Raw genomic sequence first — 144,179 nt, forward strand, 5'->3', positions numbered from 1 at the left:
CACGGGAGAGGATGGACCGATTCCTTAAAGGAAGCCACAGCCTTGAGCTAAGCAGGACTGTGAAGGACAGGACACTTCGCAGGGCTTTCATTAATAGGGTCAGCATGCGCTTATTTATTATTTATTTTATTTATTAAAAATATTTCTATCCTGTCCCCTACAGAACATCTCAGGATGGCTTACAGCAGGGGTCCCCAAACTTTTTCACCAGGGAGCCAGTTGAAAGGTGCCGGTGCCGGGGGCAGGCCAGAAAGGTGGTGCTGGCAGTGCGCACGGGCCGGCCTGGGGGAGGCAAGGTGTGGGAGGGCGTGTACAGGCATGCAGGTGGCGAGGGGAGGCGAGGGGAGGCACGGGCGGGCACGCACCGCGAGGTGGACGCACGAGGCAGAGGCTGCTCACTTAGAGACCGTTTTCTTTGAGTGAGCAAAACGCGGGGCGAGGTGGGTGGCGGTGGGTGCGTGCATGGGTGCGTGCATGGGTGCGGCAGGTCCAGATGGGCATGGCAGGCTGTATAAATGGGCATGGCAGGCCAGATCCCAGGAGGACCCATGGCTTACAGTGTCAGGACAGCTTACAAGTTGGAGTTGGAGATGACTGGATGGCATGTTACAATATTCTGTATATTCTCTTAACCAACAGAAAGTGGCACTGTGGTAAGCTGTAGTATAGCAGGTTTTCATCTTTCCACCAGGCTTTTGCTCCAGTGTATTACAATTTTACTTTTAATGTCTGACTTTCCCTGTTCCAAAAGACCACACAAAACATGGGAGAGAATCTGGAAGACAACAATGTTGTGAGAAGACCCTACATGCTTCCGTATTTGAGGCATCCCAGGGCGCAATAAATGCCTCATGTAGAGAAGCCCTCTGCCCAAAGGACTTAGGGAGGGACTGTGGCCCACTGGTATTTATTACCCACTGGGCAGTTCACAGGAAAACAGCAACAGCAACATAAGATACCCATAATAAAACAAGAACAATAACATCTGAAACACATAAAATCCAATTAATGTAAAGTCAAAACAGGAAGATAATATAAGCAACAATAAAAGTAACCACAAAAATAGCAGCAAGAATGGCATAATAAAACAATACCTCTAAAAGCAAGCACTAAATCTAAAAAGCCTTTACTTGGCAGTGAAAACAGAAAAATGAGGGTGCCCTCCGCACCTCTTTGGGAAGAGAATTGCAGAGATGAGGTGCGATAATGAAGATAACAGCCAAAATCACTTCATGGGGTTCATGAAAAGGGGCATTCCTTGAAGATCTACTTATTGTTGTAAGCCGCCCCGAGGCTTCGGCAAATGGGGCGGCATAAAAATGTTTTAATAAATAAGTAAGTAAGTAAGTAGTCTGGTGGAGATCTATGGTAGAGTACCCACTCTGCCATATAGAACATCCCTGGTTCTATTCTCCAAAGCAGAATTGGGAAATCTTTTGTCTGAAACACAGAACATCAGTGAAGGCCTGACACAGGAGAGGGGGGTTCTTATACTGTATTTGACAAACCAGGAGAAAGAAGAACTGAAGAATCTGCAAGGAGTAGCAGGGTAGGTGGAAAGGGTTTGTCAACACTTGCTAAATGGAGTTGAGTCGGGCTGCAGCCTGTCAGAAAGAAAAGTTGCCCTGTTCCTGTCTTTTTGTGCTTTTCCAGATGAACTTTTCTGCTGAACTGAAACAGGATCTCTGAAGAGAGAGCTTTTCCTTTCCTGCCTTTCCATACCTTCTGTAATATAACCCCTAGGGGCTATCATATATTGGAGTGACACAAATGCACACGGGCAAAAAAAGAGACTATACTGCATTTTACCCGTCCCCAAACCCCTTCCTCTTAAAAAATAGAAGTGCACCTGAAAACAACCATAAGTGAAGAATGATGAATGCACCATAAAAGCCTAACGTAAGAGGCTTTCTTTCTCTGTCATTCTTGCTACATGACAGAAAGAAGTTCAGTGAGTGAATTTCCCATCACTCAGTTTGCATGCTGGGAGAAACTGCAACTGTTTGATTCTACCTGCCATACAACTGCAAATCACAAACTAGCAAAAGAGGAAGCATTTTTTTAAAAATCAAAATACAAGTATTTATTTCATTTTTATACCACCCAATAGCCATAAGGCTCTCTGGGAGCTTCACAAGGTTAAAAAGACCATATAAACTAAAAGAACAGAAGAATCATAGCACAATAAAACAATAGCACAATGAAACCAATAAATCACCAACAATAACAATAATATGCCATCATCAATTCAAGATCCCCCATGCACATAAACGTGTTTCTTAAAAGAGGGATGGCAGAGATTTTAGACAAAAGTTTTACAAGATTGAAAGTTACTAATACAGACAGTTAAGTCAAGAAACTATATAAACTGAAGAGTATAGTTAATATTATTGCTAAGATTTAAAAACACATCTTCAAGCATATAGTTCTGGTGGAGACATACAATCCTGTGGCATCCCCATTGCTCCCCATTGACCTACATCTGGTGTGTTGCATTCAACAGTTAATTGTAACATTTGATGAAAACTCTTTTCATTTCATTCATTTGTTTAAATGGTAGAATAGTTTTAATCTTTTAATTAGTGATGATTGCTCTGTTTTGCAAGCAGCTTCCAGATCCCCATGCAGGTGCAAAGAGCAGATATAAATTAAATAGCAATAAAGAAGTAAAGGTGAAAGGAAAACAGCTGGAGCTTACGGAACAGGTGCTGATCAAAGCTGTGCTGTTTCAGCTGGCAAACATAAAAGAATTCCCTTGGCTCCTCAATTCCTCTTAGGAACTCTGAATTAACCATTCGGTCTTGAAACTCAATCTGATTTCACATTTTCCTGGCCTCTTGGTGTGTACAACCTATATGAGAGGTCCCCTTTATAGCAAATCATGTTATATGAAATGCTGCCACATATGATAAATTGATGTGTTACTTTTTTCTGAAGTGGAAGAAAATATTAAGGTCTAGATGGTGTTTAAATGTCACTGGTCACAGGGAAAGAGAACATAATTGCATTTTCATTTTAACATTCCTGGCATAGGACTAACCAAAAGTTTGGACACAATCCTATGGCCTCTGAAAATGGTCTGGGAGGACCAGAATATCCTTTGGCGCCCCAGTCCACCCTCAGTACCCTGACAGCTGCACCCCTGCCCGATTCCCTTGCAGCCAGTGAAGAAAGATCCAGGCTATTGGCCTCCCTAGGTGTATAGATGTGCATCAGAGAAGGGGAAAGAGGCATGCCCAGAGACTGGGAGGGGAGGAAGCTGGGGCCATCTACCTACACTGATTCCTATGGGTGCCCCATCCTCCTTCCTCCCCTCTCCCTGGTGTTTTAATCTAAATAAAAGGCAAAGGGCAAGACAGTGCCACTGCAGTGCCTTGAGCACTAGATCTGTCAAGCCTCCAAGTTTGGAGGCTTATGTGCATCTAGTCCTGCAGCGATTAGATTGCGCCCTTCCTGACTTTATTCTTTATCTCCTGATATACAATTTTATATGTGGTAGCTCTACTTGCAGCGTATACACTTACGGGATAATTCTGTCAAAGATAAGCATTTCTAAATTACGCTCTTTTCAATGGAAGACAACTTACACATTAGGTTTGAATTGGACTGTCAGAAGAAAGGCACAAATGAATGGCCAATTTGTCCTTGGAGGAGTTAGTAAGCATGTTAGCAAGAGCCACTCATGGGGCAGAGCTAGACTCACAACTTAGGATGTGTCAGGACACTTTGAGCACAAATGGGGAAAACCAAGGTGGTCAGTACGGGCCAGGGGAAGCCAATACAAACGCTTCCTTCAGCCAGAACATTATTGCTCAGATGTTCACTATGTTCTGTAGTGTAATAGACCTGATCATTTCATTCTTTTTGAAGCCTGGGCTGCGTATTCTGCTATTTCATGCTGCTGGCTGCTTCTGATGCAGAAAAGTTTGCTCTCTAGATTCATTCTGAGTTATGCAGCTCCTTTTGTTAACATTACCCACAGCTGCCATCAAAAATTCATCTCCTATGGTGAGTGCACTTTTTCAGTCAACTCATTCGCATGTCACAATAAGCCATAAATAAGCAAGGGTGGGTTGATTGTTTAATTGCTAACCCTGTTTAATTGCTAACCCATGCTACTGATGACTGATGATCAGGCACTCTTTGGCTTGCCATGACAAATGCATTCATAAGCAAAGTTAAAGGGATTTTGTACAAGAATTTTATTCCTTGAAGGTGACTGATGCAAATTTACCTTTTGTTTGTTCACCTCAGGGAAGAAATTTAACTTTCTTTTTAAAAAGACTTCTGGGGAAAATTGTGCAAATTTGTTAAAGCACAGTAGTTACTGTGAATTTGTGCAAACCTCCCCCCAAACTCTTTATTTTAAGTTCCATTTGCACAGTTCTCTTGTAAGGATTTTTTTTTTTTTTTTGGTATTTCTGTCTAGGGAGGTAGTCAAGTGGAAGAATAAATTAAAAAGTGCCATTTCAACTTGGAATAGAATGAGGATGTCATAACGCTGGGCTACTGTGCTGATAACTGCATTAGTGGTGGATGAAAATACCAGGCAGACAAATCTGTGCACTTTCACAGATATGAAAGGCCAAACAATTGAAACAATGTTTTAAAGGGCTACAAATGCATAAAGAGAGTTCTCAAGTGGCACTGCTTATCAGTATTGTGTCAGAGAGGCAGATGGCAAGATAGGATGGAGGGGAGAAGCAGCACTAGCAAGATCATGAGGAGTGACTGGGTTATTTGCCGCTCTTGCACTTGGGCTTTTCCCCTTCTAATATGCCACACATAAGCCAATGGGGCGGAACGTCACAACAAGGCACTCTGAAAACAGGCCAGCCTCAACTGAACTGGGCTGGACTGGACTGGACTGGACTGAGCACAAATCGGTGTGGTTTAATTGCCATTGAGCCAAGCAATGGATGCTGTGCCATTTTATTTGCCACTTTTGATTGTGGCTTGTTGTAAACTGTCCCGAGATGCCAGTAGATGGATGGTCTACAAAAGCTTTAAATACATACATACATACACACACTGAAACTTAGCCTAGCCTAACTCACAGGGTGGTTGTGAAGATTAAATGGAGAGGAGGTGGTTTATATGAGCTGCCTTGGGTTCTTTACAAAACAAAACAAAAATAAAATAATTAAAGAACAGCCCGACTGTTTGCATGTCATGCTAAGCTGTCGTAGGTTGTTACTGTGGGTGTCACAGAGACAGTTAGTGTGCTACATGAATCAGAAGTTTTCCTGTGGGTAGTTTTACACACAGGGCCACCCTAAGAACCCGCAGGCTTCAAGCAGGGTGGGTGGCTTCTACGCAGAAGGGCTTGGCATGACATGCCAAGCCAGCAGGGCAAGTTTTCCATGAGTCCATGGAACCGGCTAGCAAAACCCACTACCACTCTTCACAATCTCACTCTTGTTGACACCATTCACCCTCACCCCTTCTTAGGCTCAATGCTTTGTTTTTGCAGGTTCCATAAGAAAGGGGGAAAACTGAGCATTCCAAAAGAGCCTGCATTTTTTTCTCTGTATATTCCTCCTTTTAACTTCTGCAGAAGAACATTGGAGCAAACAACCACTGATAGGAATTCTGTGCAGACTTCCTTTCCATTTCACAACTCTGCCATCAAAGTGAAGAAACTTCCCCTCCGTGTTATTGCTCTGGTTTGAAATGTGCACAATATCCACCTTCCTTTCATTTCTATGAGATTTGTCCCACCATTTTGCTGCTCTGCTGTGAGATTTGTATAATTTTTATAATCCCACTCAGTGCTCTTTAAGCCATTCCTGTGCATTTGACAGCTAGGAAAGGAATTGACAGTTGTAGGTGAGAAGGCAAGATGACATTTGCAAGAACAGTGATCTTACAACACCTTGCTTCAAGTCCAGTTCTTGCCTCTGTGTAACACGGAGCAGCCTTTGCCTAAAAGGAAATGCTCACTACCAAGGAAAGAAGGAGCGTGTCACAAAGGTGGGCACTGGCAGGGCAGTGGTGGAGCCAAAGGCAGCTCATGGCTGGCTGCAGAAGAAAAGGTAATCTGGGGTGGGGAGTCCACTTCAGTGCAATGTGTAGCTGCCCTTAAAAAAATGTTTGCTAGCAAGGGAAGCCCTGAAATGGAGAACTTTGACAAGATGGGGATGCAGGTGTGCTGGACTGGACAGGAGACAGATGGACTTGCCCAACAAAAAACACCCCCAAGAGCAACAAAGCCTGCAAGTGTATTCCTGGGTTTGCACAGGTAGACGAAAGTATTTGGTTTTGCATCCAGCGTGTGGACAGGGGTGGAAGTTCCATTCAATGAAGCATCAGAACTTTCCAACAGAGCAATTCGGCTACTCTGGCTGAATCTAGATGGCCACTCATGTGGTTTTGCACAAGACTCCAACAAATACATTAAGTAACAAACTTATTCCTGTGTTCATAACACTTCCTTCGTGTGAACTGATGAGGGGAGGGGAGGAAGTTCCTCCCATCAGCTGGCAATCGCAGCAGACCAATTGTCAAGAGGGAACACCTCTTCTTTATCAAGACTGCTTCACCTTACATTGAAGCAAACATGCCTTATCCTTCTGTCCTGTGACTGCTAGCTGTTGAGTGTACAGGAGATTGCTGAGAAGTGAGCAGAGGCACAAAATTATGCAACCTGTTTAGCAAGGCAGTTGAAGGTGGGGGGATTTGCATAAATTCCATGACAAGGCAAAATTAAAAACAGCAGCAACAAGTTGAAAAATGTTTTCCCACGGGTGTCCAGTATAAAGCAAGTTGTGACATGGAGGGCATTGACAAGATGGATGTATGAGAATGCTTGGCTAAATAGTGCACAAGTTGTCTTTCACTCTCGTACAAGAGCACAAGAAACCCCTTCCTCCCAAGACAGCTGGTGAACATCTCTACGTTCGAACATTTTCAGAAAAAATATTTCCTATTTGCAATATGGTAAATAGGCGGTTTCCATCATCTGTCATCAGCCAAGCAGACCAATTGCGGAATGGGTGCTCACACAGGGAATGAGGATTTCTCCACAAAGTCCACTGGGATACATGCCAGCAGCAGGCCGAAGGACTTATGAATGCTGAAGCACTCGTGAGAGGCACTGAGGAAGAAACAAGCCATGGCAGGCGGCCAAGCTGCTGAACAGCCGTTGGAAGTGATCAACAAGCCAACCAACCACTGTGGCTTCCTCATGATGGCTTAGCATGATGTGTGAATGCACCCAATTGGTTAACAAACCACACTGAGGAAGCACTGCCAACGCTGATGTCATGACAAACCTCCCTGAAACATGCAAGAGTGACAACCCACCATGGGTTGTCATGTCATGTGTACCACGTCTCTCTTCTGTGTTTGTTGGTTTTGCTGCCTGGAGTACAGTTGATTTTGGTACATGAAGATTTGATTCATTTGAACAGGTACATACAGTAAAGACTCCTAAAATAATTTGCTTCCTAGAGCTTGGAGTGCTGAATTTCTGGCACAAGCAACAGCTAAATATGTCTAAGGGTGCTTCTAGATGGAGGGTTCCTCATGCCAGCAATCAGAAGGCATTGTGCAGCTCAGACATCTTTTGCTTCTTGGCAGATTTTCTGTATTAAGGAAAAAGGCAGAAGAAGGAATAAGGAAACCAGAGAGGGTCACAAATAGAAAACGGCATCATCTGGACCCCCTCCCCAGTAACGCAGGGTGATGTCACCCTGAAAGCTTTGTCTGAAAGTACCCTGAACATGTGTTGAGAGAGACAGTCACACACATCCTTCATTCCCTCCTCTTGATGTCAGAAGGACTTTGAAGTGCTTAAGCTATATGAGATTGCACTTTAGAGGGGAACAGAGCAAGTCTGTGCCATTTTCCCCTGAATAACTCCCACAGTCTTCACCGGCTCATAGTCTCTACTAGGGAGGACTACTTCCAGGTTTCAGGAGACCCCCATGGTAAAGCACAGATTCCTAGAATCATAGAGTTAGAAAGGGCTAACAAGACCACTGGATCCCGCTCCTGAACAATGCAGGACTGCAAGTTAACGCATCTCTAGCAGATGCTTGTCCAGCTGCATCTTGAATGCCTTCACTGCATGATAGCCTCCCAAGGTAATTGGGTCCATTACCACAGTGCTGTGATAGGAAGTCTTTCCCGATGTCCAGCTGGAAACCTGACTTCCTCTAATTTGAGTCCCTTATTCTCGGTCCTGCACTGTGGGATGATCAGGAAGAGATCCTGGCCCTCCTCTGTGTGACAACCTTTCAATTACTCACTAGCATATCCCTCTCCATCTTTTCAACACTAAGCAAACCCAATTGTTTCATGTGATATGGAAGTTATACTTGTATTAATGCAACACAAAACAGCACTGACTTTTTTGCAGCTACATCAAACTGTTGTCTTATATTCAACGTGTGATCTACAGCGATTCCAAGATCTTGCTCGGTGCAGAACTTGGTATTTCTCCCCATTAAATTTCATTCCATTGATTTTAGCCCAGTAGACTAATATATCAAGTTCACTTTGAGTTTGGTTTAGTTTAGTTTAGTTTTGTTTCCAAAGCTTTGCTGGAGTCAGGATATGTTATGTCCATACCATTCCCACACTCCACCAAGGAAGCTACCCAGGGAAAAACTTCGATCTGGTTTGTTTGGCATTCTTTATTCCTGACAAATATATGCTGGCTTCTACTAATCTCTGCATTGTTTTCAAGGTGCTCCAGAAATTTCCCAGAAAATGATGCCAGACTGACTCCTTTTCCTCTTGAACTCATTCAAGCAAACTAATTAGGTGTTCTTTAACCATTTGCCTATCAGTCGCCAAATGCAGTCCTGCCTCTTCATCTCCACTTCACCTTTGGAGCTTTTCTATGTGAGGCAGATACTGAATGCTCACCATGCAGATTTATTGCACACTGGCAATACCTTGCTGTGGTTGTCCACATTGTCTTTAGACAACATTGTGATACCCCAGGTTCACTTCTGTTTTTAAGGGCACTTTTCCAGGTTCTGTTTGTTTGTTCTTTTAGGATGCGGAAAAGGAAGGGGGCAGGAGAAGACAGAGGAAAACAAACACAAATTCATATCTTGGCCTTTACCGTCATCCATGTCGGCCTTCCCCAACCTGCCCTCCAAACATGTGTGGATTGTAACACTCATCACCCCCAACCAGCCAAACCATAAATCCCAGCCAATGGCCATGCTGGCTGAGTATGATGGGTCTTGTAGTCTGACACACCTGGGAGACACCTGGTTGTGGGAGGTGGGCCTTTACTTTCTTGGGCTGTGTTAACTCCCACTGATTGTGTTCTAAGAGGGATGGCTCCTAGTGCCATCCCTCAGAAGGGACTGTGCAGCCAGTTCATCTTTTTGTAAGAAAAAAGATGAAAAATGCAATGGGGAAATACAGAAGGATTACAAGCAGAGATACAGGGATATATAGATTTTCTTCAACTGTTCCATCAATGTTTTGCAGATCAACAGGCCTTTTTTTTCCATTGCAATAAGAGTTTTTTAAACAAAACTTTGCTTTACTTGCATTAATGCACACTTGCATATTTGCTCAGCATTTCATCTGAATAATCACTCATGAATGTGCATTTCTACAAGTGTGCTTTAATGCAAATTAGCACAAATTCTCCTTAAAAGTGAAAAAACAATGCACAGGTCTACAGAGATGTCAGACATCTCAAGCATTACCCAAAGCAACTCATTACAGTACTTTGCCCTTTCAAGCTTATTCTGTATTCATCAGATGGGTGATCCCTGGAACCACAAATATTATTATCCACCCTTCAAAATTTTGTAAATTCACTTCCCTGTATCCTTAGGGGTGGTATAGAAATGACATAACTTCAGAAGGCAGAGTTATTCAATGTGGTTTATTTACTGTGTGAAAAACACTATGCAAAACAAAATCATTTTGGAAATCTAGTGGACATTCACATAAAGGATGACAGACTACAGAACAAGTATCATAAGTAAGCGTAAAATGCAACTCACAGCATTCCCCAACAAGTGAAATTTTCACACAGCTGTTATAACTGGGCCTTTACCAGTGCCTTGATGTGCATAGATCAAGCAATAGCAGTGCTTCTCTCTTTTCTTTTAAAAGAGCTGTTCCTGTAGACAGCATTCTTGTGAAAATCACAAGTGGAGACCAAGCCAGTTTTACAGATAAGTTGGCAAACTTAGCTATTGTTCTTAATTTTCAATGTACACTCAAACCTGTTTCCAAATAGCAGACTCTGTCGCTCAGCTATACCCCAAGCTTATTAGGAATGTTTAAAAAGCAGCTGAATTATGCAAAGGAGATTGCTTTTCAAGAATTAAATCAAGAAATCCCATATACTTAGCAAATACAAGGATGTGCTCGCCTTAATGAGGGCCCTGCTTTAATTCTTTTTGTCACACCTTGTGCAATTGCATTTTTCTCCTTAAAACTCTCCTCAGTTTAAGAAGTTGGTTAATACTGGGAGATGACTGAAGTTGCTGTGCCAAAATTCTATGGGAGAAAGAGAGGAAAAATAAACTCTAAATCACACCCAGATCAAGCATTCACATGCAAGTTTCTGCTGTTCAGTCTTTCTAAAGTGGCATGAAGAAAAGAAGTTTTGGAACTGTGCAGTAAACAAGTTAAGTGCAAGCAATCACTTTTTTCCTCTAGGGATACAATTATAGTAAACTTGTCTTTACCTAAGCCCACAAGGAGACAGATGGCCAATATACTACTTAAGAGGAAGTAGGAAGAAAAGCTTCTTCTAGGAGGAGCTACCAAATGCCCTAGGGGTTAAAGCACTGCAGTTGCTGATTTGATAGTGAGACTTATGCACATCCTGCCAGTCCAAACGATGATCAGCAGGGGAATCAGTACAGTCTTTATGTGGATTATTGGCATCAGGTTTGCTGGTTCTGTACACCTGGCATTTGCAAATCCTTCTTTTGGGAGGCCACTTTAGGCTTAGGAAAACCCCATGAGCATGATAAAACTTCTCTGAAAACATTCATCATATTGCCCTGTGGATTATGCTTTGATTCTAGCAATGCTCCAGTGGACATGTATGCATGAAAGGCCATCTTGGAAAGGAAGGCTTTTACATCTTCAGACATGCATTGTTTGGTCTAAAAGAATTAAAGTATATCATGATCTTTGGGTTCTTACAGATGAGGCTTTGTTCTGTAATTGCCCCACCTCATTCTCCGAATGTTATGGGTGGTCAAGACAGAGAAGCCCTCTGTCGGGAAAGTATCCTTAAACCAGAAATGTCTCTGCTGTTTTCACATAAGGAACCTGGTAGAGGCTCAGCTATTGCTAAACTTGATAATTGCAACTGTCATGTGGGAAGTCTGGTCAATGACAGCTTCCCCTGGGCATCAGTTACCATATTGTTGGCACTTAATACTGATAAGTTTCCCCATTGGCTTTGTCAAAATTAACTCTTCCGAGTCTCCAGTGATGTATGCATTCCAGCTCTCATATTTGGACACTAAGTGTTACCTTTGTAGTATAGCAAGGTACAGCCCCTGTTAAGAGAAAACATAAACAATACAATGTTAGCTCTCAAACATTGACTGATCACAGCTTACCTGCTGAAGACTGGCAAGTACTGAACCAACTTTCTCATATACTCATTTGAATAAACTATTACTATACACTTGAGCTCATATCTTGCAAATAATTTTTCACTAATATTTCCACTGAAATCTATGTGCTCTCTTTGTGCAAATGAAAACTCTTATGCTGAAAATTCCATTATCTTTATATTACTCCTAAAAATGAATGATCCTGTTATACATGGGAACATTTACTAAAGAAATACGAGACTGTAATGCAAGAGCAGGTGACTTGTGACCCTCAAGCTGATTTGGCCTACAACTCTCATGATGTGCCACCGTAGCTTATGCTGGCTAGGGCTGATGGGAACTGTGGTCCAAAACATCTGGAAAACAGGTTTCCCATCTCTGGTGTAATGGATGTTATGCAGTCAAGAACAACTTACAAGCCCAGCCAGGCAGGAGGAAGACAAACACCATCCTGGAAATACAGCTAAATGTTTGCTGAGGAACCATGAGGGTATGGCCAAGAATATTATCTAACTGGATTTTTATATTTTTAATTCTCCTCCATCAGTGCATGCCTGAAGGCCTCTTAAGTCCCCTCGCTTCCACCTATTGCTTTTCCTGATGGAAGGTCCAGGGGCGGACGGGATGTTCATTTGCAGCGCCCAGGCTGACCTGACTTCCGGCTTCCAGATCAACCTCCTCCTGCTGCCAAAGAGCACAGCAGGAGTCCAACCTGTCCCCGTCTTCACTGTGCCGTCTTTTTGCTCCCTTTTCAGCCACAGCCATATAGTCCAAAACCAGTATTGTGCTATGCAGCCATAAGCAACTCCTTTCTCCTTCAAACCCACTCCTCCCTCCTGACATTTTTCCATTAAATTTACAAACAATGACTACTATTTCAATGGAATACAAGACATCTCTCTATAGGAGAGAGGCCTAGCTAGGTGACTGGTATGCCCACCTGAGTGTTGATTGCAGGTGGGCAATTCCAAAGCCCCTTCTGCTTACCCTCCTGATGGTGCCTTGACTTTGAACCAGGTTTGGACTGGACAGCCCATCAAACAGAAGGTAGCTCCAAACAGAGGACAATTCTCAGCCAGCTTTCCAAACTAGAAAGTCTCTATAAGTAGGACACGTGGCTGTCTAGTCCAGCCCTCTGTTCATTGCAGCAAAACACACAGCCAGAGCAATTCCAACAGATGGTGGCCCAGTTCTCTACTTGAAGACCCCCAGTGCGGGAGAACACACCACCCCATATGTCATTTTAAACTGCATTTCCAACACTTTGGAAATAAAAAAGGCATTATATACAGCATTGGCTAAGCATCAGCTGAATTGTTTGGTTCTGGGCACAGCTTCAGAAGTATATTAATAAAATGGAAAACAATTGGAACAAGATTATAAAGGCCCTAGAAGACATCCCATGTGAAGGAATTATATGTTTAATCTTGAGGAAAAGATGTATTACCCATATTTTAAATGTAATTGGAAAGAAGAAGGGAAACAACTGATCACACTATTCAAAAAGAACCGTACATGAAACAATGAGCTTAAATTGCTGGCAGCTAAATTTGGGATACACTTCTGGAAGAAGGTCCCACCCATATGAGCAGTTTGATTATAGAAGTTTCAAACAAAGGGTTGACTGCCTTGGGCAGTTGCTTGTCTGACTCGCTGGACCCCTTCCAACTGGATGGGTGACATAATCAATATGCTTTTGCTTCCGTGGCTCAGCCATGTGGCTCCTGTGCCTTCTGGGCTTGCCTGATGAAAGAGGAGGCAGAGCTTGCTGCTTGAGCACTTCCAGGGCTTGCTTCTACAAAAGCAACTTTGAAGGCAGTGGCCATTTGCTCCCTCTCCTTCCCAAATGCTGTGGCAAGGAGCCCTTTTCTGGACAAAGTTGCTGTTCCAGAGACCTGCTGTCTTGAGACAGTTGCAGCAGGCCTAAGAAACCTTTTTCCTATGGAGGAACTGAACAATCCAGGGAAGGGCACTCTCCATGCCTCCCCACCCCAAAGTGCCTTCAGATGAGCCTTTCGTCCTGCAGTCATCCTGGCTCAAACACAGAAGTTAATGGATTTCCCATCATCACTCATCATGTGCACCATTTCTCCCAGAAGAAATTTAAAAAAAACCTCTTAAGAAGTACAAAGTAGAAGAGTTGCATGATGCCTTTGGATCATTGGTAATGCTAGGAGCTCTCCATCTGGAAACCCAGGAATGCCCATATATGCACACTTTGTGTCTCTCTGCAAAAAAAGCAGAGATGCCCTGTGCCAGAGTTAAAGCAGCTGTTGCTTTCTCTGGGTCAGAAGCTGGAAAATGTAGCTGAGAACTGGACAAATTCACGAAGGTTATCAGTGACCGCTAACCCTGATGACTGTTTGCTGCTTCCACCATCACAATAGGCATGGGGAAGTATCCCCTGGCCGTGTAGCATTGCATTCTCCATCCTACTGCCGGGCTTCCATTGGCAGCGGGTTGGCCACTGTATGAACAAGATGCTGCACCAGATGGATCCAGCTTGAATCTTCTGTGTTCAGCACTGTTGCTGAGGAGTTGCCAAGTAAGTCTTGGTTGTTCTCCTCTTCTTTTACTCTGAGCCAACAATATGCTCTTTGGGGCAGCAGGACACATCCTTCACTAGGCAGACAGATTATTCTCAATCTCAGTTCCTCTCGCACAGGCTTCTGCCCTTACGTGGCCTTCTCTGGACAAGACGCGATGTTTGTAAAATGCCGTGTCTGGTTCTTCCTGGCCTGATGCCAACAATTATATGCACAGCCTTCCTGATCATTGCCTCTAAAGCTTCTGCCTTGGACGATCTTCCTGTAATCCAGCTCTCAACCACTCTCCTAAATGGCTCCCAGGTGGAGCAATTATTTACTTTCAAGCAATGTGAATAGGCTGTTTGCTCTAAAAGTGGCCATGAAGGGTAGGTGCTTATAGCATTGTTAGACAGCATGCAATGAAACAGATGTCCAGACTTTTGAGCCCCTACGCAAGCACAGAGTTACTTCCACATACCCCAGCTAAGTTTCATGGTAGCATTTACTTGCTCAGAATGCAGCTGCCACACTGGGGCATCCAAAGCGAACAAGCAAAGACCGTTGATGGAAATATGGGTGGGGAGGTTAATTGGCGTTTATGGAAGTGGTTTTATTCTGCACTCCATAATTGTATTACAGTTTTATTGTATGTAATTTGTACATGACCGGGTTTTATTTTTAATTGTTGTCAGTTTCATTGACTAAATTTTAGAAGAAAAGCGAGGCAGAAATAACAAACCGACTGACTAGGTGCACACTTTTATCTCCTCCTGCTGAACACAGTGGCAGGAAATTGACGAGCATTGCCTCGTGTTGCCAGTTTCTGTCCCTGCAGAGTAGTGGGAGGGGTCTGGGACTTAACTATTTCCATATGGATTTCATCATTTCTCATTTTCATCTATTTTGCCATATAAAAATGACTTAATAGATGTAAGTGAATCCCTGTAATTAAGACCCCTAAGCATGGAAAGAGATGCCAGCAGTAGGTAGGGCAGGATGAGCAAAAGATGCAAACCCTGCGGATCAAATGGACTCTCTTGAGCATTTGAGGTGGACAGCAAACTCCCTAGAGCAGCCTTCCCCAAGCAGGTGCCCTCCAGAATCATGCCCCCATAATCCCCAGCCAGCATTCGCAAGGGCCCATTTTAATGCTGGCTGGATTTTTTTTTTTTTTTTTTTTTTGCATTTGTTTTAATATTGTAAACCCTCTCAGGGCCTGCTGAAGGCTAAAAATACAGTATATAAATTATGTTATAATGAGATTAATTTAGGAATACGTGGAACCATTCTTGAAACTCCTCAGCAGAATCAAGCAGCAGAGGAGCCAAAGCTTTGTAAGTCAACCCAAAACTAAAGAGTTATCTTTTATAACTACAGCACTTTCTGTTTGCTTGTTTGGTTTGTTGGTTGTTTTTGTTTGCTTTTCCACCTCCTCTGCATTTGGGGAAATGGCCTTTTCATGTAGTTTAGTTGCTCTAATATGAAGATTGATCTCAAAAGCCCCTGTGTACTTCTAGAAGCTCTTCAAACGACCCTTGGGCTCCAGGCCATAACATAAGTATTTGTATACATAACAATCCAGAAATAGCTTGGCCATGCAGTGGCCTTGCTGTATGCAAACCTTTTCCACATCACCTTTTGAAAGCACAAGGGTACGTAGGACTACAACCAGTTGCATGTGGAGAGTGGCACCCAGGAGAGAAAAATCACTATTTCTCAATCAATGAAGATTAGAAATAAATCATGGTGATGACTGGAAGAGGTGATACTGGCCATGTGGAGGGGGCTGGCTAAGCGAATGTGCTAGGCGGGATGCAGAGTACAGACTGGGGTGGGGTGGTTCAACCAGTTGGGTGTGAAAGTCCCAGCTGGGCCATGGGGCAAAGACTACACAGAGTCGCTGTTTGGAGCCCACATTTTGAGGTATGTCCAAGTATCTCTTCTGAGTAGCCCAAGAGAAGAGCTCACAACCACCTTGCACAAGAAAGTGTCAGACCTGAGAGTTGGCATCCAGTGTGCCATTGCCTTGCCAGTGGTAAAATCCAGAGAAGACATGGAGGTGGAACAGGGAAGCAGGGAGCCACCGAATGGTGTTGGTTCTATGGATGAGGCTGCAGCTTCTGCAGGGGTTGCAGAAAGGGTGAAAAGAAGCCTGTTGGCCTGGTGGAGGAGTGCTCAACACAGACTCATGTCCAAAAACCAAGCAGTGAGATGTGCTGACACCTTGGCTAGCAAACAAGAGTCTCCATCTCTCCAGAAACAGAAAATGTCTGATAGCCAAGAGAAGCTGGGTGAAATTTCCTTGAACTGAAATGTCTTGCCAATGAAAGCGAAGACGCCCATCATGGCTGGAACAGCAAAGAAGAGGTATCCATCTATCAAGGGGAAGTGCACAGAGAACCTGGAGCTGGAGAAGATGCAACAGTTGAAGCAAGAGATGGCTCAGGAAGAATGAGGAGTCTCCAAGAGCTGCCCTTGTTGGACCAGGGCAGCCTGTGAAGCCAGTAAGCCACATCATCAAGCCAGTTGCCTTCCACTTCTGCTCAGACAACAGGATTAAACAGCATGGGGAAATCCAACCTGGCATGGAGTATTTGGAGGTGGATTTCACAGCAGCCCAGAGGAGACACCCAACAACTCCAGCCTGAGCAGCCAAGGGACCAACAATCCCAAAGCCCTTCAACTTATGCCAGGGCAACAAATGGAAGCTGCCTCAGAGTATGTGTTGTTGGCTCAGTAGGTTCAAAACTTCCAGGGGTGCTCTCCCCTTCTGAGGAGGTGAAACGAGGAGAGAGAATCTATCCTGTAGGCATGGCACAAAGCACACCAGTGAAATCCAGGCTGGCCAACCCCACCTGGAAACCGTCATCTGCAAGAGTTCCACTGAGGATGCAGTGGCTTGAGCAATAAAGGGGCCCCTGAACCTCTTCAGCTTATCTCAGGAAGGAAGATTGAGGAGGCTGCCTCAGAGTATGTGTCAGCTCAGCAGGTTCAAAACTTTCAGAAGCACACTCCTGCAGAGGAAAGAGGAGAAAGCTCCTGGAAACTGAGATGGCCACAGAAGGGTGCACCTGAAAATGGTAGGTGTTTGAGAGCCAACTGGCAGAGCTTGAATCAGAGAAGGTGCACAAAGCCAACCCCATCCACAAGTACCAGTATGTGGAGGTCAAGCCCAGCAAGGAGCCTCTGGGAAGTGCTGAAGTCTCCCATCTTCTCTGACCAATATTGGCATTGATGTGAGACCACATGGAACGGACATCTGTCTGTCTGGGTGCATGAAGGAGAGCAGGCTGCCACACTCAGCAGGCATTCTTCATGCAGACACTTTCTTAAACTCCAGCTTGAGAGTATTTATTGTAGCTTAATCTCACAAGGCAAAGGACCAGACTTTGTTCCAATTTTTTGCACTTTTGGAACCTGTCTGCAATGGTTAGTGGCTTTTTCACAGGCCTATTTGTATGTTCACCAACAAACTATTGTATACTTGAGCTAAAGAAATAATGCCACTTGTTTGGCTCTGCCCCTCAGGAGGAGTAGGAGGCATTTTTCTGTTTTCTCCCAAGCATGAAAGCAAACCCCCAAAGCACCTTAGATGGCCCCTGCCCTGTAAATAGCATCCCTTGAGCTTGAACTGACAAGAGCTCCTCTGGGTTTTTGTATGGTCTCATTTCCTGGTGCTGTACAGGAACTGCATTCTAAATAAATCTATACATTATTACATACAAATGAAAAATATGACTGCCTAATAATACCTGGGTCTAGGTCTGATATGAACATAAGTTCTCATACGTAACAATATTTTAACAGTAAATTTAAAGAGAGCACACTGGTTCTGCAAAACAAGCATGTGATTAAATGTTACTTAATGGTTTGCATAGGAAATAAACAATCCAGGTAAACAGACAAAATTTGTGCCTGTCTCTGTCAAAAGCCTGTTCTGTATATGGAGCATTTCTACTTTCTGGATCTTCACTTGTGATTTGAATGGAAATATAACACACAAAAAGTATCCAGGTGAAGCTTTCCTAGCACTTACTCCATGACCAAAAAATACAACAACTCCACAGCCTTGTTTTCTATATATGAAGCAGCTGCTAGAGGCAAAAAAGGCGTGGGGAGGAAAGGAGCTTTATAGGGGTTAATGCAGGTTAGATGGAGGGGGAGTGTTTTAAAGGCTGCTTCAGGAAAACAAAAATTGTGCCAAAGCTTCCATCCTGACAGTTTATACCAACAAAGTCTAACTAACAAAGTTTGACAAACAAAGCAAAGCACAGTATGCACATTACAAGAACAAAAAGAGTGCCTGGGCCATTAAAAAAAACAGCAAATGGCATGGAAAGCAGGGCAGGGGAAAAGCGCTGGGACATTCAAGACTCTTGTTTGTCAAGACAGGGATGGTGCTTGGTACTCCATTATTTTCTAATCTTGTCACCTATAGGAATAGTTCAATGATCTGTGAATCAGCTAATGAGGAGTCGTTTGCTCTAGGTTACCATACTCCAAAGGCACAAAGTGGAAATTACATGGGAGGGGAAAGCAGCTTTGCAGAGCAGAAACACTTTAATTCGCACACTTTTCCTTTTGAGATGCTTTTTTCACTTCATAATGTGTAAAACACCACAATGAGAGCTAGAAAATTTGCAACACTAAAACAACATCAGTAAACACACTGCTCTTTTCAGGTCTTTCCAAGGTCCCTTCCAACTAAAATGCGCTGTGGTTTTATTCTGCTGGAGCTGATTAGGCAGAGGTCAGGAACCATCATGCTATAGAAACAAGATCCCTGTAATGACCAAGACACTGGACTAGATGACACCCCCAACAAGCCCCTTTCCTATATAACGATCCTCTGGATCCCATTCCAAATTCCAGGAGCTTCATTCCAAGCATCTGCCATGGAGTTACAGTGAATAACTAATATCTTCCAGCAACTTGAAATTAGCATCTTATACATCAGGGCAGAAGGAAAGTAGCTTGCAATTTCAATTATACATGACTGTACCTCTTTCTCTTAGGTCCATAATGTAGGCTTTCATAAATTCTTTTTCAAACAGCTCACGATCACGGTCACTTTCTGTTATTTCTTCAATCTCTTGAAATGAGATTGTTTCAAGAGGGTTATCCTTGAGGCTTATAAATCTGCAAAAAGATGAAATATTAGTATGAAAGGGGTATATAATGCTTCTTATCATGAGCAGGCTGTAACTTGCTATATGCCAAATGATTTATGGCCCTATAAATTTTCTGTTCTTCCTATGTTGCTACAGAGCTAAGTCAATTTATCTGTGGGCATAATTTAGCTACACTGTTCATGGGCATGTTAGCCACAGGTCTTTAATGCTAATTAGCTATAATAAATGTTAATTCAGAGGTGGCCTTGTGGAGGCAGACATGTAAAACACTAAGAGCATATGCTTAATTATTGAATCAAAAGGTGCACTTCCCATCTGCTGTGAAGCATGTAAACAGTTTACACACCACCCTGCGAGTCCACAAGTAATGCTTTGTATAACCATGTTGTTGCTTTAAAAGAAAAGTGTTTTAACTCTTGAGAGAAGATTAGGAAGGGGTAAATGCCTAGATTCTTCTGTGAGAAATACAGCTCTGTTCCTCTGATGCTTCCAGTGTTTGGTACTCATAGAAGAACATAAGAAGGACTATGCTGGATCAAAACAAAGATCTTTCTGGTCCAATGTTCCCTTTCCATAGTGGCTAACCAGATGCCCAAATGAAAAGGACAAGACAGGCAGTAGCACTTTGCCACTCGTGTTGTCCAGTAGCTGGTATTTGAGAGGTAAATAACCCTTGATATTGGCTGTTAACCTAGCCATCTTGACTAGTATCCCTTAATAGCAAATTTCTCCATGAATATATCACGTACATCATATTTCCCAAGAAAGAGAAACAGCCAAGATTGTTGACTATGCAAGCCAAATCCTTAAACAAGTGGTCCATTGGAACTGTCTGGACTTGGCAGTTAAGCACTTGGCATGGAATAATCAGTTCAAGTTGTGACAATCCAGATTCAGGCTGGACATCAGGAAAAGCTTCCTCACTGCCAGAGCAATATGACAGAGGAACCAACTGCCTAGAGAGGTGGTGGGCTCTTCCACACTAGAGACATTCCAAAAGAACCTGGACAGCCATCTGAGTGGAATGGTGTAACTTCTTGTCCTGAAACAGCAGGGGGTGGACCCAATGGCCATCATGGCCCCTTCCAACTCTACTATTCTATGCTTCTATGTTTCTGTGATTCTAAGTATAGATTACAGAATTAATTGAGCTAGTCAATTTGTTATCTTATTTGCAAATGAAGTCAAAATGCCTAGTGATATCACATTACTAACCACAACATGCAAATACTTGCTACTCCCTGGTTGATTTCTAACCTAGCTTACCTCTGTCTTACATGTGAACAGCCTTTCACATTTAAGATCTCTCATAGATCTGGAATCAAGATATGGGACTAGATAATTGGGGTACACTATGAGCAACTGTGAAAGCTGGACCATAAGGAAGGCTGAGCGCCAAAGGATTGAGGCGTTTGAATTGCGGTGCTGGAGGAGACTCCTGCGAGTCCCTTGGACCACAAGGCAATCAAACCGGTCAGTCCTAGAGGAGGTCAACCCTGACTGCTCTTTAGAAGGCCAAATCCTGAAGATGAAACTCAAATACTTTGGCCACCTAATGAGAAGGAAGGACTCCCTGGAGAAGAGCCTAATGCTGAGAACAATAGATGGCAAAAGAAGAAGGGGACGGCAGAGGATGAGGTGGCTAGATGGAGTCACTGAAGCAGTTGGTGTGAGCTTAAGTGGACTCTGGGGGATGTTAGAGGACAGGAAGGCCTGGAGGAATGTTGTCCATGGGGTTGTGATGGGTCGGACAAGACTTCGCAACTAACAACAACAACAAAAATGAGCAACTGAGGCTAAGCTACAGGATAACCAGCAGTTCAACTAAATTCTGCCAGCCTGAGTGTGAATAGACTTGCTACCAAGAACTTCCAAAGGTATGTCCAGATGAGACTTTTATTGTATACTCCCTCATTAAAGTATTTTTATACGGTGTCCAGGCATCATCTATATTCAGTGTATAGCCCTCTCATGTTTTCCTATTATTTCTTCCATCTTTTCTCTTGAAAGAAAACATCTGTTAAGGAAGCACAGATGGAATAGCCACACAAATGCCTTTAAGCTCAGCGATGAGCATCCTCTGGTGTCCAAACTAGCTTCCAAGTTTCCTACCTGGACCAGGGAAGCTTTGGCTCCCTCCCTCCCAAAGCCTTCCCCATTTCCACCACAGGGTTTTGCCCTGGTGGCATCACTTCAACTGTATATACACTGAAACACTCTTCTCTCATTTTAACAATTTTGGGATAGGTCGACATGCAGAAAATGCCTTGTGATACCTTAGAGAAAAACACATTCATTGTGGCATGAGTTGTTAGGGGACTATAGTCCATTTTATCATATGACCCATTTGACTGCATGATTTCCCCTGCCCTTTTAATACTCTTTCACCCAGTTTGGAGAAAGCTTCTTGGAGTGCCTCACAATCTCTTCTGGTTTTTACCACCGTGAGCAACAACAATAGCAACAGAAATAACCGCACATTTTCCAAGGATGCCAGTATCACATTGCAGCCAAGAAAGCATGGCTTAATCATGTGTGTGTGGGTGTGCGTGTGGATTGAATTAGATTTTGTGAAGGTATTGCACGGATATATCCCATCTATTGCTGAAATGAATATATCCAGGACAAACGGGGGAAGGAAATATGAACACACACATATTATTTCACATTTTTAATATACTTACTTCAAACCTGTGGTTGATTCACAAATAGCTGTGGGCATCTGAACCAAACCATCACCACTCACAACCAGTAAACTGAGTTTTGACATGTTGACCAAAGCTTGTGGAAGGTAAGTCAGTTTGTTTTTGTGCAGGAGAAGGGTTTGTAATTCTTCTAGCCTTGAGAGATAAACAGAGGAGCATAGTTAAATGCAAAATATTCCACAGTTGATCAGCTGTGGTTCTGTACTTTAAAAGAGTTTGTCCATATTCCTACTTTCCCCTGCCAAAAAGAGAAGGATGACCCTACCCTTTGCTACCAAGTCAACAAAGAGTTACAACTGATTGGCAGTTTGAAGAAGGGAAAGGCAATGAACATCAATGCATTATCTTCCAGTACAGCCTTTATGAGTCCTCCAGTGTATGCATGCCCCCTTGAGGATAGGAGGACACCCCACAACACCTAAATTAAACAAGACCAAAGGCTGGTTCAAGTAATCTGCTTTTATGGACTTACTGTCCTCAAACATTGCCTGTGCATTTCTTTCCTAGGGGAAGGGGGCTGTGAAAACCAAGCCATATTCACTCTTTTTCTCCTCTTATGACCAGTATGCAAATAGAACTCACCACATTTCTCAAAGGGGACTAGATGCTAACGTACAAAAGAGTGATGCATTTCTATTTTTTTCTTTCTTTTATAAAACCCAAACTGACGTGATCATTGCAATTCTGTAAACTTTTTATCCTGCAGACTATGTACCACTATTTACCACTATGCCATGTATCACCATGAGGGTCATAATTGTATTTATTCATGGCATGACTTTCAAATCCCAAAAGACTTAAGGCTAAACTACATTCTAGCTAGAATGCTGTAACTTTTTGGAGGAAACATTTAATTAATTGATTAATTTCTATACCAGCCCTTAGTCAAATTACTCTCTAGGCATACATTAAGGTTGGCTTTTCCAACTTTGTTGGACTACCACTTCTATCACCCCCAGCTAACTTGTCAGGGATTGTCAGGGATGATAAAAGTTGTAGTCTGAAATATCTGGAGGTCACTAGAATGGAGTAGTTTGGATGGGACAAGTGTGGTGTTCAAAAGAAGGCAGTAGGTATGGTTTCCCTGAGAGATTTGAATATTTTTGCAAATCCTAGACTTTGTGACTGGCACAACAAAGAATAGGCAGATAATCTTCAGACCTGTAATACTTCCAGATGCACACAGTATAGTCAGCCAACACTTTATTTGCTAAAACCAAATGTCACTGCAAAGAAAACACAAAGAACAACCTGTCTATGTCTTGTGGGAGATCTTTGAGGTTGTTGCTGCTCATATCCAGCCACTGCAAACTTGACATTCGGAGCACACATATTGGAATTGAAGGGAATTTGTTTGCTGACACATCTACAAATGTCATTTGTTTCAAGTTACTAAGCTGTAACAAAAACATACCAGGTTATAAAGCATTCAGCTCATCTTCCATCAACTGATGAGTGGAAAAAGAAAACACGGTTTGTTATGCTTATGAATAAGCCTACCAGTTTCAAGCTACTGTGGAATGGACAGATCAATTTAATCCATCTTTTTTTCTGGGAAAATCAGACTCCATGTATTAATTATTAGAATAGATACAGATCAAATACATTAATCACGTTGGATGACCTTAATGTGAGGGGGGGAACTGTGAATGATTCTTTATAAGACATTATATGTACTAGAAAGTATTAGAAATTGTTGAGTGTGGATAATACGACAAAGATTGAACCTTTTAAAAAAGTAAATGACAAAAGTATATATTTGATTATGGTAGTTCCGGGTTTTCTGTCAGAATGAAGAGAAACAATTAATGTAACCTTGATAAACAGCTGCATGCCATTATTCTAGGAATAACAGTATATTTTATCACAGCTCTTTCCAGAATCAAATGCTCTGTATATCGCACAACAAATGCACTGCCATTTTTGTTTGTTGCATGGGAGATATATACATCTTCCCTAAGGGAGGTTTGTCTGTTCATGATCATCCCATTTTATCAGGGCTGAAGCAGCAAGAATATATTGCAGTTGAGGAAGTATTGTTATCTTCCTGCGTAGCAGCTTCTTTTGGACAGGGGGAAGAGGACCACAGGTCTGTAACTGCCCCGATGTGTTACTACCTTCAGGATTTTAAAACCACATTATCTCTTCAATGGATATTCACTAGCCCTCTGTAGTGAATCTGGAGTAAAATACTTTTTATTTTATTTATTTTCTCTCCATTTTGGAAAAGAAAAAATGAAAAGCGATTGAGATTACCTTCCTCCTCAATGAAGAGATTTTGCTGCCTGAAACAAAGACCAAGATGACACACCTTTCCCTGTTACACATTCAGAAGCCCAATGGACTAATCGCTCCATGTTACCTCATCACTGGCAACAAAACAGTGGCAGGCAAGCATTAGGGGCACAGGGCAGACAACTCTGCTGATGCCAGAATGTAGGACACAGAATAATCAAGTCAAGCTGCGACAACCCAGATTCAGGCTGGACATCAGGAAAAGCTTCCTCACTGCCAGAGCAATACAACAGTGGAACCAGCTGCCTGGAGAGGTGGTGGGCTCTCCCACACTAGAGACATTCAAAAAGAAACTGGGCAGCCATCTGAGTGGGATGGTGTGACTTGGTGTCCTGCAACAGCAGAGAGTTGGACCCACTGGCCTTCGTGGCCCCTTCCAACTCTACTATTCTATGATTCCAGGAACTCTACCTTCCCACAAAGGGGGACAGCAGGGGTCTTGGGAGAAAAGGCTGCAGGAGTCCTCTCTGCCACCTCTCCCATCATGCGCACACAGCGAGCTGGTTTGCATGACAGGTGAGCCAATGACTCCATTTCTCCTTTCTCAAAGTCTGAAGTCCAAAATCCCCCTGCCTCTTCTGCATCCTCCAATTAATTCAGATCCGGGAGATCACACCAAGAACAACTGGCTTTTTCATTCCCAACTCTTCCTTGGGAGCACACCCTGTGGAACATAAGGAGTAATGTGCATAGGACTGTGCTGATGACTACCATCCTGTCCACTTTTAGTTGGACTGAATTTGGTGGGATTAACATATAAACATGCATGAACCTGAACATTTCAAAGCACAAGGCAGATGATCCAGGTCCAGGCAAACACATTTAAATTTCATGTGCCCCAGGGATAAACACTGGTCATTGCTTCCTTACATATGTTAATTAAATGTGCACTCTCTCCCATGGAAATCAGTGGAGCAGAAAAGAACTTAACTTTGCCCGTATCACAGGCATTATATTAAAATCAATTGGGCTTAATTTCAAGAAATGGATTAAAGTCAGAATTTTAATGTCTCCAGTAATTTAGGAGAGTGGCATAGGATAATGTTTTGCCTTTAATTTTTCTGGAGAGCAAAAGATGCCTGAAAGCCAAGAAATCAAATTAATCCTTTTCTTGGAAAAGGCACAATAGAAGTAAACAGATAGAAGAAATAATGGGAAAGAGTTTAAAATAAGGTATTCTTTTGATACTGGGGGTTCAGTCCACAAATTCCATGTTAACTTCTTTGGGAGAAGTGAGAAAATAAAGGAAGAACTTGTGTGGGACACACTGCCAGCAAAAGAAATATGTGATTGAGGCAGCACAATGGCACAATGAAAGCCCTCTCTTTAAAGCACCGGGAGGGAGCAATCCTGTGTCCCACACAGGGGCCACAGGATATTTTAGATTTTCAGATCTGAGGTCAGAGACAGTATGGCAACCTCAGAACTAGAATTGCCAAGTTCCCTCCCTCAACTCCTTATAGTAAGAACTACACCATATGCTCTGCACAGTCAATAGAGCAACTGGCTTTACAGAGAGATGGGGAGAAGGGCATATTTTGCTGGGCAGGGTAGAGGTAGCCTGGAGAAGACAGGACATGAAGTATCCTGGAGCTGTTCCAGAAGTCAACAAGCTCTAGGTACTAGTCAAATTCTTTACTTTGAAATCTGCCCATTCCAATTTGGATGTTGCTTTAACACGGTGTAGAAGTTTTCAGATGAAAAAGAGGATGGCAGCAACATGAGGTTGGAGTGGATGAGAGACCGAGGGGACATCCCTGGGTGCGCTTCCCAGGCATCCCACACAAGCAAGCCCAGCAGCAGGCCACTAAAATATTTTTCTAGGCTGTTCCAACAGTGCTGGCATCCTGTAGCATTCCATTAAGAACATGTATCTAGCGTTCAATTGGTTACCATCAACTAAGGACCATTAGAGATCAGAAGGTCTGGGCATATAACACCATTTCTGGCCCGCTTGCACTTATGACAAAAGCTGTCCAGGCTGAAAAGCCTGGCCCTGAGGGGATCCTTCTTCAAACGCAGGCATTGTGGGAAGGCTGTCCCAGGAAATCACCTACATCTAGCCTTGGAAACACTCCTTTTGTATAAAATTTCCCATCACAAATACAGGGGATGAAGGTAATGGGGAAGTAAAATTAATCTTCCCCAAAGAATATAACTCTCCTTCCTCATGAACCACTACACTCATCCTTATTTACAGGGTTTTCTTTTGTTTTGTTTTAGCTTAAGAAAGCCTATATGGAAAGAACAGAATCTTGAATTTCTGAAGATCTTGAAGATGGAGTTCCGTCCCAGTTTTTTCCAAAGCTCTGAACTGTGCTCCACCTTGAACTCATGAGTCCATGGTAGAGATATCAATATGCAAAATTAGGGAACACGTATAAAATCCCAACACTTGGCTACAATAGGATGTGGCAGTTCTGAATGAGGGCATATGCACTTGTACTGCACATGTACAGGTTACTGGTACTGAACTTCTATCACTTCCTGTCCTTTAATTCCTAAAATAGAACAGATTCCAAGGCTAACAGAGAAGTGCACTTTACAGAGTAAGATTCAGACTTTTGCTATCAAGAAAAAGCTATTTGCTTACTCCAAGCAAATTAATGCTGGAAACAATTCCTCTACTTTCAATACCTTGATATACCCAGCTGAATACACAGAAACCTATCTAGATAATGTGTCTTTAGTTATCAAACTCTACAGTGTGGCTAGAGGATCATGAATTTATTCCCAATTTTCTTAATTTTATATTGCAAAAAGTAGCTCTCTTGTACTTTATAAGCCCTTAGAAATGGGATTTGACAAAAAATATGAAGGAATAGCCTAACATGAGAGAGATCAAGCTTGGGTTTGTTGTTCCTCAGAATATATGGGGTTGATGATTATACCGTGTAAAGAACAGCTCCTCTGGGTTCTTTCCTTTCAGGCTATATTTAACCAACTCTGTCCAGCTTGCATAATACATTGAAACCAAATGGAGGTTTTATTTAATCTTTTTTCCTCCCTGAAATGCTAACAACAAATCCCTGAGGTTTAAGACACAGAGGAAATTATGGCAACTGAGTAATATATTTAAAAAAGGAAGTTCTATACATTTTATTTTCTTTAGACTGATGGAGTTTTCCACCTCTGGTAACATTTTATTTTTTAAACAAGTACACCAGCCTTATCATTTTTACCTTGGCAGTTTATTTTTCCCCCTTTCCCTTCTCTCTCTCTCTCTCGCTCTTGCTCTCTCTCTCTCTCTCTTTGTTATCCAACTCTGAATCAGTCATAATGTAAGCTTTGTGCAAGCTTCATTTTATAACCTCACTATATTTGACAGTCAAAGTATCCGGCCACCATTACTGCTGTCCTGATTTTTAATCAAAATAGTCATCTTTATTTGACAAATGACCTATATTTCTGCTTATCTTAATAATATTTCTTCAAAATATTGCTTCCGCCCCATCCCAGAGACTCCATTGCTTCCCAATTCTCTGGCAGTTAAAGTTTCAGCTGAGAGAAAAGGACGCCATGTCCGTGCACGGAAAGAATTGTTTGATTAATGGGTGTGTTTTCAATTCGGGTTTTTTGTTTTTTGTTTTTGTCATTGAAAAGGATTTGCTGATAAGGTTGCTTGCCTGTAGTTTTAGCATAAACTGCCCACTGTATGGCATTTTGAAAGATAGAGGGCTGTGATCTTTCGAGTTGCTGGTCCCAACCTCATGCTATACCTCTTAAAGTCACCATCATGAAATGCATTTATTGCATCCTGATTTTGCATGCAGTTCTATGGGATTGCTTCTCATTGGACAAACTCATCCCTTGCTCCTCTTGACCGTCGGCTGGCATGGGGGAAGGAGGGCCAAAGCGATTTTGCCTCCTATATCACCTCTTCCTCAACCACACCCCTCTCAGCTACAAGGGTCTTTGAACCCTAGCAAACATACCAAAAGTGGATGAGGAAGAGTGATGGAGCTGCCATGAGATTCTACAGATCCTGGCTTATCCTTTCTTTTGTTGACCAGAACAGCCTTTTTACAACTTCTGTGAGACTGTGGGAAAGCACTCGATGCTGCTCTTTCCATGATAGGTTGGGATGCAATGCTGGATCGCCCCTTTTATGGTCACAGTAGTATCCATCACCTCAAGAAGCAGAATCTGAACTATCCTATTGAGATGGTCCTCCAGAGACCATAGGATTGCTCTCTTAAACATAATCAAGAAGGAGTAACCCACAGTCTGAATCCAAGCCAACAGAGGTGTCAGAATCAAATGAGTTAAAACTTACATAGCCGCAAGAACAGATGATGTTAAACCCAAGCAAATCTGGCCATTCTTAGGCTCCCTTGCCCATTTTATATTCTTGTCTATATCTTTTTATTTGGAGGCTGCACATTTCTTCTCTCCCTCTGCTAGAGTGTACGGTTGTCTCCATTGTTTCTCATTGCTAAGGCATTGCTTCTTTGCAATCATTTGGATACAGAATTAAAACAGTGGTTCCAGCAATGCCTGTTGACATTGCCAAAATCCTTCTAAGACTGCTTATTCACTAGTTATTCCTGTCCAGTGAAAGGCCCCAGCAACTTTAATTACAAGCTTCCTCTCTGCAACTTCTTTCTCTAATTGCTTCCTGTTCAGCACAATGTAATGAATTGGTTCTAGATTACTGAGTACCTTGTATCTGGATTTAGAAGGATAATTACTCATTGACCTGTGATCTTTTTTCCCTTTAAAATAGTGCTGTCTCATTATAGGGGGTGGTAGTGGCAAGGAAACCTGTAATTAAAGTCCTGCCTCCAGGGAACAAGTACTGATTAATTACAGAGCACTCCGTGACTCCACTAAACAGGAGACAGAAGTGGATCATAGGAAGCTACTGAATGAGACCAATGGTCTACTTAGGACAGAGGTCCCCAGTCTTGGTGGGCTTGAGGATCTGAAAAAATGCCAAATCCATGGATCCCTCATTCTGCTTATACCTGTCATATTCATCATTTATTTTATTTCTATATCACCCACTAGCTGAAGCTCTCCAGGCAGTGCACCTATGGATCTTAGGCTGCATTTTATTCAGCAAAAATACTTATATTTTGTCTATTGGACACTGCAATGTCTCTTTAAAAAAAGATTGTCTAATTCAGCTAATTGCTGGCAGTGCAATCTTGCAATACAAGATATACACAATATATATCTATTCGATAATCAGAGGTGGCTAGACGTGCTCAACAAAAGAGCCATAGATGTCAGATGTCTGAGAGCCACAAGCAGGTGCCTGTGGGTGGCAGTGTCGGGGGGTGGCAAGTGGGTGCCTAGAGGCACCACAGAGGAAAGCAGAAAGCCCCAAAATAAACTCGAAGAACTGCAGGTGGCTCCTGAGCCTCAGTTTGGCCACCCCTGCAATATGTGTTCTGGCAGCATCCAGTGGGTGCCTCTTTTGTGAAGGAAATTATTGCACAGATGCATTTTGTAGAGGAGCAGTCTATATTGTTCATTGATGTATATACTCTTGCTTCCTTTCTGACATTACAACATACGTGGCCACTCTGTACCCTTTGGACAGTTAAAAGACTGATATGACAGCACTGGAAGGACGAACATCTCCTCTACCAGGAGGACCTTACCAGGGTTTTAATATTTGAACGAGTGGTATCTTGGCACCACTATCCCTTCAGAGGAATACTTCTTTGGATATTTGGTCCAATGCTGTTGAAGCCTCTGGCTAACTGCCAGAAAGGTGTATGCACTTCATACCACTCCATCTATGCATATCCCAAAGTGAAATAATAAGAAATGCTCGGGTGCTCACAGGCGTGGTGCTGCAAGCACATTGAAGGCATCTGCAGGAGTGCCACCCATGGGATCTGTGGGTTTCAGGCAGAATGCTTCCCTAATCCAACCTGAAGAGGTTCTAGATGGAACTTGAGGCTTTCTGCATGCAAAGCATGTGCCTTACCATTGAGCCATGCTTATTATTACACAGCTCCCCTGGAGAGCTGTTCTTGGACTACACTGGATAGACCAGCACTGCAACTGCATTATAGGCAGCAAGGGGGCAGCCCACACAAACCAGGTCCTGAAGATAAAGGCAGGAGAGTAATACAAAACACTCTGCAGTGCAATGGGTGGGCAATGGCATTTTTCAGGAGAATTCAAAGTGAGAGAACAAAGTGCAGCAACTCCAGCTGAATGGCTTGGAGAAGAAGCAACCGCACTAGAAAGGAGCTGGTCCAAGTACTGCTGCACAAATGGATTTTTACACAGGTGAATTATCCTCATCCCCAACAATGGCAGACATCTCTCGGAAACAAAGCCTTTGATAAACAGCCAACAAAAGGCTTTTATCAGAAGTTAGCAAGAGGTTGATTGCAGTGATTGTGTAGCAATAGAGAAGATCAATCTTGGTTTCAGTCCCCCTCCCTGATACTTTAGACCCCAAGTCCTAATTTTAATGTAGCTTCACTTTTCCGCCTGCTCCCTTACTCACCACTTTTTTCAGTGCCCTTTCTGAAACTAGTTTATTCAGAAATGTCCCCCTAGTGGAACAGACTGCTAAAGTCACTAATCAATAATATTCTTATATAATCAGGAACTATTGCCATTTAAACTGTTGTCATAAACTACCACTTTGAAAGCAATTGCTTTCTGAAGCATAAAGTAAATTAACCATTAATTCCTAGAGGACAACAAGAAATTCTTAGAGGCAGTTTTATTTGCAAACGTTCAAAATGAATAATGTAATTCCCTCCAAGCCCTGCTGCCAAGAAGGGTATGGTTAGACTGAGAACTATAAAACACTGGTCAACATGTTTCTTCTAACCACAACTGACCGTTCACTTTGGCATAGAGGGAATATTGAGAACAGTTTAAAAGATAACGACAGTAAAATAGAAGGCTAGAAAAAGGATAGCAATAGCAGGTGCTAAACAAATGTCAAGAAAAAGGATGGGAGGTAAATGTTAAGACATAACTAAAAGATGCTGATCTTCTTTGGCAATGAGATAATACAGTACCAACATTTCAATGACTGATACCTTGGAGATGTTGTCAGCTCATTTGATCGATGGGGGCGTTTCAAAATGGCAATTGCTTACATGTAGTATTACTGAATCATATATTCAAAATAACTGGAAACCTACTGTTTATCCTTTGGCTAATAACAGATCACCTTTTCTACAAAGCAACAATGTGTATTGTCACATCAGAAGATGAACTTCTAATAGGATTTTTTTAAATCTATGTGGATGTTGAACACTTAAACTCTTTGGAAAAATACGAACCAAAATTGATGTCTTTTGACAGAGAGATTGTCTCACTGTTTGTTAAGTAGACATATTTGGGTATGTTCCTTTATATAATATATTCCTAATACAAAGGTAAGAATGCTGTCTGATATGCCCCCGGTTCAGCTTTCTGTGTGGAGGTGTCATAGTGCTAATGCAAGTGCTAATGTAGAGCTAAGTGGTCTCATAGTTATGTCACAGCATTGTATTGAACGCTGGGGGATTTTATTGTCATTTCGCAGGCACTAACCAATAGGTGTCCATGATATTTGCACACTTACAATAAAAATTACACCAATTAGTGCAAGAGAAGTTCTAGCTGAATGGGTTCTTAAAATAAAATACTATATATTGATTCCTGGGAAAATGCAATTTCCTGACAACAGAAGTGTTTCTTCTAGGAAAAAAGCCATTTTCACAAATCAGTGTTTGAATGCACAAAAGAACCACATTCACCAGAAAGCACATTATGCTTTAAAATGTCTCTCAACCATTTTCTATCATTTTTAACACTATTCAGGAGGAACACATTTGCACTAAGAGGTCCCAAAGTACACAGATTATTCGGAAAGCCTGATCACCACACAGAAACATTTAGAAATCTGTACCCATGAATGCAGCATGCTTAGAGTTGTAGACTAGGATGTATTTGCAAACAGCTTTAGTATGACAAAATGCAGCCATTCTGAGAGTTAAAATGTTTGATGCATATACTCCAAACCCTGATTCATAAAGCTGTCTACCATTTTGTTTGGTTCCAGACAGGCCATCACTTCAGCATCCTTGTAAAAAATTGTGTTGCTTTCCTGAGGAAATAGGAAGTCGAATGACAATTCTATTTTTTGTTGCTGTTCTGTACATTTGTTAGGCTCAGCTGGCACCATTCCAGTGCTGATTGCATTGACTGTAAACTCCATACTCTCTCTCTCACTCTCTCATACACACACACACACACGCACACAGTTAAAGTCCTATGCTTGACAAATAAAAACTGTTGGCATTAAATCAAATAGCTTTTGACAAAACAGAATGCCAGAATCCCCAGGCAAATCCCCAGCCCCACAAATACCTACATGCCAACATAAGCCTAATATACCAATTATCCCATAACAAACAGAAATGCACTAAGTAGATGCATTGCGTTGACAGGGTCTTTCCATCAGTGACAAAGTTCAAAGTTTCCTCTCCTGCTAAAAGGTTCAGCTAGCAATCCCTAGGTTTTCAAGATGCCGGCCAAAAGCAATTCCTGTCATTACCATTTAACAGGTAACTGGAGAGTCTCGGGATTAGGCCTGGGAACATGTGTGTGCAGAACATTTCTCCAGTCCCGTGAAAGGCCCTGCAAGTAGAAGGAAGACTGAAGGGCAGGAAGAGTTTCCATGACTGAAGGCCAGTGGTGTGCAGGCAACTCAAATTCTTCCTGGATGTTGCACATTTCCCAAGTCTTCCCAAAAGAGGGAGTGAGAGCAGGAAGTCTCCTGCTGCAAGGGATTTTCTGTTTTCGTGAGATTTAGGAGGAAGATGGGGCATGGGACTATATAGGGTCCAGTCCTACATGAGCTGGCATGTCCCATCTCACTTTGTGCAGGGTCAGGGGATGTTCCTCCAGGAGTGGGAGGCCGCAGTAATCCACAGCACAGTGGCTGCAAACTGCCCAGAGAGCTTTCGCCATTGGGTGGCACAGGCATGCAATCGAAGGTGGTGGTGGTAGTCGTGGTGGTGATACCCTCCCAGCAGATTTTGGACAACTATAGCTTATGCAACTTGTTCTCAGTCTAATCGGAGCATAGGAGTCTGAGCATAGGAATTCACCACAGGCAGGCATTTCAGGTGTGAGCAGGCTACCCAGCATGGATAGCCAGGTCAGATACCTGGGAGGCGCAAATAAGAGCCATAAGCTGGTGGCTTAGTGGTACGCCAAGCATGGTGTCTGCCTCTTTCTTGCCAGCTGAAAAGTGCTCTGACCACCCCATCCCACCCCATTTAAGCAACTGAACAGCTGCATACCCTAATCTATTAAGTACATATGCACACTTCATTTTGTTAGACAGCTGAATGTTCCTTGCTGAAGTGTCTCAGTATTCTCTAGAAAGAGCTTAGCTGCACCACAGACGTAAGTGTGTACAGCTGAATCTTTGCCAAGCTTTTTTCTTTCCTTGACTTTTCTTCTTTTTGCTGCTGGTAATTTTGGAACCCCGCCATGTGCTTTTTAGCAGGCCATGCCTGTGAAGTATGCACAGATCCAGCTATCTGCATACTTTTGCTTTTCATGTCTGGAGCATATTTAAAATATTAGGCTTATAGAAAGAACCTCTTGGCATGACTTGGCTTTTCTATCTATAAACAAATACTCATATGCTCTGCCTGCTTTACCAACAAAGATGTTTTCCTGTTTCTAAAATGTATTATTAGAATATATTTGTGACATGAGTTACTTTTGCAAAAGTTAGGTATTTATTAGGATCTCTGTTAACTGGGAATTTGATGTATTTAAAAAAATCAAACCTCACAGCCCATGTTTATCAGCATATCCAAAGTCAGGTTGAAGTCTTACCTCAAATGGCAGTTCTGCTATTTCTAGATTTCCAGATATGTCGAGTTTTTCCAGATTCTCACAGTTTCCCAGCTCTGGAGGAATTGTCTTCAAACAATTAAAGCTTACATTAAGCTCTTTCAGTTTTTTTAAGCAACCTATCAAAATAAAATGAGCTGAAATGAGCTGAGTAGTCATTCAGTTGCCTAGGATAACAATAAGATGCATAGTCATCTCAATAGAGAGAACAGAACAGGCCTTATATAATTTCATGCCTCATGATGGTGATGCCCAAGACGGTCATCCAACTAAAGACGTTTTAGGAATCCTATCCACAGTATCCAGGGTCTGTAGAATATTCTGGAGGGGATATTTCTGCAAGTGAAGAGGAAGGCTTGTTCATAGAGAGGAAGGACCACTGTGAAGGCCGTTCCTTGAGCTTCTGGCCCTTGACCTCCCCACCTAGTGGTGATCCTTATGTGGGAATAGCAAGAGGGGCATTCTAGAGGGGATGTCAGAGGTGGGTCAGGGGTGGATCTGGGGAGGGGTTTGCCCCACCAGATTCAAATCATACCTTCTTCAGTTCTGGACACACCCCTACATCAGAGAGAAAATTAGCTAAATTCTGGGGGCAGTGATATTATTTTCCCTCCCTTTGGAACCAGTCCTTCCTGCCTTCCATAGGATGGGTCTGTCCATGCATCAGTGTGCACATGAGAATAAAGAAAATAGGCATCTGTTTTTCCAGTATGTGCAAAGTGTCAGGGCAGACATCCCCAGAGGCAGTTTCTATCCATCCACACACATTCAGAAAACATCTCTTTTAAAATAATGTTTGCCATTTGCTGTTTTTATAAGTATTTATATTAAACATAATTTTACACCATGTAAAACATTTTTAAGTGCTGGGCAATTAATGGTGTTGAGCAAAACAGTTTCCAGAAATCAATAAGCTGATATAAAAGATAGAATCACCATCTGGATACTTATCAAGATAATGTGAAAACCTCGGAAATAGGGATTTCCAAAGTGTCACTGGGAAACTATTGAATTTAGAAGTAGGATTGCGTTCCTTGATTGACCTAGACATTTGTTCTGAGTTATTGGTTTTGTCTTTTTTCTGATATCTCTGCCAGTTCCTAGATTTACTTAACATTAATTTACCCATTCATTTCTTCTTGGAAAAGGACTATTTCTTTAAAGAGCCATTCTTTTCTCGAGCACTTATGTTTGGTAGCACACATGGAAAATATGCAATTAAGCAAAAGATTCAGTATTGATTAAACACAATATGCTAGCTCATTCCTTCAGTGTCTGCTCTCTTTGACTCATAGCTTGTTTATTCTTAACTTGAATGAGATCATTCAATTCTAGAAGACATTCTTTTTGCAGGGGACTATGTGTAATGCTATACCATCTATGGTAACTGAAGGTCACTTCCTAATAATTCTGCTCAAGCAGAGGTCTGTCCCTGAAATTTGGATGAAACTTTATTTCTTGTACATATGTTTTCTTAAATCCAATGTTTATAAGAGTACAAGGGGATGCTTGTTCTCATTAGAAGTGAGGACACTTTATGGTAAATCAGAAGAATTGCTATTTGGTTGCTTGTTGTCTTGATGGCATAATGCCAGTGTTACTTTGTTAGTAACTAATTCTGGAATATTGTTGTTAATACCAGGCCTTCAATACTGGATAATTAGCATTGTTCTTAACTTTGCAGACTATGTATTTTCCTTTGTATTATTCTGTGTTTGCTATGTGTTATGGTTGGTTGACTAATAAATCCTGATTGATTGGTTGGTTGAAAACTCTGTGTTAGATGCTAATGTTTGATGAATATATTATACTTTCTCCTCTACCTGTATTTTCAGCACCATGTATAAATGAACACTGTTGCACAGAAGCAACTTACACTGTCTATCCCACATCTGAATATAAGATTGTATAGTTTTAGATTACCCAGCCCATATAGGAAATATGAAACCCTGGTGTGATGAGGCATATATCTATCTTGTTCTGAACTGTGGGAAATTTTAAGGCAGACAAGTACTGAAATTGTTTTACCATCTTTGCTATGAAGATGCTGTTGTTTGTCCTGTGGAAGCAGGCTTATTTGATTGAAGCTGAAAGAGTTTCAGACTCATGTGACTGAAGCTGTTTCAACTGAACACCAGCAGATGGGGCGTATGCAAACCCAATTTTGCAGAGTTTGCTGCTCTAGGTGCCTGAATGGATTTTGCTTGTATGAAATCCCTGCTCCCTTCCTTTATCTTCATTTTCCTATCCCAGGACATCACCACCAGAGCCTCCTTTGATCTGATTGTTGCAAGTATCATATCTAGTAATCATGAACTCGGAGTTTTGATGGCTACGTAGCCCAAAGATTGCTGCTGAGAAACTAGGTGATCATCAGCATATTTACAGAAGTACAGGAAAAATATCTTGATGGGGCACATATTCCATGAAAGAATGAACAAAATCGCTCAGTGAGGACAGAGCAGGATCCGTAGCTATGGACTGCTACATGTCTGGAATGGAACGAGCTGTTCTAGAAGAGAGATAGATTGAACCTAACACACAAGAGCACGCTTCCCTACAAGATTTTGCTGCAGTCCCGCCTGTGCTTTCAGAATCAAGAAGGAGCACCTGTGAGCACATTTAGAAAGCCCTTCCTTGAGTGTGGCTTTCCCACACCTGGCCCCCTAACGTGGTTTTGGACTACACCCCCACCCCCCACCCCCAGCATTAGCCATGCTGTCTGGAATTGATATGAGGTGTGGAGGACACCAGGTTAGGGAAGGGTACTTTAATGTGTCTTAATTTTCATTCTGTGGGTGCAATTCGGTGAAGCCTTTCTAGCAGCAGAATTGCTTCAGTCAGCAAAGCCTGGTGAGGAACACTTCCTCTTGCCCCCTGCAGACCTCTGCATCTCCCTCTGCGCCCTCCAAATCGAGGCTGAAGGACCCCATGAAGCAAATACTTGAGAAGGGGAAGGAGGGATGCAGGAGGAAGAGAAAGGGAGAAACACAGAAACAGAGTGAGTCAGAAGGGACCTCCCAGGCCATCTAGCCTGACCCCCGGCTCCAGCCGGCTCCACTCCTACCATGAACATGTCCAGCCTATCCTTAAACACCCTCACCGGCGGTGCTTCAACCTCTTATTGGTTACTCTACCTGAGGACAATTTAACAAGGGTCTCACAGAGGTTTCTCCCACCACGTCATCTTAACTAGAAACATTAGGCCCTGAACTCAAGAGTTCAGCATGCAAAAATGGGTTCCGTCACTGACTTACGGCCCTGAGCTGTAGTGCTTGCTCAAAATAAGTGAGCTGCAATGGTTAAAGGGTTTGACAGGAACTGGAGACACCTAGGCTGTAGCCCACTTGGCTATTAAGCTCACTGGGTGACTTTGGGGCAGCCATTGACTTTCAACTGAACCGACCTCACAGGGTTGTTGTGAAGATATAAAGTGGAGAGGAGGAGATCCATATTTCCTACCTCAGAATCCTTGTAGGAGAAAAGGTGGGGTATCAATTAACAAAAAACAACCATAGAGAAACAACATGATGCAGACTGAGACATGGAGCTGTGTCATTGCATAGCTGGGATGGTGCTCACCTGTGCAACCTGTGCAACCTTTATCTCGCTGCAATCAGGGCACCTGATTTAGATTAGGACCACGCAGACGCACCATGGCTACATAGAAGGGGGGGGTCGCTCCACACCCACAAAGCTTCACCAACTTTTACTAAGACTTTCAAGTCCTGTTGCATGAGCAATTTCAGCTTCTGCCCTGCTCATCCACTCCTGGTTGGTGAGCCTGAGCTGCTGGAAGAAGTCTGATTAGCTGTCTGCCCCGCGTCTCCCACATGTAGCTATTTGCATGTATGCATGTGTATGATTTCTTTTCTGGCTTTGAATTGCAAATCTCAACATTTCAAATTTAGGGTATGTCTGTTTATCCAAATCTTATTGTGACTCCATTAAATTAATTCATACTTAATTCACAAAGCATCAATCGGAAAAACTGTACTTAAATGGTATTTAATGCTATCAATAAACATAAGGAGAATACCAATCAGTAATAAATGTAAACATAGTTTTGTATGACTGTTATGGAAAATTTAGGGCTTGATCCAGCACTCTATGTGTGGAGCTGTCTTCATATTCATATATATATATATATATATATATATATATATATGTATATATATATATATGTATATATATATATATATGGCCTCTGCAGCGTTCAGCAATTTTGCAGATGGATCAAGAAAAATAACCCATCTGCCATTCCATCTTGCTTTCTTTCTTGAACAGCCACCTAACAAGCCCTTTCAAGTTGTTCGAGTTATTGAAAGGACTGTCTGTGCAGGCCCAGACTAACTGAAAGAAGAACCAAGAGCATATCGTCAGTGCATATCATCATACTATCTAGGTAGACATAAGCACGCAGAGGCAGACTTTCATAACCATATAACTCCTAGCTTGATTTGAATGCTAGGGGGCAAAGTCTATTGAAAATACATTACTTTTAAAACTAAGGTTATTGAAATTAGTGTAGTTGTCACATGCTTTGAGAAATGCATTATGAATCATGGCATAGGAAGCAGTCATTTCAAGTCACAGACAGACTTATTTATTTATTTATTTATTTAGGAGGCTTCTATGCTGCCCCTTTCGCCGAAGCCTCGGGGCAGCTCACAATAGACTTGTTGGTATAGACTTACTCCAAGATAGCATGATCAAAGTGTGCTGAAGCTATTCAGAAATGACATTTAGAACACATCACCTAAGACAATCAGAATACTTTAGAAAATAGAAAGGGAGACATCTGCAAATTATTCCCTAGATGCAGCAGGCAAGAAATATCTCTTGGAAGATATTTCCAGGCCACCAAGAAAGTAGAAATTTGGTGTGCAAATAAGCAAAGTCACAGTAACTATTACGAACATTGGAAACATGGAATCTTTTTATACCTAACTGTCAAAATTTAGAAAAGGATTGTTACCCCATAACAAGAATCTGCTTGAACAAAGAATTAGCTAAGCCACTCATGGGACAAAAACAGGGGGCTTCTGGAGTCCCCTTGACTTGTATGCATTCCGATCACACTGTGGCTGGGGAAAAAGGACTTCTGTTGGCAGCTAGGACTGCATAAGTATGCTTGGAGATGCTCTATATGTGTGCACACACAAGTGTGCATGTATTCAGAGTGAAGACTGGTCCCTGTTATGTGTAGCTTGTGCAAATCTGCCATTTATAAAGGCAGAGAACTTGTAGTGCATACTATAATCTTCTTAAGATATGGTTCTTGATTTAAAATCACTTATTCCCATTAAAATCAATGGGACTAAATTAGTTTTAACTAAACCATTCTGTCCTAAATGGTTTTTGGCTGTGAATATCCCTGTGACGAAAAAAGGGAAAGAAAAGGTGTAAATTAAGGAATTAAACAACTAACATCATTTTGTGCCTTCAGAGTAGATGCAGTTAAAGCACTAATGAAATCCAGTTTCCCTGCTAATTTCATGCCTGAGAATATTTTATTCTTAATTAGTAGCTACAATGCCATCCCAGTCACTCCTAAGTCATGATTTATTCTCACTTTTATTTCCTTTTTCAAAAAAAATCATTAAACACATTAAAACCAGTAATTAAACTACAGCTTTTAATTTTTAATAGGTGGTGACTGTTATCATTATGGAAATGCAACTTCAATATATAGAAAAGCCCCATTAGAGTTTCTAAGTGGCTGTTAGAAACTGTTAAGTAGAGATAGTTAGAAAGCCAGTTTTGTTACCTCGCGCTTCTTGAAAAACTGAAGTTCCTTGTCTGGTATGCTAATAACTCATTGCTGTTTCCCTATGAGCCATGAGCACTTCCGTGCTCCACCCCACCATTTTCTGAGCTGATAAGATTTCATGGAAGGATCTACAAACCATTTAACAGAAAAGTATCAGTAACAACAACAGCATCTATTGAGCTTCTTGGAAGTGTCTGCCAATCCATTCTTATATCCAACACTTAAAACATTGAGAAAATGACAACATACATTATCACCATAGATACCCCTCCTATACCATTCCTACTATTTCTAAGTTTTTTAGCGGCATCCCCTAACTCAGAAAGAACTCATTAGACCATTAACGTCTTCTGAACTCCCAAATAAAGAATATAAATTAAAGAACCAATGGGACAACCATAGACCTGAAAGAATCATGGGAATGTGACATACCAGAAAAGATAGAGGAGAAATGCAGTGAAATATGGGTTAAAAACCATAATATTCAGTGTCAGAAAAATTAAGGGAAAACTCTTTGAAGGTAGCACTTTGTTTGAATTTAAGTCATATATACAAAACAATATCAATAAGCACCTATTACCATATGTGGTGGGTATGTGGATAAATGCACAGAATTTGAAGGAAACTTTTCCAAGAATGGATTGTAGTAATATAATAAGAGGGGAAGAATGCATACATCCTAAACTGGCATTGTTATTTAGCTTAGTGGCCCCAATGTACATTTACCAGACAAAGGATTGTGGACTTTTATAATGGTCAACATTAGCCATTGACTAATAGCAAATAACTGGATAAAAATACAGAGCTTCCAATAGTCATCTAGTATAACTATCTTTGCAATATTGTGTTAGTTGAAAAATTAAGTGGTGTTGTTCTTTTTTTTTTAATTAAAAAAAATTCTGAAAAAAAATTAACTGAAATGCATTCACTTTATTAAACAACAATGTTCCCAGAGAAAACTACCACCATATCATGGACAGATTTGGAAAGATACAGTTCGATAATTACAACTAAATCTCAAACTGCCAGTGAACTTGCCTAGATAAATATAAGTATATTTAACCTCCTGTGATTTCTAAAACTAGTTGAATTTTTTTACTATACTGCATATCTTTTATTACTTGAAAAGTTGTAATATTTTCTATAGAATTGATTATATTGAAAACAAATGATTTAAAATACAGTAAAACGCATTAAGAAAAGGTCAGCTTGACTAGGAAAAATATAACACTGAACAAAAGAAGGGGTGATATTATCAGTTGCTTGAAGAAAAGAAGAGGCGGGGGGGGGTCTTTTGTCCAACATGTTTCAGAAAACATTTTCCCCCTTTCCTTAGGAACCTCTTAGTTTTTTCAGATATGCAAAATAGAATCCTTCCAATGTTTCTTTTATCTTAAAATCCCCAAGATTTTTTTTTCTTTTCTTTAGCACCTTCCCCTCTTGTTTTCTAGAAAAAGCGACAGACATGCCTAGACTCTCATGGCAGCATAAAGAGATTGAACGCTGGGTAACTCAATGTTCATCTGGTCCAAAAGATCCCATATAGACAGCCATGGAATGGAATACCCAATGGACTGCAAAGTATGAAGCAGTGTAGAAGCCCGAAACCAAAGGAGGAACAGGGAGGACACAACGTTTAGTAAGGTTAAGAGATCTAAAAGTATGGACTAAGTCAAATAAGTAGAGAGGAAATGCTATGCCAGGCCAAGCCTAGGAGGGACTGTGTGTTACTGGCACCAATGGGTGGTCAAACGAAGGACCATCAAGGAGATAAGAATCCCGTGCAGACATTTTCCTCATGTTGGTGTTTTGTGGGGAGGAGGGAAAGAGCCATGCCCCCCAGCCCACAAAAGACTCAGGCTGCATCCATCTCAGCTCCAGAATGCACATTGAACATGGCGTCTGCAGAGCAGAAGTCTACCAGCCTTCAACCTGATGAATGTCAGCTTCTCAATGGCACTGCCAGCACACCTCCAGCTGTATACATGCACGGCTTCCTTCTGTGCAAAGGTTGCACTCAGTGTGCGGACAGGAGAGATGGAACTGTCAGGGCACAAGACTCCAGGGACAGGGCAAGCTGGCCTGGTTCCATTCTGTCCGTCACTGTTAACACGAGCTGGTGGAGAAAAACAACTGCACAGACAGTAATGATGTGGAGAGGGGCAACTGAAGAGACCTGAACCTTGCACATAGCTTCAAACCACCTAGACAAAAGTTTGGCTGCAGGCCCATGTACATAGTCAATCACTTATGCATGGCTTGCATCCACACAGGGCTCAAACACAAGTTTCTGATGCTATATCAGCAAGTGCAACCAAATCAGTGGTTAAGGTATTTTTGAGGATCAACACATATAATGACCACAAAGTGTATTGATCCGTGTGATTCTTCTGGGCTATCTCAAGGTGGGGCAGTCGCACTGAGAACAGCCACTTTTTACAAGGGATCAAAAGCTCCATCTCCCATTATTGACTTCTTATTAACACAATGTATCTTTCCCTGGTGTAGCTGACCCTTCACACAGCCGTGCAGTAGCTTTTTTTCTTGATTATGCTCTATGTAGTTCCTTCTCCCTGTTTCTTACTCTATGCTAGTGTGTCCCCCCTCATCAAGAACCAGCTCTTTTACTTTAACCCCTTTTCAAACTGCATGGCCTTTACGTCTGCTTCTCCCCTCCACTGCTTGTGTCTCCAATAACCACAGCAAAGAGGTCTGACCCTTTCATTTCACTTCATGACCCCAACAAAATTTTATTTATTTATTTATTTTATTAAAACATTTTTAGGCCGCCCCATTCGCCGAATTCACCCGTGCATGTGTGTGCACACACCAGCTTTGAACCCCTAGCTATCTAGACACTGCTCTTCTACCTGCACAACATTGGTCTAGGATTACAGCTAATATGATTAGTCAATTAATGATTTCACATGTTCTGTAATGCTGTAATTAATATCTCCCATGCAATTTGAATGTCAGCTATTCTAATGGGAACAAAGAAGATCTTGAAAAGGCCAGCTATACTTAAAGTGCCTCCACACTTGTAGATTTTACAAGCACATAGGTCGTATATCTCTGGAAAGTGCACCCATTTGATTGGGGAAAAGCTGTTCATCATGATAACTTCTGTTAACCAGAGTTTTTCAAGAGATCCCTGTGGAGTGTGAAGAACACAAGAGTGAAGCGTGTTTTATGCAGCTAAATGGCAAATCATACCTCCAGAAGTCATGTTGTATAACACCTCAAAAACAAGGCTACTTTTAAAACGAAGAGAAATAGAATTTGAAACAGAATCTAATGTCGAATTATTCCATTTTTATTTTATTCTCCACTGCCACCTTGTGGAATGCTCTCAAACCAATTAAGTCTGCTGTTTTGTTTCATCCCAAAAATCCACATGCCCATAAAAGAGCAAGAATTTTAGTCTTTGATTTATAGCCATAAAATCATGCTGACAACTGGCTGTGGTTGTGCATCCACCTTTCAGATAACCCAAAGAACAAGTCTTGATGCCACCTGGTAATTACCTTTATGAAATATATTGTCCACATATTAACCAATCATGCCCATTTATGTTGTTTTAGCAGTTGAGGAAATCTAGCCTGGGTTCTAAAAATTAGCAGAGAAAATAAAGAGGAATCTTTCTTCAAGATCTGGGTTATTGAACAAAACCTCAAATACAGAAAGAGAATGAGAATGCCTTCATTTCACCCATTCCTGTCTTCGCTGAATGGGCACATTCACATGACATAAGGATGGTTAACAAGCCTGCATGCTGGTCACTTGATGCCTGAAGTTCTTAATTGCCATAATCGTGATTACACCCTAACATGGTGAGGTTGGCTGGCTGGGATGGTTGACAAAGCACTCAGCAGACCTTAGTTCTGACTGATTTGTTAACCCCTCCAGCTCCCCACCTTCATGGGTCCAGATGTTCTGATAAGCTACACCCAGAGAAGGTAATTCAGTAAATTGGGCAGCACACAACCAGCACACATGCAGGTGTTTAACAAACCAGCAAGGCTTACCAACCATTCTTACATTGTGTGGAATTAGTCACAGTCCTGTTTCCAAAAGAGTTCTGTAATAAAATAGTCTCCTGAGGTCTAAAAAGTCTGCAATAGCAATACAGAACCCTGGTGAATCAAACTAAGAAAAGTCAGCAAGCATAATTATATGGAAATCTTTTGTATGTTAACTTCAGTAGTCTGTCTGAAAGCCAGTGTGAAGGCCACTCAATCTCTCATGTCTGTTGTTTTCCATTTAAGTGTATAGAAATTAAAATGTGTTATATAGCTGCAGTTTTTGAAGCTGAGGTTGTGCCAATTCAGTGTTGAGAAACTGAATATGCTGAGACTTAGAAAGTCAGCCTTACCATTTCACTAGTTTATGCACACATCTAAAACTGAGGGGAGGTAAATGAGCTTTACTCTGTCTTGCATGTACACTACTAGGTCAAATAAAAGTGAAAACTGTAATCTTACATAGAGCTAAACCTCCAAAAACATATACAATAGGACCCCGCCTCTCAGCAGGTGGTAGGATCCAAGCTCCCAGTAGATGCCTGAAATTGCGGATAGTAGCAAACACTGTTGACTTTCGATATTCACAGGGTTGGGGGCACAGGACCCCCATGTAATGGAAAAACCATGAATATCTCTACCCTGCCTCAATCATTTCTCCCTCCTTGTCTGTCTGTCTGCGTTAGCTGGGGTGGACGAGGGGGTGACGTGAAGTTCTGGGCCTACCATGGCTGGCCAAGTATGTGGCAGCCAGGAAGTGGAGTTTTCCCCACGCAGCTTCAGTGGAGAGATGCAGCATTTCCCATGCATGCCTGTTCCTTCTCCCTGGACTTTTCTATTTAATTTTTGGACTGTGGTCATACGTGAAACCATGGTAACTGAAACAGCAGATACAGGAGGTTTACTGTACAGGCTTTCCAATATGAGTGCTAGTGAGAAGAATCTCATTGGAATGAATGCTTCAGTGTGCATCGTAATGCGCATACACGCAAGCACGGGTAGAAGCAAAAGGATTACGTCCCGCATTGATGAAACTACTAGGCAAGGGTTCCAGTTTCCTTGTGTCACACAGGCAGACTCTTATCACTTTCTATGCTACAAAAATCCATAACTTAACAAACACTTTAGAGGAAAATAAATTCTACTAGACAAATCCACATATGTCCCTCATTGAAAGTGATGCAGTGCCATAGACAACATTCACATTTTGTGTACATCTGGATGCGACTGTCACCACCCACAGAACATTGCTTTCAATGGGCTACATAATTAGATGTGTATTTAATGACACCCTGTGTTCTTGCAACATTCATCCCTTGGAGACTTTTTGCTGCTCGAGGCGAGGAAGAAGATAGCACCCCTCCCATTTTATGGACAGAATCCATCTGGACTAGTAGCTCAGCATTTCTTCAGTATGGGTAATGGAACAGTGTCCTCTACCGTGCCTGAAGGCATCAAGCTAGCTTAGCGAGCAGAGGCAGCTTATGTGGCACGCAAGCCTCTCCCTAACTGCTTGCCGCTCTCTCCCAGCAGCTGATGCCTGAGCAGTCATGCCAATTTGTGGACAACACTGCACTCTTTCACAAAGGGTGTGAAGAATCACCTACAGTGTGGGAATGCATTCGGGAAGGGTGGACAAAAATGCTCATGAAATGAACCCACCTTTTCATTTCACAGCTAATTGGGGTAAGCAACCAACAGAATATTCTCTTTGGAAAACTTACCGATTTCAATGGGAAGCTCTGTGATCTGGTTGCTGGATAATTCTAGAATTCTCAGCTCCTGAAATAAGGCAATGTACGTTGGAATGGTTGCGATCATGGTATTGTTTATATGCCATTCTTTTAGATATGTCTGTTCTTTCAGTGAATCTGGAAATTCCTAAGAACAGAAGATTTCAGACGGTAAGGATTTCTTTATTTAGAAACGTGTCAGCATCCTCAGATGAAACCTAATATTGCCAAAGAGCTACAAAAATAGATTTCATTATTCCATGCACATCTGCTCACAGTTTGTAGGAAGGCTTTAAGTAGGGGAACAGGAGATTCAGCCATGGATGTCCAGTGTATTCTTTAGCCTGGCTGACAGGATGCTAGCATTTAACAGGGAAAAGTTTCTAGAATGTGAGTAATCTCTTTAGCTATTTCATGATAATGCTTCTTAATAATGTGCCCCAACATGAGTAATAAACCTGAGATGTTCGAGCACTGCGTTGTAGTGGTTCTGCTCTCACTTGGAGCAACTTTTTCAGAAGGCACTTTGGGAATACTGTTCAGCCCCATGGATTCTCCAACATGGAGTTCTTCAGGAGACTGTTCTGTCCCACAAGCTATTTAACATCGACATGAAACTGCTGAGAGGGGCCATCCAGGGTTTTGGAGGGGGCTGCCGTCAGTATGCTGATGATACACAGCTCTATTTCGCCTTTACATCATCAGCAGGTGAGGCTGTGGATGTGCTAAACTGGTGCCAGGCTATGACAATGGACTAGGTAAGGACCCACAAAGTGAAACTCGATCCAGACAAGACTGAGATGATGCTGGTAGGTGGTTCCTCTGACCGGATGGGGAATGTTCAACCTGTTGTAGATGGAGTTGCACTTCCACTGAAGAAGCAGGTCATAGCTTGGGGGTGGCTTTCTTCAACCTGGTAGCCTTGATATGTGGTGGACTACAAATCCCATTATCCCAGCCAGTATGCCTATGATTGTTGGGGATGATGGGCATTTTCATATCTCAAAGGCTCCACGTTAAAGAGAAGGCCAGTGTAAGACTATACAATTGTACCTTTACAATTTTACAAACTCTGTATGCAGTGCATCTCTAGAACTTGAACCGTCCCTCTTTGTTGGAGTGTTTGCATGTTAAATTCTCTTGTTTTTTAAGCAAAATGAATTGAAATGATGCCCATAAATGATGACATAGAGCAAAAGTTAGCATAATACTGGAAAGTACTAAAAATAACATTCTTAGTAGAAGAATCTATAAGAAAAGAAATAAAAACAAAAAGGAGTTATTCTATAGAAAGGACACTAGAAAACTTATTATAAATGGCTTTTAGAATTGTGTTTACTAGCATGCATATAGCTATGCTTTACCTGGCACAACCTTATGTGACATTTTAGTGCTCCATTTACAAACCAGATTGTGATAGAAAATGAAATTTACACAGATTTCCTTTTGGCCAATTCCCCCATGTACTTCAGCAGTCTTCAATCACTACAGATAAGCCAACAGAAATGTGATGAATTGTTCCACAAAGACAACCACTAGGAAAGTCCAGTCTCAAATAATGAGGAAATACGGCAATCCCCTTGTTTTTCCAAATGATTTAATTGTAAGGTATATTTAAAAGCTATTCTGGCTATAGATCTGGCATAGGAGACATCCAGCCCATGAGCCAAATGAGGCTAATTTCCCAGCAGGCAAGCCTCTTTTGTTGCCATTTCTGATAAGTGATCTGATCAGAGATATGAGCATATTTATAGGCAATGCACCTTGAAGCAGCCTGCAAACAATACCTGCTGAACTTTGCAGGCATGAGGGTCTCATTTCACAGGCATGAAAGCTGTTATTCCAGAATTTACTCTTAAGTAGACTTGCTTAGAATTGTGCTGAATTTTGTGTGCTTGGTGGGAAAATGTGCAAATGTGCACGAATCACACCTGCCCTTTCCCACTTTGCTTTCTCTGGCCTTGGCTCCATCTTGCGTCCTTGTACCACTGGACTGCAGCCTACAAGAAAAGTTTCAGCACCTCAGGGCTATCAATATATGTAGGGCTAGTGCCCTAGTATCAGAGGGGCAACCATTCACTAACATGGGGACTGCCCAATTTTCACTTAGCCTGCTGCCAAAAGGAGAGCATCCCAAGCATCCTCTGATGGCCTTCCTTTTCCATTAATGGTCCTGAAGGAGCACCAAGGCTGTGATGACTGTGCCCCAAGCTGCATAGCTAGGTCTAGCCACCCTTTCAATATGCCCAAAAGCCACCAGAGTGATACTATATTGGGGGTACTGAGGGAATCAAAAGGTTGACTAGATTTGGCCAGAATGTGCTAGCTAGAGTGCAGAATCTGGACGGCAGACACTAGGACCCTGGGACTTCCAATGATGTCAGGAGCCATTGCTCAACAGACTTTAGGCATGCTGAAATTAAGCATCCCTGTGGTTAATGGGTTATGGCCATCATTACAACACTGCCATAATTAGTGGAAGAGTCCCACGCTGCCCACTGAAATATACTTACCGTCCAGTGCTCTCCTGAAAGTTGAAAAACAAATTTGCTTCTTTTTTTCTCTGTTTCATTCAGCAATGCAATTTTCTTAATGAGTGGGGAGTTCTTTTCAATCTTATCCAAAATTCTTTCCGTATCTATGAAACCATTATTGAGATAGGCAGCTTGAGGCAAGCCTTTTCTTCTGCACTCCAGCACAAGGTCCCATTCCTGCTTTATCCTGAAAGCATATAAGTGAAAAGATTTCACTTTTCTTTCTTCCCCCACCCCAAAAACCTGGAATTACAAAATGTTTCAGAAAGGGGTTCATTCAGATTGTATCCATCCTGCCTCTGTAATGAGTATAGTGAAAAAGCAAAGAATGGTGAGTCAGGATTGCCCACACAACACAATCAGGAATATGAACATGGAGCTACTGTCCTTTGGCTAAGGACAAAATATCCATTGGGTGTTCTCTTGCACCAATGACATTTCCATGAATGTAGGAAGGAAGAACTGTGTTGTTGAGGAATACCAATATATTTCTGCAATAGGCAGCCATCCTATGCACAGTTAACTGGCTGTCCCACTGAACTCAAATAAATGGGTGGATTTTTCTTTTCCTGGAATCATTTTACCCATGTGCTGGTTTGAAAGTCCTTTCTAGGAGGAGGGACTCTCACTCCGTGTCTTCTCTCCTAGAATAGTTTCTTTGACCACTAGTTGAGTTGCAACTTGTTTATAATGTATTCAGTCATTCAATTTACTGTATAGCTTTATTCTGTTCTAGCTCCTCATAGGATCCTGGACCAACTGAGGTGGGGCTGAGCAAGCTGTGAAAAGGCTGGATCATTTTATAGCCACTGCTGGCTTAAAACGCCAGACTGGGACCATGTAATAAGATACCTGATTTCCTTTGCAAAGGTTACCACTTTAGTAACTGCAGTGTAAGCCACTGTTTATGCTGTAGTAGTTAGAGCAGGAGAGTAAGCTGGGACTGCAAGTCTTGTACTCAGGCACCATTCTTGTTTCTAACCCAGATCTCTGGCATGAAAGGTATGTGACATAGTAGTGAGAGCTTAAAATAGTCAAGAGCCAAAGGTCACCAGTGCATGTTCCGAGAGTGACTGTGCAAATGATGTTACCAATGTAAACAGTAAGGATCACCAGTGCAACAGGGAATTCACAAGACAATGGCTATTTGAAGAGGTCATGCGGGCATTACTCCGAAGAGCAACCAATGTCACTCTAACATCACTGAATAAAAATAGTCCAGAAAGAGTCATACTGGCTTGTCTCTGTAAGCCAGCTCTGCTAATGAACCACAGAAGCTGTTGAGGTGTTCCTGAGGAGAAGTGGGTAAAGCACACAGAGAAAATGTAAATCATAGAATAGTAGAGTTGGAAGGGACCATGAAGGCCATGGGGTCCAACCGCCTGCTGTTGCAGGACACCACGTTACACCATCTCACTCAGGTGGCTGTCCAGGTTCTTTTTGAATGTCTCTGGTGTGGGAGAGCCCACCACCTCTCTAGGCAGCTGGTTCCTCTGTCGCATTGCTCTGGCAGTGAGGAAGCTTTTTGTGATGTCCAGCCTGAATCTGGATTCCATGTCCTACACTCTGGCCACAGTAAGAAAAGATCTTGCCGTTCCTCTTTGTGACAGCCTTTGAGGTACTTAGAGAGGGACATCATGTCCCCTCTCAGTCTTCTCTTCTCAAGGCTGAACATGCCCAGTTCTCTCAGTCTCTCCTCATAGGACAGTGTTTCCAAACCCTGGATCTTTTTTGCTGCCCTCCTCTGGACCCTTTCCAATTTTTCTGCATCTTCCTTAAATCTTGGTGCCCAGAACTGGACACAGTATTCCAGGTGAGGTCTGACTAGTGAGGAGACACACATTTAACTTAAGGACAAACTCCATCCTACTGAAGGAGAAAAAGGAACTGCATCCCAACAACTTTTTAAGAAATGGGAAGAAGTTGGTTTGAAATAAACGGTCACAAAACATTCATAATTAGGGTCATTTCCTAGATTGGCATGAAATTCTCTGTGTACCAGTGCTTTCTTTTTCCCAGGGTCACTTCCCTATTTTGTAGTATCCTTCCTCAGTAAATGACTGTCCTCGTTGTGTCCCTATTTTGCCTTTGAGGAAAACATTAGGAGTGGCTTAAAAAAATCTAGTGAAGGATATCAATGTTTCATTTCTGTACAGTATTACATGTATACTCCACTCCCAGTCAAGATGAACTCCCACACATTGTATAATAAAAAGCCACATGAAGGTACAGTATAATCAAGGCTAAGTTTGTGGTCGAAACAATCCCTTTTGGTTCCTGACAGTTGTTGGTGAAGTCCAGGCCCTCCTTTGCAAAGGACTTGCAGATTCGCACTTCCATGTCAATGGTCATATACATGTACACATTGCTGGTGTTTGGCTTCCCTCCCTTCCCTCCCTTAACCCAGAGCAAACACTGACAAATGTGTTTTAATTGTGACAGTTCTGTAATAAGTACAGCCGGATCCACAGTGCATTGACATGTTCTGATGAACATTATTCAGTTTTAAAAGACAAGGGAAATATGTGTTGATATATTTCACCCATTCACTTATCAAAACATGCTTATATTGTGTTACTTCCCATTTATGAGCCCCCAGATGATTTTCAGCAATAAAACATAATACATTCAAAACTGGAGAGCATTAAAATACATTGTGTAGTTCATAAGCAAACAAAACAAACAGGTTGTGACCAGCTAGATGAAGATTCACCTAAAGGCTGGCAGGGGAAGAAGGGTTTTAACTATCTACCTAAAAGGCATCAGAGAAAGAGCCTTTCTAACTCCCCTTGGGAAGGAGTTCCATGGTCAGGATGCTGCCACCAAAAGAGCCCAATCTGTTGTATATTTGGTTATATGCAGGTTCAGCAGAGGTAAGCATTAAACAGCTGGTTTGGTTAAGAATACAAATCTGTTAGAATCCACACTGAGAAGCTTTTGAGTTTTTTAAAGGGTTTAGTTATTTACAAACAATCCATATGTGACTCTCATGAAAGAGAGATGTTGGTATGTTCATGCAGGATTTCTTGCTTTATTGCTACCTGGTGAGCTTAAAGAGGAGGAGAAATAAACACATACTTCTCTGGTCATGGTAGAAGTGAGAGAGCAAAATGTTAATGAGAGCCAGTGTGGTGTTGTGGTTAAGAGAGCAGGACTGGGACTCAGGTGATCTGGGTTCCAGTCCCCACTTGGCCATGGAACCAACTGGGTGACTTTGGGCCACTCACAAAGTCTCAGCCACCCTACCAAATTGGGTTGCCATTGTGGCAGTAAAACTGGGAGCACAAGGAAGAGAAAGATGTACGCCACTTTAAGTTCTTTAACAGAAAAAGGTGGCATATAAATCTAATAAATAAATAAATGTGAACGTCTTCCTTTTCAAGTGAGGTGGAAGGAACAAAGGACATAGTTCATGCAGAGAGGTTGGCCTTCTTTTGTTTATGGCATTAACCCCTTCCCTCACACACTGGTTAATGGACAGAGCCACACAATGCAGGCAATGCTACCTACACCTAACAGGAAGTACCACACGTGATTGGCATGTTCAGATGGAAATATTGTGGTCTGTTATCAACAAGACTGTTCCAACAGCCAGCGCAAAGTGGTCTATTCTGCACAGTAAATGTTTGCAATGTGCTGCAGATGGAGAAAGGCTTTCAGCAACGTATAAGAAGGGAAGGAGCAACTCAGGCAGCAATCCTTGGTGTGCAATTAAGAGCCTCATAAGTACTCCAAAATGTTCCTGTTTTTACCTGTGAAATGTTATGAAATTCAAGTACGGTATTAGCATGTACAAAGTTGACTAGATTACCCTGAGGTCTTCCAAGGCATGCAAATCACTCCATTAAGAACATTCGTAGTGCTGCTGGTTTAGTAATCTGGTCCATTTCTGATGTTTCCACACAAAGCTTTCTTTAGCCTGAGTCCACCCAGTCTGCAGTCTCCATGCCAAGCAAGCCTATTAGCCATGCATGGTTGCCTACTAGGGACCAGACTGACAAATGTTTGATTTGTTGTTTTTCTCAAGATGCAAAAATTGGACCACAATCCAGTTCTGATCTAAACAAATATTTTCACCCGCATGCTTAACCTTTTCCTTGAATTGAAATGAGTCTTTGGGGGCGGGGGCAGAATTGTGTCCATGTAAGAAACCCCAGTCAGTCTTTCCAACAGTATTCCAGCTGGATCAATCCTAGGGATTACAGCCAGATAGAACTGCACAGCTATTCCATTTTCTACTAAATATTCCACAGGGAAGAAAAAGATTAAAGAAGCAGTGGGGAAAAGTCAAAGAGTTGCAAGCAGAAGACGTTGCTGTGATGTTTGTTTTATTCTATTCATTTTTTGTAAGCCATCCCGAGACACTTGCACTGGATGGGTTAGAAAAGTTTTTAATAAATTATAATAAATGTGCATTCACCATAAAGATCCAGCAGGCTGAGGAGGACAGTCCATGCTCTTCCTCACTATAACTTGTATTGCATTTCTCATAAAACTATAGTTAACAATTTCTAAATGTTAGAAATTTTCTACATAGAAATTAGCACATGGGGAATTTATGAAAATCTCTGTCCTCTTCTCTTCATCTCTTTGGCAGTGCATAAGTAGCCACACTGGAAAGCACCACAAAATTCAAATCAGAGACTTAAATCCGGAACAGAGTTAGACATACTTAAGTTCATTTGCATCAATGGACTTATGCATAAACATTCCTAACTCTGTATTTGATTTAGGCTAGAAAATTCAGTAAATTGAAACTGGAAATTTAATCTGTTCATCCTTATATCTGTCATATAGGCTTGCAAAGCCTGATTAAAAGAGACATTTCCCAGTTATGACCTTTCAAGGGGGGAAACCATGGCTGCATGTTAAATGCCATATTTACAAGTATCCACAGTTGTATGGCTGCCATGAAGTGCTCTGAAGAAGTTTATATTAAAAGAGCAGTGAAATCACAAGATGCATATACTGGAAAGAGTGTGAAACATGGCTACAGCTCTCTCAGAGATCCAGAAAAAACAGTTACATTTGTATCATCATTTGATCACAAATACTCCAAAATGATGTGTCGTTTCAACTGTATTCATTTCAACAATGCTTTGTCATCACAAGCCCTCCTCCAATTTTAATTGAGCAAACCAATAATCTCAGTGCAATGTTAAAGCATTTATGTATTTTGTTGTGCATGGCAGCCCTGTGTTGTTTCAACAGAAAAAGGTCCTACATCTCCCAGCATTCCTCAGCTAGCCATGAGTCCCAGCATGCTGGCTGGGGCATGCTGGGAATTGTGGGAACTGTTCTCTCTAAACATGCAAAGGCTTATGCCCTAAGCCTTTTTGTGAGAGCTATGCCCTAAAAAAACTGTTTACAGTATTACTACTTCTAATTTTAATATGGAGAATAAGAAATAGTAGTACCACATTCAAAATGTCATGGTACTGTTTTAGTGTTGCATACTTTACAGTCTTTATTTCTCAGACACATTCCTCTACAATTCCCTTTGCTTTTTGTAGCATGCTTGATAGTTAACTTTCCCCCATAAAATTGTTTGTTTGTAATTTAGTGCAAGAATTCAGCCATCTACAAGTTGGCTTCATCAAGAGCACTCTTTTTTATAATGCACAATTGTCATTCCACCATTCTCATCAGAACTATGAAAAAGACCACAGTAAGCAAGTTTTATGCTGCAATGCCTCCTCGCACAGGACCATTAATCCAAATTCAGAAGCAAGCTGAAGTCCTCTGCGCGAGCTTTTACTAGCTACAAGATGAACTCAAGGAGGATGGAAAATGCTACAAATCCACCCAGGATAAAATGCTTGAAGAAAAAGGCATGGCAAGGTCATCACACTCCACAGCCGCCTGCATGCACCATGCCCCCGACTGACCGCACATTTGTCAGCTATGTGAAGGGCTCTTTGGTGGAGGGCTCCTGTGTGTGTGAGTTGGCACAGCTCCCTTTACACGGGATGCCCAGGTGTCCTACATTCCAGAGGAGAGGACTTTTTTTAGAGCTAACAGAGGACATTCATCTACTTGAAAAGAGTCCTTGATCCGAAGTGCTGCCCATCCAGATCAAAGACTCCTAAGGAGGAACAGAGGCAGGGGCCTTGAATTTGCCCATCAGTAGTTTACACCTGGTTTAGTGAGCAGGTCACCGGCACAATCTCTGCACCAGGGTCTTGTATTCCTATTTAAATAATACTTATTTGTGAACACATGGGAGGGAGGGAGCATGCTGCTTCCTTACTACTCACTCACTTCCACTTTGTTAAAGGGTGTTCTCCTTGATGTCTGAACCTGAAACTCTGGGTTATTGATAGAGAAACAACCCAGATTTTTAACTAGATTGCTTACTAAAGCAGAAACAGGGCATCAATCAGGGGTCAGAATACTCACTCACTCTCTTACAAATAACCATGGTTAACAAATCATGGTTAACACTCACTCTCTTACAAATAACCATGGTTGCTTAATCATGTAAGTTAGGTCAGAGAGTCAGAGGCAGAAATGTTTATACCTCTGGATGGTCTTAGAGATACCTTTTGTTAAAGCTAACAAGTTTGCATGCTCTTCAATGCTATTAAATAAGCTTAACTATGTTGATCTTGTCAAATACCATTAAAGTATAGCTTTATGTAGCTTTATGGATACTTCCTGAGGGTCCTTCCAGATTAATTATTTATAGCACAATAAATTTTACAAGAAATGGATGAAAAACAAGTACAAATTTCCATTCTTACTATTTTCCAAACAGGAATCCTCACGATAGCACTTTCGTTGCAGGGTTATAGCAGCTTCCCAGAACTTATTTTGCCACAGGGACAAATAAACCAGAGAGTACAACCTCCGCTACCATCGTGTGAACTGTATGAAATGTGGTTTCGCTAGTGCCACGGGGCATCTGCCAAGCAGTGCCTATTACAAAACTAGCAACAAGAGGCAGCGGAAGTGCTCTCCCAGCGGAAGTTCTGTGATGAAGGAAGAAAAGTGGTCTTTGTGACTGCATGTTGTCGCAAAGTGGAGGTGTTCATCCAGTCTGGGTTTTCAAGGTCAAACAGCAGCACAGCTTGAGTTCTCATCTTCCTCCACTTATTTACAAAGAGTAGCATCCTTGCCCCCTTGCAGCAAGGACAGAGCACGCCACATTTCAAGGTTACTTAGCGAAGATTTTCAGAGACAGAGTGAAAACCAGCCCACCTTGGAAAAAAGGGAGCCATTTCAGAGCTGGGGAAAAGGAGATGGAAGGGAATTCCTTGCCTCTGTGGACCAAAGCAAGTGGACCAATTAAGAAGTGCCTGGTGCTCCTTCCATCTGACCGCTGAGCAGCAACATCTGCCCTGGCAGTGGAGCCAGAATCTTTTCTTAAAGGGAGGCAAGGAGGGGATGTATCAATTTGGATTTGACTCTTCACGTGGGCAGATCCTTCATCCACATCTCAAGGAGAATGCGACTTCGATTTATACTGTATTGAAATCAGTTAAGCTCCAACAAAAGGATTGTGCTTCTGAGTTCTTGACTAAGACTGCTGGACAGGAAAAGAGGGAGGGAGAAACTGGCTCATGACAGGTAGGGGCAATGTAACACAAGAAGTAAAATCGGGGTATTGATTGTCTCAAAGGCACCATGCCGTTTGTTCTGAAAATATAGAGTTATCTGTTTCAAGATCAGATAGTCCAATTGTGTACAGCCCCTTAGGTATCATTACTAACCCAAATGAATCAATGCAGCCTTCCTGGCCTCCAAGAGTTGCAGCAAAACCAACTGCAGGCCATTTCCTTCCATGTGTTCTTCCATGTGTTCTTCTAATCCTTGGTCAAGCAGGGAAAGCCCAAGGACTATAAAAAGAATGTTGATGTGGACAAATGTCCATGCTCAGATGTAACATATATCTCAATAGCAATTGCTCAGGGAAAGCAAATAGACATAGTTGGTGCAGTAAGACACTTGAATAAGGGAGCACTCCTTCCCGCATGTGCCTACCCATCCCCTCGGATCATCATCAGAGGCCCTTCCAACGGAGCCCCTCCTGAGGAAAAAAGGAGGGTGGCTACAAGGAGAAGGGCCTTTTCAGCAGTGGCACCCCTACTTTGGAACCAGCTCCTCAAAGATGTTTGCCTGGTGATCTCCATGTATCCTTTTCAGTGCCAGGTGAAGGCCTTACTAATTTTCCAATGTTTTAACTGTTAGAATTAATCGGCTTTGATATTTTTTATTTGGTTATAAATTGTCACTGTGCCTTTTATGCTGCTCTATGGTTCTATGAAATTTACAATGCCATGGTTGTATGGATAGATTGTTAGATCTTACTGTCATATTTGTGGTCATTTTAATTGCATTTTATTGTATATTTCTTAATTTGTAACACACCTAGGAATCCTCTTGGCTAATGGGGTGGGATAAGAGTCCCATACATACCTACGTACAGCAATAAAGCTTGCTTGCTTGCTTATTTCAAGTGTTTATGTTAACGTTCTACCTGTGAGCAGGTAGGTAGCATATATCATTGGCATATATCATTGTTCATAGACTACCAGGATGGGTGAGGGAGCAAAAACTGGTGTCCCTGTGCACTGGTGCCTGGTCCCTGAAAAGGGGTGGGGAAACTGGTGAGCAATTTACACAAGAAAAACCAGGACTTATGAGGAAGAAAGTGAAACAAATATTCAAATGCATAATTTATTTAAAGTAAGCCTCTTAGCATAAAATGGAGGGAAGGGGCTCCAATAGTTATAGATTCTGCAAAGTAGGTTATTTTGAAAACCTGACTCTAGCTGTGCAGTGCAAGACACAGAAGTAACTGAATGTTTCTATTAACTGCCAGGTGGTTGCCGAGCCTTTAACTAACTGCTAATGGGGGCCAGGCAGAATGATGCTGTTGCTACTGCTTCTGTTCTTTCCTGGTCTTTTCTCAGCCTCCTTGGGATTTCTCATTTCCACCCCTCTGTCTATCTCTCTCTTTTCCCAGGTTCCTCAGATCCTTTGTTCACAATTTCTGCCTCCTGCTTTCCCCTCACAGTCTCCTCAGAAAATCCCCATTCCCTCAGAAGCACTTCTTCTACTCAAGCTCTTCAAGGCTGCGCTTCACCAAGGGTTGCATTTCTATTCCAGCTTGCCTTAAGAAGTCCACTGTGCATGCCTAACAATTCAAAAACAAACACAGAGCTTTCAGAAACTGTTTGGTTTCTCACTGTTGGAAACAGGATGCTGAGGTAGATGAAGCACTGATCTGATCCAGCAAGGTGGTTCTTAAATTCCTATGTTTGCAGGCCTGGGTTTTATTTCATGTTAGCTCGATAAATGCGAAGTCTGCACAGCTGTGTCCATGTTCCTCTGCAGTTATAACCATAGCAGCAAATGGAGTGTAGAGTGGTGAGGGTAGGAGGTAGATTCAGAGTAGATTCTGAAGTACCTTTGCTCAGAGGAAGTGATTTTTAAGTTCTGCTAGCAGACAAAGTAAGCAAAGGAGCAACAATGGAAATCCTCTCCACAAATGGAAAATAATCTAATATTCTACAGACATGGTACTACTGGCAGAAAAAATGTTGCTATGACTGACGCAAGACTTAGCATAGTTTGGTCATCAGATCAATGTTGAATGAATGAGATATTTCCTTACTTCTCTAATGCACTCCTGGATACTCTTTCCTTCTCCTTTTTTTGCCGTTCTTTGTGCTTCTTAACCCGAATTTCCCACAGTCCTCTTACAGCTGAAAAGTCAAATACAATCACCTGATGCCCCATGTTGCTGACATCAGGATTCTCCTGCAAGAAGAATTTTATTAAGATAGTGTCATGAAAATGAAAATAAATACCTCATGTAGCAACAAGCATATTAAAATAAAAAGATAAAATGATTTGTGCTGTGTTATTAGGTGTAGTTATGGAATTCTTTCCATTTCCATGGCCTATGAATTAGATTAGGCTCACAAATGCATGTATGCAATTTCTGTGCAATAGGACAGGAAGGTGAATTTATGAACCAACTGTATTTAGAGCGAGGTCTTCCATTAAGTAGAGTAAGGCTGGGTTCACACATGACAACAAGCAACCCTGCATGGTTTCTGTGGAGTATAGTTTTTTGCCTAGAGGTGCTTACCAGAGGATTAAGTGGTTTCCACATTAATGTGGTTTATACACTCTTTGTTCAGTCCTCCCACTGTTGGCACACTTCCCATCAGCCACCATGCCTGAAAGTCAATCCCATGTTGGATGGCTAGAGCAGTTCATGCATCTGCTGCCACTCTTTCCAGAGGACTCTTCAGTAGGACTATGGAAACCTCAATGCTGGGGTCTGATGATCAGGGAAACTATGGTGGAAACCATACAACAGACTGTGGAAACCATACAACAGATTGCTGTTTCTTATCATAGTTTATCATGGTTTCTAAAAAACAAGCATACCGTGCTGAAATGCCACAAAAAGGCTCAGATTATACAACAAAACATCTTATGGTATCAATCAATGTAATGTTTCCTCCAGTTTGTGGGAAATACATAGCTCTTCCCCAAGTGAAGCAATGATTTGATTTCAAACTGAAGACCACTTCCTACCTTCCTCTCCCAAAAGGCTTGGCTCTACCCTCAAGGAAGTCCATGCTTCTTGTGGACCAGAAGGCAGGAACGCCTGACATCAGTCAACTCATTTAGTTTGACATCAGCTTTCTGGGTTAATTAATTCCCATTTCTGCTCCTCCGTCCCTCCTTGTTGTATAGTATCTCCCTTGAACCAAAGACCATTTGTTCTCAGCAGCTGTCTGACAAATCTCACTCATTAACCCTGACATTTCTGTGCCACATTCCATCCCCTCTCCTTCTCTGTCCAGTTCACATCCTGAACTTTCTAGCTGGGAATGTCCTGTTTTGAAAGAAATGGCCTTCATCTGTACCCACACAGCCCATGCATCCCTTTGGAGGCACTCCCATTCCATCAATGAATTAAACTACTGCTGAATTAAACTACTTAGATCAGTAAGCACTTCTCACTTGACCCTTCTGTTCATGGGAAATAGTACTCAGAATGCTCTGTTTCTGAGGTCAAGTTTGCCAGCTACTGGCCTATTGCTGTTTGCCCTGAGCCTATAAAAGCAAATGGATGGACAGTCTTGTCTGCATAATAAGGAGGTCCACCTGTCCTTCCCACCCCACTCATTTGCCATCTGCTCATCTTCCAGCTAGAGCTGACTAGAGCAGTAGTGTTGGGAGTCTCCTCCAAATTCCAATCTGCATCCAAGAACTCACACCTCAAAATTTTATATAGCACAACTTCCGAACTCACTGATTACTGAATTCACACAAGACTTCAGTGTAGCCCTAATTCTTACCAGAGGTTGCCCTTCATTCTGTTGAGAATAATGGCAGCTATTGAGATCTGTATCAGATCTGTATCTGATGTTAAAGCAGATCTTGGCTTTATATCTCCTTAAAAAGCAGCATCTCCATGTGCCTCATCCCCATGTGCTGGGATACCACTTCAGTCATGACAAGCCAGCCAACCACTAAGTCTGGTGCAAATTTAGCTAGGAAACTAGTAAAAGTGCACTTCTTGCCTCGAGTCATTGCTGAAAATGCAATGGTTTCAGCTTGATATTTTTATCATGAAAAGCAGCTAATCCATCTATGCAGGGCTTTTGCTATGCTTCCTTGTTCATAAAGTCACTCACAGAGCCAGTCTGAGAGAATTCTATGTAAAAGAAGTCAGAAAGTCTTTTAAAAATAATTGCTTCAATCCAGATAAAAATGGCTGTTTTCTCTCCCCTCTTTCTTCTTCTCTTTTTAATTTCACTTGAGATTTCATTAGATGCCATTTTTATTGCACTTAATAAAAGAGAGCTGGAGGCTGTCAATCCACTACTAGAGAAATCATTTTCTCTCCCCCCTTTTAAGGCTAGACAAAGTCATGGATGAAGGCTATGAGTCATGCTGGCTAAATGGAACATTCATGTTTGAGGCACGGCTCTGTGAATTCCAGTCACGGGGGATAAATTTGCTTTCACTCCATGATTGCAGGAACCATTCTTTGCAAGCATCTGGCTAGCTGCTTTGGAAACAGAATATGGGGTTAGGATGTGGAATTAGATCTGGGCTGAGCAACCTGTAGTCCTAGGGCCACATCCAGCCTTTGGCTTTAAGTCTTCAAGCCAAGTCATAGAATCATATGATAGTAGAGTTGGAAAGGGCCATGAGGGCCATCGAGTCCAACCCCCTGCTGCTGCAGGACACCACGCTACCCATCCCACTCAGATGGCTGTCCAGTTTCTTTTTGAATATCTCTAGTGTGGGAGAGCCCACCACCTTTCCAGTCAGCTCAGAATTCTGGAAAGAGCAGCCTCTCCCTTCCAGAGCAGCCTGGCATATGGGACAGAGGAGGAACACAGAGAAAGGGAATTGTCAGAAAGGGTTTCCCCCATACTTCTGGCTTCAGTACCACCCACCATCACATATAGCCATTCACAGAGTACCCATGAGGGAGTGAGCCCCTCAACAGAAAATAAAAGGTTGCCCTTCCTGAATTAGATAAAGTTTTGCTCAAATCAAACCGAACTCCTGAGTTCTTAATTTCTCTTTCAGCATGGTTACCTTCTCGATGCTCATTCTCACTGATCTCTCTCTCTCTCTCTCTCTCTCTCTCTCTCTCTCTCTCTCTCTCTCTCTCTCTCTCTCTCTCTCTCATGCACACACAGTCCAGACACTCCATTGTCCTACTGAACATTTCCATGCTTGTGCTTTTTGTCCTGGTCATAATCTAAAAAGATTTGACCATTCTAGAAGAGCAAGTTACAACCTTGCCCAGCCCTTTTCCTTCGATGTTGTGCTGTTGGTTTCCTTTGTTGGGAGTGGTGGAGGAATGGAAACCACATCAGGTTATCGTGACATGTGAGCCCAGCCAGTGACTGGCACGAGGTCACTCGGTGAGTTGACTGACTGAGTGGAGATTTCCTGGCTCCCCAGTCCAACAGTCCAAGCACCACACCACACTGGAAGCTCACCATATTTTTCATCTGTCAATGCATAGGTGGGTCTGTCAACTCAACCATTTAGCCCAGGAAAGCAGCCCCTGTGGGACCAAAACTGGCATCCTAAAAGCCACTCTGGAGAAATATAAAAAAAGGGGAGGGAAAGCTCATTGGTCTTCATAATGAAGGCTAATGAGCATGCTATCCATACATTATATGCTTGCAGGGGGGGGGGGGATTGATATCAGTCAACTTATAGATGCGTTGACCTGCTCTCATCAGCCTTCTGTTATGGATTCAGCTCTCTTTGTTTGCATCCCCCGCCTCATCTACAAGTTACCATGTGTATAATATCCCATAAATACCCAGTTCTGAGCCAGCGAAGGAGGCACATGTGTTATTTCCATCTGGATAAAGCACGTTTGGATAAATCCTCTTTGCCTAGCTTCTTGCATTAGGAAAGGAACTGTCAATAACCTTTTCCTAATTTAGGGTGCCTGCTCTCATCAATGAGCTTTTGTCGCATGCAGCCCATATAGAAAAGTTGTGGTTTGCAAATAGCGTTGCCCTCCAGGTCCTCAGAGCTTGCTGCTCAATACCATCATTCCTAGAGGACAACTGCTTGTGAATTATTCTTTTGGTCATGGCACACCTTACTTTGATAATGCATTGTTGCCGTATTGCTCAGTTTTATGATCTATTAGTTGGACAGCTCATGAACACCAGGCTCTTCAACAGTGTACTATAAAGAGAGCAGGATCCTAGATTGAGAAGAAAAGATCCAAGGCCATAACAAAGGGAGATTATAAGTAATTTATAATGGTGCCACCTGTGACAAAGAAGCTCTGTTTGTTGGACTCTATAGTAGCAGGCAATCTTAGCTTTAGCGATTCCTATTTACACATGGCGAATTTACTGGGCTTCAATCAATATGCTCATGTTTAACACATCAAACTAGATTCATCCCCAGTGCCTCTCCTACAGCTTCATCATTACAAAAGGAATGAGTCAATGCACCACCGTGTGATTCATGGTTACTGCTAAACTCTTTTCTACTTTTCAGGGCATTTAGAAGCCAGTTTATATACAGGAGAGGTGCTACCATTTTCTCAATAGCTAGATTTGAAAGTGAATTTTATTCAACAGTCAGTTGCTGAGTGTCACAGTAGAAATATATTTGCAGTATTATGCACAGTTAAAGGTTTCCAAAAGTGAATACTTATTGTTCTCATTTCTTATCAGTCCTGGTTTTATCACTTTCTTGTTTGTTTTGCAAAAACAAGTGCTTTGTATGTGTTTTCTTCAGTTTGATTTTTAACAATAAAGCCCACAGAGCTAATTCTGCAACCTTCAATTCATGATCAAGACAAGTGTGCTTACATTCTCTTGAAACCAGTGGTACTTGTGCGCACAGTTCCTTTCCTCAAGATGCTGTTCTTGGGTGGAAATTGCTTTAAATGTAGTTCCAACAAAATGTAGGCCATTCACTAGCTCTGCGCATAGGTCAAAGTGCTACCCTTATCTTTCCCTTTCACAAGGCATCCTGACAAAGATTGGGCCTCTGTGTAATTGCCCTCATGCAATATTTCTTTGAAGAAAGCCCTTCCTATAACAACACAGAACCCCCAAAACATGGAAATGGGCTTTCAGTGGAAAAGGTGTCCATTTGTTCAAACGGTAATTTGAAAAAGATTCATGTAAAGAAGGTTCTGATTTGGGGCACTCACTTTAAGTTGAATACCAGTAATAATCAAACCAAAGGTTCTAAGTCAGGGGTGCAGAACTCAGTCAGAGGCCAAGTCCTAACTGGGGTCTTCATCTGGTCCTCTGGAGTCCCATAAATGGCACCCACCCTGCCCACCCCATTCCCTGCAACCACAAATCCTTGTGACTTTTGTGATGGTTTTCCCATTTTAAATTGTTGATACACCTTTCCTGCGGCTACTCGGCTACCCAGCTACTAGCCACAAGAGCTTTGCATTGAAATATGCTGGGGTGGAGTCCTTTTTATGTTATCTCACCCACCCCTTCTGCCTTTGGCCCTGCTCATCCCTGGAATGCAGCTCCAAGAGTTCCTTTGAAATGCAGTTGAACCCTTGGTTTGAATGAAGTTCTATATCTCTGTTACAGGGATAGAGAGAGGCTGAGTAAAAGTTTCTCATGAAAATAACCAGCTTGATGATTTATTAGATTAATTGCAGAAATTAATTTCTGTAACAGTACACCATATCTACACCCCAAGCTCATGAACATAAAATTTGAAGTAAAGAGAAGCAAGAAGGTCAGCAGGTCCAGTTTCCTATTGTAAAGCAGGACTGAGCTATGTACCTTCGAAGTTTCCTCATACCTATAACAGAAGGTAATTACTTGATCTAAAGTTCATCTGCTAGGATTCATCAAAGGAAATGCTCCATCAACAAGATTCTCTTTTATTGCTGTATTCTTTACACCACCAAGACTAAGCCCCTCACAGGGATGTTCATTAATTAGATCTTTAATTATGGATTAATTAGTGGTTGATTTGAGCGTGTTCCTTGTACTGCCCCTGCTCTCACAGCACTAATGCATTTGCCATCTAGCTTGATGGATGCTACACATGTAGAGAGATTTCTTGCAGATGTATTCCCTCTGTCATCAATCAGCAGGAAAGCCCATTCTGCAAACAGATTCCTCCTTCTGTCATATGGCCAAAGAAGCTACTTAACTTCCTCACTGGTCTCACTCATGCTTTTCATCTTTATTTTATTGATGAAATTTTGATGTCCGGTGTTTCATGGACATATTGAACAGCCAGAGACCAGCCTGGCCTTCACTCAAGGCACAAGTCGCTTCACGTGAGAAGCCAGACCAGAGCTGGAAGCTTGATCAGGCCAGCTGGTCCCTGCAAACGTCGCCAGATGTATCGCCTGGCAAGTGCTGGATTGGACGTCACAAGCACCCTCTGGCAAGTGGTCCCGGTGCCTCAGCAGACCAGAGACTGTAGACTGCAGCTCGCTCTTCTGGCAAGTGGTTGGTGCAGAAAATGAGGCACCGGAGTCTAGCTGCAAAAGACCCCAGCACGAAACCCCTGGCGCTGGACGTTATTCGGAGATTCTCTGCTACTTTGGCAAAATATGCTTTATCAGAAACTAGACTGGTGACTGTTTTACTATGTTATAGCAGGATGGAACCCTTGTGTGGAACACTCATTTTCGTTCAGGGCACATCTGTTAGTTCATTTCCCTGCCCCTGGATAGCAATCTCTTCAGGCATTTACTCTGCATTGCTCATACCCAGTCACTGGCAAGATGCAACTGGAGACCTATGTACAATGGTGTTTCAGCACACTAATTGTTTGGACATTGCTGCATTTGAGAAGAGTGGGCCCCACGGCAGAGAAATTCAGGAAGGATCTAGAGCACAGCACAAACAAAACTAGTGCATCCATTGAGGACTTCTGAGCATCAGCCCTGAGTAACAAATTGGCCAGCCAACTCCCTCTTGCAGGCCAAATGGGAACACCAACGTATCAACTGCTCTATGGATCTTTCATTCATCCCAGAAGGTCACTGGGCTTCAGGGATGCAGAAGAGTATTAACAACAGTGGGAAGAGGGAGGTGAAATAAAATTGGTGTATTTCAACAAAGAGAAAGAGATGAAAGCACAATAGGTTGTATGTCAGAAAACAAGGAAGAAGGACACTTTTCAGGAAGGACACTTTGCAAGAAGGGACCCGTTGGATAAGGTCAAAGAGTCATCAAATCCATCACAGTGGGCTTCAAAAAGCTCTCAAGCAGAGCTTGGAGGCAATAACCCTCTCTTGCTATTGCTCCAGTGCAAAGGCATGGAGGTAGGGTCAAACCAAGAAGATCTACAATCTCTTGCTTGCATGAAATGAAGAACCAGCCCTTCAGAATGTTCCAAAACTGACCTTGCCCAACCTGGTATTCTCCAAATATTTCGGACTACACCTCCTATCATTCCTGACCATTGGCTATCCTAGCCAGGGCTGAGGGCTGTCAGGGTCCAAAACCAGATTGAGAAAATCTGTCGTACAACTTCAACTGGCCCAATTAAAATTTTCTCTTTGTCCCTTATCAAAGCCAATGCTTCCAGTCTATCACTGCACTATAAAAACAGTCATTAAATCCCATAAACCCCATATATTACACCCTCAGCAATGCAGTGGGAGCTCTAGCTATACTTTCCCATCATAGGCCGGATCTAGAACACTAACTGCTAGTGCCTTCACAAATGTGATATGTCTTGTCAATGTGAATGAATACTGAACATCAGTAAGCAACATGGATTTCTTTTTTAAAAAAGCCAAAATTGAGGGAGCCTCCAAAGCAGATATCCTTGCACCATCCTCAAAACGTCTTTATCAGTTTTCATAATTTCTCACACCCAATAGCTAAGCAAACTAGTTCATTCTCTTAACCAAGATATGAAAGAATTGCCCATATAAAAGATAATGCAGACTTTTTCCCTTTTCATGGTTCCATTAGGTATTGCATTGATATATTTTTAAATAGAAGAGGAACATTGAGGAAAAGAAATACTTTTGTCCCAAAAAATCAAACAAATATTTACAGGATCTAATATATGATTAATAAGAATGTACGTAGCATGCATGGAGTTGGTGAGAAGCTTGGTAACAAGAACACACACACACTTCAAAAACTCCCTGGGATCCTCTAGAATTTTAAGCACCCTGACTTTAGATCAAAAAGATTGCCCAGCATTTCTTGCTGATTGTTTGAAAGGGGAAGAAAAGCCAAGACACAAGAGCTGAGGCTAAGCTTCCTAAAATCACTGGGCATTAATTCTCATGTTTATACCCTAAAACCTCATGAACTTTGAAGGCACCACTAATCTGAAAAGAGTTTCTGAACATCACCTCTTAACAACAGGCTGTTTAAACTCTAGGTTCTGACACAAAAATAGGTTTTACTTTATTTCCATTTCAACGTTTCCATACACTAAGTATCCACAAACAAAATTCTTGTCTCCACACATGCCCCCCCCTTTTTTTTTTTTTTTTTTTGCTTTTTGATGATGTGTAACCAGATGCTGTAGTATCACCTCTGGTTGAACAAACTTTGCAACATTTTGAATCAAAATAAAAATCAACATATCCCTTTTATCAGAGATGGTGCTAACATGAGCAAGGTGTGCACTGACACATGGCTCCAAAAGTGGAAATGCATCATTCCATAAAAAGACAAACTTAGAGAGCCAGTGTGGTAGTGAGTGTGTCTGACTTGGGACCTGGGAAATCCACTGGGCCACTCGCAGATTCTCAGGCACCCGACCTCACAGGGTTGTTGCTGTGGGAACAAAATGGACGGGAAAACTCAGGAAGCCCCTTTGGGTTCCTTGCCAGTGGAAGAAAGCCAGGATATCAATGCCATGTAATAATGTACTCTAATGTTATGCTTAGATGGGAAATGAATGCTATAATGTAACAGACATGCAATGCATTTCACTATAACAGCAAAGACTTTAGCTGCTACTCAGTCTGCTTCCCTGGTGCTGCCCTGGAAGATGCAACATTCCTACGCTCCCTTCTTATGGCTCTTTACATTTAAATAGGACTTTAAGTTGTTTTGCCACCCAGTGGACCCAGGAACCTCCCCACTGCACACAAGATACCCACAACAGCAGCACCCTCCCTCTCAAGCGCTGCAGAAACTGGCGCGCACAGGCCAAATGTCTCTGGTACCAAAGGAGGAGTAGAGTCATCAGGACTAGTCAACATTGATATCCTTCTCCTCCATTAAACTGAATTGGGGAGCTGTTGAAATAGGGGGCATCGCCTCTTTCATACCATCCCTCTCTCTAGAAAGGAAACAGCAGTGTCAAAATATAGGAAGAGCCTGGCTGGATGAGACCGAAGGCCCTTCTGGGCCAGCATCCTCCTCCTCAGCTCTCCAGCCAGATGTGCCTGGCGAGTCCCACAAGGCGAGGGAGCAGGAGGTCCCGTCTTGCTGTGGCTGCACAGCAGCTCGACTGTGGAGGCACTGCTTGTCGCCCCATGGCATTAGCCCCCACAGCCTGATCCTCCTTGTCCACGGCCAGCCCTAACCTTCACTCCCTGCCGATTAAGGATAAGTCCCCCACCTTGCAACTAGAGTGCATCCTCTTCTTACACTGACGGGCACCCATGATAACTTGTTAATCTGCAGTGTAAGTTTTTGAGCTAGAATATTTTTTTTCCTCACACGCACACAAATGTCTCTCCGCTTACTTGATGGGCTTTATCTGTGTTAGATATTTGGCATAAGTGGCCTTCGGCAGCAGGCATTCTATAACTCTTTTAAACTTCAGTCAAGCTACTGACACTCAAAGATAAATAGCCAATCTCTCAAAGTTTTTTTCTCTTTATAGTAAATCATTTTCACTCCAACCTATGCCCTTGAGAAAGTACCCGGGGGGAGGGGGTCCTTTGTTTGTTTGTTTGTTCTCTTTCTCTTTTTGGTTGTGGAGATAGGGAGAGCACAAGCAATGGGAATTAGATATGCTTGCAATAAATAAATTAAAAGAAAGAATTCCATGATATACAGTTTGTTGATTTATCCTTCAGCTTAAGCACTTCAGGTCAGTGGAATTAGTTTATTTAGATAATCTATCTTTGCATTATATGCAAAACACCAGGTGTTTCAAAACAGTACGATGCTCTGGATTAAAGCTATTTATGTCTGCTACTTTAGAGACAAAATTTTGGCAAGCACTAAAAGAAGTTAGCAATTATAACTTTGCATGTTTGATTGCCACAGATCCAAAGAACTCAACTGTCAGCAAAAGCATCAGCAAAATGGCCACTTACCTATGCTTGTCTAAAGAGTGTGTTTTTTCTGAGCTCCCTTGTACCTGCACAGTAAGAAACTGGGAGCTCTGAGGTTGTTTACAGCTGTTGGTCAGCCCCAATACCTCTATTTGTTTAAATCTGCCAGTGTGACCAGCCTTCCAGATTTGCTAACGTTCTATATTTGTACACTGCTAACATGATCTGTAGTTTGAACGCAGCCACGGGGATGATAGAATATCAACACAGCTAGGGTGTACTTGAAGAAAAGAATGGCCCTTTTAATAGGACAGACATCTTACTGGCACTATAGCAAGGCTGATAACAACAACATTACTGTGACCTATAACCCAAACATTAATTAAAATCACAAAGAGGCGCCAAAGATTTTCTGCCACAAGGAAAGGGAAGATGGGGTTTTCATGTGAGAACTAGTATAATATGCTTGCAGTTTAGAGCCACATTCATAAACTAAGGGAAGCTGCGGCTTCCCAGATGCAGAATGAGTGGGGTGGCATTCCAGCCACAAACTACTCCAGCAGGGCAAGCACTTGTTTCGAGGGGAAGGTGTCACTGCTCTTCTGACCTTGGCAAATCCAGCTCTTCCTGATATAGTTTCAGAGATGGCTCTGAGGAACAGATCCAGCTTCTCCTTCTGGCAGGACTTCATCACAGAGGCAGCTGCTTGACACGTATAAGGAGTACTGTGCCAGGAATCCACAGAGCTCAAAGGCCTTGCACATAAACAGTTTGCTGAGGCCGCCACAGCAAGTAGTTGTAGTGGGATTCTGGTTTTGACAACTGCAGAATAATCAAAATAAAGATATTGTGCTTTCTCCATCACAGCTCCTCTATGTAGAGAAAAAAATTACCTGTTGGTTTGTTTCTTACTCAATTGATTAAAAAACTGGTTCCTTATCTCAGTTTAGACAAGACACTGCTGATACTAATAGCAGTCATTGCATGAATAGCAAAGGCATGATTTCTTTTTTTAAGTAAACAGTATTTCTCTGGACTGGGGCCTAGAGCCATGGTGCTTGGGGTTTATTTAACCCTTTGCTCTTGCTGCAGTTCTGCATGTCCCATGTGACTCCTGCTTGCACTGGCTAAAATGTTCCCATTCATACCAACAGATTTTTTCCTGTGTAAAAAAAGTGCCTGTGAGCAAAGCATACCCAGAATGGAATGTGCACTGTGGAGGGAGCAAACCCACCCCTGAAGATATGCATAGGAATCAAACCTAGCTCAATGGTCCACCTAAGTAAAGATAAAACAGAGCAGTCTTATACCAGAACATTGGCCTGATTGAGAAGTCTACCTTAGCAATGGACTTACATCAGAGTCCTGTCCTCACAGAATTCCCCAAGGAAAAACATAGATTCTTCACAGAGATTTGGAGAAATAATAGAGACTATGAATCTCCCTGGCAGGAAAACATGGCATCTGTACAGATCTCATGAAAAAAGTAGACCAAACCATTGGTCCACAATAACATCTATTCCAGGTGTGAGCAGGCTCAAGGAATCTACTTTGTTAACATTGCTGTTGTTTACTAAGCCCCAGTGTCCACCAATCAGAGCCAGGTCCGAAATTTAAATTAAAGAAATGAGCACCCTGAGTACATTCTGTGCCTAGCAATGAGTTTTTATACTAGAGCAGAACAGAGCTTGCAGTCCTTGCCACATGGTTACAGCAGATTTTCTGCCTTTCAGCAGCTTCATTTAGACGGGAGGGGATGTCATTCTGCTGTTGTAATTGTTAAACAGGTGGGAACTAGAAACCCTTGGCGATCTCTCACAAGTCACCCAGAGATGGGCCAGTAAATGCTGATCTACCTTTCGTCTGCTCTGACTGACAGCAGCAGCTCTCCGGGGGCTCAGCCAGAGGAAGCCTTTCAAGCACTCTGCTACCTGAGTTCTGGCGCTGGAGTGCTGGGACAGGCACATGGGCAAGCAGGAACGAATCTGGATGGTGGCTGAACAATGCATACCAGTTGCATGGGAGAAAACAACAGGGCAGCTGCCTGCATGCGCTTCCTGAAAACGTGTTAGCTTCCGAAAAGCGTTTGGCCATCCACTGTTGGTAGGTGCATACTGGACTAAACAGGTCTTTGTTCAATCTACCAGGACTCATGGTAGCTTATGCATTTTGGGATACAGAAATAGGACATGACACATGATATAATACAGCAATACAGAAATTCCACAAGTGGAAGCTACAAGAAACTGCTGCAGCATGGAGTGTTGCTGTTTACCATCCCAGTCCATGTCACCGTCTGCCATTCTGCATTACTTTGCCCTTCTACTCCCTTTTCTGTACCAACCCCAAAACTAACCTCCTCAGTCCATCAGAATTCAATGGCCATTGAGTATGCTCGATCCTAATTAGAGTGAGCTGGCTTTTTCCCCTTCCTTTTGGGAAAGGGTTTTTGCTTGCTTGCTCGCTAGCTTGCTCGCTTGCTCGCTTGCTTGCTTTTTGGTTTCTCCAAATCTGCTGACACATCCCATCACCTGCTTAGATGTCACTAAAGGAACAGCATTTGAAAAATATAAACCATTGTTAGCATATATAATGAAGAAACGTATCTTTTATTAGTTCTGTTTCTTTCTAAGGCTGGCAGGGCAGAATCCTATAGTGCACAAACACAGAAAAACATCTTACACTTCCCATGACTGACTGGGGCACACAGCAAGTTGCAGAATTTTTTTCTGTGCAAATATGAATAGGGTTTCACCCTTAATTAAACTTGTGCATATAGTTAATATAATGTTATTATTATAATACAGTTATTAATAGTTTATTTATATTTATCAATAAATAATACTTTGGCGACCTAATGAGAAGGAAGGACTCACTGGAGAAGACCCTGATGCTGGGAATGATTGATGGCAAAAGGAGAAGGGGATGGCAGAGGATGAGGTGGCTGGATGGGGTCACTGGGGCAGTGGGTGTGGGCTTGGGTGGACTCTGAGGGATGGTGGAGGACAGGGGAGCCTGGAGGAATATAGCCCATGGAGTTGTGAAAGGTTGGGCACAACTTTGTGACTAAACAACTAAAATCAATAAAGAATTATTTTATGCTGTAAGCCAGCTTGGGAAGATGATGGTGTTGAAAGTCGGTTAAGAAATGGATTGCATAAATACATAATTCAGCACTGGTGTATCATTTTGGACATCTTACCCCCCCAAGAGGTTGTGACTGCAGTTTGGGCCAATGCTGACTTTCAACTTCCCTGAAATGTATAAAATTCTAACTAGCTTCTCTTGTGAGAATGCCTTATATTTGAAAGTAAGCACTGCACCAAGTCTAATCAGAGAATGCCCTAAAAGCTATCACTTCCGTTCTAACAGAAATTTCTCAAACAGTATCACACTGCCAGCTATTCCTGCCAGCCATGAAATTCCAGCATTTTATTTCTTGTTGGCAACACTGATGCTCTTATGTAAATTTAGACGCCAAGCTAACTGGCCTTTCACACACTGCCTGTTTTAGGTGGTAACATGTATTACTTAGCTCAGAATGAACAAAGTCAGCCCTGCTGATGCCCTTTGGCAAGGCGGGGCTCTGGCTGTCGGTTTCCAGGTCCTTCCCTGAGTGCTCCCAGAATTTTATTACACCCTTGAGTTTGTCATTACCCTGACTCATTCGGAGAATTTTACAAGGGACTAGCAGCATCCTCCACTTTTCTCATCATGTCTTCCACCTGTTTTCTTATCAGTGGTAGCATGAGAAGCCCTCTGTCTGTAGGCAGCCCTTGGCACAGCACCATGCGCTTCCTTACAGCATCACCGCACTTAACTGTGATTAAATGTGATTAACTGTGATTAAGTGTGATGCAGCCTTTAGACAGGACCGTGATCTTCCCGTTTTGCCTTTTTTTCTCAAAGCACTTTCTTGCTGCTGTTTTTAGAACAAAGGGTTTTCAATCAGGATATTTATTGTGCCATTAATCAGTCTATCTGCTTTCTGTTTCATTGCAGCACCGTGATCCAAACTCTACACAGAAAGAGTTCTTCCTTTCTACTTTTCTGACACACAAGCTCTAGATGGAGTTGTGTATCAGTGGAATAACAAAAATGCACCAGAAGATACAGCACCATTTCCCTGTAGGGATGTAATAGGTTATTTTCCCCGTTCTAAAAAAAAGGCATAAAAGTGCTCTTAAGAAACAAAAGTAAAACTGGAGGATCACAACTTTGTATAAAGAGCTGGTAAACAACCATGAGGAAGGAATCACCAGTGCGCAATAAATGCCTCTGGTAAAAACTGCTGCTGTTTCTCATTATTAATTTGAGCTTTTTGGCTATAAATCACACCTCCTAGAGGTTAAGCAGGAGAAAAGTAGGGAAGGACAAGTTCTTTGCACAGAGCTAGGATCCCAGTGATGCAACCAAACCAAAAGTGGATGCAGCACTTAAGCGTGTGCAGAAAACCCTGCAGTCTCTTTGATGTGATTTTCAAGTTTCAGCGTGATTTTTCGTGATGATTCACCACTGAATGAAGCCCGTCATTTTAATCTGTGCTAAGGGTTTGGGTCAAATGGAAAGGGAACAGCATTGCCAACATTTTAGCCAACTTTGCTGCTGGACTTTTCAATGGTGCAAGGGATGGATCTTGGAGCCAAGCGCGAGGTCCCGCAGCCTGCAGGTCATCTGAATAAACACCCAGAGAGCAGCAAGTGCTGACGGCACCAGGGGAGTGGAAGCCAACCCTCATTTTATTCTGCCAATCGGAGGCTGCTGCAGTTTTAGTGCATTTAAAATGCACGTGCTCAGAGTAATTTTTAAGTCAAAACAAAGGCATTTTATTATTGTTGCTTAGCATATCAAGAATGTAGAAGCAGTTTTCAAGTATAGAGTGGCAGTTGTGGAGTGGGGTGGGGGAGTTAATTGTGTGCTTTGCATCTGAAGTAACATTTATATCATTTCTATTTCTCCTTTTTGTCCTCTTGCCAGGAACCCAAGACCGCTTACATGATCCTCCTCCTCCCCATTTTATCCCCACAACAACAACCCTGTGAGGTAGATTAGGCTGAGAGTCAGTGACTGACCTATAGCCAGCCTGTAAGCTTCATGGCTCCCCCAAGTCCAGGCCCAACCCTCTCACCAGCATCCCAGGCATGGCCATCTAACTGGAAGCTCCAGAGTCCAAAGTTACTTAGCTGCACCACTGGCGTGTTTTCAAATGGCCATATGAACAAGAAGCGATCAGGAGAAGGTGTTTCCCAGCAAAAAAGGCAAATTTCATCCCTTAACTGCTCCATTTCAAGCTACTGCTAAAAGCACAGCTGCAGGCGATGGCTAGAAAGTCAGAAGCCCACACATCAACCTGCCAAAGAATGCTTCCGCCCATTCTGCTTGCATCATCATCATCGTCGCCATCATTCGCCATGCAAACAGGCAGAAATTAACAGCTGAAGCATATTCCAGCAATGAAATGTTCAGTCATTCTTTCTGGCCTCCTTCGCAGGTCGTTCAAAATATGGAATAAAGCAGATGAGTAATCTCATGGCCATCGATCACCACAACTGAGTGACGGATTTATTCCCCATAACAGACTGGGGCGAGGGGGGGGGGTGGATTGTATATCCAAGACGAAGCTTTCCCTTCTCCATTTGATGTGAAAACACAGATACAACTAGAAGGCTGTTGAAATTAGATCCATCTTCTGGATGCTTTTGCTTGAAAGTACTGAGCAAGGAGGTGATGTATTAACATGGGAACTAACACTGCCATCTGCTGACTGAAGGGATGTCATGCGTAGATGGTTCTACACACACCGATTGCAGTTCTGGAGACAGAAATTCTTTCCGTTCATGTACACATGGAGCCTCATCACTATAACATATGCAAACTAACTTGTGCCCTCTGGCCTAGAAACTGTTTTTTCTGAAGTTTCGCAGAAGACACGGGTCTCATCTATGCAGAAGCTGCTATGCTGCCTTGCCCGATGTGGTTCAGTTTGACAGAGTTGATGCAAGTGGAGTTCACACCACGTCTCTGGCTGTGGCACACGACGCAAGAGGCTAAGGAAGGCAGTACTCACATGGCCCTCCCATCACCGTCTCCAGCAGGGTGGCAGGAGGCTCCATCTGCTGGGAGAAAATAGGGAAAAGGCCACCCTCCACCTCTTGCCCCTGAAGATGGTCAACCAGCAAGGCTCAGGCAGTGCCAGCTTCTCTGGGTGAAGTGCCAGCTTTTCTGGAATGAAATCCCCACATCCAGTCCAGGAGTCTTGGGCTAGTTAAACAAATTAGCCCCACAGGCTGACTTTGCATAACACAGAGCAAAGCCCTCAATACCTGGAAATGGTCCATTCACTCAACATTGAGTTATCAAAGGATGAACTATCCAGTGATGTATGGAGAGAAGAAATTAAGAGGAGGTTGATTTTGAGAAGGGAGCTCACCACTGTGCTGCAACAGAGCTTGCCGCTGATCATCTGAGGCTTTGATTTAGGCATTTATCCTGCCTCAAGCACAGAATTTTACTGGGGCTGCAAATGACAACTTTTTCCTTTTATTTCGATTTATATCCTGCCTTTTTCCTACAAAGGGCTCAAGGCAGCTTACATCTCCCCCTCCATCTTATCCCCACAACAACAACCCTGTGAGGTAGGCTGGGCTGAGAGTCTGTGACTGGCCCAAAGCCACCCAGTTGGCTCCATGGCTGAGCGGGGACTAGAACCCAGATCGTCTGAGTCCCAGTCCCACGCTCTTAACCACTACGCCACACTGGCTCTCTTTTGAAAGCATTTTGAAAGCATCCCATGACTTTCCACCTTTGCTTCTATCTATTTCTCCATCACACAAAAAACTGTTACAAAGAAAAAGATGGAATAGGTGCACAATGACTTTTTTATTTGTAACCCTGAGAGTATTCCATCTGGAAGCACCCCATATCAACAGCAAGGTATAAACCAGAGCCGCCCATTAGAGATAGCGGTTTTGTAGTCTGCAACACAAATATTGCAATGAAGAGAAGGGGGAAGACGTGCTATTGCAACAGGTAATTACAGGTGGAGGCAATGCACTCCATCATACAGGATGACAGATGACATGAAAGAATAAGGAAACCCTCCACAAAGAGCTAATGACTTCTGCCCATGACTTACACAGAGATGAAACAATAACTTTGAAATAATTAACAAGAGAGAAGGTAATGATGGGAAGAAGGCCAGTTTGAATGGCACTAAGTGCTTAATTTGTTGCAATGAGTTGTCCCATTAGGTCCTTCATTAATCACTGTGATCTGTAAATGAGGTTTTAATACGTCCAACTATAACTGGGAAACTTTTAACAACATTATAAGGCATTTACAGGTGACTTGCAAAATTAATAGTCTCCCAGGAACTTCAGAAGATCATTCTTAGTCTTACCATGCTATGATGTTTTCTGCACTCGCTGTAGTGACATATTAACATAACAACTCTGTCCAAGATTAAGGGTCTACTTGAAAACAGATTTTTCCCCCTTGAGTAATAAGAAGCCATTGATTATTGTCCCCAGTGAATATTGTCCCCATCAAAGGGTTCATTGACAAGTGCATCTATCCATCTAAATAATTTCTGATGGATAGATAAGCAGTGTACAAGCCAAAAAACACACAAACTAGATACACTTAAAAACCATGTAAAACCAATTAAGGTGTTAACAGTTAAAAGCAGCCCTTTTTCTTGGAAGGTCAAATGGAAGATCAACCATCGCAGCTGGAATAGTATTTGTGTCACAGGAATACATGGAGCCCCCCAGTCTCACAGCACCCGCAATCACATCAAAACAGGTGTTAGTTTCACACATGCAAAGGGAAGTTGGAGAAGACCAATTGGAAGGGCAATGAGAACTCCCTGTGAGTCTATCAGAGAACATAAAGGGCTGAGCTGGATCAGGCCAAAGGTCCATCTAGTCCAGCAGGTTGTTCATACAGTAGCCAAGCAGCTGCCCACCAGATCCCACAAGCAGGACCGCATCAGCTGGCGCACAGGGGCACACTGCCTATGATAACTGAGGCAGCTGGACTATCAGCCGTTGTCCAGCCCCTTCATGAAGCTGTCCAAATTGGTGGCCAGTGCTCGATCTCATGGAAGTGACTCTCACAGTTTCACTACAGAGTATGAAGCACTTCTTTTTATTTGTCCTGATATCTTGGGTTCTAGTGTTATGGAAAGGGAGAAAAATGTCTCACTACCCACTTGCTCCTCATACTGCCTGAATTGGAGCTTTTTAAAATATTTCCCTCATAAAAATGTATCTATCATAATGATATCTGTCTGTCTGCCCATCCGTCTGTCCATGAGCAGAATACCTCCATGCTAATGGGATCTAGAAACCTAAAACCTGGCATGCGTACATACATAACTGAAACTAGGGTGTGCACCTCAAGATTATTTTGTTTTTAGTATACAGTATCTAATTTTGATTAGTTTTATTGCATTTGTGTGGGTGAAGCTATCAGTCATAACCTGAGCCGCTTAGGGCAAAACCAACACATGGCTTTGAAATCCATACAGTGTGTTGCAGGACTGGAGTGCTGAACTGGGAACCTGAGAAACCTGGGTTCCGGTCCCCACTTGGCCAGGAAGCCCACTGGGTGACTTTGGGCTGTGTGCTCAAAGGGACATTGCCATGAGTATAGGATGGCGTGGAGGAGGACTAAGTAAGCCACCTTGAGTTCCTCACCAGAGCAAAAGGGCAGGAAACAAATGAAATGTAATACAGATCGTAATCCTAACACAGTTTGAAACTCAGGGAGGTTGATAGGGGCACAGTTATATGCCTGCCCTCTCCTTCCTGAAGTGGAGCAACCCTTCTTCAGGGGAATAGAGTGACCACCCCTCTCCCTTAAGGTGGTGCATTGCATAGAGACCATCATCATGCCAGGGACATGGCTTCACTCACACAGGACAAGCACAGTGTGTCCTGACAGGTGCATTGGTCTAATCGAAGGGTTCGTTGTATCGGCCCAAAGTCTATGTAGAAGGTCATGGAACCAAGTTATATGCCTGCTTCCCCTCTTTGGAACAGTCCCATCTCAGGAAAATGGAGTGGGAAGCCCTCTCCCTCAGGTCCTACCAGAGACAGCATGGCAGGAACCATGTCTTTGGGTGCCAGCAGGCATGGTTTTACTCAGGGTGAGCACAAAGTGTCCAGTTCTGAAAGCTGTGTAAGCCTGCACACAGCCTTCAGCTGAAAGTGGGGTAGTCACTTCATCCTAAAGGACACCAGAAAAGATCTTTGTGGTTAGGAGACTTCAGAAATTTGTAAGAGGATGGTCCTTCCATTCTCCTTCATTTCATGCCTGTCTTTGCCTGCCAGATATGCAATTATGAAACACACACACACAAACACACACATTAGTGATTGGTCCCTGCTTTGACTGAGTATGAATAGCTCTTCCACTGATCCACTGAAGGCTCCAAGCAAACTTACATGCATTGACACCCCTAAGAAGGAAAATACAAAAGCAAAAAAGAAAATATACTGCCCAAAAAGAGGACAGAAATTTGCACAGCATTTCCATGTGCTTATTTATATTGTAGATGTACATTCAGAAATCATTGCCATAATTTAAGCAGAAATACAAGGATCTCAGATGAGGTGGTGACCTGTGGCCCTGCAGCCCAGGGCTAACTGCGGAAGACCAGCTTGCTCTTCAAATCAAGAAATATCATGGGACGACCTTCAGGTGGTGAACTCTCTTTTGCAAACTAAGTCAGATGGCCCCTACAGGGCAAAAATTGTGAATGCTTGTATTTTCTCAGTGTTCCTTACCTTGAAAAGGGTAATTCATTGCTGTGAAGGAGCAGTTGAGCTCCACTTCTCCCTTCCCAAGAGTCCAGAGCCAATGGCAGTGCTCAGAATTTTAGCAGGAAAAGGACACTGGGAGGAGTAGTTTCACTTTCATTCTGATTTGGGAACAGGAAGGGTGCCATTGAGTGATAGAACCAGAACCAGTAGCAGAAGCTGGAAGGGAACATTGCATAGAAAAGCTACCTCGACGTGGAGTTGACATTTTCAAAGGAGTTTATCTATTTAATAAAACTGATGAACTTTTGTACACGGGAGATTGAATCCATTGAGCAGAACTTCAGCAGCAACATGGGGCTCCTTGATGAGGTTCTGAATATTATCACATAGATTATATAGCTATTTATCTGATGTAAGTATTATAATGTATGTAAATTATATTAATATGTTATAGTATTCTTTTTTTCTAACATGTTCTTATTATTTAAATTTTATAGGATTTTGATATAATATAGACTTGAATGAACTTTTCAACTTGTTAATGTATCTGTTTAAGATGCTTTAAGGTATTTAAAAAAGAGATGGATGAAGGTAGAAATACAAGAACCATATCAAAATAATACTGCAAGTTTAGCTGTGAACCAGTCTTTTGGATTTTTGCTTGATGAACCTGACCATGTGACAACCAGTTAATTATACTTAATATTTAACTAAAACTGCTTAAGTAGGGATGGAGAACTTTCAGCCCATGGGACAAATCTTGTTCCACATTTGTCTCCAGCCCATCTGCTTCTCTCCCACAGCTCCCATCCCTTTCCCAAACCCTCATCATCTGGAAGTGAAGAGGGAGAGGAATTCCAGCAGTTCTTCCCTGCATGCTGTTCCTCTTCCCAGCTGAGAAAGGTGCTCTTTCCATGTAGATTCCTGGCTGCTGCCCTTGCCTGCCTAGAGAGGACACCGATTCTCCTTGCAGAAACTACTCTGGCATCAAGGGACAAGGATTTTCAGGGAGGGTCCAGCCTGCAACCTCACCCAGGCTTTTGGGGTGAGCGAGAGAGCAATCTGACCCTGGGAGCGAAACACCTTTGTGTGTAAGTGTCCAAGCGTGATGTAATCAAACTTCCATGAAAATCTTACCTTTAAAGGGATTTGATCCTAAATGAGTGAACATTGCACAACTGTCAGTGGAATCTTATGTATGACTACTCAAAAGTAAGTCCCACCAAGTTCAATGGGATTTACTCCCAAGTAACTCTGCAAGATTGCAGCTTAACCCCCTTGCAATTGATATATTTATACTTATAAATATTAAAAGCAAAGCTAGTGCCTTCAATTTTCAAAGGTCATGGGTACAACTTTCCTTGCAATCACAAGCATTATTGCAGTGCTGACACTCAAATGACCCTGTGTTTCCCGTTTTCTTTCTTACCAATCCTGTTTTTAATTAGTAGCACAAATATCAATGTGACTAAAGCAGCCCTGAATGATTCTCCATCCGTCACCAGAAGTAATGCACACTCAAGAGTTGCAAATGCTATAAAGCCAGGAGCTGCTAAACAAAGATGCAACGCCAATCCTATTACAGCTTGTCCAGACTTTAATCCAAACAAGGCTAGATTATATTTCACCGAACAAGAGGCAGACACAGCTGTTAGGCAGGACACCTAGCCATTATTTGACTGGTCCAACTCGTAAACCACGTTCTGACAAGTAACTTGCACTGAAGGCTGAAAAGAAGCGTCGCTGCCACAGGCTGACAGCAAATCAAAGGGGATAATAATAGTGAGCCACCACTCAGCCTTCAAGACTCTGCTCACACCCGATCGGATGCTCTCTTTGCTTTGGCCGTGGCCCACCTGCTTCTGCCATGCTCCATGAGGGGTTCTATCCTCTGTTCTGGGCAACAGGTTGGACAAGGAGGTGAAAGGTAAGTAGGGCAACAGCAGCAGAGGCGATTCATGCTCCAGCCAACATAACACGTACCAGCACGTGAGTGCAGTCAAGGCTGCGGGGAGCAATCCTGCTGCTAGAGCTCTGACAAGTTACTCCAGGTCAGCATCAACACTGATGGGCAGAAACAATCCAGGATTTCAGGCAGAAGGTTTCCCAGCCTTTCCCGCAGATACCTGGCACTGAACATGGGGCCTTATCCATGCAAGGCAGGTGCTGCACCACCAAGCCACTTCCTTAAGGATACCAACAGGGTCCTTCTTTGCAGCAAGTCCCTCTAGGAGCTCCATCTCCTCCAGTGCTGTATCTTTGGCTTTTTAAGGGCCTTTCCCGCAGTGACTGGTTTCTTCCAGGTGCTGAGGCTTTGTGGAGTGAGGATGTGGTTGGGAAATGCTCCTAGGTCTCCCTGCTTGCGGAAGATGTCCAAGAACCATCCCTCAGACGTAGGGTAGCACCACCTCATGAGTATGGATGGGACACAGTGTGGGAGCCATGAAGGCCAGGAAAGAGGTCATTGCTGCTAGAAACCATGGTCCCTGAGGGCTCTCAGCCCTGACCATGGCAGGTTCTACCCCTCATCTGCCAGATTACTTCCTGGTGCACACCAGCAACACCCTCTGGTTCAATTCAGAGGGCTAGCATTCTGAATCTGACACTTTACCAGGAGATATGATAACGCAGGGTGAAACAGAGCACTATTTGAAACCTCTTTACCTCTCAGAGAAATAGTACCAGAAAATTAAAAATACTTGCATTAATAGGATTTTTAATGCACTCTTTATTAAGGATATCTGGGTGGAATACAGGAGGCCAAAACCCAAAATATGTCACAATAAAATACAATGCAAACACAGATTGTGGCAATAAAACAGAATCAAAAGCCTCAAAAAGGCACTTCAAAGGAAATGCAGGCAGGCAGCCAACCACTTTAAAATGCTGGATCAAATAGGGATCGATCCTATACAGAAAAATGGCCTACAGCTCCCAGCAAGTACCTTTCTAGGGACAGGGTATAACCACAGGGAAAGCCCAGCATCTAATTGTTACACAGGTTTCCCCTGGCAAAGGGATCAGGCGAAGAGCATCTGTGCAGAATGGTATGAGGAGCTGGCACCTTTTGAATTTCTAATGACAGGAGGTATCAAGAAAGAGGTAGATTTCTGCATATGCCCTGGGGCAAAGCATTTTAAAAGGTACAAGCAAGGCATCCATGCTTCACTAATCCTAAAAAAAAGTTTCCTACTTTAAAGTTCCACAGAAACATGAGAACTGTAATCCACTTCCTGACTCGGTCAAAACCATTAAGTTCACCGAAATGGCTTGCCCGCTTAAAAGAACTGAGAGCAAGGGGTTTGGCCCTTGATGAAACGTGGAGCTTTTCAAATGCAAAACCTCTTTGAACTTTAAGGTTTGTTAACCCATACAATTGGATCCATTGCTTTGTAATTGACCTTGGAAGGGTTAACAAGCTCCAATACCCAGGATATTTCTGCAAAGGAGCTAATAACAGCTATCACCACTTCCTCCCTGACTCCATAATAGCAGCTTCACACTTTTTTTTTATAGTTCTAAGAGGGTTGCTTTCAAATGGTCTGTAAGGCTGCCAACTCAGCTTCACACCAACAAGAGAGGCAGATGCAAGGAAGAACAGCACACAGCAGCTGATATCCTGAAAGAATAGATGTGGTTGTGTTCTGGAAGAAAAAAGGCTTATATTTTATATATTGCTCTCTTTCCACTCATCAAGATAAGGCAACAAGGAGAACTCCTAGAATGCTTGTTTCTGCCCGAAGCGAAGTTTTACAAACAAATATTTATATCTCTCTAAACACACATGCTTATGTGGCGTCAGGCTTGCATGCAATTTTGCATAATGTTCACATCTTAACACATACGCAAATGATATTGGGATTGTTTTGTTTGCTTGTTTGTTTTTCCAGACAGCCATAGTAATCACTTTAGAGCTTTGTCTCTGCAAGGGAATTTGTTCAAAATTCAATTATTCTCATTTTGAAAGGTTAGATGGCACCAACTGCTGCATTCTGTCCAAATTATGGCTCCCTGTAATGCAGCGACTGGAAGAAGGGAGCTGATGTTAGCAGCAGCTGCACCAACTCGTATTGCCTGCTTAGCTCATGGGCCTGATTCTTGATGTAATATTGTAAATCCGTGTTGCATCAAGCCAAATGCCACCATTATAATTTTACATTTCTGACAAATTCTTGCTCCTCCCTTATTGGATTAAATTATACCACCAATAAGGACCCTGTCTTTGAGATTCTGAGCAAATACTGCATTAGTGACACAAGGTCCTTATTTCATCTCATTTATATTTAGAATGCTGAGTATAATCTTCTGACAGCACAGCCCAATGCCCCCTGCATGTAAACCTCCGAACGGGAAGGAAACAAGGTGCAGGGATTACAGTCTCTCCTGTGCCCCATCTTTATCTAGATGACCATTTTCAGCCATTTAGATAAAGAACCAGGAGAGGGAGGTGAAGACACTGGAATACCATTCATTCATTCATTCATTCATTCATCCATTCATTCATTCATTCGAGTCATATCCCCCTTTTTTACTTACAATGAACTCAAAGTGGCTTACATAATCCTCCTGCTGCTGCTCTCAATCTCACGCCCACCTCAACAACCCTGTGACGTAGGTTGGACGGAGAGTTTGCGACTGGCCTAAAGTCACCCACTTGGCTCCATGGCCAAGCAACCCAGATTGCCCGAGTCCCAGTTCTACCCTCTGAACCACTATGCCACACTGGCTCTCAGTATGAGCAATCTTGGCCTTGTTCTCCAGTGAAGCATCCCTATACTTGATGACCTGTTTGAGTTCCTTCATTGCTGCCCTTCCCAGTCTCGGTCTTCAGTACAGGGCACCTTCAAATTGAGCGCTCTTCTATATTAAATAGGACACACAGAGAAGAAAGTCTGCAGATTCAGGAGGACCAACCAGAGGGCTACCACTGCTGCCCTTTACACACACACACACACACACACACACACACACACACACACACACACACAATCTTCTGCTTAAGGCAACCTCTTTACCTAGTACATACAGGGCAGGCCTCAACACAAGTCAAGGCCCTGCAATTTTATTTTATTTTATTTTATTTATTAAAAGCTACAATCCCGTCCACTACAAATGTTTCAGGACAACTTACAAAAATGAGTACAATAAAACAAACACCACAGCATCCAACAATTGATGCACTAAAACCCCAGTTTTAATCAATTCCTTTGGGATCACAATCCTTTCCTTGGGCTCAAGCCATACACTCCCAAGCACTTTGATGTAATTAAATAAGAACCCACAAGAGCAGAGCACAGTTAAGGAGATGGTTCAACCAAGTGACACATTGTCCTTTGAGATGCTACAGCCCATGGCCGGTTCCATCAGAAATTCCATGTACTGCTCCTCTTTCCTCCCCAGAGAGCTGCTGCTTGAACGCATGCCAAACCTCAAGGAGGCTGACTTCTTCTTGATGTTGGCAAGAAAAGAAGGGGAAGTTACAGATATGAAGCTTTGGTTCATCAAAGTGAAGATGGCTAATCAGGCTGAAGAGGAAGGCTGCAGGAGGTCGGCCCCAGAGGCTCTTAAGCTGTTATTCACAGGGAAATATGGGCAAACTGTGGAATTAAAGGACTGTGTGTGTGTTTGTGGAAGGAGAAAGATACAATTGGCACTGAGGTTCACTTGCTTGTTTTAATCTACCTAGCTCTCCTGCTGTTTTGTTAGCAAGTCTAGTGATAGCAATTTGTCAACCACAAAATCAAATGCCTCCAGCCTTTTTCCCTTCATTGTTTCCTAAAGGGTTTTTTTTTAAATCCCATAATGTGATTTTCAGATTATACTGGATCCTCCAGCAGTAATTTAACTTTTGTAACCATGGTTCAAGGGAAGAGCTGGTCCTCTTTTGGTGCCTTGTGCCTGCATGGTCATTCTGAGTGGAAATTCCTGCTGTGCACAGCTGGAGCTGGTGCCAAACTTACAGCCTGGCAAGAAGAATGTGTGTTTGACAAGCTATAGACGTTTCCTCCATATGTTTAAGTTGGGGGGGGGTGTCTTGTTTTTCAAACAATTGCCTTTGTGATGTCATATTTCTGTTGCAACTAAATGACATCCTGGTGAGATCACTACCCATATGCTCAGGAGGTTAATTTGCAATAGCATTTTTAATTGAGAAATCCTTTTTAATATCACTCAACCAATGATAACAGCATCTACTTTTATTGACAGCATTTTCCTTGAGAATTCCCCAATTGATCCACTGCAGTTTTTTCTTGTAATAAAAACAAGTCTTCATGAAAACATTTCTTGCTTCTAAAGAGTCCTTTGCATGCTTTTTAATGTGGAGGATAATATATTGAAATAAGGCAAGGTGATGCAGATATCTTCTAAATTTCATAGATTCCGCCATGTTTTTGGTATTGAAGCTGGAGAAAATAATATATTTGAAATGAGTCTTTGTTTATACCAGATGTTTTCTGCTAATCATATCACACATTGTGAATGTTGCAGCAGAAAGAGAGATCAGTCTTTGTGTTTTCAGAAAGAGTGATCAGTCTTTGCTTCCTCTCCCAGAAGAAACTGCTCAGTCACGTGTATCTGATATCTTCAACATCTACCACTGGCTGATTCATTCAGATTGCAAATCTCCATTCTGAGATTTGGGTCTATTTAAACTGTAGACCTCATACACACAACAAGTAGCCTTGTTTGTTTGTTTTCCCATTTTTTGTACCACTTAGCCTGATGAAGATCTGAAGCAGTCAAAAACTTACTTCATTTGTGGAATTCTGGTTGATCCAAATATAGTTATTGACCATCTGTGGATGTTGGATTTTGGTTTCCTTCATGAACCAACACAACTGCATTTGTTTTTATGGGTCACTATTGAGAATGTAATTATCAGTTTTTACATTTAATTACCTTCTGACCAGTGTTTACCATTGCTTATCTTCATCCACATCATCATATGTACTGTACAGAAACTCTAGCACTTTGTGATAGTCCATGCATCCGAATATGCATTGTGACTTGTGCCATGAAAGCTTATTGAAGAATACATCTGTTCCACAAGAATCTGTGACTTGTTTCATACATCAACACAGCCATACTTGGGTTGTTTAACCCAGGAAATTTAGGGATAAGCAGGGCGTATAAGATGTGTGCTGCTTGTTTATACTTTTAATTGACAATCCAGGTTGCTTTGTGGCATAAGAATCTAGGGGTTAAATAATCCAGAGGTACTCCAACAGCAAATCTTGGCTAATTGTTGGGTTAACTCTAGATTGTTAGTTAAAATGGAAATGATGGATGTGCAGCTTATGAGTTCAGCTCATGCAACAATTCCTGGGTGAATAAACCTCAGGAATTTCCTCCATGATGTGTGAACCTGCTCTGGATTTTTTGCTATAAAATAGAAGTACACTCTATGTTTCAGTAGCTGATATCTGATAGTATATGTTTCAATTCTATGCATATTTATGCCAAGGCATGTGGTGAGTGATGGGATATAAAAGTTTTAAATAAATAAATGAATAAATAAATTTGTTCAACAATAAGTCAGCTCACTGGGCCTTACTCCCCAGTAAGTGTGTTTTGGAGGGCAGCCTAAATCCCTCCACACTTCCACAACTTCGAGGGCCAAGTAAAATACAACAGCTCTGTGGGCATGGTCACAGACAAGACATGATGTTTATGTTGAAACAAGTGATGTGTAGTGATAAGAATGATGGAATAAGTAAGATTGTACAGTTTCACAAAGTATATAGATAGATTATGGAGGTGGCACTGCTGGTTGGGTTTCTTATGCAAGGTAAGTATCCTACCTTGAGTACCACTTTTGGAGGAAAGAAGGGATTAGATAAATTGAAATAATAATAATTATTATATTCTTAATTACCATTACATACCTTACAAATAATTAAATTGCTGATATGTCAAGCAGGAATGACTGCTTCTACACTTGCCCCTTTCTTTAGAATTGTTATCCTTCATTTACTCATATTTTGTGACAAATCCAGAGGACATTGTTGTCAAACTGTTGTCATCCCACATTTTCCATATTAGCCATCTATTTTTCCATTCCTGAGTTCTAGTAGGTGTTTTGTTCTGTTCTGTTTTGTTTTGGCGGTTGTTATTGTTGTATAAACAACTGTTTCTTTGCTCTGCCCTATGAAGCATTCTCTTTCATGTTTCACCAGCTAAGAGTTACTTAGGTCTCTGCCGTTTCACTGGTTTTGATGTGTTCTTTTCCTGAAAGGATACATCAAAACCAATGCCAGTTTCCATTTAGGTTTCCCTGCGCCAGGTTTGTGATGTGTGCAAAAACATTTCCGGGCATATATACAAGAAATGGCTCTTCTCCCAGTTCCATATCAGAGTGCACAATTAGAAGAATGGGAATTATACCCAATGTCTGAACTAGCTGAGGCTGCCTAGGCAGATGGGCAATGGATGGGTTCAGTCAGCATAATAACCCACACTGTTCATCAGACTACACAGTATGGCTTATAGGCATCCTGCACAAAATGTACTCAACATGATCAAGTACATTGTGGGTAGGAGGGTCCTTTCTCCCCTTCCTTACCACTCAGTCTCCCTGCAGTACCCCAGGAGATGGTCCAGAAACACTGAGGTTTCTGCCAACACTGCCACAAACCACTGTCAGCTTGCCTCAGTGTTGTCCTTAGGATTTGTTTCAGTGGTGCCCGTATAGGATGCGTGTTCTCACCCTACACCCCCGAGAGGTGCCAGTTCTTTTGCTGAAATCTAACACAAATTTCCCTGGTGTGTGTGTTTCCTCCATTTCCTACAATACATGTGAACACAGAACATAAATAATGCTTTTATTATGAAGCAGGTAATGAATACAGAATCCTGAATACATGAAGGAGATAATGGATACAGAATCTTAAACTCTAGCTTAAATGTCATCAATTTGCAAGTTAGATAGCAAGGCAGCAAAACATAAATCATATACATTCATATTTCTTAATTCTTAAGAGAAGAAAGAACCTATTCACTGTATCGTGCATTGAATAAAGATAGAGTAGGGAAGGACTCCAGTCCAAAGGAAAGGAAGGAGAGAACCCACAAGCATATATCTGTCCTGAAGCATCATCCACGGAGGCATGATTCTTGTTGCACAGATATGAATGCAGTTGGTTTGCAAGCCGCCAGCTGTTTCCATGTTGGGACGTTCCCTATTATACTTTTGATTTCCTAGTTTCTTTGTATAGAGAAAGGAAGGGTCACTTGGAAGTATGAGCAAAGCATCCTACATTGTATTACTTCATTCCTTTTCTTCTTGCTGCATTGGATGCTCAAGTCAGATATTTAATCCAAATTAGAATTCATTAAAATATTCTTGATGAATTTATGTCCTCTGACTCTCTTTTAATTAATCTTATCACTATAGAATATTTGCCAAACCAGTCCCCACCTTTCCTGTGTTTGTTGCCTAATCTCATCACAGCAGGAGTTCTCTGGCGGTATTTCATTGACATTATCACCAGGGCTATCCAGTCACTACTTTTGCAACTCTCCATATCTCTTCCTTTAGTCTCGGAGGTCAATATGAGTCCTCTTGACCATTCTTTCATCATACTCAGCAACTTTCAGATGGATGCATACATATTTGGATGCACACTTCTTTTCCTTATGATTCTGTAATACTAAACCATACCAAAGAGAAATAATTAAATCACAAAAATAATATCTTCTTAACAGCAGTTTGACTTTTATTTTTACTTGGGGGAGATCATGAAAGCCAAGTCATACCTGCTTTCATGATCTCCATGTGGGCATCCATGGTGGCCTCCACTCTTCCAGGGAGCTCCCACAGTACCTTGGAAGGGCTGCCCATGGTGGCCTCCACTTTAAAAAAATAACAACACTGTGTGTTCATTATCTTTTGTTGGAACTTGCCTTGTCAGCTATGCAGGTAAGCATTTCTCCTCTTTGCAAAGACCTTATGGGTTTCTCCAGACCTGTCAGTTCCCTGCATCAGGTAAGCCCACTAGCCCTTCCATTTTGAAAGGGTCTCCTCATTGCCAGTGTCAGGGAAATGTTCAAAACTAGAGGGGATTCTCCACTGGTGGGTGATGTGAGTTTGACACATGTCAAGCAGCAAGCTCAGAGTTCCATTTTTAAAGTGGAGTTTAGAAGTATATAGCAATCTTTCTTCCTCCCTCCCTCCTTCCCACCCTCCCTCCTCCTCCTCCTCCTCCTCCATTTCTTCTTTCTTTCTCACCAAGACATTATGCAGGTATATAGAGCTTATATACCTGTACACTCCCCTGCCAAGACTGACATTTTTATCCCTTTCTGCATCTCACTATAAAAACAGAGATCTAAGCTTAACAGTTTAGGACAGGCAAACCTTGTTTAGTCCTGCCAGTGGGACTCCTCCCAAGTTTTGCAGATCCTCAAGGTTCTTCAGGACACTTGTAAAAGCAAGGTGTGATCACCCTCCCAAGCCCCAAGGATCCTGCTGGAAACTGAGCAGGCAGCCCCCAAACACCCCTTTCCATAAGATCCTTACACTTTGTGGGGTGGGGACTCTTGTGCCCCAGGTTGTCTACACTATGAAAAATTAGGGCAGACCAGGGGCAAATGAGCACCCTCCAAAACCCTAAGGCCTCTGCTGCAAAAGATCCTTTTGAAGATTCTACCCGCCACCTTTAAAAAAAATGCTTGAAAAGTGGATTTTGCAACAATGCTGATTTTGAGGGTATACAGTTTGTTATCCAGCAAGTGGACATGTGTGTGTGAACAGTCTCCTGGCAAGAAGGTCTGGAAAAAAGAAAAGCAACAAGCCACAGGTTGCCAGCTACCCTGACAGACCCATCCTGGTTTCGCGTGTTAAAAGCCACAGCGGGTTGTCCTGTTGTTGGAACCCGCTCACTGGCTAAGGAATCTTCCACCACAGAGCACAGAGCTAAGCAGAGCACATTCACCACAGGATTGCCCCGGATCCTGCAAATGGACTGCTGAGCGGGCACACGCGTCCTTTTCGTCCCCTCCATCCCTGTAAGCATCCTTGTCCCAAGAAAGCAGCATGTTCAAATTGTGGCTTAGAGCTCCCAGGATGGCTGTCTTAAGCAGTGGTTCGCATGCTGTTGCAAAACATTTTGACCCGCTATCGGCTGCCATTGATTCTCTGTCAGGATCAGGTTCTTCTCAGCAGGAGCTCTTGCATGAAATTTCTATTATTAAGTGGGAACTTGAGCGAGACATGCAAGTGACTCTGTCTTGACAGACAGGAGCTGTGAAGCTCCAAACTCTGGCACATGGAAGTTGTGCCGCTCATGAGGACTGCAGACAGTTTCAATAATCAATTACTGTACAGTTTGCCTTCTTGCTGTTCCACAGATACATCAAATATACCTGTAGATGTATAGCCTCCCTCTCTCTCTCTCTCTCTCTTTCACGCACACGCACTTTTATCATTACAGATAAAACAATAAAAATAACATTATGGATTTTTAAAACTCAAATGTATGGAGAAAGCATCTTGGGAATTAATTATTTAATTCTGGCATTAACTCCGTTAGCTAAACGACTACTTAAAAGAGGGAGTGTATTTTTGTAGGCTGAAGTACAGCAAGAGAAAACCAAATTGGCAAAGCGGGATGGGGTGACAATAGAAAGAAATCCAAGGACAGTCCTCTTGATAGCAGGTATTCAGTACATAACATGCACTTGCTGGACTGTCCAGCAAGTGAAAACCAAACCACAACTGGAATACCAGGCAAGATCCCAAGATTTGTGAACAGCTTCTGCATTTTCTTCTCTTGAGTGTCCTGAATGTTTGCACTTAGGATTAGGGTGCCCCTGTGCCCTACTTTACAGAAGACAATTCTCTATTTTGAGGGACATCAGAGAATATGTATCTGAAGTCACCTTCTACGTAAAAGACTGTCCAGTCCAAGTCTGGTTTCAAGATCAAGAACCCTAAGAAGGATAGATGGGCCCTCAAAGTTGCCAATCAACCATCAGCACTAGGACAGCCAGCAGTCATAATACAAATCACCACCTTCCACACTTCAGTGGAATGTGTTGTACTTCTTTTAAAATTATTGGAATTATTTCTGGTTTTGCACCCCTCATATTGATGCTGACGCATAGATACATTTTACACAAACCTGCCTCCTATTTTGCCCTCTGTTTGGATGATGCATTTCTTGTTTTGCACTAACAGCCAAGAATATGCCCTGGTGAAATTGCTGGAGGCCAGCAAGGGTGTCCGTTTAATCTCCCAAACAAGAGCAGCTGAATGTTCATGCAGCATAATGGTCTGTTGTGGCATGACTTCTGGGGATCCAAGATAAGAAGAGAAGCAAGGAAGGGTCTCTGATCACCACCCACAATTTGACTTCTTTTATGTTTGTCTGAAAATATGACTTCCTACTTCAGTAGCAACCGTGGCATATTATGCAAGCTGATTTAAAAAACAAAACAGCCTCCACCAGGCAGTACAAAAATGATGGGGGAAGTTATTTAATTTTAAACATTTTCATTATATGAGCCAAAAAATGTGATTGAAGAAAAAGTATTAATTATATAGGTAATGGCAGTATGGAGAGGAAAAAATGTGTTAAAAAAGCAATATCACTGTAACAACTGAAATTACATTTGAGTCTTGGAAACCTGCTGAGAAGGAAACCAATTAGATTTCCCTTTCAGAGCTTATGGTCTTTTAAAAAAAGAAGAAAAGAAAAAATATTCCCTCTTTCTCTTGTAGGACAACTTTCACATTCTTTTCTTTCTCCCCATTACTTTTGTATTTTAACTTCTGAAGCAAGTTCAAAGCATCCCTCATCCTCTCCAGAATGATATTTGAGCCAAGATATCCCAAGGAGCCTCGCAGGTCACTGTGTCACAATATTTGTTTTCTGCTTCTGCTCCTGCTCCTGCTCCTGCTCCTGCTCCTGTTCTATCCCAACGTTTACACTGGGAACATAATTCCCTGCTTTTGACTGGTAATTGAACAGCGGAAAAATGTGCTGTCGTTCTAAAAGCTTATGGGTCACCACTGGGTGCCTGCAGTTAGTAATGTGGAAGAAAAGGTTTACATACAGCCATGCAGGGTTAAGTAGGCTCTCTATATGGATCAGGAGAGTATTTGACTTGTTAAAAGTTAATAGCATTTATTTATAAAAGTCAAGCGAACAGGGAGAGGCATGAATGTAAGGACCTGAGCAGGAAAATTGGACAGGTATAGAATCTCAAATGATAGTGCAATATCTTCTTTCTTGGCAGAACAATGGCAAAATGTTTTTATAAGCTGCAGTGGAACTGATCATTGACATTCTGTATCTTTATTCAACATATATTTGAGGGCTTGTAAGAGAGGGAATGCTCCAAAGGTTCAGCATTTGGATTCCTTTTTGTTTCAATTTGTATTTGCAATGGGTTGGTGAAGATGCTGTTATGTGCATTGCCCTTAGGTAGAGTGACCCCTTATGTACTGCCAAAACAGAGGACAAAACAGGCTTCAGAAGTACAACAATGTGTACTCATCTAGAAATATTATAATTTGAAGATTCTGCTCAAGGTTATCCTAAGATGAGAACGCTTAGGATGCAGAGTCCAGATGGAGACCAGAGTTCACAGACACAGAGCTTGCTGATCAGGCTCTGGATGTACAGATTTTCTTGTATGCATTCTGCCTGTGTTTCGTGGATGGCCAGGTATATTATCTTCCATGGTCTGCTCAATGAGAGAATAGGGTTGCAGAAGATCTGTAAGACTTTTGCCTGTAGGAATGCAAGTGCCATTTTGTGCCCATCCCCCGCAATATACTGGTAGTTCCCAGGTTACAAATGAGCTCCGTTCCTGAGAAAACGGAAATTTGTCTTTATTTGTATGTAAGTTGAATCATGTATAGTTGGCCCTGCACATTCACAGGGTTGGGGCAAAGGACTCCCATGATAGTGGAAAAACTGCAACTATCTCTAGTCTCCACCCCACCCAAACCTACCAGTGCCTCCTCTTTGCAGCTAGGAAAAGCCGAACAGATTTCCCTGTGCAGATGGGTAGTGCTGGAAGGCATGCTTTGGAGGCCTCCCTCTCTATGGTGATGCTTTGCAGGCCCTCTCTCTCTCCCTTTTGCTTCCTCTCTCTCTATGGTGATGACAATTTTCTGCAATATTTAAAAAAATAGGCTTGATGTCTGTTTGTTTGTAAGTAGAGGTTGTTCATAACTTGGACATTTGTAACTTGGGGACGGCCTGTTTTGGTCCTTCCACATAACATGGTTAAGCCGCTTTAAACCTGAAAAATGAGGGCCAGGAGTCAGTGTGAAGTGCAAGCCAGACTAGAGATGCCAGACATGCAGAATGGCAGTGGAAACTTCTTTGTTCTTTTTTTAGCCCCATCCCTCTGAGGGGAAGGAACCCCCCCACCCAAAAAAAAAGTGGAGCAGAGAAATGTGCAACCCTTCTCTTGTGGAGCACAGTGGTCTGAATCTGAATCAGGTCACACCAGCTTTGATGAGAGCAAAAAGAAAAAAGACAGGCATAAGTAAAACAAGAAGCTTCCCCATGGAACCTTCCCCATGGAACCTTCCTGAACTGAGGAAATGGACAGAAGGCAGGCTTCAATGCAAGATGCAGTTCCTTTCCTGTACTCATGACCGACAGAATGAAAATACATTCTTCCCAGCAGAACGGATTATAGGTGTCCTAGCTGCTGGGATCTTGCCATGCCCCTCTCTACCGAACTGCATTACAGCCTACCTGGCCATATATTGTTTCCTCCGACAGGGAGTGGTTCTAACCCTGACCCTAATCTGAGCCCTACCAAGAGAGACTCTTTTGATTCAGTGTGCCAGGAATACCTGGAAACGTCTTCCTTCTCATCTGATATACAGAACTGCACATGTGTAAGGGGATTCCTGTGCAGAATCCATCCTCCTCCAGTGGCTCACTTGGCAGGTACACAGTTTTGATGTGGATGCCTAAGGGACGCATAGCTTAAAAAACATCCTTTGGTCAGATTGCAGCATCTTGCATACCCTGGATGAAAGGTGCCATTCCTTGTATGACAAAAAGTAGTTTTTGTTTTTCAGCCACACAGCATTGCCCCTGACTTCAGATATACGACGGGGGAGCCAAAAAGTCCAGGAATTTATTTATTAAAAATTGCATATTTATTTTTACATGTTCAAACTTCAATCACCTTCAAAGTACTCTCTGATGCAATACACCTACTGAGGCATGTTTTCCACTGCCCAAAAGTCAGTGCTTTGATGCCTTTTAGTGCTTCTGCTGTTTTTTGTTTCACTTCTTCCACATGAGAAAAATGTTTCCCTTTGAAGACGTTTTTTCATACAAGCAAACCAAAAAAAAGTGACACGGGGTGAGATCGAGTGAATAAGGAGGGTGGGGCACAAGGGTCATGCCGATTTTGATCAAAAGCTACTGAACACGCAGCTGAACAAAATTTCACCACTGGAATAAATCAGCCATCACGAAATAGGCAAACACACTGCAAGAGTCTCCAAACATCCTCACTGAAGCCGAATTCAGCCTTTCACAACAAACAAGCTCATGATGCAGATGGGCTCCTAGAATGGGTTTCTCACCTGGCAGACAAAGTCTGTACTATAAGGGGCCCAGCCTCCAGAAGATAATTCCTGGTTTTTTGGGGTCCCCCCCCCCTCATATATTTGAATTCAGAATGGTGTATAATTGTTAATTGGTCTCGTGCAGCCTTTCCCCACCATCAGTGTTTTTACCATGGCTTTATTCATTTTGAAAGCTGCCACAACAGACAAGAAGTAGAGAGCAGAACTCATGTCTTGAGAAAAATAAATAATTACGGCACACTGTTTCAGGATACATAAATTGCTTTCAAGAATTTTGACCTGACAACCTAGCCCAAACCAACTGCATTCAAATGGTCATTATGCACTAGCTTCCTTGTTTCAGTGTAAACATTTGCTAAAACCAAAGTCGGTTCTTCTCAGGTAGTCCTTTCACCCTCCATATGCATCATAAGCTTTCCACTTCTTTTGCTCACCTGCTTTGCAATATTGGCTACACATAAGGAGTTAGTTAACCCACAATTTGCTGCAGTGCACACTGAATGTCCATGTTCCACCCCATTTTGAATGTTCGACCTCCCTCTAGGCCAGTCAGGCACTGCTACAGGAGGTCTGAACCACAACACTGCAGGTTAATCGTGGGTTAAACAATGCAGAGATAACCTACAATTACTAGCTATATCTCATTTTAAATTGTTTGAACTCTACTTTGTTCTCAGGAGTGCACCAAATATGTGCTTAAGGTCAAAAGGTAAATGTGAACTCATTGTGTAAATATTTAACCTTCTGGCATGTTTCTGAGATGGCAACAGGGTTGTAAATAGGTTTGTTTACTGTAAAGAAAATACAGCTGAATTAACAGAACAAATATTGTTTGTTATTACGTTTCCCTTCTTCCCCTTTAACCTCTTTATTTGAGTAATACAATTATTTATGTGGAATGAATACACTGTCTCAATTGATAGCATTCATGTACCTGTTGAAAGAGGCTCTGTAACTACAAGCTCCAGGTTCATCAGGTCATGCGAAAGAACCTGAACTGCTTATGGAGCTTGGGACCAATAAGCAGCACCTCAGTGCATCTGTTGACTGCCCCGTTTTGGTCCTACCAAGGCAAAGTGAGGCAACAGCCTCAGGTGGCAATTCCTTGAGGAGCAGCAGTGGCATCCCCCTCACCTGGTGTGCATCGTGCGTCCTGTCCTTCACCTGCCAAACTCACCCACTGCCCTCAGATACACAAGACTTGGCCCTGTGGCTACATAATGTTGCGGTAAAGTTCAACTGCAGGTCTAGCTCTGGGTGAAGATACCATCCTGTTCTTTGTGTCAGACGACAAAATTTCTTGGGCCAGTCCTGACCATGGCAAGTGTTGGGATTCAGCCTACTCCTTCTATAATGCAGCACCCAAAGTTTGTTAACTAGGATTCTGAGTCAGAAGTGGAGGAGCAGGCAGGGTTGGAATTCATGGCTGAAGCACCAAAGTCCATGGCTCAGAGATAATGGCAGTGGTTGTAAGCCAGATGGTCTCAAGTTCAGTGGGAAATTCCAGTGAGCAAACTAAGATGGGTAGCTGTGAACTTAACATCATTTATCCAATTATACAAGCATCAGGCTAAGAGGGTAGACCAACTGAGAAGCACCAGATATTCAAAGTGAATGGCCCATAAGCAGCATGATCAAACTTGAAGGTGAAGTCATCTGCTGTTGGTTAGGAAGGAAGGAAGGAAGGAAGGAAGGAAGGAAGGAAGGAAGGAAGGAAGGACGGAAGGATATTCAGTTTGGAATCAGTTGTGTCACTGACATCGCAATACGGTGTGGTGTGGTGTTTCACAAAGCCAGCCCAGCTGGTCAGCTTCAATACAACAAAGACTCTTTGTTAGAAAGCCTGATCTGCTTGCAAGGAGAGGGTGAAGACTGGCCCACTGCAGCCGATCCCACTCCCAGCATTAGCTTTGCCCGGAGTTCAATTAGCAGGCATGGGAGGTAGGGTCCATATGTGCCACAGTGCTTTTCTTGCCTTTCACACATGGAAAAGAGCCAGTGTCAGCCAAGGCCAGTAAGCTGCAGCCTTGCAGAGTGGCTGGAAAGCGTGAGGAGCAAGTGACCTATTTCTCCTGCTGAACTGAGGGTGGGGGTTAGGCTGATCCTGTCCCCACTGACAGGGAGCAATCAGTCAGAATCACAGGACTTGATGCCACTGGGAGAACATTTTCCTTATAGGAGATTCCTCCAGGAAGCACTCCAAAACTTCACATAGCCTCATTCCTGCAGAGACCAAATTAGATGGGGTGCAGGGGATTCATGAGCAGGATTTCTTGTGGTTTCCTATACAATAAAAACTGCCCCATGAGAGGATGGGAGAAATAGCCTGACACTGCAGCATCAGAGAAAGAGCAGTTTAATTGGATTCTCTGGACTTTTTTCCCCTCAATTTTTTGCCCTGCAAATAGAAATAGCAACCATAGAGAATGATTTCAGTCAGGAAAACAACTGAAGGAGGAAACAGACGTTTGGGATGTGACCGACCACTGTAATCTTGCTCTCTTCTCCCCATTCCTGTGACCCCAGTCTGGACTGGGAGACCTCATGGCTGTTTGAAAGAAGCAGCAGCAGCAGCTACTGCTGCCCCTTAAAACCACAGGTCATCCAATTCATGGATCAAGTCTCTTTAGACCAGAATGATCTGACTAATTTGGAAACAACTTTAAGGAAACCATTCCCAGTGACAATATTAGGGATATTTATGCCTATGCAATGTTGTCCGCTTTTGATCCTCCCATTGCTCCATCTTTTCTTTCTTTCTTTCTTTCTTTCTTTCTTTCTTTCTTTCTTTCTTTCAAAGCCATGGATGTGTGGACTCTGGGGTGACTAAGTCAAGATAGTCTTCTCAGCAGAAAAGCAGGTAGCTGACTTTGCTAGCCTAATGTATCTGTTATTCTACCCCAGCCTTCAACATCAGCTTTCAGAACAGTTTGCAAGACAATTTTTGACATGATTTGGAGACTTGAAGGGTGTGAAAAATTATGAAAAGTCACAGCATCACCTTCTATAGTCTGTCAGTATCCTGATGGTTATAAAATAGATCTTGGTGATTTTAGATTTTCATCTCCTGTTGATTTAGTGCAGACATGCATTTAATCATAGTATGTGTGTACTTATTAAAATATTGTTATCTTGGGATGGAATACAAAATACACTAAAAAGTCTTAATAGTATATACCATTAAAACTCGCAGTACTATTGCCATTAATATCAATACCATCATCACTTAAAAGAGGACCCAAGAATATCTTTACAAGAATTCAAAATACAAACAATTAAATGTTGAAAGTGTATTTATTAACTAGTGAACAACAAAAGCCCTTTGGTTTTCCAGCTCCAAGCAAACCAAATTCTTCAAAGCTAGTTGGGATCTCATCTTAACCTGGCAGAGATGGGGGATAGGGTGTAACATTCCACTCCATCATTTAAGTGTAAACACAATTAAAAGCTTGCTGCTTAAACAAAATATCCCTAGACAAATGCCTAAGACAATTATGGTCACTTTCTCTTAAATGGGTTAACCTCTCCAACATCTCATCCACCCTGTAAAAGGAAAAGCAATTTCAAGGGATAATTCCCAAGTTAAGCTCAACATGTTATTCAACAGCTTTCCCTAAGAACTTGATTCCATCTATCTAGATCCTTGCAAAACCCTTTTGTTGCCCTTGTGTACATCAACTCTAATCTTGTTTTCAAATTTACAACATTCGGGCATATTGAAGAGACTTAAGGCTGACAGAGAGACAATTCTATTCCTTGGCAGCCTTGGGCCTGGGTTGACAGCTATAAGCAGCTAAATTCACCATCTTGGTTTAGTGTGGGTTTTTTGTGCTTCCTCCCACTACCCAAACATTTAATTCAGCCAAACGGGAGAATGCAACATACTCGAGATCCGTTTAGACAACTGAAATACTTGCAAAACCCTTCCATTAACTGATACACAAAACGGGGTGCTTTTACTTATGCAAGATCAGAATTGAAATGCTAAAGAGGTACATTATACAGATCTTAACTGGAAACAATTCACTGGCTTCCACAGTGACTTTACCAGTTACTATTCTGCATAGCCTCTCCAACTTTGTTTGAAAGCTTCTCATAGGAGTACCCAGATGTTCTATGTCACATAGCAAAGTTCTTGTACTGAAGACCTACAAGGGTAGCAGAGAACAGTCTGCTGTTTGAAAGGCTCCTCTGATGGGCTGTCCAGCCCAGGTCTGATTTAAAATTAGAGTACCATAATGGGGCACAGCAGCAGGACCTTGCAGTTGCTCATTAGCACCTCTCACCAGGACAGCAAACTGACCAGGTACACATGCCAAGTAACTAGTCTTCACCACTGTGGTGAGATCTACTGCAGTTCTATTTAAATAATAATATGTCTAAATTGTAGCTAGATATATAAACTTGCCTTTGTAAATATTATATTAATTTCTGCCCTCTCTTATCTTCTTTGCAGTGAAGTATTTCTTGTGGGGGATGTATACGTGGCCACCTTATACAGATGTCAAATATCAGAAGCTTGGGGACCAAAACAGACCTAACTGCCACTAAATTAACCATTTCTTAATTTGTTTTTATAAAGAAACAGGAAGCCAATTTGGCTAACGTTGGGGAAACTCACAAGGGGCTTGTGGATTTCATTAACAGTCCCCCTAATTTTATCCCATCATATGAGCTGCCCTAACTAGACATAAAGTAGGATCTTCTCTGCCTGCTGGATGTTGATGGACTGCAATTCCACGCATCCCTCACCATTGGCTTTGCTGGCTTGGGCTGATGGAATTTGTGGGCATTTGAGATGTTTGAGAGGCATCCTCAAGGCTTAAGATGAAAGTAACGACTAGAACTAGATATTAGCTGATCCTTTCCTATCCTGAAGCAACAGGTCATGGGCAACAGGAACTGTCAAGTAGGAAAATGTGGGATGGGGTGTTCCTATTCAGTTTTTCAGGAAGCTGGCTACGCCCTCTGCTAGGTTTGTCATTCCACTTCTCCCTACTAAGGCATTTCCCCCAGCAAAGTTCCATGGTCACTATCGATGGTCAAAGCCAGCCTTGTCTTCATATATGCATTTATACTTACAGTGAGTGCAGCTCTGATTTCAATTGAGACCAATGAACTCTTGCAGAGGAAGATTAACTCTGCCCTGCCAAGTATTTCCTAAGGTCCCCTCCCACAAGAGGAATAACACTTTTTAAAGTCTCCAAGTCTACATCACACTAGAGGTGATCAAAAGCATGGTCTGACTGGCTTCTAAAAGAAAACAACATGGACACCAGGCAACCTTCCTTGAGCAGCAGAGGGGTCATCCGATAGTCAAGGTACCTCAGCTGAAAAGTCCTGCTCACTTGACATGAATCTATGGTGTGATCACTCCTGGAATATGCTACATCATTAGGTGGTCATCACACCTGAAATATTCAATGTAGATTTGTAAAAAGTGCAGAAAGGGGCAAACAAATTATTATGGGTCTGGAACAACTCCCCTGTAAAGAAAGGTTGGATCAACTGGACTTCACTTAGGGGGAAAAAAAGAAAGGGAGACATGACAGAAATGGACAAAATTATGCATGGTGCAGAGAACATAGATGAGGAGACATTCTTCTTCCTCTCTCGTAATGATAGAACCTGGAACAATCCCAAAAAGCTAATTGGTGGAAATTCAGTATATAAGGAAATAATATATAACAGATATAAGGAAACACTCCTTCACAAGGCATATAATGATACTCTGGAATTCACTTCCAGAAGATGTAGTGATGGCCACCAATTTGGGCTGCTTTACAAGGGGAGTCAACAAATTCATGAAGGAGCAGGCTGTCAATGGCTACTAATCCTGATGGCCTCCAGGATCAGAAACAGAACACCTATGTGCACCAATGGTGGGAGAACATGGGCAGGAAGGGCCCATGCTGCTCATGTCCAGCTTGTGGGATCCTGTGGGCAGCTGGCTGGCCACTTTGGGACCTAAGCAAGGTTCTTCGTCTGATCCAGCATGGCTCTTCTCGTGTTTCTGTTGCTAGGCATTCACTTCACACCTGGAAAGGTTGGCACTAAGAGAAGAAATTCATCGGGTGACCTAAGAAAACCTGAGCAAAAGGTCATTCAGGATTGACTTGGAGATCGCTGCATGATTTGAACTAGATCAGCAAGGGTTGCGACACCCCTTCTGTTAACAATAACAAAAGCAAAATGACTCAACATCAAAATTTGGGTAAGGACTAGAGGTTTCCTGCTGCTCTGCTCCTCAAAACAAATTCCTGACTTGACAGTCTTTCATTCTAAATGTATGTCTTTATGCCTGGCTCTGGTTGGTGGATCTCAGGGTTCTGGGGGGAAAAGCAAACAGCAGTTCCGACAAGCCTAAAGAGTGCCTTCTCCTTACTTCTGGACACAGGCACGTAGGTATGAACTATGATGCTCCTTGAACTAACTTACGATTTGCTTTAAGTAATAACTGCAGACAATGTGGTGAGTGATGAGCAGCGGAGTTCAAGGGTTCACTGGCCATGCATGCAAGCTGGTCTAGCTTTCAGGCCAGCTCTCCCATTGTGAAATGATTCCCACAGCTGGCGGATACTGGGCAACAGCACTCACAGCCCCTAACTATTCTTTCTGAATTCCTCAGCTATGACTTTCTGTGAGCTTGTAGGCCACCCCATCTGTCCAGGGCCCCCTAAACTAGGCTTCCACCACAGATGGATGGAGGACACTATCCCGTTTCAACTGCCAGGCCAAGCCAACTTTTCACATGTGAGAAGGAGCGGGTGCTGTCTTGTACTTTGTCCCAGTTGGAAAAATGTCTTGGGCTTTGCCCATTTTGATTTGACAATCCTGAGTTTGCTAAACCACCATAAAAATGGCACACACAAGGAGGGAAGTGGCAGCTTCCAGGTTGCAGCATGGAGCCTTGTGAGTCCCTCTCTTGCAACAATCCTGTCATGTAAATAATGTCTGACTGAAATTTCTGGAGTCAGTTCCTTAGGGTCTCCCATCTTATCTTGTCTCCAGGCCTGATAAAAGCAGAGTGGAGGGGGAGGGGGCCTCATTACCAAGCCTTTCAGAATCTGACTGGAGCGATGGCTTTTTTGAAGGGCTTTCTTGACACCAAACATTGGAGGCCTTTCAGCAGTTTAATGTCAGACTCTTTTCAGGTCAGGCAAGGGAAAGCAGCAGCTGAACTCCCTGCATCTGTTGCCTGGCTGCATTTAGCCTTTCTCTCTCCCTCTAAGGAAAGGCACAGAACTGCCATCTTGGTGAGAAGGATTTGCTCAGTTGATTTACAGTTAGTTGCCTGAGCCATAAGCACTTTCCCTCAGGGTGGACTTCAGATCTTCAACAAATGGTATGAGGTGTCACTTCTCATCGATATTTCTAATCTGGCATCCCCCACTTTCTGACATAGCATTGAGGGTCTTTGCATTAAGAATACATTTGTGTAAAAACAAAGGGGGGGAATAAAGGTGACTTCTGCTGAAAACTCACAACTCACAACTATTTGATTATCCCCAGTCTGTTATGGAAAGCAACAGTTATACCTTTAGCATTCCTCAAATGGGGGGGGGGCGCTCCAGTGCACCCATTTGTGGACTCCCAGAACCTCTTTGCTTGAGTCTCCTTGGACATAGCTGTGACATGCTTACTACACAGGTGTTGGCAGGAGAGGCAGGCTAATTTTTTCAAATAATTCTTTAAAACTTGAACGAAGAGGAAGGGGATAAAAAGAAGAAGTGAATATAAAAGCAGCAAGAGGAACAGATGAAAGAAACTGGCACAAGTTAAGCATGAAAGGGGAAGAATTGACAAGAGATAAGTAAGAATGCTTGAGGGGGATGTGGTGGGAGAAGAAAATAAAGTTCTCTGCTGAAAGCGTCTTGATCAGCAAATTCTGTTTGAAATGGGGTGGGGGGGGTTGAGTCATGATACCAGCAGAGTCAATGGGCAAGCCAGCAGCTATGGGGAAGAATTTAGCCATTTCCAGAGAATTAGATACCACCAATTTTCAGCCAATTATGCCAAACTCCTTCTCTATCTGTCAACATTTTGGAACTGGGTGAATTCCTGTACTACCTTTTTGTGACTAGCTCTCTTGAAAGCTTCAATGTTGAGAGAGAGAGTTGTATTCTTATATTTCTGAAGACTTCAGGGAATAATAGTGGGTCTTTTAAAACCACAATTAACATAAGGCCTCTTTGGGGCAAGCAAGAATTCAGAGTGCCAGCCCAGTCACTCAACAGTGAAAAATACAAGCTGACCCACAATGGGCTCAATCTGAAGGGGTTGCCTGCTGAGTAGGTAGGGGTTTCTCCATAGGGAAAATCCATGATTGACCAAGTTCCCATGTACCTGGTAGGCACCCTGTATTTATGGGCTGAACAGATTACTCACAGGAGGAAAGTGTGGAGATGCATGAGGTTATCAAAGTGAAGTGGCTCCCCCCTGAAATTCTCATTCAAGGTGTCCCAAACTACCAAAGGTTTCAAGAAAGAGTTCAGCAGAAAGTATTCTGAAAATTGTACACTGATCCTAAACATATTTGGAGATATGTTTCTCTAATTCCACTGAGAGTTGCTTCTAAATTACTACACAGTTGAGTCCTGCATATATTTCCATGGAAAATGACCTACAGAGTCAAAAGGAACTTACTCCCAAATAAATACTGCACATCAGAATGCATTAGTAATGATTTTCTTTTCTAAAACAATTGTTATCATCAACAAAGACATGAAGTAATTGAGTAGTGAAATCGATGTGTGTCAGTGTGTTTCCTCCTTTCTATGTCTCTATTTTAATGAGAATCTTGTTACCAATACTATCTATAAGATGCCTAACCATGCAACAGTGACACAAATCAACACAGAGTCTTGCAGCCAAATAAAAGTATTATAGTGTGAGTTTTTGTGGACTGCAAGCAGAGTTATCTACAGCTGGCAGATATGTAAGTTTATGGGTATAGTCAATGAAAACCGTGAAACATGAGATCAAATGGCAATATAATGCAAAACCTACAGTGTGGCCATTTAACTGAGAGACCAGAGTGTGAACAGTGCAGTCCAATATATGTGTACTCAGATGTAAGTCCTGTTGCATTCAATGGGTTTTATTCCTGGGTAAGTGTGACTAGGATAGCATCCTAAGGGTGCATTCTATGCGCATTCATACTGGAAAAGTCACACAGCTCCCAGCATGCCCCTGCCAGCTGGGTCATGCTGGGAGCTCTAGGACTCCTTTCTGTCTAACTAAACATGTGCTGGATCACAGACTATGTGCCGTGGAATCTACATTTTGCATTTTACTACCATTTGACCCCACTGATCATAATGCTCTCCCATTACACACCAATGCAGGTAGAGCTATCATGCTGGATAATACAAATTAGAAAGCATCTTGAAGGTTGCAGAAAACTACCCTGGTTAATGCTGCTCTGAAAATGTATAGTTAAAGGCAGCATAAAATTATAGGGCTGGATTCAGACTAAGTTATATTTAGAATAGACCTAGGGAAATCCGTGGAATGTCTCAGCTTCTAAGGAATACTAAGTCTAGATCCAGCCTTTCTAAATAAATCAATATTTACAGTGAACTTGTATAAAATGAGCATAAGATCACAAGGAAATGCTATTTCTCATGTTTATCTTCACAGGTCAAAGAAGTAAGCTCAATGTATTGAGGGCTAAAGAAAGTGGAGCTACAAAAAATAGAGGTAAACTGAAGGAACTTTCGTGTTAGAAAGAATTTTGAAAGCTCCCACTCAATGGAGTTACACCAATTGCATTTACAGCAACTACAAGGAACAAAGCACCACTCTGGGGTATGAAGGCAAGTAAAAACTGTGCTGAGGAACAATGCCAGGAGATATTTTGAGGAACATGTAATCTGTCAGTTGAATACAGAGTTTACAAGACTGAAAAGGCCTACAACGTTCCCCCCTAGAAAAGTTGCCACTATTTTGAAAACATAGATTAAAGGAGGAGTAGGAACATTGGCCTTCAAGCGGTGAGGAGTGAATAGAATGGGCTTATACAGAAGTAATAAATAGACAAACAATGCGGAACTCCACAACTATGTCTAGGTCTAAACAAATAAGTAAAAGGAAACAATTCCCCCTTCTTCCTGCCCGCTGGAAATGTAAGACAGATGAAGGGAAGGGAGCAGGACCATGCTGCTGCATTTTATGTTGGACCAGCTGGGTGCATGAATCCAGGGGAAGAAAGGATGTTGGCAGTAGCCCCCCATGCAGCGCCTGCTCTGAATCGATCGCCAGCAGGCATCTCGAAGTCAACAGGCAGCCCCCGCAGTCTGTCCGGCGGCTTGGCCATCACCAAGCGCACCGCTCCCAGGTAAGCAGGGCTGCCGCTGCTTCGGCTTGCAGAGCCGGTAACTAGCCTCAGCCCAAGCCCATCCAGCTCCCTTCCTCCAGGTCGCTTCTAAGTCTGAGCTAGCCACAGGGCTGCTTGTAGTGGCAGGAGATGACCAAGTCCTCAAAGCTGCAGGACATAATCAGAGTATGTTGCCCCCTGAATGAGTGGGAAAGAGATTTGGCTCACTTCCTTGTTCTTTTCCATAGATTTGCATATTGTATTTCATATTAATAACACAGCCTCAGCATTTTCCATCTCCTAAATGCTTTCTGAAATCCCTTCCAAATAATATTCAGCTTATGTTATACAGCAGGGGTGGCCAAACCGAGACTCATGAGCTACATGTGGGTCTTTGAGTTTATTTTGCAGCTTGCAGAGGGGCTGAATGCATCAGCGCTTGGGACCAATGAAAGAGGAGCAGACGGGAGCACCTTCAAGCGAAGCGGCTATACTAACTAAGGCACTGTCCTTCTCTGATCCTCAACCAGTTGCAGGAGTGTCTCTGATTGGCCACTGGGGTGCTGGCCTTGGCCATTGGAAACAAGGCGCATGCGCAGGACAAAAGCGCAAAATCACAAGCCAGACTGACATGCGCTACTACGGGTCCTTTGCTTGGTTTCACCTTCGCAGAGGCTGCTATAGAAAGTGCGGAGCAGGGTGGACTGTGAAGGGACTGGAGGCAAGGGTCAGAAAGGCAACGGTTGGCTTCTTTGGTGGCCTGTGTTTCAAATTAGCCAGGAGACTCCACAGAGGTGGTTTGGATGCCGTCATTTGGCTTCAGCCTACCTCAGAGGGTTGTTGTGAAGTTAAAATGACAGTTCACTGTTCACATGCACCATCCTGAGCTAGCTTTCTTTAAAGAGCAATGCAATCCATAAGTGGCAAAGAGCCTCTTCTTACTAAGCAAGTTGATTGGGTGTCTTGTTATTGCTCAACTTGAAGAAGGGTTTGTTGCGGATAATACCTTTGCGGCAAGTAAATCTTTGTGTCTCATCCGCAACATGTCACTTGTAGCAATGTCTGCTTGGTCATAATAAATAAATATTTGCTCACGTCTTGCGGCTCTCAAACCTCTGACATTTACTATATGTGGCCCTTCCATTGAGCAAGTTCGGCCACTCCTGCTATACTGGAAGCCTGATGAGAGGGGATGATGGGCGGGGCTCCCCTAATTTACGTGCTTCTAGTTCCTGCTTCCTGTGTGTGGCACAGAGGGCAGGCTGAACTGTGTGAGTGCGGTGCCATGTGTGGTAGTGTTGCCCACAGGATGCTTTGGGTGGTTGTGTGTCTTGGAGGGGGGCTCTGACTCTTAATTCTCATGCTCCAGTCTTGGCACATGGGTCGCGGTTCTTTGCCCGGGGTTGTATCCCAGGGGACACAGGCTTTGCCCCATGGCTCTACTGGCTCCCAAGGCTCTAGCTGGCTACCAGAAAGTTCTCTTCCAGGAGTTGCCTACTCTAGCCCAATGCTAGCCAAGGAGTATTGTGGCCAAGCAGCAATCCAGATCTCACTTGAAGCCCAAGAGGCTAGACCAGTGGTCCCCAACATCCTGGGACATGGGGGCTGCATCAGAGTCCCCAATGCCTACAGAAGGCCACATCTTAAATCAAAGTGTAACAAAATTATTAACACACCAATTTAGATCAAAAGTCATCAGGCATCAATGAAGAAATGTTGACCTGAATGCAATTCAAATTGGAGCAATATTATACTGTGGAATCCTTTTAATATTACACTGTGGAATCCTACACATGCTTACCTAGTCAGTGTGATTTTTGTGGCTGTTTTCTGTCAGCCAAGGCATTAATGTCCAAGTCAAGGTTTGTGACAGATGCCCTCAAAATATCCTGTAAATGTTCATCTGAAAGCCTTGACCTACACTTGGATTTCACAGTTCTCATCCTGGAAAATGTTTGTTTACAGATGTGTGTGGTACCAAAGACTATGAACATGCCTCCGGCAAATTTCTTTAGGTTGATAAATATATCAGGTAGACCACAAGAGAAATCTAAAGGACTATTTTCTTTGTAAATGCTTCTGAGATGATCACAGGTTTGCAAATCAATCAGTTCCATCTGAAAAAAAGTTACTTGCATCTTCAGCTGCTACTTCAAATGGATTCTGAAACATTCCTATTTCCTTTCCTTTATGGAAATCAGTGACTCTGTTCCGGAATTCCACCTGCAATAGGTTCAGTGCTTTGATGTTTCTTTCAACATTGAATTGTAAATCCCCGTCCTTCTCAAATTTTAGTTCATTGTAGCATGAGAAGTTTGAAAAGTTACTTTCACTAACTTGCTTCACAAAAATGTTGTTTTGCTTCAAAAGTTTTCAGTTCAGAATATATGCCACATGCAAGCTTTCCTTTTCCCTGCTACCTTAGATTCAATGTGTTCAGATGCTCTGTGATATCAGTTAAGAAAGCCAAATCAGACACCCATCCAGGGTGAGAAAGTACCTCTTGACCTTCTTCTTTCTCCTTGAGAAAGGCTTCAGCTTCATGATGCATGTACACTTCACTGCCTGCCAGTCAAGTCTCAATCATGAGAATCAAATAAGCAGCCAGGGGGAAGGGAAAGCAGCCGGAGGAAGATGTGAGAAGGAGAATCCCAAAAACTTTCCTGTTAAGAGAGTACTTCTTCCTTCTCAACCCAAGGGCTACTCACCCACTCCTGCAATCACAGATGCGTGAGAAGACTCCTAGCTGGAGAGGGTGGGGGCGGAGAGGCAAAAGCAAGCAAGGCAAACAGAGCAACCAGCTCTTGTTGAGGAAGGAAGGATGCTCTTGCCTGAAGCAGCAACCTCACCAGTAACCTTGGAAGCCACTTGGAGGAGCCTTGATAGGTGGAGTCTCTATAAGCCACATCTTGGGGATTATACGAGTGGAGCCAGCTAGAGCCAGGGGGCAGGCTAGATGGCCCAGGAAACCTCTTCTGCCCCCCTCCTTTCCTATGTTTCAAATGTTCAGTATGCAAAATACTTTGTATCCTTTTTTGCAAAAGTACCAGGCCGTTTTTGTTTTTGTTTTTTTCTCTCTTTCCCCCACCTTTTTTGCAAAAGCAGGCCAGACATCTCCTGGACGCACCTGCACAGATGCTTTATCTTCCTTACACGCATATATAGCCTTCCACATGGTGATGCATGGAGAGGGAGAGTGAAAAAGCTGAGTGATATGGATACCTGAGCTTTGCTGGCTGCAAAAGCACCCACACTGGCCAAAATGCTAGTGTGGAGGATAAGACCGAGAGGAGGCTGGGCCAGATCCAGTTGTGGAATCTCTTGGGGGCCACATTGTAGTGACGGGTGGGGCTAAAGGCAGAAGGGCCAGGATGAAAAGACCAGCATATTAAGCCTCAAGTGAGGCATTTAAAATGGGAGTGGGGGAACTGTGCAAAAACCAGGAAACAACCCCACTATTGGCGTTCTATGGAAAGGGGTGCAGACATTCAGGAAAGCACACAGGGCTGAAGTGGGACCCCCAGGGAGGGGCAGGCACAGCCCATGAGCCTGAGGTTCAGTTCCCCTGCTCCAGACGCTACACATTTCTTACTCAGATGATTTCACCATGAGTAGTTCAATTTCATCAATTTCATGGACACACGCAAGCTCCACTGCATGTAATCAAGCCGTCTGTGTACAGGCTGCACACATGTGGAATGTTGCTTGTGAATAACTGTACAAATATCAGTTGACACTTTCAGTTGCACTGAATGTGTGGACAGTCCCAGCACTTTAACATGGGTGATATTTTCATGGCATCACATACTTAGAATTTTTAAGAACTTCATTTGGCTAGATCAGGACTGGGGAACCTAGGGCCTTCCAGATGTTTTGACCTACAACTTCCATCAGCCCTAACCAACATAGCTAATGATAATGGAGCTGTAGGCCAAAACACCTGGAGGGGCAAAAATTAGCCCCCTCTGGATTAGATGTCCTTCAGGTGCTTGTTTAGCTCTATCTGATAACGTGTTTACATGGTGTTCAGTGACGCTTACTCTTAGGCCTGCAATCCTATAGCATCGATCCATGGACTCGGATGGAAGTGCTATTGTTTCTAATGGGCTTCGCTCACTAGTATGGTTCGAATACTACCTTAATCTTAAAGTATTAAAACAAAGAGCCATTGTCTAAGATGGTTTCATTTTAAACCATTATTTTAAAACTATATATTTGTTATTGATCAGTTTGTTTTTAGTGATGATTGACAGTCCAATCTTATGCATGTGGACTCAGAGATAAGGCTACAGTAGGACATAGGAGTGTTTCTTATGTGTTTAAGATGACAAGGAATACTTGAATTAGATGCAAATCATAGTGCTTGGAATACTAACATTAGGCTCAATATTGCAAATTTAATGTATACAGAGTTGATTTTAATCCAAAAATGGATTGGGGGTTAAAAAAAATTAAAAACCCTAATTCCAAGCCCTAGAACAATGCTGTAGTTTTAGCTCTATCACCATGAATGTGGGAGGCTTAATAGTAAGAAAATATTCAGTCTAAGTGTGTGAAGAAATTATTTCAAATTTCCACAAAGTTCAGGAAAGGCACCAAAGTTTTGAACTGGAACTTAAGTCTGTCCTCCTATGAGGTGGGGTGGGGTGGGGTGGGGGGCTTTTTCAGTAATTCTGCTGAAGGGGAATGTTTCATGGGGACTAAAAGAGATCCTAAGAGGGCCCTTGAACATGCTTCTAGGCCAGAAGTGTCTGAGTGTCTGAACACGTATCCTGAACTTGTGGGGAGTGAGACCCACCTTCTGGCAGCACATGCAGTGATAATAAGAAAAGGCTCCCTGGGATTTTCGGTGGTGGTGGGGAACGTGTGAATCCCCCTCCTGAGGGAATCTGCATGTCGCTTAGATCTCTGTAGTGTCTTAATCACAGATTAATAGCTGAAAAGGGTAAGCTGATTATCATTGCCCCGGGAACATTTCCATGCCTTTCAGGTACAGGTTTCCCCCTTTTTTTTAACCATTCCGTTCGGTGAGTGAAAGTACTTTAGAAGCTCTTGCTAGGTTCACTTCCTAATTGCTGTCCTTTCATGTAGTGTAAAAGTGAAACAGTTCAATAACGACTTCTAAAACAGCGCGTTTCTTTTTAAGCAGAAAATAAGAGCGCGGGGAGGTCACTTACTGCAAGCAAATATTCTCCCTAGGCAGCGCTGGTTGGGGATGATGGGAGTTGTAGTCCCGCACCTCTGGAGGGCGCTAGCCTTGCACAGATGTGCCGAGAAATTTTGCGCCACGGCGCGGCTGGATCCACCAGCCGCAGGACCGACTTTCCAGTCGGGATCATATAGGATCACGATCTTCATCTCCGCGAAGGAGGGAGGGAGAGCGCTTCAGCCACTTTGACTTGTAGAAAGGCGACTTTCAGCAGCTGCAACTGCACGGAAAATTTCTGCACCGTCCTAAATTCTGTGTTGGAAACAGACATGACTTTAAATCTGCACTGAGCAGCTTTCACGCCCCCCCCCCTTTTTTTTTAACTCTAGAATGGGCACAGGTCTTCCATGGATCAGGACGTGTGTGGGCTTGATCAGAAAACGTTAAGATCCGGATCGGGCCCCTGCGCCTCCTCTACAATAAAACTGAAGGGGAAAGACATAACTGCTCGAGACGTTTGTTCTGCCCTCCCCGCGCATCTGTTAAAAGTGCCTCTTTACGTCGAGTTACTCGCCTTCCTCTTTCCGCCTTGCACCGTCTCTCAAACACTAAGCGAGCATAAACTGTTGGTGATGCTCATCGGCCAGATCGCCGCCGCCGCCGCCGCCGCCAGGCTCCACCTCCACCAAGATGTGTTTACGTATTTTAGGGACGGGCTGGGGAGAAACCAGCCAGCCCCGACACTAGGATCGGTTATCCGTGGCGCTGCCAAGCGGCGACCTGCGGAGGAGCTGCGAGCAGCCCCGCGCCCGTCCTGAACTGGAGCCCGGTGAAAAGTTTCTCAGTATTCAATCGTTCATTTTCAACTGCTGCGGCCGCCGCTCTTGCACTCAAAGGGAAGGCATAGAATAGAACAACCTCGTCGGCCCTCCTGAGAAATAGCACTGCAGTTCAAGTGGGTTTTCTTCAAAAAACAGACCTGCAGAGAAATGTATTGGAGACAGAATACTAGGTAAGTCTTTTATTTTCTAAAACTGCCTTTGTTGAGTTATGGACTTTTTCTCTCTTGTCTATGCAAAGGTAGTTTTTTTTTAAAGAAATATGCAAGGGGTTGATTCTACACCTAGTCGTACTAGGTTGACTTATTAGAGACAATGACTAACTTAGGGCCCAATGAAATCAATGGCTCACCTCTGACTAGGTCAGGATCCAATCCATTGTAATTTTGCTCATGTTTGGACCCCGTGAAAGCAAATGTAGAATTTCTGGAGTGGTTTGAATGAAGCTATACTTTCTTATAATGCTATAATGTTTTTGGACGTGAGGTTACTTGGGTTCTTGCAAAGTGGTGTTAGGAAAGAGAGTGCAGTTATTAAACCAGGATCTCACAGATATGCCTAGTGCTGCATTTTATTTCAATAGCAGTGATGGCTGATAGATTCAGTTGTGTTTTTTTCAACAGCATGATCCTAAGAGGGATTCAGTTAACTTAGATTTCCTAGTGAGAGTGTTTAGTGTCGCATTTTTCACTGGCATTTTTCTTTTACTAAATCATCCATCCTAAACATGAGATGGATGTGAGATGAAGTCCCATAGAAGTCAGCAGGTTTGCCTTATGAGTAAACATCAAGATTGCACTGTGGATTGCATCCTAGCTAAATTTCTTTCATTTCATAGGTTTAGCATTAAGATACAAGATTATAAATGTACTTTTCCCTCTGCCCATCTTTTTTCTACTTCAATTGATATTTCTTTCCTTTGTATTTCTAGATTTATTTTAACAGTGACTCTGGCCTTGCAAGTTCTGAACTTTGGAAAAGGTGAGGAACTTTCACTTTTGTTTGCAATAGGTCATATAATGGGTGCATTTTTTAAAAAAATCTGCATTAAGTTGTGGTCATTTACTCCCCAAGGCTATAGGAAAGAGGATGATGGACAAGGGAGGGGACAAACTGCTGATGCCACAGCCCAAAAGCATCACATAAAAGACCAAACCACCACATTAAATGCCTTCAGTGAAATGAATCAAAGCTATGAGAGCAGAAAGCAGATGAACTCTAGGCTGGTGGTGCCTTTCCCTGGTCTTACACAAAGTAGGTAACTTTCTTTCATCTTCTGTTGTTATGATATTTGGTGTTGTCATAATTTAGAAGCTGCTTTGGCCCATTTGCATTTGCAGGTTATTTGTATGTTGCCATATTAACCTGGATGAACCACAACCCGCCTCCAGTGAAGTGAGCAACTTGGGACATTTTGCATTTCAGTTCAGTAGCGCTGATAGCCTATTGTAAAGTGGTGCAAGGGATCATCTGTTGGACTTGGGCACAGGAAGTCTGGGTTCCAGTCCTTGCTCTGCCCTAAAGCTTCCCGGAAGTTCAATCCTATGTGTCTCTACTCAGAATGAGACCCAGGATGCTCAGGGGGGCTTTGCTTCCAGCAAAATGTGTGTCTAATTGCTGCAAGGGTGACTTTAGACCCATCGTTACCCTAGCCTACCTTAAAGGGGTATCCTTGTGAGGGAAAAAGGAACACCTTGAGGGAGGAAGGGGTGAGATAAAAATGCAGCCACATGACTAGGACAAATCTGTTGCCCCGTGGCTTCTCACATGCAGCAAAGTAGACACTCCTATGCTCCTTACAGTGCGATGTGGTTTCCCACAGAGGATACAGGTATTGTGTGTGGATGGGTAGGTGTGTGACAGGGCAGTCCTTATTTCTGACTGCCACATATTTTATCTGCCAAGTGGAACAGCTCTGTGTGTGGACGACTCTGTTCTGCCTCCATACATGGATATTATTAGCTAAACTCTAGGCAAATGCAGTTAGACAAGGACCCCGATCTGGGTTTGGTCTATAGTATAGACTCTATACCAAGGAGAAAAGCTGAAGCCCCGGCCTGGATCCTTCAGACTAGGGTCTTGACCTGGCTCCATCTTCACCAGTCCTGTTGTGGAGTGAAAATAAGAAAATATGTAGCTGCTTATTGTGAATTTAAAGTAATCTGCTCTGGCTAGAGAGTAGACTGTCCCGAGATAGTAAGACTGCTTCCAAGGAAATATGCCTAAGATTTCACTGTTACAGACTCACTTTGAACTTGTTCGGATCTCGCTGAGCTTATTTGGGTGTATTCCCCCCATTGCGTTTGGGGTTCTAACCATGCAGAGGTGGTGTTACGGACTGAAAGGATCTTGGACTCAGGCCCACAGGACAAACAACAAAGCACTGCTTTGCATATTTTCTAAAATATATGGGTGCCTTTAAAGCAACATGTCACCTAAAGACACCCCTATTTGTAAAAAGTGGTATATGGCCATGGGGGAGGAGTGCATTTAATATGAATTATTTTTAAAAAACCTGATCAATGGATTCTAGAGTTACATCATAATTTTAGCCAAGGATAATAGAAGGGAGTGTGTAGATTGGAGATGGCAAATATGTGATTGTTATATTTTCCTAAACCATGAGCCATGTATAAATTGAAAAAGCAGTGCTAGATCTCTGCTTTACCAGGAAATGCTGGCAAAAATAAGTTTTTTCCTTCTTTAGTAAATGTCTATTTGAAAGCATTGATTTCTTAGTGTTGAGTGATGCCTGCTTTTATCAGCACAAAATATGCAGTTTGATTGCACACTTCTGCAATAGAACATGTCAGGGGTTGCTGCTTGGCCACTCAGTAATCCCCAGCAGCGTGCTTTTAATCCTTATCTAAACAAATTGGGCTTAACTGAACAAACACTCTTAACAGGCAGCTAATTTTATTGTCCCCTTAAGGCCAGTAAATCAGACCCTTGGCAGCCAGGGAGACTGGGCAGACCAAGTGAGAAAATAGGTTCAAAGAGGTCTGTTTCATGATAAACTATGGAATATTCACTTTCAGGTAGAACACTGAACCGGCACTGCTGTCAAAATGGGGGGACTTGCATCCTGGGCAGCTTTTGTGCTTGTCCCAAATACTTCGTTGGCAGATACTGTGAGCATGATGAGCGGAAGAGGTAAGGACCGGAAGGCAAGAGTCCCGCACTGGAGGTGGTTTGCTATGGTGATATGCTGACCTTCTGTTGTGTTTTTGACAGCAACTGTGGCCCGTTCGCACATGGGGAATGGATAGAAAAAGGTTGCCAGTTATGCCGATGTGGTTACGGTGTCCTCCATTGCTTATCCAAACAAATGCAAAACTGTGGTAAGAAAGAACTTGATTGAAACATTTGCTCATTGCCAATCGCCTTCTCCAACTTGGGGTCCTGTAGATCTGCTGAACTGCTTAGATCTCTCAGATCTAAGATCTGGTAGCTACCAGGTTGGGGAATGCTGTTCCATAGGAACATGGGACACTGCCCTAATGGCATTGTTGTCACTGACCCACAAGCCTTCAGGAAAGAGTTTTTCTAGCCTACCTGGAGGTGCAAGGGATGGAGCTGGGAAAGTCTGCATGCAAAGCATGGCCTCAGTTGCTTAGCTACAGCCCTTCAAACATGGAGGACTGTGGATTGTTTTGAATGATCCTTGGCGTTTTTTATTTCTTTCACTCCTCAGTAACAATCTAGGCTGATTTTAGGAGCAATGATTTTCTTTTTCTTCCCATTTGAAACATGTCAGCCAAAATTTTATAGCATTCATGGACATCAGGATTTTTTTTCCTTCCTAGTTTTAAAAGTTGCCTAATCCCGGATGGGGATGGGGGAGAACTGCTTCTCTCCAAATGTTTTGACTACAACTCCTATAATCCCTGTTGGTAGGGGTGAAGGGAAGTATAATCCAAACCAACTGGTGGTACCAAATTACCTATTCTTGCCCTAAATGAATATTTGAGATAAGCGAACAAGAACCTTTCCTTGAATTATTTACAATGCATAGGTATAGGAACAGCAAGTCTAGCTGAATGAATTGTGCCCTATTAGAAATTCAGATTAAATTATCATAATGATCCCTCCTGGCCTAGATATCTGTGTTGTTGTGTTTTAATACTGCTTCTCTCATCCAAGTTCATTGAGCAATTAAAGTAACAAAAGAACTAGCCTCATGCTTGCTTGGCTGCTAGTTATATGTAAAAAGTGTACTAATTGAATGATGTTTGCTATTTCATTTCAAACCTGCTTCAGGAATGGGGCCAACCTCCCCTGCAAGCAAGCATATGCTCGGGAGGAGAAAGGTTTATCTCAAAACATTCTTTGCAGGGCTGCATACCTTATTTACTTTCCCGAGTTTCTGCTTTGCCCAATAGCTCTCTCAGTAGTTTGCAAAAGTTAAAAATACAGTGTGAGTGTTTAAAAGTTGGAAAGAGGGTAAAATTGGAGTAGAAACTAGAGTAAAATCCAGCAGCATTTAAAGATCTAAACACAAGACTACCTTTAAAGCAAAACTGATAGGACTAAAAGTGCGGGGTGGGGTGTCAAAACTTTTTACCTGGTGCTTAAAAGAGCACAGTGCAGGCATTGGGGGACGCACTGGGAGCAGCCTTTTCTTAGCAGCCTCCTGCCTAACTCATTTGGTGTAGCCTGCTAAGATAGGAGCCTCAACACAATCTTCAGTATATATGGGAGGTATATAGGTTAAAAATGTAATGGTGAATGCAGGTCTGAAGGCTAAATTGTAGATATAAAGGTGTAATTTATTTCCTAAAGGACAGGTAGAGGTTCAGCACAGGAACCTCTTGGGGAAGGGTTTCATTTGTTAGATTTCTATCTATACTGCAGCTGTTAAAAGCAAAGAAGGCCTGTGAGGGGGTGAGGATGGGGGAACATAACTTTAGATGACATTGTCATGCCGGTGTCAGAGGATCAAAGCTGCTTACCTGCAATGGGCACCCAGCCTCTGGAATTGTACAGCTTTCTTTAGGCAGTCCAGATACCTGGGAATTCCTGCTAGAGATTTGGCATGTGTTCATTACAAAACTATTATACAACTTTTACATTCATCCTCCTATTTATATGGGGTGATAGCTGATAATGGGATTTATCAGTAGTGCCTCTCCTTTCCACTGATCCTTGGCATGCAAAAGGTCCTTGGTACAACTCCTGGCTTTTCCAGTAAGGTTAGCAAAGAAACCCCGGAGAACTTGGCAGTTCGATCCATAGTTCTGGGATGGATGGAGTCATGGTCTGGATTGCTGTGGGGCATCAGCCCAAGTTCCTGTATTTTTCTTAAACAGGAATTATATATATGAAGTGCAAAGCTATACATAGGCCTTCCCACAGCTGTGAGAATTACATTTAAAAATACATAATTGCAGCTTATAAAGTGAGCATTGACTTTAGCAGCACCTAGCGGCTTCTGCTGTGCACTGATGGCTGATGTACAACCAGTTCATACAAATCCTCCTGCCTGGACTGGATTTTACAAAGCACCCACCATGGTCTTCTGAATCAGGCTTTAGTTGGACTTCAGGAATGCTGTCATTATCCATCCCCATCGTTGTTAAATAGAGTGAATGCAACTTTTTCAGTATTATAACTGAGTTGTGAATTAATTGTCTGGCACCTCCATTTGTAAACTGTATATTTGAAAGCTAACCCTGACTAAATGCAGTGGAACTTTATTTCCAGTAAGTGGCTTAGGACCCCTTGTGACTCTAAAGTGATTACTCCTAAATTCCACACTACAATATATGACAAATCTATGTCAATATGTTTATCTCTGGGGTGTTAGTTTCACTTTGTTTTCTGCGTATGCACGTTTTTCTTAAACCTGGGACAAAAGGGTTAAAGGGGTACAAGGAGTTTTATTTTGTTAACTTCTTTACCAGTGGCTTGTATTTACTTTTGATTATGCTGTGATTAATGCCTTCCAGAGCTGATAAGCTGCTATCAGTTGGTGCTCAAAGGATCCTCCTGGCCCTCATTTGCACTTCTGCTTTGCCAACAGGATCTGTGATTTGGCTTCCACAGATCCCTTTAATTTAAGTACTGACCAAGAAACTAGGAAGGAAATTGCAAAACCTTGTTGAAATGGATTGTATGGGGGGTACTTTCAAAAATCTGACCTGCATTTTTCTTTTTCTTTTCTCAGCTATAAGAAAGGAAGAGGAATTTATCCATTTACCTTCAAATTGTCCAAGATTGCAGCAAACAATGTCCTTTCTTATGCTCCTGCTAGGTGGCTTCTTTGCATTGTTTTGCACAAAGTTCACATATTAACTGTGAATGACTCACTTATTAGAACTGGGACTTATACAGTAGTTTGCCTTATGATAAATCTTGTCCCTCATCAAGTAGGAAGACTGTTAAAATGTTAAAACAAAGAATGCTCTTGCCATTGCTTCCCCCTATTTATTAACCTGTTTGACAGGATTTAAATTTTTATTTTGTTAAAAAGAAAACTACCAACTCTACCTCCACAAGGATTTCAGCATTAACTACCTCATTTCTCTGCTGTTCATATTTCCACATGGAAAAAAAAGAGCAAGTGAGGAAGCCAACAGAGTTGATGGTAGCTGAAAAGGACTGTTTTGCTTTCTGGATTTTACAGTAACTTGCTGCTGATACATCCAACAAAGATATTCTGATGGAAGGACAGGAATAGCAGTTACTTTAAATCCTAGAATTAATCACACGGTTCCTTTGGTTTCCATGGAACATTTGGAATGATGGATGCTGGGATAATCAGTAGTAAAATGATCCCTTGTAAAGCGCAAGTCCTACAGCGGCCTTTCAAATATTAATCCCAGATTTAACCAATGGTGAAGAACTCATATTAGTAAAATGCTTACTAATTAAAAGCATTATATTGCTTGAATGTTAATTTTCATTACTTCTGTTTGAATCTGATTTAAACAGTTCCTTATGCCCTGATTTATTGACTCAGTGAAAGAAAAAACTATATATTTTAGTACTTAAGTACTGTAAACATTAAGTATTCCTTATATTAAAATAATTTTACTTTTGAATATGAACTTCCAAGATTTATTAGAGTGCTCTCTTTTCTTTGGAAGTTTGTAGTGTTTCTTAAACTGGCAGAAAGATACTGCTTGGTCAACCATTGCCATGTTAGGCTTGAGTTACAAGAATTCATCTAACTGGTTCATATAATTTTTGTTTGTGTCTATTCATGTTGCAATTCCATCTTGCTTCTGCATTAATTTAATTTTGCTTTTAAAATCCGCATAAAAATGTATTTAAATACACTGCCAATTTTTTTCTGTCAAAATATGCATTTCACAATTCATTTTGATAGATTTTTTCCCATGCCCAGAACTGCATTGAAACTCCTGAGAAATGCAAAAATGATAGATAATTGAGTTCTGATCTGCACATTAGTCCCAAATACCATGGATTAAATAACTTTATATCAGAATCCACTAAACTGTTAGGCTGAAATTTGCATCATTGCTTCTGAGGTCTGATTCAATTCAAACAGCTTTTCTGATAAAGATCAAATAATAACCATGGCAGAGCTAGTCTTCTGAGAGATTTATTGTGCAAACAAATGGTAATTTGTTGAAGAGGTACAAGGTTTGCATGGGAAAACTTGCATGTGAATGACAAACATTTATGAGAGTGGAACAGAAACATCATGGGATTCAGGAAACTAGCTCTTCCAAACTTTGTAACTATGTGATCTTTCTGTAGCAAGATGTAAGAAAAGCATTTGTCAAAACTGATCACAGGCATCCTCAACTGGAGATAAAACTGATGTGTTCAGTGCTACTTCTCACAAGTAAGGCCACGGTGACTGAATTGGGTCTAAATCAGTATGTAGTAAGCTGAGTGTTACATCACAGCTTAGAGGTATGTTGGATAACTTGCTGCCTGCTACAATAGTGGCTCTTCCGCTTGGCAAAACTGATCTTGAATACCAATTATGATTTAAAAAGGCAACGAACAACTGATAAGTTAGAAGCTCTGCTGTGCTATGGTTACAAAAGCACTCGGGCCCATTTTGCCGCTTGCAGTTCATAAAATAAACACGGGCTTTCTGCTGCACATACACGTGTTGAAATTTAGATGTCCCATGTAACAAATGCACAAACACTATAGAAGAGGATGGGAATTAACCTGCTCCACTGAGGCCATCTCATCTGCGCTACGACTTCCTGGAATGTGGCTTTGACATTAAACGATCGAGTCATTTCTGTGCACAAGGTACTGCTTCCCCCATTCCCCCGTACTGTTGTCCCTGCATGTCTTCCCTACCATTCGCTGATGAAGCAGCCAGGAAATTACTTGGGCTAACTATGGGTAGAAAAGGGAACAGTGGTGACCACCCACTGCTTATTTCTTGTCCACGTGATCCTTCCATACCTCAGGTAAGGAAAGGGACAGATGGGCACCTCAGTTGTATAAGGCTAATTTTTTTTCTGGCTGGCCACTGGAAAATTTGATGCTGGACTAGTTCTTTGGTCTGATCCACTAGGCCTTTTTATGCTCGTATTATTACACTTTATATACTACTCTTAACTAAGTGAGGATAAAAAATGGGTCACGGTATTGCAAGAGATTAATAGATCTTGTATTCTCCCTATCCTCCTAAATATCACCCAGTGCAAAACACAGGCACAGACTTCTTACAGCTGTGATCCACCTATTAAGTGAGTAGCCTGTAACATGCATTAGCACCAAGTTATGAAATGTGATGTTCTCTATGAAGATTTCTTCCAGTGCTAGAGCTGGGCAGCTTGGTACTGAGCTAATTCCAGCCTTTGTGCAAAGTAGGGGTCTTCCATTGGGGCTTCATTTCCAATTTATTTTAAACTAGTTTCTGCTTCTCCTGTGCACTACAGAGATGCAGATGAAGGCCTATGATATGCACGGAGTTTGTGCGCATGCCCTGGCCCTATGCGCTGGAACTTTTAATGCTCCTTCTATCTGCAGCTGATCTTCCATGGAATTTCTTGCTCAAGATTGACCTCAGGAGACTGCAGCCAGGCTCCTTGATACAATCTTTTCTGCCCTCTGAAAGTTTCCAGTTTAGGCAACTCACAGCATAGGGGGAAAAATTGGTGCATCTTTTGTCATTGTTTACAAGCAACCAGACATTGTGGCTCCTGAGCCCCCAGCAAGGGGCCTGTGGACCCCGCCTGATGTTATATTTGTAGGACTGGAATGCATGTGCTGCAGCACAGCAGAGAGTGGAAGTGACCTCCTTTGAACCAATGACGTTCCCAGCTATTCCCCCACTCCAGATTTTCATAAAACAATGAGCATTTCTTTATTGTTCCTTGCCTGCTTTATATCTTCCCCCAAGGCTGTATTTATGCTATCTGAATGCTTCCTCAGATGGACATCCAAAGCACAATATGTCTTATACCTGAGGAACTGTAGGGAACCCTCCCTTAGTCCTACATGTAAGAGCCTCACAGAAAACAATAGGTGTATTTTCTTTTGGGACATTTATTTTTTCCCCATCACAAGCACATCCCTTCAGTTCCTTCAACAAAGTAAAATCCAAACCTCTTCAAGACAAAGTTCCAATCCTTACCTAGAAGTTAGTCCCATCAAAAAGGCTGGTTTTTACTTCTTAGTAAACTTGCAGAATATTGCCTTAGTAACCTGTTTTTAAATCTTTGGCGACTTGGCTATGAATCTTCTGCTCCACAGACATTTGTATGCACACATGTACGTTGCCTAATAGAATATTGAACAATGGAAAATCTGAAAATTGCTCTATACAACTCCTAAGTACATGCTCAGTGCTTACTCTAATAAGACTCTGCAAACATCCAGAATGGGAAACTTCTATGCTAGGCCTTGAGTATCCTTGGTTAGGATGCAGCTACCTATACTTAAAAAATATCTGTGGATTAAGTTCATGTGTCAGTATGGAAGGAACTGAAGAATATTTAAATAGACATTTAAATTGAGATTTTATTCCATGCAGAGTGGTACTTTGATAGCAGAGGTAGGTGACGCATACCCCAGGGGCTGTGTTACTTCCTCATGGCCATCGTGGGGTCCCCTCCAGCTGTGGCCAAAAGCTGTGGTTCTATCTATCCAGTGATTTGGCAAGCATCCAGAGTACATGGGGACTAGACACCTTGTTTCCAAGCAATGCCATGTTCCCAAAAGCCACCTGAGACTGGAATTCTGCTTCCTTGCCTGGAAAGTCACTGATTTAAGGTGGAAACCCAGTAGGTTCTAGAGGGGTAACTTGGCCATCTTCCCAGCCCACAGTCTACAGAAGTCTGACCACTCATGGCAAATAATGCCTAAATATGGATATCTTCGGATGTACTGTGCTACGTGCACAAGCAACAGTGTGACTATATAGTTGTTCTTCACCAGTGATATAACCCTCCATAGAAACTTGACATTATTTCACTTGACTGGCGTCAGCCAGGCTGCAACAAGGAATTGCATCCTCTGCGCTTCTTTCACCATTTTGCATCTCTCCAGCTTCCACCAACCCTGCCACATCATCTGGACAGTGGTACCTTGGCTCATGAACTTAATCCGTTCCAGGACTCTGGTCGTAACCCAAATTGGTTGTGAGTCAAGTCAAATGTCCTCATAAGGGTCAATGTAAATAAGGTTAATCCATTTTAAATCAGAAAAATGTGAAGCAAAGCGACAAAGAACAACAAAGATTATGGCCATCTCCCCCCAACCCTGAGCACGAGCGCGGCCATCTCCCCTCTCCCCCAGCATGACCACAATTGCCCCCGTCATCCCTGCACGTGCCCATCATCCCGGCGTGCTGGAGGGGAGGGGAGACAGGCATGAACAGGGCGCACTGGGGGGGAAGAAATATGCGCGAACGTGGGCGTGCTCGCATGGGGAGAGACAGCGCAATCATGCTGTGTGTGTGTGGGTGGGGGGAGATGGCCAAGATTGCGGTTGTGGTTGTGCGAGAAAAATAGCCCCAATCTGCCCCCCCCCCTGCCCCCAGCACGATCGCAGCCATCTCCCACTTGGCGGGTGGGGAGATGGCCACGATCGCAGTCGCCACTCAATGCAGAGTTCACGACCCGAGTCAAAATTTGTATGAAATTTTTGTTTGGGACCCGATTTGGTCGTGAACTGAGGCATTCTTGAGCTGAGGTAGCACTATGATCCTTGCTTCTTTACATTCATTTTTAAAAGTGGCTGTACTTTAAATGTTTGTTCCCCAAGCACTTTCTTTTCATCAAAATTGATTTTTTAATTGCATGGTTGTACCTTTAAATGTTCGTATCCCATTTCATTTATTTTTATTTCCCGAAATAGCCACTGGTGTGTGTGTGTTATATGGATGAGAAGGAGAGAGAAGTAACAAGGAGTCAGGATGAGACACCAGATCATATCACCTGTTCTTGTTATTGCTATTCTTGTTGGTCCCAGTTGCATGAGCAAGAGGGTGCTTTGCCACATGGCTAATACTTCAACCCTATTTCTGCCTATAAACTCGTCCATGTGTTCACCCTTTTCTACTAATCTAAAAGTAAATGGGCCACAACCCTATTGATGCTACCTACCGCCTTGCCTTCTCTGCCCTCTACACACACACACACACAGAGAGAGAGAGAGAGAGAGAGAAACCACAAACACAGCTGTTAAATTTCATTGTTTGTGGATATATACAGTATATGTGTATGTGTCAGAATATCTGTCTCAATGATCATACACGCATCTTAATGCAGGCTCATTCCATTTGGGGTTTTTTCTTTGAGATCATGATGGATTCTTTTCATGAGCTTTGGGCTTGTTAGCATTTTGTTCTATTCCTTACATGCAATCGTACAGAGTAACAGGAGAATATACAGTTACAGAGACAGGTGAGTGTGCAAATGATAGGCAGGGGGAAATACACATCCAGCAAGAGTTGGTTTAGCTAAACTCCAAGAAGTACAGCAGGAAAGCAAGCCATGCTACTCAGACACATGCAGTATAATTCAATTTTTTTTGGTAAACCATACTTCTGAGCATGTGAAAAACAGCTCTTCCAGGTGCCGGTGCTGCAATGTTTGACCTGCCTCGCTGTACAATAGAGCTCAACAGTACCACAGGGAGCAGGTGTGTGTGTGTCGCATAAAGTTTGCACTAAAGTGAAGAAAATCACACCAACTAACCACTCCCAAAACCTCCCCCCACCCTCATCTTTGTCTCAATGCATCCCATGGAGAAGCATCAGGAGTTAAAGGAATTCCGGCAGATCCTGGCTAGGACAGAATGTCTCCACTCTTATCTTGCTCCAGTTGTTCAGGAGCACAGATAAAAGAAAGAGCTCCTTGGCCATGCAGGCCGAGCCAGCCTGCTAAGAAAAGCAAATGAGGAGCATTTGAGTGAGGGCTGTTTAGAGCAACTACTAGAGTTTGCTCTACAGCTCCCCACACACCTATTCTATAAGCAATTCAGTTAAATGAGATTTGTCGCAGCACAGCTCCCTCGGCCTCCACAGCAACAAATTCATCATCCTTGCTCCCTTGCTATCTAGCTGTGTTTTGGGGGAAGGGGACGTCAAAGGGAAATATTTGTCAAGCACTTAACAACTCCCTCAACCAGGGGCTCTTTCACTCACAATTTATATCCAAGTTAAAACAAATGGCATACCACGTGACCTGCCTTCCAGTCTTCGAGCAACTCCATTGCAACCTTCCAACCTTTCCCATTAATTAATGTCATTTTTATTTCTATGCAGAGGCAAGATACCCTGTAGTTAAAGTACATGATAAAGTACAGAACAGTGTTGAAGGAAAAGGCCTTCCTGATGGTTGCCCCCCATTTGTGTAACACCCCCCATTGAGGTCTGCCTGAGCCCAAGAGAGTCATCCTTTGACACCAGGTTGAGACTTCACTTTGCCAAGCAGGGAGAATGAGGTTTTAACTGGTTCTGGGATTGTTACACGGGTGTATATGCTGAGTCTGATATCATATTTTCAGGTTTTACTCTTTTGCAAGCTGCGCAGAGAGCTCTGGTTACTGGGAAGTAGAGAAATAACATTACCCAGCTCTGGTTCAGGCTTCTGGACCCGATGTTCTGCCATATGAACTCTGTCTGACTCAGGAAATGTTTCCCATAGGACTCGCGGCAGTTTTCTTTCTGAACCAAAGGAGCCTCAGGTTAAAGCAGATCAGTGAAATCAAAGTCTGTAAAATAATGGCAAACTGGGTCTGAAACAATGGCAAGCAGGATTAATTAATTGAGGTAAGAACTGCAGAGGCACCCTCAAGCAGGGAATGAATGACTCCTCCGAGAGGCTGCTGGATCGCAACTCCCATCAGTACTAGTAAGATGGTGAGAGGAAGGCAGCTGAAGTCCACAGCTTCTCCATCACGGCCATAAAGCATGTCCTCCCAGCAGCTCCCTGTTTGCGCTCCCAGTTTGATGCGCTCATGCATATCCAAAAAACTGAGAAGGGCTGCTGGAGCCAAGATGCTGTAGGGCACGTCCCTTTATTTATTCACATATTTATATGCCGCCTATACCTGCCAAAGGCCTTCCTAGGCAGCTTACAAGTAACAGCATATTACACCCCTATTAAAACAGTTAGAAAAATAAAACATCAATGCAACAAACAATAAAAAATATTTAAAAGGCTACCAGCACTCCCACGGGCTAAGTATTACTTTTTTAAAGGTATGTCTTCACCTGGCACCGAAAAGAAAATAAAGACGGTGCCAGGCAAATTTCTCCAGGGAGGGAGTTCCGGAGATTGGGAGCAGTAGCAGAAAAGGCCCTTTGCCTGTTTGCCACCCCCTCCCCTCCCTGAGGGGTGGTTCTTGCAGAAGGGCCCCCTGGGCTGATCTTAGGGGGCAGGTAGGTGCAGTATATATGGGTGAAGGCAGGCCTTCAGATAGCTGGATAATGCACCACTAATTGTGCAACGGGGCACAATTAAAAAACCATTGCGAAGCTTTCCCTCAATAGGCTTCAGTTCTATTTGCTGAGGACAGTTATGGTACAGTTGGTGTGGTCTCTTTTTCATCATGAGGAGGGCCAGCCCTATCGTTAGGTACCTTGAGGCAGCCACTGTTGGCAGGGGGGGGTGGCCGCATTGGAAGCCCCTGGCTGGCTGTTCGTCCCTCCTGCACCATTCCCCTTTGCTGGAGGTAAAAGCAGCTTGCCATGTCATCTGCCCTATAGCCCCTATACTAGCTTTTTAGCCATTCATGTTAACGATTACCACTTCATTTCTATTTCTTTTTATTCTCCCATTATTTTAATGTTTAATTGGTTTTAATTGAGATTTTATTGCGAATTGCTGGATGCTGTGCCACTTTTATCTGTGCTTGTTGCAAACTGTCCCAAGACATTAGTAAAGGGGAAACGTTTTTAATAAATAAATAATAAATATATAAATAAGTGTTGTTGAGATAGCGCACAATATCTGGCTGTATGATGGGGTTTGTAGTCCAGTCCATCTGAAGGGCACACATTTTGGGAAAGCTGGTGTATGGGATAAATTGAGAAACTGACATGCGGGTGTTGGCTGGGAGCGCAAGAGTTTAATTTACTTTCAAGTCATGCGTGTCTTTCATGCCTCCCATCCACAGTTGGGAAAAATATTTGTTGATACTCAATGCTGCTTTCCATTTGTGATAGGTCCCTTGGGGGATTTCTCCTCTGCATCAAGATACAGTTTATCCAGCCGATGCAACCATAGCAAACATTGTCCTCAAGTGACCTTTCCTGGACGCCTGTATGAAAAATATTCTGTAAGCCTCTGGTTTAAGGAAAAATCTACATTATACGCCAAAGAAACCATTTTACCGTGCTCAAGACTGATGAACCATTTTTAAGGTCTCAGTGATGTTTAATTTCCAGAATTTATTCTGAAAGCTACTTTTGAAGACTTTGAATTATTTGAAGAAGGATGGAGGCTTGAAAAGCAAAGGAGAGGGGCGAGTGTGGAAAACATGACCTGGAGAACAGGCCTTGAAACATGGGGAGGGGCCTAATATGGGGAAAGAAATTACCTAGATAGCCATAATGCCACCATGTCTTTGGGACTCTGTCAACACGAGACAGAGTCCCAGAAGTTGCCTGGATAATATAAACAGAGCTTGTGAGCAGGTCACTGGGCCTGCCTGTCCAGAGCCTCAAGCCTTGTGACTGAGGTAGCCCCCTTCCACGCGAGTTAACCAAAGACAAGACATGGTGGGGACAGATCTGGTCTTCCAGAAAGGAAAGGGAGCTGAGGCAGGCCTGAGCAGACTCTGAGGGCTGAGTGAAAGGAAGACCCTATGCACGTTGCCTTCAGAGCCTGATATTGTTCTTCAATCATGGTGGCCTTTTCCATCTACTCGTCTTGACTGGCCCTATCCTTGGGACAGACGCCTCAGACAGCAGAGCTGGTGGCGAGGAGCAGGACTGTGTCACATCAACGTGCTGAAGAACAGAGCCGTGTGGCTAGCCCTGCACCCCCAGCCCAGCCTGCTGCCCTCAGACACAGGGGCGTTTGTGATCCGTTAGCCAGAGCTGGAGTAAAATCAAAGGGCCAGTTTGATTGGCTTCCATGTTAATCAGTGAGGGAGGCCATCTTGGTCGTGACAAATGGCATGAGTTGTGCCAGCCCTGCTGTTGGGGCAACACAACGGCCCACTCATCTAATGGTAGGGCCAGACCTGCACATGACCTCAGGGCAGATGTTGGCTATGGTGACCCAAGCAGACAAATACAAGCAAAAGGACAGGCATTGGCACAAGCACGACCAGTAGGTGGCGCTGCTGGAAGCCCCTCTGCACTAGATGCAAGCAGGAAAGCAGATTGTAAGGGGAGAACTCTGCAATACATTGAAGGCAAAAGGGGATGGCAGAGGATGAGATGGTTTGATAGTGTCACTGATGCAATGAACATGAATTTGGGGGAACTCCGGGAAACGGGGGAGGGGGGAACAGGAGGGCCTGGTGTGCTGTGCCCCATGGGTCATGAAGAGTTGGGTATGACTTGCAACTGAACACACACACACACCCCAAAATACATTAAGAACCCCGCTTGGATAGCATGAATGCTTCACTCCCATTTTTATACACATCCATCGAGATGCATTTTGAGTGTTTATTTTAATTTTTAATAACATAGAAACATAGAAACAGAGCAAGTCAGAGGAACTTGCACAATAGCATTCTTTGTTATTACTGCACCAGGATCTGCAATAAGAGGGAGAAAGAGAGGCCCCACCAGAGCCCTCAGAAAAGAAAGGGAAACTAAAACTTGCAGGCTTCTTATAAAACATACACTTTTTACCCATCATAAATTGCAACTAAGGCATTTATTACCACAGCTAGACCTGTCATCCTTTAGGAATCAGGTCTCAGGCACTGTGTCTCCAGTTTTCCATTCACCCTTGCTTGTGGCAGTGTAGTGCATTGCCTGGTCCCAGTAAATTATATTTGTGAAAGTTCTTCGTTTAAGATGCCTTTGTGCGGTCTTCTCTTTTCCATGATCCATCCCAGGCTTGGTTGGTACACAAACAAAGCTGAGCAAAAGCAGCATGTTTGTCACTACTGAAGTTCGCACATACTTGTCTAGGGATCTAGGAACCCACCCACAATATAAACCCGCATTTTCATGGGGTGTTTGACCCCCAAAAGAGCTCCCTTATCTGCTTTTCTGCTAACCAGGAAAACCTGTTTTCTCTGGATCAAGCTCCAATTTGTTTCCCCTCATCCACACTATTGCTGATTCTTGAGACTGATTCAGAACATCAAGAGCTTCCTTGGACAGAGTTGAAAAGGAGAGTCCGTGTTGGACAGCCCTTCCCAACCTGGGACCCTCCAGAAGTTTTGGGCTTCAGCACCCATCAGCTTCAGCCAGCCAATAGTCTGGAATTCTGGAAACTGCAGTCCAAAACATCTGGCAGGCACCCTGTTACAAAAGGCTTGTGTTGGATGTCATCGACATGTAGTTGACACTGAACTCCAGATCCCTGGGCAACCTCCAACCATAGTTTCATGTAGATGTTTAACAGCATGGGGGCAAGGATATCTGAAACCTCCCCATTCCCCTCCTTTGACCTTTGGCCTTCTGCAAGCACTTTTCTCTGCAACCTAGCCTCTTTGGTATTGCAGCTAGGCCGGGAGAAAAGTGCTTCCGGCAATGAAACATAAAAATAAGTCCGAGGAAAGTTTATCATTTATATATATTGTTGTTAAAAATAGACACTCCCTCCCTCCCCGCACACACCTGTTTGAGGCATGAGTGGAGCAGTCATAAGGACAACCTAGATGCCTGAATTTGGCTCTGACACAAGCCCTATTCTTGTGAGTTGACCAAGCCTACTAATATCGCTTGCATTAGTAGGAGGGAGAATGGATCATTAAACAGTGAGAGGAAGTTCTCTTCTGGCAGTAAGGCTAGCCTTAACGGTGGTCATCTATTCAATGAATTTCTAATTTTAAAAAGGAAGTGTATGATCTTACCACCTCCCCAGTCTATTTGAATGAGCTTTCTTGCAGGTTTACCTGTAAGATATAAGGTATTATAAATAATAGCACTCATGCTAATCAGGAAAATGTATCAGTGCATGAAACAACAGTCTTGGGAGATACCTTGATTGCCTGTAGTACTTACAACAACTGTAGATGTCCCATTTGAAATTAAATAAAAGGACATCTCTAACAAAATGTCTACTACACTTGTTTAGAATATTAAAAAAAAAACCAGTCTTGCATTTTGATTATTATTCTGTTGTCTATTACTTTGGGCTCCCGGTTTTCCACACACAAAACATGACTAATTGTGAAGACATTCATATGTACCAAGAGGCTGCACAATTCTAACAGCATTTTATCTACAGAAAGGTCTGTGAGGTAGGTTGAGTTGAGAGGTATTAAAATTCCAACACATACCCTGGCTTGTTTATACTGAAATATTAAAATATATTCAGTTGAATATTTTTCCTTGCTGTTCAAATTGCAGATTAGGAAACATCAGGAAAGTGGTGTCAATGCCAAATGAGAAATAACTTGCAATGCACTCCAGCAAGGGTATTCATGTAGTGGTACATTTTGAAGTGTGGGAGTGTGTAGATACCCACTGACACCCCAAAAATGAATGACACATAACACAGGGGTGTTTAAACTCTCTCACCCTGAGGGCTTAATTCCATTTTGGAAAGGTTCTTGGGGGCTACATCCAGTGATCGGAGGGGGCACACATTTCAGGTTGAAGCTCATACTGCCATAGGAGAAGCATCTCAGTGGACAGCCTGAAGAAACCTTACAGAAGCAGGAAAGTCACCAAACAATGGGTGATTGGCTGGGGCTGTGGGAAGGACATGGGTATTGGGGCAATTCCAGTGGGCCAAATGACTCCTGGGCCTGCACCCCTGACACAGTAGAACACCCAGTCTGCGTGGCTGCAAAGCTGTGTATATTTATTTTGGAGAACGTGCCACTGAATTCAGTATATTTCTGATTGCATAAGATTCAACACACCAAGATGTTCTCCTCCCTAATGGCCTTCAGACAGCTGTGGCTTTTAATTAGAAGTACAAGTAATCATGAGAGAAGTGTTAGTATTTGGATGACTAGCACGAAGTAGGAACCCCATCCAAGAAGAGGAAGATGAGTCTAGCCCGTGCTTAATTATTTTCTTTTTTGACTGACTTCCTCTATGATAATCTGACACAAAGATGAAATAGTAGCAAAACTTACAAGCCTTATCAGCCTCCCATTCACTTTTCAGGGCATGGAGGACCCATGACTTAGTCTGTTGCTCTGACAGATAATGCCACTGCTTGTATTCCTAACAACACCCCACAGCTGTCCTCCTTCATGTTCTCCTTCCACAAAGCCACATGCAGGGACAGTCTTCCTTTCTGAGCAGCTGCACCATGTGCCTGCTCTATCTCCGCCTTTGCATGCTGAGGAAATGCTGGCAAGGCCTTTAGCCTGCATGCTGGCATGTTGAAGAGCAGTTGCTTCCTACCTATCCCAATCTTCATAACTCTTTATTCAGACAGCAGAATGTCACTGAACATAGTCCATGATATGGAATATTACTTACACTTTTGCAAAAGTGAATTGAAAAATGCAAGATGTGAACTATGAAAAGGGAAAGAAATATAGAATGGCAGGCATGGGAGTGCCCTTAAGCAATGTGTGTGAGAGCCAATCTGATGGAGTGGTGAAGAACATGGAGCTGAGACTCAGGCAATCTGGTTTCCAGTCTCCACTTGGCCATGGAACCAACTGGGGGACTTTGGGGCAGTCACAGACTCTCAGCCCCACCCACTTCACAGGGCTGTTGTTCTGCAGACAAGACTGAGAGCAGGAGGAAGAGGAGAATAAATGTAAGCCACTCTGAGTCCTTTAAAAAAGACAAAGTCCGGATATAAATCTAATGAATAAACAAATATGTACTAGTGAAAGGAGAAATGCCCAGATAATGATGGTTGATGTGAGCGTAGGAGCATCCCTGTTTTCATCTGTGAGATACTGGGAACATAACAAGCTAGTCAGACTATTTGTGCCTCTAGCCCAGAATTGTATACTTTGACTAGTGGGAGCACTGCAGAACAAAGAAAGGACTTTTTGTGCACACTGATGAAAGAGAGTTTTAAAAAGGAGGCAAGGTGTGTATGATCACTGCAGCAAGATTATTTCTTCTGGTCTATTTCATCAACACATCAGGGAACAAAGGGAGTAGAAAGGAAGGTTTGGCAATATGTATGTAAAATATGCAAAGGTCTGTACAAAGAGCAGCAGTTTTAAAATGCAGAAAAATATTGTATTGCTAATGCATCAGTGCTACTCTGTGAACAAGAACTGTTAATTACAGAAACAAAAACCACACATTTGAAGAGAAATTTGCATAGGGTGAATGTTGTAAGCATCCTTAATAGAGATCTATAATCTCCTGGTAGAATTTCCATCCTTGACCATTCAGCCCTTGTCTATTTTTTACAAATCAGTATCATAACTCCTGGTCATGATTTCCCCCAGAGAGTCCTGAGAGGTATGCTTTAATAAGAATGCTCTGAAATCTGTAAGAGATTCTTAGCCTGTTGCACATAACCACAGTGCCATGATTCTCTGTGAAGAGAAAATACAGATTCAGTCTGAACAGACCTATGATAGGATATGCTGAAGTATATCTAATGAATGCATCAGCTTTTGCACACCCAGCCTTGGCAAACCTCTCACAATGACCTGTTCCATTATTATCGAACCAATTCAGAGCTAAAAGTAATGCTGAATGTACCCGGCATCTTGAAGATCTGGTCTGCTAGCATATTTTAACAGATGCTAAACTTCACTCCTATACAAACCTGGGAGCCACTGTTTCCTGTTTCATTTCAGGTTTTCTTACCTTTCAGCAATCTGTGTAAAATTTAGGGGGGCATGAGTATATTACTGTACTGTCAAATAGGGGCAAATTCATTATTAACTCAGGAAAGATGAAAAACTAAACAGAACTGAACATGCAATGATTTACTCCTAGATAAGGGGTGGAGAGAAGTGAAATGAAATGAATTTAAGCATGTTTAGGACTAGCCTAGATGCTCCCTTAGTAGGGTTGTGCTTTAGTAAACATGGAATGTGTATGGAGAGAATAGAAGATATTAAATATTGGCTAACCTGAAAAGGAGCTGTGTGTATATAGCTAACCTTGTATAAGGTTAGCAAGCACAAAAGATGGACCAGTGAAAGATATGTCCTTATTTATGCAGCATTTGTTAGCCAATGTGGCATTTTTGCATCCGTACCATAATCTAAATGTCAGTTTTCTAGTGTAGAAAATGGTAATAGATGTGTCCTGAGAGCTTTACTTAATATGATCCTGGCATTTTTTAAACATTGCAGCATCAGTCTTTGTGTATGAGGGCCATTCACATCAAAGGCATGTTAACAATAGCTTCTAAGGCTTGATATCTCATTGTTTACCAAAAACAATCCCGTGCATGCCACAACTCTTTTCATCACCAAGCACACTGCAAGGTTTCAAATGATGTATATCAGCTCCCGAGTTAGCATATTCCGATAAGAAGAAAAAGGACATGTGCTTTCTGTGCTTTGACTGAGCATCATGCTCTTGGGGAAATGCCCAGGAAAGCTCCACGTTTATAAAAAGTGCATTTTGCCTTTCTTGGAGCTTGTTCTTCTCCTCTTTGCCCAACCTATTTTTGGCATAGATTTGGGTCTCAAATTAATTACTACCATTAGATTCTGATTAGCATCTTAATCAGTTTTAAATGGTTCATTCGTCATCCCAGAGTGATCAAATTAAATAAAAGCACAAATTTCATACTTTCTTTTGGAAGTAATTGCCATGCTGGACAGTTTGAGGCATCATGTTGTAAATAACTCCTTCCTTCGGAATCTAATCACTGATGCCAGAGAAGGTATCTGGTTAGTATTTGCTCTGCAATTTCTGTAGTCAAATCTGAGGGAAAGAATTCGTGAAACTTCACTGTAACATTCTTATTTTCCTTGCTCTGAATTTTGACAGAATCACATCTGCACTACAAATACTCTGATCTTTAAAAATGTCTATTTTGATCCAAGGGCCTGGTTCACACAATACAGTTTGGCTCCATGTGAGTATTCTTAAGCATCCTCAGTTCCCATAAGCCATTGTAATGTGGTAACCAGATTACATTGCCCTGGTGAGCATGCAATGGCAATTCATGGGTTGTTTAACCCATGAATTGTTGAGGCTGCATGGGAGTGAGCAAAAATGCTACCCACACCCATTCATTACTTATCCAGGTTCTCAAAAAACCCAGGAATGGAGTGTTCCTGGATTGTGTGATACTTCATCCAAACTCAGAATTCTGTGTTGTTGAGGGTCAAATAACCCAGAGTTTAACCCAATGACAAACCATGGTTCAAACTCCAAGTTGTCCCTCAATAGCCTGATGGCAGCCTTTGGGAAGGGAGAATTTAATCCTTTTTTACATGTTATGTTCCTGGTCAAAAATCATACATGCATACACACTTCTATTAGTCCCAGACGGGGGGAAACCTATTAGCAGCACAGTTGGGATAAGGGATGTACGGATTAATCCTCCAGTTCCCATGCTCTGCAGTTTAGGCTTCCTAATTACACATCAGCATAGTGTCTAATCTGATGTAATAGAAAATTGTTGTAAAGGCTTCATTAATTAGGAATGCTTACTAAAATTGTAATTTTTAAATCTTTGCTTTATTTGTTTTCTATAAATTGTAAATAAGACTTTTAAAGGCAGACTTTAGTATGCTTAAGGGCTTAATTTTGGATCTTACTTTTTCCTTGATGGTCCTTTGTGACCCAAATGAATGTCCCTATGATGGTACAGTCATCCAAGCACTCTGCAAGATCAAGTTGCAATTTTCTGTAGCACCAGAACCTTTCGAAAAATAACTTCTTTATTAGCCCAAGAGCCAAATACAGAGATACAACCATGTAGCCTTAGACTAAGGGGGGAACATCAGCAGGACATTGGCACACCTCAGCTGTCAAGCAGTGAATACTGTTGTGTGATATAGGAAGTCACACTAACTCACAAAACATTTTCTCTATGATAAAGGTACCAGGATAACTACAGTATGGATCTTATGGATCTAATTTTTTCCATTTATGTCAGTAGCAGGATTATTGCTTTAATAAACACTAAATGACCCTTCTATAAATGTTTCAGGTGTCATATAATTCATGTCAATAATAAAAAACACCTTACAATCAACTAATAAAACATGTCAGCTCTCCAGTTTGATGCCTTCCTGACCTTCAGCTTTCCCTATAAAATGGTATTAAAAGCAGATTTGTTGTCCTATATTTCAACAGCAGGTGAAGAGACCAAGATAACATTTTTACAGGATGTAGAAGAGAAAAATCCCATGTAAATATTGTGATATCAGCAGCATGTATAGAAAGCAAAGCTGAATTCCAATTTCCAGGGTATTTAAGTAGTTCAAATAGGGTCTTTTGTTTGTAACATGTTGCTGTTGGTCTTGTGACAAAGCCATACACTTTTATAGCTCTAATTTTTTATCTTCAAGATTAGCAAGACAGGCAATTGTGTGCTGTTAAAGGGAGAAACTTGTACTTTTATAAAATATTGTGCGTTGTGTTCTCCATGTAAAGCAGAAAGCTTCAAACTTGGCTCCTCTATGTGTGTTTTGCAAACAGATTAATTGAATTTTGAAAGAAGACTATATGGATTCAATACTGCACATAATTCATCTAGCTAGATATTAAAGAATCTGACATCAGGATCAAATAAGAACTATATTACTCTGAAATCTTGCATTATTATTCATTACATTTCTATACTGCCCACAGCCAAAGCTCTGAGTGATTCACAACATTAAGTCACTCATCCGGACTTCAACCAGGCCCAATTCTGCTTAGCTTCCAAAATAAGGCAGGATCAGGCACTTTAGGCTATACAGAAGCTATGGTATTAATATAGAGCTATCACAAAGAGAATCACAACATATTTATATAAATTTAAATACTGAAAAGCAGCATGAAAAATAAAACGAAGAAAGATTTTATACTCGCTGCTTTTTTGCTACATAGCCTGTAGGTGGCAGTCTGGTATGGTGGAATAACGCATATAAACAAGAAGAAATTGGGTTTTCTCTTCCACAATTAAATGCTGTTTTTTCCTTGCTCTACAAAAAATCACCAGAAGTACTAGTTATACTCAGAAGCAAAACTGGAGAGTCATACCATTATTCAAGGAACCCACAACATGAGTAGGGAATGATCAGCACATGATAAACATCTCATTTAGAAAAGGTGCAAATCAGATGTAGCTTTCTCTACACCTTTAGCTCTTATGTACCTGATTGCGGGTGGGGAGGATCTGACATGGCAGAGGGGGGCAAGATGGATTAGGACCATGGCACAGGGGTGACAAGTTTGAAGGTTGTGTTCCAACTGCAGTCCTGGTTCTAATCAGGCTATTTTTAATGGAGGAAACCTCCAACTGGTGCCAGTGGAGGCTTTGGTCTCTATGCAGTGACCCAGACCTGAGATCCCTGACTTGGATTTGCACAATGGCAAAATCTTAAAGGGGAAAAGCTTAAACCCCCTTTCTGTACTGAGTCAGAGTCCTGAACTAGTTTGGTGGCCTCTGCATAGACCGACCGACCTTCCTTCCTTCCTTTCATCTATCCAGCAAGGCAGGATTACAGATGTGAATTTTTCATGTCTGGTTTAGCCCTGAGACTGGCTGACAGAATGTCTGAGGGGAAGGGCACAGATGCAAATGAAACGAGAAGAGACTATGCTCAGCCTACTGAGGGCACTGGCACACTCCATGTTTCTGTATCACCTTGAGCAGCATCTTCATATATAGGCGAGAACAGAATATAAACCACACAGAAAAACTCCTAGGAGAAGATGAGCAAGCTTACGTCATTGCGACCTGAGATCTTCCTCACCCAATCTATTTAAGACTGGTCTCAATCTTAAGCATAAAAGGCTCCTAAATACTAGTGTCCCAAACTGCCAAAAGATTTTGCAGGATCCATGTAATAATGCAGTTTCTCAGAATGAGCTACAAGTCACCTAGATCACAATTATATTTTCAAGACTATACTTCACTGGAAAGTCCATCTGGGAAGATCCAGGAAGCTATGGAGAGGAGACCCAATCAGCTTTCCTTTTAAAATGGAGAAGATGGCACCAACAAGCAAGATTTCATTTTGGACAGGAATCATATGGTCATGGATTAGAAGCAGCAAAGATTTCAGTTTCTTTCAGCTGTTGTCCGCAGGCCTTGAGTTTCAGGCCGGATGGGAGTAGATGCATCTTGCATCCGTGGGCAGTGAGAATTAGAAACAGATTTCAAAGAAAGATAGGACTAAGCTACAAAATCTGACCTCTGATGCTAAATATTTAAAGATGGAGTGTTTTCCATGTACCAGAAATCTCCAAGGACTGCCTTGCCCCTGTAACTGTTATTTTGCAATACTTAATACAATATATCGGAGTTGCTTGCTGTGTTGTCAAACTCCATTTGCCAACCTGTTTAATATGGATTAGTTTGCCTTTTTGCAACAGCGGTAGTGGTTAGTTATGCGGAAAAAAGGGGGGCACTGTTTGATATGCAATATCAAAAGCTTGCACATGTTTAATACATTACTATCCACATGATTGTAAGAGATGACAAATAAGTTGTTATTTAAATTTAACAGATCCACCCACACAAAGATCAGAATACATTCTGAACATGAAAGGAGAATTTGATAGCTACAAATAAAGTTAAACATCACTATTGCCAATGGTTAATTCTACATAGCCAAACAGTTTATGGAGTCTACTGTGCTGGATGTTAATAGTGTAAAACAGGTGTTTACAGAATTTGTGATCCAAAGTGCACGCACAGTATAGAAGCTGCACCTTGACTGCCTCTAAAGTACTTTTTTCTGTTATACAGATATTAGGCTGCTGTGCCTGTTCTTAAAGTTTTGTTTTGCTAATCATTTCCCTCTTCTACTTTTATGGTTTACTGGAAAACAGTATGACACTGCCAAATTAATTCTACTAAAACTGTGCAATATTTGGGGGATTCTTCCAGCCCTTTTTACCTGCTTTTTCTCTTTTCCTAGTGTACTTGGTCTTTTCCCAGAGCTGTCCCAGTGGTACCACATGTTTTCCCCCATCCAATACTTTAAAAGCTTTTGCTGCTTCAAGTCCTGCCTTTTATTTGTGGTTCATTTTCCCATGTTATTAATTGGCTTTTCTTTTTATAAACTTTATAAATCTTATTGATTCTTTAATTGTTTTCTTGTATTTTTGTTATCTCTGTTAATGTTAGCTGTCTTGGATGCTCTATGCAAAAAGAGTTACATAAAATCAATCAAACAGTCACCAAGCCCCCTACATTCTGCCACCACAAACAACCAGTTTCCGCTTCCTTTATGGTACAGCCAACCCAATCTTTCCATTTTTTCTCTACATGAATTGGCTGTCTGTTGAGATACATGAATGAGTGCTTTCACTAAGAATGGCCTGGCTGGCTGGGGTGATGGGCATTGTAGTCCAATGCATCCAGACAGCAGCAAGTTGGCGGAGGCTGCTGAAGGCAATAGCAGTAAGATTCATATGCAGTTTTTCAATGCTCATTGAACAGACCATAATAATAAGGCAAGCTTCCCCAATACCATAATTTTTAATATAAGCTGTGCAATCTTCTGTTCCCCAACTGCACCCAATGCCTGGCTAGATGACGTTTCAAGAAGTGCCAGACGGTTAAAATGAATGCAATCAATGTTGCAGCCACACACAGTTACACGATGGAATGCCAGACTGTGAATGGATTTAATGGAGACTGAGACTGGAGTTTACATTTGTAATTCATCCAAGGTATCAAATATTTTACCTGGAAATAAAACCGAAGGATGGGCTGCTCATCTGTAATGGATGGGCCACAAAAGACTTCCTGAAGATGGTTTAATGCATTTTAGCAGCTAGCCATAAAGAAGGGAATAAGTCTCATACCAATACAACTGCACCTGTAGATACAGCTTTTCCCCCTCATTGTGTGCACATGATATCAGTATATGCTGATCTTGCCTCTAATGCAGTGGCTTACACGTCACTGATTTCACCTATTCTAACAGACAATATAGGGGGTTGGTCCATATTTCTTGGACCATGTGGGTTTGCTCTGCCCATCATAAGAGCCACACGCTGTCCCCTCCCCTGATCACTGCCCATATGCAGTTAGTTGCACGTTCATGAAAATGAGCTCCTTGTGGATACAAAAGAACGCTTCATACCATTACGTTCAGCTTCCCTGTATGGCAAGGACAAGCAACCCATATGCCACAGGCCACATGTGCCCTCCTGGCCTTATGATCCAATCTTTTGAGATCTGTGGGTACACTTGTACTTTTAGGACAGCGTTGTGGGTGCCATTCCAAAACGATGGTCATTTAGGTGATGGTCAATCATGAAATGCTTTCCATAGGTATATGAACAGGCACAAAATGGAAATACAAATGGAGTGCCTCTCACCATAGTGTGGAAGGCTGCTTTCCTTATGCCCTGCTACTTAGCAAAGGCATCTCACTGGCCACTGCTACCATTGGATTGCTGGACTCAGGGTGGACAAATGCATTGCCTGGAGCTACGACACCAGAGGTTGACTCTGGGCTCCAAATAGCAAACCGTTTATTTGACCCCACATGCACAGGGACCCAGATGGCAGTGGAGTCAACAGCCATCCGTTTCCTTCAAAGGTGAGGCAGCAAAGACCCTTGTGGTTGCCATGACATGTCTCAGTGGGTGTCAGAGTGCGCAATGAGTGTTGTATTGAGCAACGCTGCCTCAGGGTTTTTTAGACACTCACGATTTTAAATCTGATCTGACGTGCTGTGCTTAGTTTATGCTGTTCACATCACATTATGCTTAGCTAATAACCCTTACTTCCAGCTGGGGTTTGTAATCAACAAGGCACAAAAAATGGCAAAGTATTATCTTACGTAGGGTGAGCCCCGTCAAACCATCAATTGCTGTATTTAGGAATTGCCGGAGAAAATACTTGTCTTCCTCCTTACAATCAAATTTTCCTTCCTCATTTTGTCTCAGAACATAAGAAAAGCCACAGTGGATCAGACTGAAGGCCTATCTAGTCCACCATTGCATTCCTACAGTGACCAACCAGGACTATCTTGGAAAGACTCAATCAAGACATGAATGCCGTAGTATCACCCCATTCATCTTCCCCTACAATTGGTAAACCAAGACCTATTACTGGAGGTAATGAATAACTATCATGAGTAGTAGCCAGAGTCTTAGCCTCCATGAATTTGTCCAGTTCTTTTGACAATATAAGACCACAATGTATTGTTAGGTCCTTTCCTGGTGCTGAAACCACCAGGCATACACAATGGTTTGAGCCCCTGAGTCCAACACCTGCAAAACTCAACTTGAAAAGCTTGTGCCAAAGTTCACTGTTGAAAAGCTCCAGCATCCCTGCTTTCCTTAGACTGAGTCTAAGCTCTTTACATTTTTACAGAGCTTAGCACTGTGATTACTATTCCTGGTTTGTTCTGATCTAAGCCAATTTTGAACAACTTATCACAGCCTTCCCCAACCTCCCGTTCCTTAAATGTTTTGGATTACACCTCATAGAATTGCTTTGAATAGAGGGATGGACTAGATGATCTCCGTGATTTCTTCCAACTGTATGATTCAGATCCTCTAAAAAAAAACCCCATTCAGGGTGGTTTCCAAAGAAAAGATAGTAAATTTATATAAAGTATCCAGGCCCCAGAATCCAGATCTCAATAGCATCCTTCCCCAACCCAAAGAAATATGACTGGGAATGATGGAAACTGTAGTCATACATACCTCTAGAACACTAAATTAGAACCTGGCTTCCTGACTAAAGCATATGTAGACTATTCATTTAGATTATGCTGCATCCAGAGTAAGTCATAGAGTAGCCACATGGAAATCAATGGGACTTAAGCTAGTCATGTCTATCTTAAGTTCCATTGATTTAATTGGGTCTGCTCTAAGTATGGCCAAATCAGTCCAGCCCTACATAAGTAAGTACTGCGAGTACTCACGGAGTAAGAAACACTGCCCCTCTGCTTGCACAATTGATATAGTAGTGCTGCAAGCAACACCTCTATTAGTGCTATGCCAATAGCAGAAAACCCATCATGCTGGTTTACACTATTGGAATAGTACTGGAGGTTGCTTGCACATCATCTGTATAAGTGAACAAAGCTGAATAATGAATGCCTTGTGGTTCCCAGCATATATTCCCGGACCAGAAACTCAACAAGCTGCTTGAATTTCACCCAACCATGTGATTCTTTGGCTTTTCCCATTATTTCCTCCATTATAAGAGCAAGGCATTTTCCAGTCTTGGCAAGCGGTCTTCTTCAGGATGCAAAGCCCTCTCTGTTGTCCTTCTGCTCTTCAGGACTTTGTGAGGTCACCGGGCTCCTCTGTGGCATCTGATCATGTAGGAGGGACAGAAGCATCCGAGAGGGCTGTGTTTCCTCGTCATCTCAGGCAGGGGGCTGCAACGTTCAGGAAATGAGTCTCCTGGTGTTTCGGAACAGCCTTCGGATGATGAAGGATTTATATTGCCCTCCCCCATGAATGACTTCAAATAAAATGTACAGAGGTATGTATTTCATTGCTGCCTCACACCTCTTGCGCTGAAGCAAGGACCATTGTTCTAATAGCCGTCATCTGTCGGTATCACAGAGAAACCATCCAAAAAGTAAGTAAGGCGTTTTGTTTGCCCTGCAGATCATACATTTCATTGATAATTGTGCAGCCAAAGAAGAACTGCTGTGGAGTGGACTAGGATAAATGCACGGTTGCGAGTCTTATAAATAAATGTAAGAGCATGAGAGAAAGCCAGGGAAAATTGGCCAGATTAACACCATTCTGATCAAGCTTAGTGCTGTTGGCATAGAGCAGATACTTTAGGATTATGCCTCCAACTGCGGCCAGTAGAAATATATCTCAGAATATTTCTCTGTAAGAGAGGCCGGTGTGACACACAGTTAGGTGACTCACACTGCTAACATCCATACAGTTTTACATTTGGTATCTTCAAACACTCCCATCAATTGTTCCTGGTAGACAAGGCACTGAATAACAGAGACATCCCTATCTTTATGAGAGCTCCATATTCTCTGGTATTGGATGTTACTTACTTTGCTCTACCTGAGAAGCTGAAGGTCAGCTCTGCTCGCAACTCCTTGAAGAGAAAGACTGAGCCAAACATGTGTGCATGAGAAGTTGTCTCTCATTCAACCGGCAGGTGATTGTGTGAGCAACCAGGAGTCGTCATCACTTAATGCTGCAATTATCAAATGCTGAGCATTCATGTATGAACTAGCCTAAAATCTGTATTCTTGCTTTGAGCTAGTCCTGGAATCTTAGCCATCCTATAAACATGGCTTGCTTTCCAATGGGTTCAATAGAGTTTACTCCCAGGTAAATGTATACAAGATTGTAGCCTGAGGTAGTTAGATATTTTAAATTTTGTAACTCTGACTTTACTTCTTTTAGTCCAGATTTTTTTTTTTTTTTGGTGAATGTATTTCATGCTGTATTCTAAGATCCATGAAAAATGTACACTCTTAACCAAAGAGTAGAAGGTACAGCTCATAATCTTTTCAAAACATGGCATGAGCAGGACATAGCCATGAAATCAGACAATCATTTCTAAAATGCATTTTCCTAACTGTTTTTCTCCATGTAATCATGGATTGTGGAAATTGTTTCTGATTGTATTGGACTAATAATGCTCATGGGTTATTTCTTCACGCAGTTGTGGGAGCACGCAGATGGACTACACGGCCCTTAAATATGAATGTGTTCCCCGCCTTCCATTGCAGAATAACCCTTGGGCTATCTTTGGGCCTTTCTGCTTCATTTTCAATGATATATTATTTCTGAAATGTATCACTTCAAGTCATCAATGGGGCTTCTGCCAGATAATAGAAAAAAAAACAGTACCTTGCAATTACTTTAAAAATAGATGAGCATCAACTAAAATAAAAACAGCTGCAGCCACAAAACTTCCTGGTAAAGAAACAAGATCCGTATTTTCTTTGGAATAAGATCATCTTTATTAACTTCCTAAAGAGAACTGCTGCCTGGAACTGCTGATCAGAACTGAGTGGGCCTGTCAAACATTGCTGAAGAGAAAGGGTGCTTCTAGAAGAGGCTTTATTGTGTAATTCCTCTTCTTCACTCACTTAATTTTATGGGAACCCAGATAACGATATCTTCAATCTGTACCCCCTCCATTTTTCTGCACTGATCAATTCTATTAATAGAAAAACAACTATTAAGAAAGAAAAGGCAGAGTGGGTGAGTCTGTGCAACAGGACCATTCGCCCTGCAACTAGGCAATGAGGTTGTGCCCACAAGAGGGGTGGGTTTACTCTGAAGCTGTCGTCCTCATCCTGCCCCCAGACCTTCCTGGTAATATCCCGGGGTCCTGCCTGCCAGAAGCTATCATCCCCACCCCCGGCTCCTCCAATCATTTGTCTTTTCACTTTAAATTGTGCCCTGTGCCGTTGCCAGTCACATCCATTCTACTAACTTGGACAAGAGGGGTAATGTGAAGGATGAGCATATAATAGTATTCAGAGTTCAAAGACCTTCGCATGCATTATCTCATAATCTCTGCAACAACCCCAACAGGAACATCAATATGGTTATCCCCCATCCCATTAGTGCAGAAGGCCGCCTGGTCAGTCCACAGCAACGTTGTAGAGTGAAGCATCTGCCTCAGGCCACGGATGCTCAAGGGCCAAGCAGGAAGCAGAGTTAGGCACTGGAAGGCAGGACTGTGTGTGCACCGGGTCTGAGATGTGCTTCCTGTCCTAGGCTGATGCCCTCAAATGCAGCAGCAGATGTTTCTCGACCACAGTGGGAGAGAATCTTGTCATCAAGATGCCTCAGGCTGGCCCTGCATGGCAGAGGCAAGGTTCCAACCGGGAACGTCCTGACTCATAGCTTGGTTTCTGTAACCAACTCGCGAGGTGTGCAAAACACTCCTTTAAGGAAGAAAACACCAAACACACAGCCGGACCCTGCCTAAAGCATGAGGGGAAGGCCAGGAGTGAGGCCTGGTGCAAGGTTTGACTTGTGTTTGTTTCTTTATCGATGAGACTTGTAGGTGAAGAACCTGCTCTGAGTGCTGTTAAGAATCTTCCTTCCTTTGATGGGGAGGGTGAAGAAATGGAAAACACCTAGATGTCCTTCTTGTTGCTGAAGCAAAGAATTCCAGGTGGCAGTGGGGCAGGGAGCCAGGGCCAATCACAGAGGCGAACATCACAGCGCGGCCGTATTCCAGCAATGCTGGTCTCCAGCGCCATGCTTGTGCTGAATTGTATCCAGGGGTTCACTCCAACAGTGATGCTGCGTGTAGCCTTGAACACGAGGCAGCGCTCAGAAGGCCCCTTTCTTTCTTGGATCGGTCTCATATGGTGCCACGAGTACAGTGTCTTTGAAGGATCGTCGCATTGCAGTTTAAGGAAATGGCAATCAGAATTGACAGGAAAACACGACAAAACATGGCTGGAACTCCCACTGCAAAGCTGTGTGATGTGCTGCAAACACTGAGATTTGTAGTTCTGGTGTGCCTGTTCATGCGTACCAGCACTTCTTGCCTCTGATTTACTTAAGGCCCAGTTCTGTGCAAACTTAGACAGAAGGAAAGCTCACCATGTCCTTGTCTAAACTTGCATAGGATTCTAAGTCTTCTAAGACTTTAAGTCTTACGGTAGGGCCCTGTCAAAGAGGATTGGTAGGGCTGGTTCCCATTCACATACTTAATTTCAGCATGTCTTTGGCAAAACTGGCAACAATTTTATCTTGCTTGCACTTCCTGCTAGGGAAAGAATGGGTAATTTTTCACAGCAATATTCTCCACACTTTGTATTTTCTCTCTTTCATCTCATTCTGCACTATTTGAATGCCCAGACTAGCCTTTTAAACCTTACATCTTTCCCCTTCCACATCCCTATTTTCCTCCTTTCATTATGGTCTCTGTATCGTAATGTGTCCTATATTTAGACATTCAATATAGAAATACACAATAATCTAATCTGCACAATGGAATGACTCCAAATGCTCTGCTTCTGGGGCAATTTGCATGGAATGACAGGAAAATGTGGGGTAACCACTAGGTAGTTTAGCCCCTAAGCAATCCAGTGGCCCAGGTCCACACATCACACTGACAACTTCCGATTGTGTCAATCAGGAGCCGTTTCCATGCAGTGCATGAACCCCACAAATCATAGCTTAAATAATCCATATTTAGCACCACGATGTGCAAACTGGACCTCAATGCCTTCATTGGCTACCCTCCACACTGATTGGACACAGGCATAATGTTGAATCTTTCTGAGTTCAAGGCTAGTATGGCCCTGATAACCAGCTTTTCCTTTTGAGAGGACAGTTAAAGTCACTTTGCACATTTCGAATCAATTTGTTTTGGCCCAGCAATTTCAGACAGCTTCTTCTGGATCAGCTTAATTCAGGATCCTAACGAATGCGCAGGGTGAACAGACTTTTCCTATGACCTATGTGCTAGCATTAGAACAACTGCATTTTATTTATTAAGCAACAATTATACACAAGGAAACCAGAGCAGCTTACAACTTTAAAGTAAAATCGATGACATCCAGCTGTATATTCAGAGAGCTGCCTATGTACAGGAACGTGCAGCTGTCTTCTGCTACCTAGTGCCCTCCAGCTGTTTCAGGCTTTCACTTCCATCAGCACCAATAGCATGTCCAATGGCCAGGAATTCTGGGAGATGTAGTACAAAGCCTCTGGAGGGCACAAGTTTGGGTAAGGAAGTATTAATGCACGCATGTACACGACAGATGGGCGGGCACTGCAAAGTCTCTCCCGCCTGACCCGGTCTATTCAGATTTCACAGAATAAACAACTGAAACAAACTAATGTGGCCTGATGGCAAACTGTCTCAGCAAAGCATAATGGTTTGGAAGTGGAAACCCTTGAGTAGGGCCGATCACAGAAGAAGGCCTCCCCAGCACCTGATTTCTGCAGGAGCCCTTTGATTCACCTCTTCTGGGGACCTGGGATACTGGTGTCCAGGGCTGGCTGGACATAATTTGCTACCAGAAGCAAAGTCGTGATGGCACCCCCACCCCATTCCACCTACCAAAGGCACTGAGACCGAGGGCTGACCCTAATGCTTTTTAGTGCAGGGGTTGCTCCTGGGTAGGTCAGGAATTGAAGGACATCAGTAAAAAAGCAATGTAGCTTAGGGTTAGAGACTGTATTTTGCATGAAGAAAGTCCCAAGGTCAGTGAGCTTTCCTACATTAATCAGATTTTAACCTGCTGTATCAATTTGCTGAGTTGACATTCCAGCATCTCCTTCCCTGCTTTTCTGCTACATAACCTCTAGGTAGCACTGTGGTATAACCGAATAACACAAACACACAAGAGGAAATTGCACTTTCTTCACCGCTTACTTCCACTGTTCCAAAGACAAAATAAAAACTAAAAGTGTGAGCAGAAAGAACTCACAAACAGCCAGGATCTAGGAATTACGAGTGCAGATCTAATGCTTCAAATAGGAAGACTACTAGAATTAAACCACTTGGGGATTTTATTATATCTATCAGTATATCAATATCACAACAAAGAAACCTCTTTACCTCCTCTCAGAAGACGAAAAAACTCCTGCCTGAAACCCAGCAGAGCAGCATCCAGTTAGTGATGTGACTTAGAGAGCTAGCTGGACCAATGGCCTAACTTGGTATCATTATTAATTATTGTTGCATGCATACACACACACACACACACAGCTTCGCAGAGTCTATGACAGGCCCAAAGTCAACCAGTGAGCCTCATGGCCAAGTTGGAACGAGTACCCACTTCTCCTGAGGCCCCAGCCCACTCCTCTAACTTAAAGTCATTTCCTATTTTCTTATGTGGGTACAAAGAAGTTTCATATGTTCCCAGTGTGTAGAAATCAGGATCCACCCCTTCCCCTTTGCACTAGCAGAAATACCTTTCATTTTTGCTGGAGCTCCACTTGATTCAAGCCATTTGATTAGTTCTGTTGACTTGTTTTGCCATTCATGTTTCCTTCCAATATCTGCAATATTCTGTCTTTAGAAACCAAAATCAACATGAGCCCCTTTTTCGATAATCCCTAATACCTCAAATATAAAATTGATAATACATTTTAAGAAAAAATAAAATTTCTAGGGT

General features: G+C 42.5%; 2 protein-coding genes across 3 annotated transcripts; one reads left to right on the forward strand and one right to left on the reverse strand.

Moving 5' to 3' along the window:
* Nucleotides 1-9,840: 9,840 nt before the first annotated feature.
* LRRC2 (leucine rich repeat containing 2) lies at nt 9,841-68,028 on the reverse strand. Of its 2 annotated transcripts, XM_044446098.1 has the most exons (10): nt 67,886-68,027; nt 58,220-58,430; nt 57,740-57,885; nt 48,100-48,307; nt 45,578-45,734; nt 34,044-34,180; nt 23,178-23,323; nt 21,906-22,061; nt 19,092-19,228; nt 9,841-11,501 (listed from the first exon to the last, which is right to left on the reverse strand). In XM_044446098.1, exons 2-10 carry the CDS (start codon nt 58,241-58,243, stop codon nt 11,452-11,454), a joined length of 1,161 nt encoding a protein of 386 aa, XP_044302033.1. In that variant the 5' UTR covers nt 58,244-58,430; nt 67,886-68,027; the 3' UTR covers nt 9,841-11,451. The 2 variants fall into 2 exon arrangements, with proteins under 2 accessions (XP_044302033.1, XP_044302035.1); XM_044446100.1 differs by lacking the exon at nt 58,220-58,430 and having other exon boundaries at nt 67,886-68,028.
* Nucleotides 68,029-109,533: 41,505 nt separating this feature from the next.
* Nucleotides 109,534-115,778, forward strand: LOC123031335 (cryptic protein-like). The gene is made up of 6 exons (XM_044446182.1): nt 109,534-109,657; nt 110,416-110,465; nt 110,559-110,738; nt 112,523-112,637; nt 112,719-112,825; nt 115,651-115,778. The coding sequence occupies exons 1-6, from the start codon at nt 109,635-109,637 to the stop codon at nt 115,776-115,778; spliced, it is 603 nt and encodes a 200-aa protein (XP_044302117.1). The 5' UTR covers nt 109,534-109,634.
* The last annotated feature ends 28,401 nt before the right edge of the window (nt 115,779-144,179 follow it).

The sequence above is a fragment of the Varanus komodoensis genome, unplaced genomic scaffold, assembly GCF_004798865.1.
Source record: "Varanus komodoensis strain SLA01 unplaced genomic scaffold, ASM479886v1 scaffold5, whole genome shotgun sequence".
NCBI lineage: Eukaryota > Metazoa > Chordata > Lepidosauria > Squamata > Varanidae > Varanus > Varanus komodoensis.

What these genes read in the sequence shown, in the direction of transcription:
- LOC123031335 (XM_044446182.1), top strand. Translation starts at nt 109,635, where the DNA reads ATGTATTGGAGACAGAATACTAG. An exon ending in TATTGGAGACAGAATACTAG is followed by an intron (nt 109,658 to 110,415) that starts GTAAGTCTTTTA and finishes TTGTATTTCTAG; the next exon opens with ATTTATTTTAACAGTGACTC. An exon ending in TTTCCCTGGTCTTACACAAA is followed by an intron (nt 110,739 to 112,522) that starts GTAGGTAACTTT and finishes ATTCACTTTCAG; the next exon opens with GTAGAACACTGAACCGGCAC.
- LRRC2 (XM_044446098.1), bottom strand. Translation starts at nt 58,243, where the DNA reads ATGTGGAAACCACTTAATCCTCTG. An exon ending in GGAAACCACTTAATCCTCTG is followed by an intron (nt 57,886 to 58,219) that starts GTAAGCACCTCT and finishes TTCTTCTTGCAG; the next exon opens with GAGAATCCTGATGTCAGCAA. An exon ending in AGAGCTTCCCATTGAAATCG is followed by an intron (nt 34,181 to 45,577) that starts GTAAGTTTTCCA and finishes TTATTTTGATAG; the next exon opens with GTTGCTTAAAAAAACTGAAA.